Here is a 143649-nt window from a genome sequence, read left to right on the forward strand (position 1 = left end):
AAACAGGAAGTCCCACCCCTCCCTTAGACAAGGAAAACGGAGAGCCGAAGGAGTCAGTCTAAATACGTTGAGCGCGTCGGGCTCGAAGTCCGGCGATGTCGACCCGGGAGGAGCGTCTGGGATATCTAGAGGGTCCCAGAACGGGTTCTTCCCAGGCCGATCCCGCCTGCTTCCTGCCCTGTCCCTCCACCCGGCTCTCGCCCTCAATAAGGGACCCCGAGGGCGGCGCCGGAAACACGGAGAAGGCCCAGAACGGCGCGGGACCCGAGAGGCCTACGCTGGCAAATGCAGCCCGCTGCGTGTCTGCCGGCTTCCCCGGGACCTGGAGTGGCTCCTGTCGCTTCTGGCGCTCCAATTTCGAGAAATGACTTTCAGCTGTGCAAGGCGAGAATGCTACTTTAAACGATTAGAAAAATCTCTCGAATGGCTCCCCAAAATAAGGTCCTTGTTTCAGAGGCCACAGGAAGCCACCAGCCGAACTCTGATACCAAAAAGGAGACCAAGAAGCGGAATGTGGCTTGGTGACCAGTTTGGTATTGCCAAACTTTCAGCTTTTATTAAAGCTGAAACACCTTGGCTGTTTAAAACGTTCGACAAGGACTTTTTATGAACGTTAACGGCCCAGCACACGGGCTTGTTAGGAAAAAAAAGGCAGGACATCAGGACGTGGTGGTGAACAGCCCGCCTGCCCCTTGTGCAGGTCCATTCATGAACCTCGAGTTGGAGGCCTTTCTTCTGAAACTCAGAATCTAGTAGGGAAGACCTGTGTAGACGAATAAATACATCACAGCTTGTTAAGTGCTGTGACAAAGACGCGGTGAAATCCTGCTTGAGGTCATCTGCCTTGCTAAAGAGTTTTGACTATGTTGTAGGCGCAGGGTTAGGGATAGGGTAGGGTTAGACTCTGTAATGGAAAGTTATGTGATCAGATTTCTATTTAGGAAGATCATTGGCCGGGCCGGGTGGCTCACGCCCATAATCCCAACAGTTTGGGAGGTGGAGACGGTGGATTGCTTGAGGCTAGGATTTTGAGACCAGCCTGGCCAACATGGTGAAACCCCCTCTCTACTAAAAATTTAAAAATTAACGGGGCGTGGTGGTGCGAGCCTGTAATTCCAGCTACTTGGAGGCTGAGGCGGGAGAATAGCTTGAACCCAGTGCTGCAGGCTGCAGTGAGCCGAGATTGCGCCACTGCACTCCAGCCTGGGCGACAGAGCGAGATTCCATCTGAAAAAAATCATTGTAAGTAATTGGATTTTTTTTTTTTTTTTTGGTAATGTTCTGAGGATAGGCTTTCTAGACCGAATCATCACTCAAGGCCAATTCCAACACAGTTCAGTTTAAATCAGAATACATTCAAGTGATAATTAGTTACCTTTTTAAATAGTTCATAGAGAACTTTTCGTAGACATTATCTGTTTTAATTCTGATTGTAATCCACATGAATTCTCTTATCCACAGTAAGGAACAGTAATTTAGAAGACTCTAATAAACTGTTCCAAGATCACACAGCTAGTAAAAGTGGAACTCAACCTTAAACTCCAGAGTCAACCTTTTCCATCTATCATGTGGACTCATTTTAATAGTAATAGTTATTTTTAAATTCTAGAGAAAAATGTGGAAAACAATTTCTTTACAACAGGTGACCAGCTGTGGATGTTATTTTTATTCCATTAACCAACATTTATTGGGTCCCTGTTATATAAAAGATAAAACTGGGTTCAGCCTTCAAAGAGTTCACTTGAAATTTAAAATTTATTTGAAAATTTAGTACTTCCTACTCTTTTAATAGCTATTTCAGCACTGTTGGTCTTGTATAACAAGGTGATAAATTTCTTAACAATGACAGTAGCACAATTCTGTATATGGATTGGGCATTCTGTGATCTTTGGGTGGTTTATCTTGCTACCTTTCTTACCTTGGGGATTTAGTTAACATTTATCTTCCTCCCTTGAGCAGTGAAGTAAAATCTAAGTTTATGTTTCAGTTCTATTTTGAGTATTTTGAGTTACTAAAACTCTAAGGAAGTCAGTTTGACCTCATTTCCAACTGAGAGATTCCACTGCTCTCATTCAAGACTAATTTTCTGATTCTAAGGAAAAAGGGAAGTCTTTTTTTTTTTCCTTCCTCTCTTTCTTTTTGAATGAATAATGCTTGACATGGACAACACAGACTTGTAGTGAATACAGAGCGTCCTAATGATGAAACCACCTTTGCAAAAATTACAACAGAAAATTATGACAGTGAAAGAGATCTGACCTCACCAACTCCATCTTGCTTCTAAACTCCAAGCTGTCCTTGTTCATTCCTGGGTATAGGCAGAACTAACTTTGGGAGGAACTTAGTTTATAGTATAAGTTTGAAACAAAGATGATAACAGCCCATTCTGAAAACAAACCCCCTTCTAGCCTGGAGACCAGACTGCCTTTGTAGGACTAACAAATTAGCCACAAGATTAGAAATTATGGTTTGGGAGTCATGCAACTAGAGGCCACAAGATTCTAAACCTCCCCAATTGCTCCTAAGGATAACATCACTATTGTAAAACCCAAGATTGGTGCTTGAGACGTTTTTCAGACCCGCACTGATAGATCAGCTAGCACCACTGAGATGGATAAACTGGCTCATCTAGTCCTTTGGCCCCCACCCAAGAACTGACTCAGTGCAAGAGGACAGTTTCAGTTCCCTGTGATTTCAGTTCACACCAGAGCAATCAATTCTCCCCACTCCCTGGTCTTCTACTCCCCAAATTATCCTTTAAAAATCCCAGTCTCTGAATTTTCAGGAGACTGCTTTAAGTAATAATAAAACTCTGGTCTCCTGTTTAGCCAGCCCTGTGTGAATTAAACTCTTCATTGCAGTTCCTCTGTCTTGATGAATCCACTGTGTCTGGGCAGCGGGCAAGATGAACTCGTTGGGTGGTTACAGTGACACAAGGAACCCCTGGGGTCAAGACCTCCTCGAAGCCAGCCCCACTTGAGACCTGTTAACCAAAAAAAAAAAAAAATCCTTTTCTTATTTAAGTCTAGTTTTCTTTACTTGCACCATGAAGCAGCCTAAATGATACAGAAGTTTTATTGCCAAATCTACCAGTTACAGTCTTAAGAAAGTTGCAAAGGACAAACTCAGAGCAAAGATTTTCAGTCTTCATAAATTCAAAATGTATGCTTTTATCGTGTCTGAGAAAAGAAAGCAATCAATATATTCACATCTTTTTCTGGGTATATGTGATTTTTTTCCATTGGATAATGAATAGTAAACACTTTTACAATAGCAAGTTGACAAAATGAGGATGTATAAAATTAAAATATATCAACTATTAAATAAATGCCAGGCATTATGCTACAAACCATATATGCATTATTTCAATTAATCTAACTACTCTAAATAGATACATCATTTGCATTTTACAGATGAGAAAAATGACGTTCAAAGAAGTGACGTCATGTTCTCTGATTCTGTCTATATTGGGTACCTGGTGACGATTTCCCTCTGTCTAATACCTTAAACATCTGTTCACCTGCATGCTGCTTCTGTTCTGGACCTCTGCACTGGATATAGTCCCAACAGAGTGGCTTGCTGGGAGGAGGGAGATACTTTTCAGATAAAGCACTAGCACTTCATCCTAACAACTTCTTCATACTGAGGCAACATTTTTAAATACACACAGAATGCCTAGGATTCAACTGTTGAGAAAAACTGATGTAAGTCTGTTTGTCTCAAAGAAAGCTGTCAGGAACTACAGTTTTATTAACGTAAATGAACACCTGGTTTGATGATGACTATGTAAATGTATTTTTAGCTAATTAATTTATTTCTGCCCATCAGCCAATGAGTGGATAAAGAAAATGTGATATATATACACTATGGAATACTACTCAGCCGTAGAAAGGAACAAAGTAATGGTGTTGGCAGCAACCTGGATGGAGTTGGAGACCATTATTCTAAGTGAAGTAACTCAAGAATGGAAAAGCAAATATTGTATGTTCTCACTCATAAGTGGGAGCTAAGCTGTAAGGATGCAAAGGCATAAGAATGATATAGTGGACTCTGGGAACTCGAGGGGTGAGGGATAAAAGACTACACATTGGGTACAGTGTGCACTGCTTGGGTGATGAGTGCACCAAAATCTCAGAACTCACCACTGAAGAACTTCCCCATGTAACCAGAAACCACCTGTTCCACAAAAACTATCGAAATAACATTTTTTAAACTTTACTATTTCTGGGTAAAATTTACATAGATTTCTCAGAAAAAAAAATATTTAGAATTGAGGTATCTATTAGAGAACTGAGTTAAATTATTACCACTTAAAAACACAAAGTGGTATAGCCACTTTATGAATTTATCAGTTAGCAATGGTTAGGTTAAGCTTAGTGGTTTATAACCAAATCTTAGTAGTTTATAACAAATGTGTATTGTTAATTCCCACTACAAATTTATCAAGACATTGCTGGATGCTACACTCCATGTCTCTTTGTGGGACCCAGGCTCATGGGACTTCCATTATCTGCATTAGAGAGAAAGAGAAGTCAACAAAACTTGCACTGGTTCTTGAAGCTTTGGCCCAGAAGTAAAATATATCTTCTCTGTTCACATTGCATTGGGCCAAGGAAATTATCGTGGGCGCAAGTGACTTAAAAAGGATGGGGAAGTGCAATCTTGGCATTGTCAGAAGAAATGAAAACATTTAGTGAAGAGCATTAATGACTGTCTTCACAGGAAAAAAACAGAATCAAATAGACATGATTTCTTGTTTCAGTTTCATCATTTCCTACTGTGTTACCTAAACTTTCTGAGCCTCAGTTTCTTATTACTAAAATAGAATCATGATAAAGATGATATTCACTTCAAGGACTTTGTGTTAACTATGGTAAAAAAAAAAAAAAAAAAATTGAAAACTGTAGCAAGTTATGCAAATTAGAAATGTATAATATTACTGCTTTGAAAGTGATTGTGAAATGTAGAATAATTGAGAGGATAACGCAAAGCACTTATACCAGGAAGCTTTTAGCTGCAGATAATAGAAATGAACTTCCACTACTTTAATCAGTAAAAAAGTGTGTTGGCTCACAAATTTGTCATCCAGACATAAAGGAGGCTTCAGAATTTTTTGACTCAGGAGTTGAATGTTAGTATCGAGGACCTAGATTTTTCTCATCTGCACTTCAATTCTCAATGCCCGATTCAACATCAGGCTGTAGTAAGATGGCTAGAGTGATTCCAGGGATAACATCTAGAGAGAAAAAAGAGAACTCCTTTTCTTACGATTTTTCTCTTAAGAGAAAAGGAACTTCCCAAAAGCCCCCAGCAAGCATGCCTTCACATCCCATGGCCAGAAGTGGCTCACATACAGTACCCTGAGCTAAGCACTGCAAACAGGAATGGGATTGCCCGTAGGCCTCAGAGATCACCTGGATCTTGGGAAGGTGTCAGCTCTACCTGTGGCATTTGGCTGAGTGGGAAAGGGATGGAAACATGAATAAAGTAAGAATTAGGAAGGAAAAGGAGAAATGGATCCAGGGTAGGAAGCCAATAGTTGTAGTTATCTCAAATATGATTGATTTCATCTTTATAAATGTGATGACCTAATTTAATACATTCAATCAATGAAGTAAAAGAAAGTGCAAGGACAATATGACATCTGTCATTCTCTGTTGAGATTTGAGAGATAATACCAAGAACGTGTGGTGACCTGGGTCCTCACTGCTACTGTCTTTCTGTACCTGGACACTTCCTAGCAAGAGACTTCAACTTCAGAACAAAGAGGATCCCAACTTGTAACTGCATTATACACACCCCAGCCGCACACATAAGTTGCTTTCTAATTATTCCTCTTTAAGAAATTGTTTGTAGAATATCTATGTATAAATGGAAAAATAGAAAATTAAAATAACAAAAATAAGTAACACCATGTATTGAGTGTCTACTGCATGCTAGGTGCTGTGCTAAGTGTTCTACATATATTGCCATTGTGCTGCCAACGACTCTGCAATCAAGATGTTCCCATTCCTACTTTACAGCTAAGGAAACCAAGGCTCAGAGAAATAACATATTTTGCACAAGATTATCCAACTGGTAAAATCTGGAGTCCGAATTTGAACCAGAGTCCACTCAACACACTTTCACCTCTACACCAGTGCTTTCTGAGTTTGCTGCACATTAGAATCACCTCAGGAACTTAAAAAAAAAATCCCAGGTGATACCCCATAGCAAGAAAAGTAGAAAGTCAGGCAGGGGAAGAGGAACCCAGGCATCAGTACTTCTTAAAGTCCCCAGGTAATTCCAATATGGAGGAAAGTTTGGGAACCATTGTGCTATATTATGTTGCCTCTTCAGCCAGGAATTTAAACCAGAATCTTTTCTTCCAAGGCCAAGAGCAGTGATTCATAGCTTAGGGGCTTATGGTGTATACTCTCATTCCCAAGTGATCCTCTTTCTCAGGAGTTCTGCTTTAGAGTAACTAATTTCAAGTTTCCCTTTCACTGCATTTCTCACCCATCCAAAGCTAAAAATATTACAGGAGACTTTTGTCAACAGGAAGAATGGACACCTGAACCATCTCAGAAGAACTTTTGAATTCATGATCAATGGCATGTTTTCCCTAATTAGGATCAATGATCAATGGTGTGTTTTCCCTAATTAGGATAAAAAAAGCCAGAAAAAATATTAAGTTTAATTTTCTTCTTACAAAGTAATCACTCAGACTCACCTGGAATTTAGAGAGCATTTAATTTCTGGCCTCATTTTTTTTTTTTTTTTTGCTTTGTAATTTTTATTTTAATATAATTTTGGACTTACTATAAAACTTATTAAAAGGACAAAGAACTTCCATATACCCCTCACCCCGATTCTATAATTATTCACATTTTACCATATTTTATGGTTTATGCATATTTTTTGTGAACCACCACAATGCAATTATCAAAATCAAGTTATAATACTTCTCCCTAATAATCATACCTTACTCATATTTTCGCACACATTTTTTTGTCTTGTTCCCCTATATTTTTTACGTATAACCTCCAAAAAGGTTTATAGCTGAAAGTTATAGATAAAGCATAAAGTGAATAGTAAAATGAGAAGCCTTAATTCAACTGTTATTAATGATATTAAATGTTAGTGACCAAGCATTCCATTTAAAAGGAAGAGATTACCAGAATGGATTAAGAGGCAAATCTTAGCCATCTGACATCTATAAGATGTTTGTTAAATTAAAAGATATATTTAAATGTCTTCTGGCCTCTATTTGCTTCTGATAAGCAATTAGAGGCCATTCAGATCTTTGTTTGCCTTTATGTTTCCTTATATGTCATTTGTCATTTTTGCTGTCTGCCTTAAAGAATTTCTCTTTATTTTTGGTTTTCCATAATTTGTGATATGACTAGACACGATTTTCATCTGATTTTTCCTGCTCAGCACTTTCTGACCTTTAGAAATCTGTAAGTATATGTCTTTCACAAAATTTGGGAAGTTTGGGACCATTATTTCTCCAAATAATTTTATTTTACTCTGTTTCTCTTGGTTTCCAATTAAATATGTCACACCTTTTGATATTATATGCAGCTAACCAAACCTCTGTCCTCTTTTTCCATTATTTTTTCTCTGACCTTCAGGTTGATAAGTTCTGTTGATCTATCTCCCATGTTCCCTGATTCCTTCTTCTGTCACATCCACCCTTCTGTTAAAATCATCTCATGATTTATTTCAGATATTATATTTTTAAGTTCTCAAATTTTATTTTTTTCCTTATAATTTCTGTTTCTGATGAGATTTCCTATTTGCTTATTTATTACAGATGCATTTTCCTTTATGTCTTTAAGCACAGTTATAATAGCTACTTTGAAATTTTGTCTGCTGATTTGAATATCTGGAGTATCTTGATGTTAATTCTCATTAATTTTCCCATTTATTTTTATTATGACTCATGTTTTCTTATTTCTTAAATGTCTAGCAATCTTGTGGTTGTATCCTAGACATTTGAGAAATATAGTGCAGAGATTCCTGATTCTATTATGTTCCTCTGACAAGCATTAGAGAGTTTTTTGTTTCTTTGTTTTGTTTTAACAGGTAGTTCCTTTGGCTGTATTCATACTCCAAACATTTTCTCTCCTTTCATGGGGAGCAACTAAAATCTCATATAGTTCTTTAGCCTTTGCTGAAAGGATTGAATCTGCCTCACACATGCATAGTTCAGAGATCAACCAGTGATTTAGGCAGAGTATGCTGAATTTGTTGCTTTTTCTCTGTTCATCTCTCCTTTTCAGAGCCCTCTCCCCTTACTTTTACCTGCTAAAGTATCCCTGAACTCTGCCTTCTGGGACTGAAAGTGGGATTTTAAATAAACTATAGATGGCTTCCTTTATTTGGTTATTATTATTTAAAATTTGAAGGAAGCGATGGTCATTTTTGGTGACTAGTCATTTTTGATGACTAATTTAAGTGTCATTTAAAGTTTCATTTCCTTTAAATTAACATTTTTTGTCATTCCATTCAAGTGCCTACTCACAATGGCAATAAGAATATGCTATGAACACTTAACCTCCCACACTAGAATTTTAAATCTGAGTTCTTTTCCAATGCTGTTTTGGTGAATTTCAGTGTGGGAGGTGAGATGATTTAAAGCTTTAGATTTTCTGTTATAGTCAAAGGCATAATTTATCTGACATCTTTGTTCATCCTGCATAAGGAATAACACTAGAATAATGTTTTTAAATAACATGTGTCCACATAATGACATTTTTTTCTTTTCAATTCTATCCAAACTAAAATAGCTCTGAAGTGTTTACTTATCATAACTGTTAAGAAATTATACTTGCCAGGCGTGGTGGCTTATGCCTGCAATTCCAGCACTTCGGGAGGTCGAGATGGGTGACCTCCACTTGAGGTCAGGAGTTTGAGACCAGCCTGGCCAGCATGGTAAAACCCCATCTTTACTAAAAATACAAAAAAGTAGCTGGGTGTGGTGGTGGGCGCCTGTAATCCCAGCTACTCGGGAGGCTGAGCCAGGAGAATCACTTGAACCTGGGAGGTGGAGGTTGAAGTGAACCAAGATCACACCATTGCTCTCCAACCTGGGCAACAAGAATGAAACTCAAGAAAGAAAGAGAGAAAGAGAGAGAGAGGAAGGAAGGAAAAGGAAAGGAAGAGGAGGAGGAAGGGGAAGAAGAAGAAAAGAAGAGAAGAGAAATTATACTTATTACACCTGCTATCACTTCTCTTCTACATCACGCTGGGAATTAAAAAGAATGCATCATTTTGTTGCTTCAGAAAATCTCCTGCATTCTTGTCTTTGTGTTTTATCAATTTATTAGGACTTTGGACAGCTGAGCAAAGTATAGAACATATCCAACCCAACCTCTGCCTTACAAGAACATACTTCTTAAAGAAGAAAGTTTTCTCAACATGGTAAAGAGGAAGATGAGCTTTCTTACTTGTTAAGTGCTCTGCAATATAGAACGTAGATGTTACATAGTTGGTCAGTGGAAGAGCAGAAGGAATATGTGCTACTGTTAGGACTTGGTTTAAGTTTTTCTGCGTTATGAAAGGCAATAGTATTACAGATCATTATCATAGTTATGCTAGATCTAACCATTGTACATTAAGATAGAAACAAGTATTTTATTTTGTCTTGTATAATCAAGACCTCAAATCATGATTTTTTAGCCATTACATATACAATTAATATTCAACCTTGATGTGAAAAATAATATTAAAAATGACAGATAACACTGAATTCATTTTAAAGTAGACATTTAAAATAGTATAGTACACTTTTTCTTTTTTTAAGAGACAGGATCTCCCTATGTTGCCCAGGCTGGTCTCAAAACTGGGATCCTCCTGCCTCTGCTTCCCAAAGTGCTAAGATTACAGGCATGATCCACCACGCCCTGTCATTAAAATAGTATAGTATACTGTCTACTAAACTAGATTGTGTTTAAAAGTCATTTGGCCCTCTCATGAAATTTGTTTGGGAATTTGTTTTTAAGTGAAGACAGATATCTGTAGAAGTGAGAAGCCAGATAAAATAGCATTTGTTTTCTTTGGTGAGCTTTCTCCTTACTCTGCTTCTTCTAAGAACTTTGTTGAGCATGCCTTAAGGGTCAGGTGCTAGGCTTCGTAATCTCCTCAGCTTAACTTCTTGTCACCTGCAGGAATGGCAGAGTAGTGTCATCTAACTCCGTCTTCTGATTGCTCAAGAGGAATCGTGTGTGTGTGTGTGTGTGTGTGAGACACATTCCAGTTTGGGAATGTTGGCTTCCCATTCAAAAGTGCTTAGGCCATCGTGAAAGCCACATCAGCGGGGGTGAGGGAGCCAGTGCAGGGCTCCTGGGCTTCTGGTTTGTGGCCTCTCAATGAAGGTGTGGCCCCTGGTAAGATACACGCACTGCTGGGAAGCCTAACACATTGAACATTATTAGCTATTGATACCTCTGCATGGCTTGTTTTCTGTGCTTCTCCCCAGCACTAGCTGCTCCAAGAAAGTTTCAAACTAGGAACAATGTGAAGTGGAGAGCATAAAGACAAGTGAAGTGCAGGAAAGGTATAGCACACCTGGTAGGGAAGACCCCAAAAATCGCAGCTGCAGAGTCAAGAGGAAGATGTTAGCAATCATACTGATCACCTAATGTGTGCAGCACACCCCACTGGATGCCTGAAATGCAGAGATTAGTAGGACATGGTCTCTGATATTATAGAGCTTGAAGTTTAATAGGAGGGAGAGAGATGCACAGAAATCATGAGTGTGCATTGCAGCATGAGAATGGATGATATAAATGTTGAAATCATTCATTTCAGTGTTTAAAATGTTTCCTGATGACATGCAGCATGCCTGGAACTATCAAGACACCATGATAGACAAAACAGACATAATCTCTGCCTGTAAAGATGTTACAGTCTAGCAGGAGAGCTGGCAGTTTTTAAATTGTAGAAATACAATCATACATCACTTAATAGGGATACTGAGAAATGTGTCCCTGGACATCTTCAACCACCCTAGAGTGTACGCACACAAGCCTAGATGGCATAGCCTACTACACGCCTAGGCGGTATGATGTGGCCTATTGTTCCTAAGCTGTAAACCTGTGCAGTGTGTTCCTGTACTGAATGTTATAGGCAGTTACAACACAGTAGTAAGTATCTATGTATGTAAACACAGAAAAAGGTACAGTAACAATATGGTATTGTAATCTTATGGGACCACTGTCATATATGTTTGTTGTTGGCCAAATTGTCAGTATGTGGTACATGACTATGTATTTAACGACAATGATAATAAATGCTACAAAGAACTATGGAGACTATGGTAGCGTAATAGGGACACCTCACTTACTCATGAGGAATAAGAAAAACCTCCCCTGAAAAATTACAACTAAACCAAGATTTGAAGAATTATGTGGAGGGAGGGGTATTAGCGAGACCAAGGGGGTTGTAAGGGTGTTGCCGGAGGAGGGAGAGACTGAGAAGGCTCTGAGGCAGGGAAGCTCTTAGATGTTTGCGAAACTGGGAGAATTTGAAGGATGGGGTTGTCAGGGCATAGCTAGTGACAGCAGAGCAAGCCAGAAGAGTAAGCAGACAGCAAGTTGTGCAGGACTTGTAGACCTTCTTGGGATGTCAACAGACCATATCGCCAGTTGAGAGCTTTAAGCAGGGTGAGAGGGACAAGCCGGCTGCAGCATGGCGCATCCAGTGAGAGGGGCTGTCCTGTAAGCAGAGACTGGTTAGGGCTTCTGCAATAACCCAGCAAAACTTAAGAGTGTTGGCTTATGAGCTATGCGAGGTGACAGTAGAACTAGAAGGAAGTGGTGGCTTTTGAGAAAGGGGCTGGACTGGCCTTGATACTGAATTGGATTGGAAAGAGAGGGAAGTGTGGAAGACGGTGCAGGGCTCTGCTATCAACTAGCCGATGGTCCACTTACCAAGGTAGGAAGCACCAGAGGGGAAACGGGCTCGGGGAAGGGATGGAAGTTTTCGTACTAGGTGAGTAGTTTCAGATGTGAAATGGGCAGGAAGATGGGTGGGCCTGGTTCTTAGAAGAGGGGGCTGGGCTGGGAGTCATGGGCATCTGGCAAGTACAAAGGCCAAGGAGTCCCCAGCATGAGTGTGAACAGTGAGAAGTGGCCGGGAGCAAGCCCTCAGGAGAGCCCTCGCTCACTCCCTTCTCCCAGCAGCAAGTAAGTGCAAAGCACAGTGTCACTGACCGGGGCTCTCGTGCTGTCTGGCGCACAATCACCAAAGTTTCCAGGCCAGTACGTTTTATTTTTATTAATACAACAGAAAGCCAGAAACATTCCCAGCTTCATTGTTTTCCCGAAGAGCACCTACTAAACCCAAATGATATTCCTAACCCCTAAACCTCATCACAATAGTTACCCTTTAATTCACTACATCTACTAACAAAGCTGGATACATTGCCCTTCTCCAATACAATAAGGTCCCCCCCGAAGGGCATGTCACAATGTACCCCCAACTATACTGGGTGATCGTTTTTGTCCATGTGCATATATTTCGTCATTAAAATGTTAAAAAACAAATATTTCGATTTCTGTCTGCCTTAACTTTTTTGCCTCCGTATAATTGGTTAATATGTCTGAATAACAACTGAGTAGCTTTCTCTTATCCCTTTGAGTATAAGGAACTTGGAATATACTCCTTTCTGACTCCCACATCAGGGTAGGTTAACCACAGGGCTCAGAATTGAGTGGAAAACCAGGAGGGAAGAGCTGGGGAGACTCATGCTGACCCTGGGTGACAGAAAAACGTGGACTCTGAACTCTGGCAATCCAGGTTTGGAATATCTTAGATTTTACAACCTCCACAACTATTCATTCTCCTCCCCTTCTCTCCTGGCAGCAACGTAATAATTAACTGAGACACTGCTGGTCTCAGAAAGATTCAGCAGGAATGAAGATCAGCAAATACATCTTGTTGTTCGGTGACTTCTTAAATCTGATGGTACATTAGTCAGAAATGCTTACAGTGTATTTTATAATAAACTTTTGTTAATGGACTAACATGACGACTCTAAATCTCTCGCACTGTTAGTCCTTAGCTGCAATGCCAAATACATCAGGTAGGTTCAACAGAATCGAGAAACACCACGAAACCCTGCATAATTAGATGAGCACAAACTACGCTTAATAGCACAAAATACCAAACACCTGCCACCGTTCTGTAACGAGAGCTTGATATTCTATAGAATTGGAGATGTGGTGGCTTGAAGCCTCCTGCTTCCAAAGTAAACACTAACTGGAATCCTTCACAAATACCCACAACTAGGTTGAGCCCTCAGTTGGGTCCACTTCTGTGACTAGAATCAAGGTGAACGGAATCACTGACTGCCTGCTCCAGTCCTTTTAAAGGTGGTACAGCACGTTTTTAAACTGACATCTCAAGAACCAACAGAGTGATGGAAAAAAGTTGGACACAAATGTGTTTTGCTTTGTTTTTATTTGGAGTCATAATAGAAAAAATGTTAATAAGCCCCTAAATTATTCTCCATTAATGTGATTTAAATCGTAAACTCATATTGATTTGTTTATATACACTCAACTGTAGAAAAATGACTTTGTTTTTTTGTTGTTGTTTATACCATCAAATCCAATCAAGCCAAACAAGATGGTTAACTAAAATGATTAATGAATGCAGCATTAGCTGATGGCTTTAAATTTAGCATGTGTTACTGATGTCAGGGTTGATTAGTTCTCTATCTAAAACTGATGCTATTAAAAGCTTTGAGCAATTTAGATGTTGTCATTGAGTAAAATTTCAATGCGGTGAGAGAAATTCTATCAGGATTAATTCTGCTATGGTGCAGCATGTGCACAGATGTTGGATAGAGAGAGAGTGGGCCTTTTCTGATGGGACAGGAAGAAGGAACGGGAGGCAGAGAAGCTGACAAGGTGGCATCAATCTCAGGAAAGGTAAAGAAGCTTGGAATGAAAAAAAAATACTCATCTTTGCACAAGGACTCCCAAATGGCATATGGGTATGAATATTGATCATTTCAGCTTCAGAACTTTTCAAGAAGTGGGAAAAAATAAATGAAGGGAAGGCAAGAGGTTAATATAGTACCATGCTTTAGTAACTCCTCTGAAAATGAATCCACGGGGAAATCATTGTAGTCAGTGGTGGAGACCAACATTTTTATTAATAAGATAAAAGGAAAGAGTGGTAAAGCAAAGGCGATCATTGGATGGAATGATTATGTGTCATGAGCACTTGAGGACCTAGAAAGCAAACCGGAGTGATTATGCCAATCAAATTGCAAGGTCAGAGACATGCTAAAAGATTAGAAGGAATCCAATCCTGGGGCTATTGCACGGAACTTGGGGAAATCAAGTTGCTGCAAGTTGCTGTGACTTGAGGAAGGTGTGCAGTGCGGGACCTTAAACCATTTCCAACATCTGTGCCTTTGAAATATTTTATTATTGATCCAGATATCCCAAGACATTTTAAATGGAAGGGAAAATGTACTATACTAGACCCAAATTCTCTGGATATTTAGATTCCATCCCTGTCTAGGGATGTGGGGGAGGTGAATCTGTCAGTGGATCACATCAGACTAGAAGGTTCTTGTGATTAATGCAGCTGGGCCATCTCTAAGAAAAAGGCAGCAAATAATTTGGTTCCCTCTATGTAGTTCCACCTAAGAAGAGGAAAAACAGAGAAATGTTGTTACAATTTCCATTCAAATGAAGGAGGAAAAATATTCTGTCATTTAGACAGGAAGATTTGATGTTATAAATTCCATCTAAATTATTTAACATACTTCTGAGATCCCAGTATGAAAGGCACTTAGTAAGTTCCATGTGAAAAATGCATTATTATTATTAAGAAGATGAGAATCAGTCCTAGACTCAAATCTAAAAGTCAGTTTTCCTTGATTTCTTATCACCAACATGACATGGATATCAGGGTCGAACAATTTCTTGTTTCTCACTAGTCCGGGAGACTTAAGAGATCTTGTAGTATCTGCCAGTAGTGCATAAAGCAAACATTCCTAAATGGCCTTTTTTGTTATGCACTTCACATTTGTGTTTCCTCGAAGTTCGGTGTTGAAGCCCTAACCCCTCAGTGTGTCTGTATTTGGAGACAGGGCCTGGAGAAGATGATAAAGGTTAAATGAGGTCAAAATGGGGGTCCTAATCCAGTGGGGCTGGTGCCCCTATAAAAAGGGAACGAGACACCAGGGCCACCTAACCCCACCATGTGAGCACAGGGACAGCCAGGAAGACAGCCGGCACCCACCAGGAACCAAATGGGCTGGCACCCGATCTAGGGCATCCAGGCTTCAGAACTGTGAGGAATCAATGTCTGTTGTTTAAGCCCCCAGTCTGTACAATTTTCCATTCTCACATAAATTGAACAGGAGGTCACCCATGTGTAGACCTGTGTGTGTGCAGTAAAGGAAGAAGAGAGAGGCACATTGCACAGGCACCAGCTGACCTGTTGATTTTCTCATTCTGTGAGTGTTCTCCATCATCAACAGCTCCCAGCGGAATTAGCACCATGCTCTTGTGGACAATCTCCTGGAACATTTTGGCAATTGGAATGGTGGATCCATCCCGGATCATATCTGGTTCTGTTCCAAACACTGAAACAGGAAAAGAAGGCATTTGAATAGGGTAAGGACAAGACCACCCCCAGTAAGCTCCTCAAGGGCAGTGCCTCCTTTACCTTCCTCTTTCTTTTTCCTTGTTAATCTTTCTTTGTTTTTACCATTAGATTTGGTGCCTGGGGTAAGGAAACCCCTTGATATCATGCAATTATATTCTAAGATAGACGCTAGAGTCAAGAAGAAAACTATGGATGTCTTCTTCACAATTACCTACTTCAAAAAAGATTTTAGAGCCAGGTGTGGTGGCTTACGCCTGTAATCCCAGCACTTTGGGAAGCTGAGGTGTGCGGATCACTTGAGGTCAGGAGTTTGAGACCAGCCAGGCCAACATGGTGAAACCCTGTCTCTACTAAAAATACAAAAATTAGTCGGGCATGCTGGCACATGCCTGTAATCCCAGCTACTCGGGAGGCTGAGGCAGGAGAATCGCTTGAACGTGGGACATGGAGGTTGCAATGAGCCGAGATCTTGCAACTGCACTCAGGCCCGGGTGACAGAGTGAGACTCTGTCTCTAAATAAATAAATAAATAAAATTGTAAATAAAAATTTTATTTTGAACTAATTTTAGAAAAGTTTAGCATTTAGAAAAGTTGCAAAAATAGTACAGAGAGAGCTCCCATCTATCTCTTACTCTGCTTTCCCTAATGTAAACGTCTTATGCAACTATTGCAAAATGATCAAAACAAGGAAACTGACAATGTTGTTAACTCCACTCCAGACTTTCGATTTCACCAGTCTTTCCCTTTTTCCATTCCAGGATCTGATCCAGAATCCACACTGCTTTTTTATCATTGCTTCTTAGTTTCTTGTATGCTGTGGACGTTTCTCACTATTTCCTTGTCTTTCATGACCTTGACCATCTTGAAGCTTATCAGTTGGTAGTTTTGTAAAATATCCCTCATTCTGGGTTTGTCTGATGTTATCTTGTGATTGCAAGAGGTCATGCATGTTTGGCACAACACAAGACAATGTGCCTACCTTTATTGTTTCTTCATGCATTAAATATTATGAAGTGGGACTTCTTTGGATTTTTTGGTGACAGATATGCCAATAGCTGTACTATCACTCAAATATCACAATGTTTCTGGCAATTTTCAAAGTATTCCACAAAATAGTTTTAACTGCTATCCTAGGTTTTAGAAAGAGATTATTTCAAACCTTCTAGCTTAGAGGACATGCTGCCAGTGATGCAGTGGGATGAAAAATGAAACAAAGAAACCAGAGAGAACATGTCACCTCTTCTTTACTCACACAGCAAGATGTGATGGATGTGAATCGAAGTAATGTATCTTGTTAGTAGAACCAGTTTAGCACACAAACAGACCGAAAGGTGTCTTATACATTCCTGAAAGGCTATTTCAGATTTATTTATTGTTGTCAACTGGGGTATTTCAAACGCACACCTCTCTTCAGCTGCCATTACATTTCTTCAATCCTAAAGTTTACTGGCAAAATACCTGCTAAGGTTGGGGGCAGCAGGAATGGTGATGGAAAGAAGCATGGCTCCCTGTCATGGACTTGTTCCCTAGTTTTCCATGTCTGTGTCCGTTGTACTGATAAGCCCAAGAGAGAGAGTTAGTGCTTCAAGGAGATCTAGGCTTCCCTTTCCGGCTTTGCCATCATTAGCCAATGTGGCCTCAGGTATCATCTGTAATAGGATGCCATAGGTCTACCAAAATGCATGCCACTGCTTTTCCACCTAGCTTTTGGAGAGACCTAGAACTCCCTGCTTTGGGAAGAGCCCCCATTCTGCTATTGTTGGCAGGGTCCCCCTCCTGGTGCAGAAGCCAAAGAGACTGGGTGTCCCTGCTCCCTGATGCACAACCAGCACCCAAGTACACGCCCTCTGCTCAGCCCAGCACATGGCTCTACCCAGGACCTTGAAATGCATGGAATTAAAACAGGCACCACCAAAAAAGTTCGAAATAGAGCTGTGCTGCCTTCTAGGGAAGCGATGTGGCATTGTGAAGAGACCACCGGCTTTAGGGTCAGACACACTGGAATTGGGTTTCTCGTGTGTTTTGCAATTGTATACAGCGAGCTCATCTCCAGGAGGCTCCTGTGGAATCTCCTTGGCCTGCCTGGGGCTGTGTCCTCCTGGGTAATGCCGTGCTTGCATCAGCAGGCAGTCCAGCCATGGCACTAGTGAGAATCAGACCATGCACTAGCTAAAAATTAAACACCCAAACCCACAGGAGCAAGGGTCCATGGTTAAAAATTCTCAGGGGAGACCTTGTGTCCATCCAACGTCCACGCAAAGGCAGTCAAGCTTACACACGCAGGATAGGTGTGGCTTTCCGGGGATGCCCTGCCTGCGTATAGTGGGTCTCCTTTTCAACTTCCTGCCTCACTCTGGCCCAAGGCCATTAAAGTTCCAGTCTCTTTGTGACCAGGAAGAGCAGATCCCTGCAGGCCAGCCCAGGGTCTGCTTATTCACTCCCCTAGAGTTTAGCTTCTTCATTTTCAATCCTAAAGGATTCCCTCTGATGTCGTACAAGCTAAGCTGTGTTTTTTTGTTTTTCGTTTTTGAGACAGGGTCTCACTCTGTCCCCTAGGCTGGAGTGCAGTGGCATGATCACAGTTTGCTGCAGCCTTAACCTCCTGGGCTCAAGCCATCCTTCTGCCTCAGCCTCCTGAGTAGCTGGCATTACAGGCGCATGCCACCACACCCAGCTAATTTCTATATTTTTTGTAGAGATGGGGGGGGGTCTCACCATATTGCCCAGGCTGGTCTCGAACTCCTGAGCTCAAGTGATCCTCCTGCCTCTGCCTCCCAAACTGCTGGGATTATAAGATTGAGCCATCACACCTGGCCTAATCTGTGTTTTGAAAGGATGTTTTTACATGTTGGCCAACATTTCTATGAGTTTTGTATCAGGGGGTTTGAAGGTTTTCTAGTGCATCATTTTCCCCAAAATTCAGGTCTCCAGACTTCAATTTGAGCACAGGTTTTGCCACTTGTGAGCTGGGCACCCTTTGGCAAAATACTTCATGTCTGTAAACCTGCATTTATTCCTCTGTTAGATGGGGAAGGCCACTGGGAGGATAACTTGAGATGGCGTGTATAGCGTGCCCTGCACATGACATGCATTCAACAATGTCCTCTATATTAAAAGGAGAGTTGATTTCTGAGTTTTAAAAGTGTCTGCTTTACCCACGGTCCCACAGGTACCACCCCTGAGTCCCAGTGCAGATTGGCCAGTCAGAAGATCTTAAGGTCCCACCTGTTCTGATGGCTCTTTTTGCTGCGAGATACTGGGTGTCGTTAACATTTGCGATCCATGGGTGTAGTCCTAGAGTCATGGAAACAACCATCTTGTTGGAACTATTTCTTTTGGAGAACACATCTTCAAGATGCCGTGTCACCTAAAAGGTGACGTTTTCAATAATAAGAGAAAGTGTCAGGTTATTCTCTCATACAGTTAATATAGTCTTCCATCAAGAAACTGATTAATACAGTTAATATAGTCTCTTCCATCAGGAAACCGAAGGCCCTAACCTGACACATGCAAGTGTTGTGATTTTTCCTTCACTCTGCCAAGGGGCGAGAGTGAGATCCTTCTTCAGTGCTGAGAGCAGGAAACCCTGGGCTGCACCCAGAGGGAGATTCTCCTCTATCCTCCTCCCCGCAATCCTGGCCCCAGCCCACCCCCTTCCAACCACAGCGTCTCACACACGGAGGTGCTGGAGCATTGCCTGTTGAAAGTGATGAAACCTAACACAGCAGGACTTCTCTTTTGAATCGTCCTCTTTTAGGACTCCTCAGTACCCTCTGAGTGATTTGGGAGCATTAAGCATTTGGAAATTTCCAAGACGTGGGAGCAACTCCGGGCTCAACTATGGAGGAGGCTCATTTCAGCCTCATTCTCTCCCCTCCTGCTCTTTTCTCATTGTTACTGTGGAGAGCCTCCCGGGAAGGTGCCATACTCAAACTTCTTCCATTAATTACCTCAACACACATTTACAGAACATGTGTCATGTCCCAGAGACTGTTCTAGGTGCTGCGGATACAGCTGTGAACAAGACAAGGAAGGCCCTGCCCTCATGGAGTTTATATTTCATGAGAAAAAGGGGTAGCACCTCCAAAAAGAAGGAAGGGGAAGGAGGAAGGAGGGAAAGAGAAAAGGAAAGGGAAGGGAGGGAGAGGGGATAGAGAGGGAAGGGGATTGGGGAAAGGAGAAGGAAGGATGGAAGGAGGGCAGGAGGAAGGAACAGGAGGGAAGAAAAAGGAAAGGGGAGGAGAGGGAAGGGAAGGGAAGGGAAAAGGGAGGAAGGAGAGAGGGCAGGAGAGAGGCAGGGAAGGAAGGAAGGAGGGAGGGAGGGAAGGGAGGAGGGGAGGAGGCAGGGAGGGAGAAAGAGAGACTATTTTAGAATGTAATTAGTGCTAACAAGACAATAAAGAGGGATAATGGAATGGAGAAAGATGGTTGGGATGAGGTATTTCTTCAGTTCATTCATTCAAGAGTCTACTTTCTATTAAACAAACTTGAGGCAAATTGATGATTGGTTGGTAATTTGGACACGTAACTCCTTCCAGAAAACATTTTCCTTAAAATGGCTGCATCCAAAGTGTTAATTTCAGACATCATGAAGATCTAATGACTGAAGCCTGAGACCTTCTGCTTCTGTCCAAGCATAGGCAGGTCCCTACTCCATCTATGTGTAAACCAATCTTGCTTTTATATCTACCATCTAACTTTCAAATTTTCCTAGCATTCTAGCTTCAAATGGTTATTTACCTGACTGCTGTAGTTGCATATACTTGAGGAAAAAGATTGGGTTCTTTTTGTTTGCTTTTTTTAAGAGACAGTGTCTCGCTCTGTCACCCAGGCTGGAGGGCAGTGGTGCAATCATAGCTCACTGCAGCCTTGAATTCCTGAGCTCAAGGGATCCTCTAGCCTTGGCCTCTCAAATCCCTTGGCCAGGATTACAGGCACAAGTCACTGAAGTAGGCAATATTGGTTTCTTGACGTTTGTTCCACTCCTCTTGTATTAGAAAAAAATGATACTCCAATGGTAGCAACCTCACTGCTCACTAAGCAGTGATAAGCAGGATTAAGAAACCATGTTACTACGCAGAATGACAATAAGCATTTGTTACCTGTTTTTCCACCACAGACACATTCATGTGAGGGACTAGCCGGATGGAAAATTTTCCTATAACTTGGCCAGGTATGACTGTTTTAGCTCCAGGCTCATCAAACGCGCCCTCGATCCCATGAATAGAAAGAGACGGGTACCTCCAGAGGTGCATTAGAATCTCCTCCTATATTAAAATAAAATTACCCAAAGCATGCTTAATTAGACCCCAGTGGAGTTGGGTTGCTTGTGTTACCACTGTCTGTCTCTCTGAGACACCATTCAGGACACGTTAACTGTCACCTTACTCAGCTGTGTCTGACGCAAGGACTTTTCCCTCAGGACACAAACTCTGCTGTCTTCAGATGCCTTCACGTACCCAAGATGCTCCCCACTGATGAGTGCCCCTCTTTGCCCAAGATTTGCAGTTTTCAGTGAACAAATGGCAAAGGGGTCCTTTCAGACGAGATCGGGCACGTTCAGGATGGAATGGCCATAGACAAACGGGCCCCTTCAGAAATGTGGGCTCAATTATAAATTTCTAACCTCAGTCATTACAATAATAACTTATGTAATGAAAGCATTTTCTTATTCAGAAGACATCAAAGAACTCTCCACATGTTTGAGCCAGTTTTCTTTCTTCTTCTGGCCATCCTCGAGCTGGTCTGCAGGAAGACACCTGCTTCATAATAATTCACTCTACTGCTTCTTTTCAGCTTGCTTTTCCCCCTCGTGGCCCCTTCCCCAGGAACCAGCTTGGCTACGGAAAACCTTCTCAGGCAAGCATGCTGCCCAGAAAGAGGAGAAGGAGAAAAGCAAAACAATTCTAAATTTGCCAGTAAGGAATGTTTTTGGCCTTGTGTTTACTTAGTCCACTGAGGCAATGATGTATTCACTTACAGATTAGACCCTAAGGCTCTTGGTTTTGTCTGGAAGAATGAACAGTTACAGGTCTTGGAGCTGGAATCATCTCAGACTTTTCTTGGTCTTTGAAAAGGTAAGAAGTCCCGCTCACCGGCTGAAGGCTGGCGTGGGATTTAGGTTAATAAACAGCTTTGGAAAACATGGCTGGGAAATGGGTAACTGCTTGTAGTTAAATGCCAGAAGCCAGTGCCCATTAGACACCAGTGAAAAAGGACTGGTTGATCCAGCCCACAGGGAAGTGGCTGTGGACATCAAAAATCTGCCTAGGAATTCACATCTGCTTTGGATTCTAAGATATGCAGATTAGCACCAGACAACGATTTAGACAGCGGGCAAATATGATCTACTAGCCTCATGCCTCTTCCAGCTTATCCATCAGTCTGTGGTCATACCTTAGTATCGAACAGAAATTTCTCAACCCGGCTGCTATTCCGGTATTCTTCCAGGTCTAGATGGATGGCTTTGTATGTATTTATTTCCTCTTCTGTAAGAGGAGCCACTTCATCATAGATTCCAGGGACCAGGATATGACCCGATGAGTCTACCAGACTACCTACAAAACACACACAGCAAACAAAGCCAGGTAGAAAGGGGTGTGCCCATGCTGTGGTCCTGGAGCCACAGACTGTGGGAGGACTCTTCAGGGCTGCAGCAGGCCTCGTGACTCTCTGGGTCCCCATGGCCAAAGCCATTGGCAGCAACTCCATCCAAGAAGTGACTGTCAGAGAAAGGAGCTGGTCACCAGGTTCACGCAGCTGGAATCAGCCCTGCTTTAGTGTTCACCTTGTCAAAGGTGAGGCTGAAAACACCTGGGCCCACAACCAGTGAGTCTGGAGCGAGTTACCTCCATCACGTTCACGTTCTCAGCTATGCCTTTTATACATAAACAAGGTTTGTTTTTTAGTTTTACCTTATGCTGATTTAAAAAGTAATACGTGTTCACTATGAAACATTTAAAATACATGCTGAGTGCGGTGGCTCACATCTGTACTCCCACCACTTTGGAAGGTCAAAGCAAGTGGATTGCTTGAGCCCAGGAGTTCCCAACCAGCCTGGGCAACATGGCGAGACCCCGTCTCTACAAAAAATACAAAAACTAGTGGGGCATGGTGGCACATGCCTGTGGTCCCAGCTACTTGGGAAGCTAAGGTGGGAGGATCACTTGAGCCCAGGAAGTTGAGGGTGCAGTGAGTAATGATCACATCACTGCACTCCAGCCTGGGAGATAAAGTCAGACCCTATCTCAAAAAAGAAATAATATGGCTGGGAGCGGTGGCTCACACCTGTAATCCCAGCACTTTGGGAGCCCGAGGCGGGCAGATCACAAGGTCAGGAGATCAAAACCATTCTGGCTAACATGGTGAAACCCTGTTTCTACTAAAAATACAGAAAATTAGCAGGGCATTGTGGCACGCACCTGTAGTTCCAGCTACTGGGGAGGCTAAGGCAGGAGAATCACTTGAACCCAGGAGGCGGAGGTTGCAGTAAGCCCAGATCACACCACTGCACTCCCGCCTGGGTGACAGAGTGAGACGCCATCTCAAAACACACACACACACACACACACACATACATGTATACACACCTACGTACATACATACCTGACAAACCAAAAATTGTTGTCATTTCTTCTCAACTTCTCTTCCCCTACACGCATGCACACACACACACACACACACACACACAAAAAAAAAATATAATAAACACTCATTTTTAATTAAAAGCTTTATACCCTTCAGGTCTACTCTATGAGATACCATCATGACCACAAAATCCTCTATATACACTAGTATGCTCTTCATGAAACAGTTTAGGGATCAATACAAGTGGAAAAAACCATCACTAAATACCCAGAAGAGCAGCAGATGTTGAAGTTCAGTAAATGCTGCCCACTCTCTGGAGAAAGTGCTTATCAAAGGCAAAATGCAGCCAGGAAGTAGACCGATATACATGACACAAAAATGTCTCCAGGGCAGCTCAGTGAGTCCCCACTGATAATGCAATCATGAGATCTTCCCTTGAGGGTATGTCCCTAAACTTCTGCTGACAGTCTTCCGTGTAAGGACAGAGTTGCAGAGTCGTGCTTTCTAAGCACGCCTGTACCTCACTAGTAAAACAATCCAAGCCTCTGTTCTTGGCATCATTTTAAATTACAACTTTATTCTCTTAGCATACAAGTAGCCTTCCCTACTGCTGGACTGGGAGAAGGAAGAGTAAGAGGATTTCCTTATTTACTTTTTCTTTCCTTCCTTCCTTCCTTCCTTCTCTTTCTCTTTCTTTCTTTCTTCCTTCCTTCCTTGTGTAAACACAAGCATCCTCTTAGCAGTTCCTTCCTTCTTCCTTTCTCTTTCTTTTTTTTTTCTTTCTTTCTTTCTTTCTTTCTTTCTTTCTTTCTTTCTTTCTTTCTTCTTCCTTCCTTCCTTCTTCTTTCCTTTCCTTTCCTTTTCCTTCCTTCCTTCTTTCCTTCCTTTCCTTTTCCTTCCTCCTTCTTTCCTTTCTTTGTTCTTTCCCTCCCTCCCTCCCTCCCTTTCCTTCCCTTCTTTTCCTTCCTTTCTTCCTTTTCTTTCTCTCTTTCTTTCTTTCCTTTTTTTGAGACAGAGCTTGCTCTGCCACCCAGGATGGAGTACAGTGGCATGATCATGGCCACTGTACCTGGCCTTCCTTTCCCTTTTAATTTGCTTGCAGAGAATTCTGATTAGAGAGCTGTGGATGGCCGGGCGTGGTGGCTCAAGCCTGTAATCCTAGCACTTTGGGAGGCCGAGACGGGCGGATCACGAGGTCAGGAGATCGAGACCATCCTGGCTAAAACAGTGAAACCCCGTCTCTACTAAAAAATACAAAAAACTAGCCGGGTGAGGCGGCGGGCGCCTGTAGTCCCAGCTACTCGGGAGGCTGAGGCAGGAGAATGGCCTGAACCCGGGAGGTGGAGCTTGCAGTGAGCTGAGATCCGGCCACTGCGCTCCAGCCTGGGGGACAGAGCAAGACTCCGTCACTGCGCTCCAGCCTGGGAGACAGAGCAAGACTCCGTCTCAAAAAAAAAAAAAAAAAAAAAAAGAGAGCTGTGGAGTGCGGCTCAGTCACTTTGGCCCTGCCTGAAACACCATCACAGGGAAAGGGGAGCCATTGATATCTGTGCTACTCAGAAATAATGCTGCTTCACAGATCCCATTTTCCATATTTCTTTGCCCTAGTTCTTTAATATTGAAAGCATTTGAATGAAAATATTATGCTTAAGAGCGTGTTCCCTCCCATCCTGTTCATTTTCCTCTTGCAATCATGACGTGATGTCATTTCTGCAGTTACCACAGCCGTCTTGGCAAGTGCAGGGAAGGCAGAAAGTGCCTTTGAAAACTGCCCACAGGAAACAGAATCCTGCATGCCCACCCAGCAGCCATCTTGGATTTGAACATTTTAAATAACATCATTTGGTGCTTATAAAAATGCCTTTGGTGCAATGGCCTTTTCTGTTTTATGGCTTTTAGGGAAATGCAAAGAGTAGGAAAGTGTCTGCAAAGGGAAACCACAGAAGGTTAGAGTTCCATTTGTAAACACAAGTATCCTCTTAGCAGCTTCTGCGTCCCCTGCACACTAAGCCCCTTTTCAGACAGGGAACTAACTTGGTTTTGCTTTGTACCCTAGTGGAGGTTGTCACGCACTAGTGTTTATTGTCTGTTCATGATCACAGCACAGACAGAGAGGTTAGGAGGCTTGCATGAGGCAAGGGCTGCCCATGGATTCCCACATCCTGACTAGTGTGTATGGCTGATTGTCAGCCTGCAGGAGTGGACAGAGCAGAGCCGACTCTCACTTGACATCAGGGGGCCCTGGGAGTCCGGGCATCTCCACTACAGCCCAGCCTGTCAGCAAGCAAAATTCCTGCTTGTCATCCGATAAACACTAAAGCTCAACACTATGTCCTTATGTTTTTGTGCAAAACATATGAAAACCACATAGAGGACACAATCCAGAAATTACTGTGCTGTGGATTGATTATTTGATTTGTATCAAAAACTAAAGAAAGGCAAATCACGTTTTAAATTTCATTCATGACCCTGAGCCGACTCTTCCTTAGCAGAGCAATGTGCATTTGTGGGGCTGAATGGAATCCTATGCCTGGCTGAAGCCACACAGCCTGGAGACGCCATGCAGCAGTCATGCTTGTGGGAAAAGCAAAATGTGCTGCTAAAGATTTCAGATGCAGTTCCTAGGGAAGAAAACATTCATTCTGGTAAAACAGAAATTAACCTCCACTCCCCAAAATCGTGAGTTGCGTACTATCTGATTCTTCTGGAAACCATTTAAACTCTTTAAAGGAAAATGGCTGGGTGTATTCTGTCTGAATTGTCAAGCATGGGAAATATCATCCAAGAGCTATATTTCAGGAAAACTAGAAGGCCATAGAAGAATAGATAGATAGATAGATAGATAGATAGATAGATAGATAGATAGATAGTTGGATGGATGGATGAATGGATGGATGGATGGATAGATGATAGATAATGGATGAATGGATAGATGGATGGATGGATAGATAGATAATAGATGGATGGATGGATAGATGGATGGATGGATAAAAAGATGATAGATGGGCCGGGCGCGGTGGCTCAAGCCTGTAATCCCAGCACTTTGGGAGGCCGAGACGGGCGGATCACGAGGTCAGGAGATCGAGACCATCCTGGCTACCACGGTGAAACCCCGTCTCTGCTAAAAAATACAAAAAACTAGCCGGGCGCGGTGGCGGGCGCCTGTAGTCCCAACTACTCGGGAGGCTGAGGCAGGAGAATGGCATGAACCCGGGAGGCGGAGCTTGCAGTGAGCTGAGATCCGGCCACTGCACTCCAGCCTGGGCGGCAGAGCCAGACTCTGTCTCAAAAAAAAAAAAAAAAAAAGAAAGATGATAGATGGATAAATGGATGAATGGATGGATGGATAGAAAAATGATAGATGGATAGATAATAAATGGATGGATGGATAGATAGATAGTTGGGTAGATGGACAGATAGATGATAGGTAGATGGATAGATAGATAATGGATGGACAGATGGATAGAAAGATGATAGATGGATAGATAATGGATGGATGGATGGATGGATGGATAGTTGGATGGATGGATAGAAAGATGATAGATTGATAGATAATAGACGGATGGATGGATAGCTAGATAGATGGTAGAAATATAGGTAAATTTCATTATTCACTTTGGGAGAATGAAAGAGAAAGCTGTGCAACTAAAAATGATGCTGAAGACCTTAAGAAGATTCTCCCAACACCTGGGCCATCTGGGCTGATTGTACCATGGCCTGGACTACTGAGGCCAAGGGAGTAAATGCTTTCTGGCAATTTGTCTGCTCAAAAGGGGCACATTATTAAACTTTTTTTTTTTTTTTTGCTTTTTCTATTTCTTTCTTTTTTTGATAAAGGGTCTCGTTCTGTCACCCAGGCTGCAGTACAGTGGCATGATTATCTCAGCTCACTGCAGCCTCCACCTCCTGGGCTCAAGCAATCTTCCTGCCTCAGTCCCTTAAGTAGCTGGGACTACAGGCCTACACCATCATGCCTGGCTAATTTTTGTACTTTTTGTACAAACAGGGTTTCACCATGTTGCCCAGGCTGGTCTTGAAGTCCTGAGTTCAAGCAATCCACCCACCTTGGCCTCCCAAAGTGCTGGGATTGCAGGCATGAGCCACCATGCCTGGCCATGTTATGAAATTTGCATAAAGGAGCTATACCTGTCAAGTGGAGCACAGCGAGGTTTTGCAGAGTCTAAAGCATAGGTAATGTGTGAACCTCTTTTTTAAAAGGACACCGAATTATGAATATAAAATGATGAGTGTCCCTGCCAGGACTGTGGAAGGAGCTCCGTAAGTGAGGCCCCTGGAGTTTAAACTTCCCTAGCTTCCCTGGGAACCCACCATGGGCAGCCCTGATGCCTAGAAGAGCTGTAGGTGAATTGAGCCTGGGCAAACAGGCTCCCCGAGAAAAACACACAACTCCCTACTGCACACACCAGCAATCCATGGGAAATCAAGGACAGCACCAGGACAATCGGGGAACTCGTCAGTGTTGCTGTGCCACTCAGGGCCACAGCAACCTTGGAAAATGAAGCCAAGTGGTGCTGACGTATTTGACACCATTTCTGGAGTCAGGCCAGGGCAGGCCATTACTCACTGAAGGACATGCTGCATTCCAGCCACCATGACAAGTGCTCTGCACACATCACCTTTTTGCATCCTAAAAGCAATACTAGGTAAATAGAAGATTGTGCCCCTTTACAAATGAGAAACCGAAGACTAGAGAACTCAAGTAACTCGCCAAGGTCACGCAGGTGGTCTGTGGCAGAGCGAGGACACAACTAGTCATCCACACGCAGAACCCACATGCTACAAGGTGTGGGCTGGTCTGCGGAAGGGCCAGTCTGTCGTGAAAAACGAGATGCTCTTGAGAAAGTGGGGGAAGGGCCTCATCTGGTGTGTCGCTTAGTTCCTTTTCCTTTTGATCATCCCTTTGTTGATTTATCTTCAGTCAAAAAGTCATGCCAGGTCTACCGAAGTTGAACTTGTGGTTCAACTGGCTTGGGAATACCACACCCAACCCGGCCCAGCATTCTAGGAGCAGCAGTAAGGGAGTCAGGGTGGCCTCTTAGTCTTTTGTATCCTTTGAGTCTCTGCCCTCTTGTCCTTGAGTATGGCTGGATGTGTCACAATGTCCAATAAAAGAAAACGGAGGAACTGAAGAAGAGTTTTGCAGACTTACTTAAAAGAGGAGGGAACAGTTAGCCAAGGGGAGGAAAATCTAAGCATCTACACGCTTGTTCAGAGCTGGTTCAGAAAGCAAGGAGAGGCACATAGAATCAAGTAGAACTGTCTTTTAGTTGATCCCTGGTGCTTAAAAAGTGAAACAAAACAAGGCATTACCGAGAAGAGCAACCAGATCAGCCATTGGTTCATGAAGGATGCCACCAAAGGTTCCCGAGTGAAAATCCTGGTCTCTGCATTTCACCTGTAGAGTAGATAAAAGGCAAGAGATATACTTCCTGCCTTGGTTGCTTTAGTGGAAGCATTTCACGTGGTGAAATACATATCTGCATGTGTCCCTCAGAACTCAGGTAGGTGACCTCCAGACCTGACTTCACTTTCCGTGTTTCTCAGTCATGGGGACTGGAGTTCCTACCCGCTGTCCATTGCTTCATTCCCACCATCTCCTGAATACCCTGAAGCTGACTCATTCCCCAGCTTTTCCACCAACTTTATTCTAGCCAAGATCACGAGGCTCTCCTTGGCCAAATGATTGACGTTTACACAGCTGTCTTCCTTTTGGTTTCATCCAATATTGTTGATCACTCCTTTTTCTGGAAAAATTCTCTTGCCTTGGTTTCTGAGAAGCTTTCTTCTCTTTCTTCTTTTCTTGCCTGCAGGACAATTCTATTGATATCTCCTGTAATAACATCTTTTCTTCCTCCCACCTCTAAAGCTTAATACTTGGCTCATCCTTCCTCTACATGAGCTTCAAGAGCTCACAGGATAGCATTTATGTATACAGCACCCTTGGCATAAGAGTGACTCCACCTTAGAAAAAGACTCCATCTTACATTTCCTAAGGCACTTTGCCAACAGGGACTAGGTGTTCTGCCTGATCAATAAAGACTGCATCCAGCTGGATAAGGATATAACCAAACACGTTCTTCCACTATTGGTTCTCATCAGAGGACTTGGCAGTCATAAAACAACCAGGACGTCAGCAGTTCAAAACTTAACAGACACGGTCCTGCTGTCACTTGTGCTAAGAACCCAGCATCTGCCACCAAAGGTTCTGCCCAAATCAAAGGCTCTTCCTTACAAGACCACTGGACCACCCGAGCCAGGCCAGGATTTCTTTTTGTCTATGTCACACTCCCTGGACTGGTTCATTAACCTGTTTTCCTATCCCTTTTCTTTTCTTTTATTAAATTATTTATTATTTATTTATTTTTTTTTTTTGAGACAGAGTCTTGTTCTGTGACCCAGGCAGGAGTGCAGTGACACAATCTCAGCTCACTGCAACCTCCGCCTCCCAGCTTCAAGTGATTCTTCTGCCTCAGCCTCCCGAGTAGGTGGGACTACAGGTGCACGCCACCATGCCCAGTTAATTTTTTTGTAATTTTTTAGTAGAGACAGGGTTTCACCATGTTGGGCAGGCTGGTCTTGAACTGCTGACCTCAGATGATCCACCTTCCTCAGCCTCGCAAAGTGCTAGGATTACAGGCGTGAGCCACTGTGCCCAGCTCCTTCTCTCTTGATGGTAAATGTTACTTTGTTATGGAATATTCAGTCTATAACATTCACATATTGGCTAGGTATATAACGATGTATGCTTTACAATATCGACTGCCTTGTGGAGTAGCTTGGGCCTGTGTGCCTGCAGCTCTGACTCCTGAGTGAATGGGAGGCACTAAGGAGAATTGCCTCCTTGGAAACTGCATGGAGCCTGTGGCTTTTATTATTGAGATAGCATCAGTAAAAGCCTGACATTGTGGAAAGACACAAACATGTGTGGAACTGGTTATCTCTGACCATGCGGTGCTCACGATAATTTAAGGGCAGGGATACTATTAACACCTCCATGCCCTTAAATGTTCATCCCTGGAGGTCTGACCTACTACATAAACACCAGACCTAAAACTCTGGGGTGCTTACAGTGCATTCCACTCGAGCATGCTTCCAGTTTCTGAAACTCAAGAGATCTAGACCCGAACTCAACCACTTCTGCTATTACTTCCTACCAGCATGATTTCTCCTATGTACGCCATATCCAATCAATTACCAATTTCTACAGGTTGGGCTTTTTTGAAGTTGATTCTTCAGTTCATTCCCTCCCATCCTTCCAGCCCAGCTGGTCTTTATGGTGTTCCACTCCATCTTCAATGTAGTAACAGAGCAATCTTTGGTTTATTCACTTTAGCATTAAGACTTTCAGTTCACTAGGCAATAATGCTAGCTAAATTACTCTGGAGTATGAACGGTCTTACTTCGAAACCTTGAGCTGGCTGTCTCACATCCTGACGACAGCTCTCCTCCTCCTCTCTTGTAACTTTGCTGTACCACCTGTTCTCGGTCTTCATCAAGACGTCAGTCCCTTGACCCTTCCAAGATGTTCCACGTTGCCCTCCTGCATTTGTTTTTTCTCCTGTTCAACCTGAATACCACCATTGATCACCTCAGCCCTTCTGCTCAACACCTTGACGAGCTCTTCCTTACTTTCTCCACCACAACCCTCTGGAGTAACCTCAACCCCAGGGCCAGTCTGCCCCTGCGAGGCCTTCTCTGTCCCTGGCCACTGAGCATGCTGCAGAAGCCATCAATTTGCATGGATAGATGACTCCAGACCTTAACATTGCCTGGCCCTTCTTCATCCTCCCATCCCTTCTCTTCCCCCTGTCCCAAAGTGACCACTTCAAGCCATCACTTCACTGCAGATACACTCACTTCCTGCTAAACAGAAAAAAATTGAGGCTAAGAGGGAAGAAACGCTAGGACTTGGAGCTCTCTACCTACTCAAGGCCCTCACAAAAGAGGTTACTTCCCTCCCATGGGTCTGGAGCTCGCCCCCTCCCACCTCCTCAGAGCCTTTGTTCTCAAAAATCCTCCCCCTCCCTCCCAGGTCTCCAACTGCTGCCTCTGTCGATTGCCTCCCAAGGATTTCCTCCAGCCATCATCCCAGCTCTGTCCCACTTTTCACAGCCATGTTTCCTGAAAGCGGGTTCTAGAGAACAGTCCCTGCTTCCTGTTTTCTCTGTCACTCCCACATCTCTTTAGTATCTGTATCTCACTAGAAGTAAACTTCCTGAGGGCAGAGACTATTTTATTCAGTTCTGTACCCCTGGGACTTAGCATCCTCCTATCTGACAAATAGAAGGCACTCACTGTTTTTCAAATGCATAGCCATGTGTTTCCGTGTATGTGCTCACATCTGAATCTCAAAACTGCCTAGGGATTGGATAGAGCATGGATTATCAGCCTACACATTGCTATATGAGAAAACAGACTGAAATGATGAAATAATTAGCTATTTACCCGGGAGGGACTTTCTAAGTCTTACGCATTATCACAGGTTGCCTGTATTACTAGAAAAAGAGAAAAGGGGAAGGAAACTGACTATGCATCAAACCTGAACTAAAGGCTGCATGTAATGACACAGCCATCCTGGGAGGGGGCGTTATTGTGCCATCTTTCAAGGTGGGAAACCAAGGCTCAAGGTGAAGCCACCTGCACAAGGCTGGGCACGGTAGAAGCTAGGATTCAGATACTGGCCTCGGGCGACACCAATGCTCCTTCTCCTTCCCTGTAACCACAGCACTTAGATTTCCTGCCACTGCGGCCAGCAGGCCCACGCCGGGAGCAGGACACAGCAGTTGCCCCTGCATTGACCCAGGCAGTCTGCTTACCTCCCTGTGGCTGCCATACCTGCCTGCAAATCCCATGGCCAGAGTTTCCAAGCTTTGCTTTGTGAGTCACAAACCCCTGTGAATCCCCTCTCCAGAACAAGGTACATAGCCACATCCACTCCAAGTGTCAGGGGGTTCATGACCTCCCCAAACCCCAAGACCTCTGCACCCACCCCACCTCCCCTAAGGCTGTGTGTCCCAAGTAAGGCCTCTGCCCTCAGGAAAGCTTTCTTTCTTCCTCTCCAAGATCCCAGAATGGACTGGCGCTCCCATTCACAACCCCCACAGGCCTCCATCCACGCACTGCTCTCTGTGGATACCTCCACCGTGAAGTAGCTGTTCCCCCGGGTTCCGTAAGTGATTGCTGGCTTCCTTTGGCTGATCCACAGGTTATCTGAAATTACGATGTAGTCCACACCAGAGAAGAATCGGTTCTTTTCTTTTTCCACAAGTTCCTCCAGGGCAACAGAGCCAGCCTCTTCCATCCCCTCAATGATGAATTTGATATTCACAGGAAGATCCTAAGTAACAACAGAAGAAAAAAATCGCACAAGTTGCCTGCTGTGGTTTGGCTGTGTCTCCACCAAGTCTCAACTTGAATTGTATCTCCCAGAATTCCCACATGTTGTGGAGGGACTCAGGGGGACGTAATTGAATCATGTGGGCCAGTCTTTCCTGTGCTATTCTCGTGATAGTAAGTCTCACGAGATCTGATGGGTTTATCAGGCATTTCAGCTTTTGCTTCTTCCTCATTTTCTCTTGCTGCCGCCATGTAAGAAATGACCTTCACCTCCCGCCATGATTCTGAGGCATCCCCAGCCATGTGGAACTGTAAGTCCAATTAAACCTTCCCACTCTCAGGTATGTCTTTATCAGCAGCGTGAAAACAGACTACTACATTGCCCATTCACCTTTGAAGATCCACTATTTGTTTGCATATAACATAAACACATGAAATTATTATTTACATTCAATGTATGAATGTGCATTCCCCACAGTTGTGTTACAGCAATGGAGTCGTAATTATGGTTGTGAAGGAGAATTCAAGGTAACGCCTGGTGCGTGCCCTCCAACATGTCCTGCCAATTTAATGCTATGATCAAGAATTGGGGAAAGGGGCATCTACAGGAAAGCACATTCTATACTACAGAGCTTTCCCGTGTGGCCACAGAGGGAGGCATTTTTCTCCTTCTCCCCAAAAGGAATTTTTCAAGAAAGGTTAGGCAATTACAAATGGCTTTTCTGTCCTCATAATTCTGAACATGAAAAAGGAGAAATTTCTCCTTTGAAAGATTGTTAAGCCTCAGGTTAATTTTTACTTCCAGTATCTGTTATTTTTCAGCTGTGACTTCAATCTGCCTTTTAACTTATTCGAAGGCTTTGATCTCGCAGCAAAATGGAACTTGAGGTTTTTTTTTTAGTTAATATTAGGGCAAGGAATAGCTCCTTTAAAATTTTTACACATGCTTCTTCCCCCATTTGCTTTTGATCTTTTTGTATCTTTATAATTTATAACTTCATATCTTTGAGAACCACATTAAGAGGAGAGGTCAAAGTCTTTTCCTAGAGCACAGGATGCGTGCAGAACTCTAAAAGTGATTACAGGCAGATAAACAGCATGCACACACTATAATCAGTTCTAATAAGCGGGCTTGACTCACCACAGATTAACAAATGCAACATGAGCACAGGATTATGGATGAGAAAATAATAAGTTACGTAGTAATTAAAATGAGAAAATTAGAAAATCAGTCATTCAGTTGGAGAAGAGCTTTTGGGGGACAGTGATTTGTTCATATGTACCCCTTGTGTTTCTGTGTGTCTTAGGAAGTCCATCTGAAGTTCTGAAATCTTAATATCTGAAGGTTCTGTGTGAACACTGAACTAGCAAACAATTGCTGAAGAGTAGTTGGAAATCCTAAGAATTTTCTGGCAAGTCACTTTTAATAAAATACAAACCCATGCACTCAGCATGCAGGCCGCATACATTAGCAGCTGGGTTTGCCAAGCCTCCCCTTGGCAGCTCACTGCTCTACCTGTGAAATATGGATATTAGTACTCACTCTGCCTCCTAGAAAATAACCCAGGGAGGGAATGTGTCCTAAGAGCTCTGTAGGCAAGGCGGGCAGAGGAGAAGAAGGGAGGGAGGGAGGAAGAAGGGGACACTCTCGAAGGACCTCACACACCACCCCCAGTGCAGATATTTCTTCACTGAATCCCTGTAAGCCTGTGAGGTAGAAACTGCCATTCCCACTTTGATCACAGACGAGGAAAGTGAGGCTCAGAGATGAACTGACGTGTCCAGGGCAGTGAATATTTCTTCTGTTTTCTTTGTGATTGTGTAATTTTCAGAGTTGAAATTTATAAAGGAAAACAGATTTTGGCCTTTTTATTGGAACAATCTTATAAATATTGCTATCCCTTAGAAGGAGAGAGAGAGAGGAAGAAAGAGAAAGAAAGGAGAGAAGGAAAAACAGGGAGGGAGACAGAGAAAGAAACCAAAGCCACACGGAATGCTCAGGGCATGGGTGGTGTGAGCTTCATGGATAAGAAGACACCTTTGCAGTGGTCTGCAGGACACCGCCGAGACCTGTGCTGATTTCCTGAGCGTGTCTTCTGTGAGATTCAGGAGTGGAGTCAGAGTACTTAAGTCCCCTCCACCTGCTTATGTCTCAGGAGAAAATAAACTTCTGAGGGAAGCCCCCGGCACCTAATGAAATAATCTTCAGGAAAAGACACCTCAGAAGCCCGGGTCTTCTCTGCAGGACAGGGTGCCAGGGAGGCCCCTCAGCCCTCAGGGCCTTGCAGCCTTGGACAGGGCTGAGGCGGTGCCCAGGACAGGGCAGATGGAACCATACCCCAAGGGTGACCTGATTCTGTTCCACAGAACAGAATCCGAGGCCCAGAGAGGTCAAGTCACTTGCCCAAGTTCACAGAGCTAGATCCAGTCCTCTGCTGGTGTCTAAGTACATTCGCCAGGAGCGAGAGAAGAGTGCCTTGAGATAAGACCATCCTTGTGTTGAAACATGAGATAGTTAAAGGTACAAACCTGGGTCCACCAACAATGTCCTCTGGAGGCCGGAAAGAGGGGACCCACCTCCTCAAATCTGTACCCCTGCCTCTGCTCCAGAGCCCTTATTTGGACATCTAAAGAGAACCACTGTGCTCTCAGGGAAGAGATCCAAGGATTCCTGCGGAATGTCATGGAGATTCCTATCTTGATCATTTGCAAAGCAGCCGATACATTTAAAAAATGTGTGTTTGTCTCCGCTAACAAATCATACTTTGTGATAAGAAGAAAAAGAAGATTAAAAAAGACAAGATAAGATAAAATAAGGATTAAACAAAAAAAGACAAGTCCCATCAGATAGCAGCTTGGCCACAGGCTTGTTGTGTCTTTGGCTGTGTCTTGTTTTTTAACGTGGTTAAAAGTGCAGGCTGGAATCCATCCTCAAAGTATCAGCCTTGCCACCAGCCGCACTGCTCTGGGTAAGTTCTCTGACCTTCCCAAGCCTTACTGTCCTTATCTGTAAAATGGATACAATTGTCCACATACCTCCAAAGACTGTTGGAGTGAATAAGTGACCTAAGGCAGTCTGCTCAGAACACAGCAAATAACTCAAAGTAAGTTGTAGTTACCATCCTCCTCCTCCTCCCTCCCGAACACAGCTGTCACCTACTTGTTCCAGGGCTCTGAAGGCGCTCACAGCATTGATCCAAGCCAAGACAGGACCTTTGTTGTCGGTTGCGCCTCGTCCATAAAGTTTCCCTTTACAAAGGGAAGAAGAATGTTCAGAGAAGTGTGGACACCTCTGCCACGTGAGTTAAAAACCAAAAAACCAATGTTGTTTCATGGGTACTAATGTTAACAGTGCTTTCTAGAATAATATTCCAGGCACAAATCTTGCTATGAAATTGCAAAGTATGATTTCTTATGTACAAATAAGACCGCACACAAGAGATCCTTGGATCTCTTCCCTGACAAATAGTACAGTCGTCAGCTAGTCAGATAAGACAAGTAAATTTGCAATAGACAGATCCCACTGTCCTTAACAATAATTAGCTATTTTGTCCAAGTTCACCGAAGAGACCCACCGGGGATTTGTTGCGGAGTGCCATGTGGCATAGCCTCTCATTTTGGGATTTTACAATTAGTAGAAGAATGAAAAAAATATGTGTGTATATCTCTATTAACCTTTCTTCTTTTTCTTTATAAAATGCGAATTACATTTGATACTGTTCAAAAGGAAAGTGTGTGGCCTCGACAACTGTTTTCCTCACAACTCAAGAACCTCCGTCCAGGGGCACAAAAGTGTGTTGTTTTTTTCACAAATGAAAGAAAACCAGCCTCAGTGAACCAATCAGTAGGCTATGAGAGCCGCCTCTCTATGCATTCTTCTTTTTTTTTTTTTTAGATGGAGTCTCACTCTGTCATCCAGGCAGAATGGAGTGCAATGGTGCCATCTCAGCTCACTGCAACCTCTGCCTCCCAGGTTCAAGTGATTCTCCTGCCTCAGCCTCCTAAGTAACTGGGATTACAAGCATGTGCCAGCATGCTAGGCTTTTTTTTTTTTTTTTTTCCCAGACAGAGTCTCGCTCTGTCACCCAGGCTAGAGAGCAATGGTGTGATCTCAACCTCCACCTCCCAGGTTCAAGCAATTCTGCCTTGGTCTCCCAAGTAGCTGTGATTACAGGCGCCCACCACCATGCCCAGCTATTTTTTCGTATTTTTAGTAGAAACAGGGTTTTGCATGTTGGCCAGGCTGGTCTTGAACTCTTGACCTCAAGTGATCCAACCACCTTGGCTTCCCAAAGTGCTGGGATTACAGGCATGAGCCACTGCACCGGGCCTGTGCATTCTTAATGACAGGGAGAGACCCGAAATCCAGGGACAGAGCCACATCTTCACCCCTTCAATCTTGCAAGCACAGCAGCTCCGCACTGTAGCCCGGGTACCTCACTGACCGTCCACCTCCGTCAGCACGTAAGGGTCCGTGAGCCACCCATCGCCCTGGTCGGCAGGCTGCACGTCCAAGTGGCCGTAGAAGCACACGGTGCCTTTCGTGGGATCGTTCCCCAGTTCGGCCAGGATGACGGGAGGTATTGGAAGACTCTGACCATCGGGCAGCTGCAAAATGATCAGGAATCACATTTTTAAAAACGCTGTTCTTCCAGAACGTTGTTCTTCCAGAAAATTCAAAGACATGATATTGGGAGTCCTGGCCAGGCTATCCCTGGGTCCTTGGAGAGCCCATGTCATTTTTCTGGGCATCAGTTTCTCCATCTCTAAAATGAGTCCCATGAAACACTTTTTTTTCTTTTGGAGACAGGTCTCAGTCCTGGCGCCCAGGCTGGAGTGCAGTGGCGCACTCGCAGGCTTATGTGATTCTCCTACCTCGGCCTCCTCACAGTAGCTGAAACTCCAGACGTGCGCCACCACGTCTGGCTACCTTTTTGTATTTTTGGTTGAGACAGGTTTTGCCATGTTGCCCAGGCTGGTCTCAAACCCTCAGGCTCAAGTAATCCGCCCGCCGTAGCCTCCCAAAGTGCTAGGATTTCAAGTGTGAGACACTGCACCCAGCCAAGACGCTTTTAATTAAGATATAAAACCTAATTAAAAGTAAAGCGCTTCTTTACATCCACATTGACAATTAGCAGCATTAGCTGAATGTGCTCTTGAGTAAGAATGCAGATGGGCCGGGAACGGTGGCTCATGCCTGTAATCCCAGCACTTTGGGAGGCCAAGGCGGGCAAATCATGAGGTCAGGAGTTGAAGACCAGCCTGGCCAACATGGTGAAACCCTGTCTCTAATAAAAATACAAAAATTAGCTGGGCATAGTGGTGCACGCCTGAAATCCCAGCTACTTAGGAGGCTGAGGCAAGAGAATTGCTTGAACCGGGACTTTGGAGGTGGAACTTGCGGTGAGCTGAGATCGCACCACTGCACTCCAGCCTGGGCTACAGAGCGAGACTCTGTCTCAAAACAAACGAACAGAAAAAGAATGCAGATGACAACTGGCTTAAATTAGGTGGACAAATCCTAGAAAATGTGGATGATCCCAAGGTTCCTCAGTGCTAAAATAAGCACAGCAGGTGCTTAGATTTAAGACATTCATGATGGAGTAGAGTTCTAAGAGATGGTTCTGATGAAAAAAAAACAGCTCCAGATACAATGCCTTTGAGAAAGATGCATATGAATTTAAAGAAAAGGACAATTTCCTTTTCCGTAAAGAAGAAATTGGAACCTGTGTCCAGGAAGTGAAGAGTACAAGGGGGTCCTTTCCATAATAAAGGGACCTTCACTTGTCATCTGCACTGGCTTCTAAGAGCCTGTCCCAGCCCTGGAGTCCTGATAGGACTGGAAAGCAGTAACACGGCTTCGTTCGAGACCAAGGGAATGCTTCATCTTCATTAGGAATTGGGGGGTTTTGGTTGAGGATCAGGGTGAGCCTCTCCCTTGCCACCCCCGGGAAGGCACAATTGACATCTAGAAGTAGCTGCTCCCTCGGTGGGCGGGAACACCACAGCACCTGCTGAGAACCCATGTCCACCGAGGTCACACGGGCCCCCAGGCGCTGCAGTGTGTCCGCGGCCACAGCCATCATTCTGAAGAGCTCTTGTCTGAAGCGAGGCACGGGCTGGACAGAGTCGCTCTCGATGGCCACCCACTCCTTCAGCGTCTAGGAGGAAGAGTAAGCAGGCCATTAGCATGGGGGTCCCACATCTGCTCCGGGGGGAGCGAGGGGAGGACAGGAGATGGCGAGTCCCCAGGTGCTATTCTGTTGATTGAGGACCTGAGGACCTATGACAGTACCAGTGAACACTGTGACATTCAAGAGTAACAGACAGAATAGCTGGGGTTTTAATCAGGAACCCGGAGGCCAGAGATGCCTGGTTAATACAGAAGGTCAGGCAGGGTGGGCTGGGAGAAAGATGATGGTCTGGGTCCTCGCTGGGTTCCCCAGGGCTGTCAAGAAGGGCAAGTCCCCACCCACTGTTTCTAATTATTAAGAACTGAAGAGCTGGTGGGCTCTCAGCTTTCTCCAGGACTCCTTGCTTCCCACACCTGGCCCTGGAAGCCTCCGGGCCATGACTGAACCCCACAGTGACCTCCGCAGGGCTGCAGGTCCCTTCTGACATGCTCTGCACTTAGATTCCCCGGCCCGCCCCTCCCTGCAATCCTAGGATCCCACAGGCACTGTGACGTCGGGCTTAAACTCAGCCTGTCATAGCTGTGTGACTTTGGGTGTATTCCTTAACCTCCCTTAGCCTGAGTGTTCTCATCTGCACAAGAAAGTAACGCTCCCTAACGATAGGGTGATGGTGAGGACCACTGAGGTAACGTGTACACAAGCCTCAGCCTGGTGCCGGGCACCTGGCGGCCACTCCAGCAGTGCTGGCTGATATGAATGACTGATAAGAACCATTCACACGCCGGTGTTGGAACCTGAGTGGCTCATACTGAGACAGTCAGCATTTTTATGAAAAACTACACAGATTTACTGATCTTGGACTTCTCTTCCTGACTCATTTGAGTTTGATCTCTCTATCCTGGTTGTAGAGCTTTCATTTTTATTACAAAGGCATTTATCTAATCCTAATGAATATTATGTTTTACATTTTTAAACTGGAATTTACGGAACAGAGACTGCTGGCTTCTCCCTAAGTTCAGTAGATTTGGGTATGTTTGAGGGACTTAGGGGGCTTGGGGTACAAAGTTCAGGGAGACCTCAAGGAGCTCCCAGTCTGGTGAGCACAGACAACACCACATCAGTGTGCACATGTGTGGCGGTGTGTGTGGATGGAACCAGTCGGCCACAGAGGGGACAAGAGAGCTTAGGAGAGCGGGGCTGGGGAAAAGCTGGTGAATCTGTGGGCTCCAGCAAGCTCCTGCCTTCCCACTCCTCCTCCTGTCTCCTCCTGCTCCCCAGGCCTCCCTCTTTTTGCTGTTCCACCTCACCCTCCCTCTAATTTACCCCACTCCCACCCCGTACATGTACAGACCCTGTATGGTGAACTAGGGGTGAAGCAGAGGATTATAAACTTGGGAGGCTGGGGCAGAAGGATCACTTGAACCCAGGAGGTCGAGGCTGCAGTGAGCTGTGTTTGTGCCACTGCACTCCAGCCTGGGCGACAGAGCAAGACCCTGTCTCAAAAAATAATAACAACAACAACAAAAAAAGGGTCAGGCGTGGTGGCTCATGCCTGCAATCCCAGCACTTTGGGAGGCCGAGGAGGGCAGATCACTTGAGGTCAGGAGTTCAAAATCAGCCTGCCCAACATGGGGAAATCCTATCTCTACTGAAAAAACACAAAAATTAGCTGGGCATGTTGGCAGGTGCCTGTAATCCCAGCTACTTGGGAAGTTGAGGCTGAGGCAGGAAAATCACCTGAACCTGGGAGGTTGTGGTGAGCTGGGGTTTCACCACTGCACTCCAGCCTGGGCAACAGAGCGAGACTCTGTCTCAAAACAAATAAATAAATGAATGAACGAATGGAGGAGATAAAATGCCTATTGCACACATACTACAAAATAAAAAACGTTGCTGTTGAACTTTGCAGAGCTCCCTGGCTCCCCAGCTCTGCCTAGGCCTTACAATAACGTCAGGTGGCATTAGGAATGGGCGACCTGATGGACCAGGGCAGACTCGAGCTCAGTGGAGGTGCTGGTCGTCTCTGCGTGGACATCCCTGGATCAAGTGTGCTGGATATGAAGAGACAGTGCCCTTTGCAGGAGGAATGGCTAGGAGGGATCTCTTCCATCCATCTAATGAATACTGAAGATTTTTAACCCAATGAGCAGTCACAGGCATTTTAAATGGAATTAGGCAAAAATATCCACGTCTCCAAGCAAATAATTGTCTCACCCAAATACCAAAGGAGGTAATCCATGCATTCTGTGTGCAGTTTCCTTCTCCTACCTGCACAAATTCATCCTGATGGAGGTCAATGTACTGGAAGACTTTCTCTAACAGCGCCGGGGGCAGGGAGTGTGAGGAGAACATGCCTCCCTCCAGCAGCAGCAGCAGGGCCAGCAGGGACGCAGCCTGGAAGGGTTTGACACAGGAGGAACGAATGAAAATCAGCACCAGTCGCTGGACTTTGGACCTTCCAAATTCCTCAAGAAGGATTATTATCTCACACAGCTGCCTCCAGTCAGTCAGAATAAAATAACACAAGGCGGTAGAACCAAACATGTTATTTTTTGCTACGTCTTTCCCCAAACACTTTATTTCCAATGCTAAAGAATTTTAATAAGACAAAAATCGAGTTAACAAGCTCATCTTTAAATAACATCATTCCATTTATTCCTAGGATAAGGTGTTTCCTCCTGGCCCCTTGGGGAGGCCAGTTCTGCTGCCCAGGAGTGAAGGACGATCTTTACAAGACAGAAAAGAGCAAGGTAGAACCGAAAACAAACACGCAAAAATCTTCCATGTGTGATGAACTACTGCACTAGACAAAGGAATTTCTGAGCAATGCCTAAAATCCAGTGTTGTGGGGTTTCTTTCCACTGGCTCCTGAAATCACAGTACTTTAACAAGAAAGGAAGAGAAAGGTCTGAGGTGGTGGTTCGTGCCTGTAATCCCAGTACTTTGGGAGGTCGAGGTGGGCGGATCACTTGAGGTCAGGAATTGAAGACCAGTCTGGTCAACATGGTGAAACCCCGTCTCTGAGAGACCCATCCACAACCCTGCCTCCTCCCTCCTTTCCCCTCCCTGACCCCTGCTCAGTCACCCCAGCCCATCCACAGCTGGAATGACTCCACCTGGGAGACCTCGAGAGCCTGAGAGCCAGCATTCCTCCTTGACGCCCGACAGGAAGGTCCTGTGGCAAAGTGGGCAAGGGTCACCCCTTCACAGAGGCCCCCCAGAGCCCTGTCTGGAGTGGGAGCTGCCGGCATCAGGCCCAGGGGCCACCTGCACATCTGGAGGGGCCATTAGCAACATCTCCCCCAGTGCAGCCCCAGCCACCAGAGGCTGGAGAAGAGGAGGGAGGGAGTGAGGGATGGGAAGGGCCAAGGGGGCTGCAGCCCTTGGTCAGACCCCCGACGCCAGGTTCTTAGCTAGGAAAGCCACCGGCTTTCCCCAGGAGACCAGCTGGGCTCCACTTTAGAAGCCAAACCCACCCTCCTGCAGCAGGAGGAAGGAGGGGCGAGTTTAACCCAGCCTGTCTCTGTTAGTTTTGTCTCTGGAATCCCATCTTTTATCGTTTTAAATGTTTGAGATGTTTTACATTATAAAGTTATAATTGTTTAATCTATGATTCTTTAAATGCCCACCTTTCCATAGGTGGAGGTGAGCAGGGGTTGCAGGGAAAACAAAGGGAACTAGGCTGGTGAAGTCTCAGTGCCATCCCCGAGACCTTGAGAGACAGGTGTGCTCACAACGAGAGGACGCTCATTACGGATGTGGCCCCGCCAATGCTGCTTATTTTACAATGGAGCATCTGCAAGGCTGTTTGAAAAGCAGTTGGTTGAATATTTTTCTTTTCATTCTGTCATTTTCATGGCTTCCTCTAATCCACTCTCCACGAAGCAGCCTGGGTGATCTTTTTAAAGGCAGGGCAGATCGCAAGACTCCCTGTTTTAGCTCTTCCAAGAGGTCCCATTGCCCTTGTGGTAAAGCAAATATCCCCATGCCCCCCAGGACTTACGTGGTGGATCCCACCTGCTTCTCCAACCAGACCTCCTCCCTTGTTGGGGTACCATGCAGGGCCCCTCCATCACTTTCCACCTGTTCCCAAATGCATTGCTGAATCTTCCTCCATGCCCCTGCCCATCCCTTGGCCTCAAGCCCCCATGGAGCAAAGGTGAGCTGGGGAGCATCCAAACTGATGAGCCCCCCAACACATGGCACAGGCATCTGAAATGAAATTGTGCACAGGGAGCTGTGTTCTGTCTCTTCTAGGAATTCACTTCCAACAAAACATCTAGTCCTACTGAAAATGTCCCAGATGGCAAGAAAGAGTGCATCTCCCTAACCAGAGTGTCACTTAGCACCTGGGGTCAATCCATCCCATGCCCAAAAGGACAGTCACTCCCAGGCTGTTCTACCTCCTGTCAGATCATCACTGAAATGCTACAGGGATGTTCAGGCTTCAAGAACTTTTCAGCTAGGATTCAGCTGGCACAAAATCTGAGCGACCACAGAGAACCTGTGTTCACAAAATAAGGCAGCAGAGTGAGAGTCAATGCTGGGTGAGGGCATGTGGATAAAGCAGTGCAGTCGGGGTGGCATCACAGGGAGACCACAGGCCTAACAGTCAGGAAGGCCAGCACCAAGTTCAGCCCTGCCAGATCCCAGTTGTGCTCCTTTGGGTACCTCTCTGAGCCTGAATTCCCTCAACGGTCATCAGGGACTGGAAGCCTCACAGTGGTTGAGGACCCAACCAAAGAGCTATAGAAAAATGTGTGGCTCCGAGCAGACAGAGAGCTCACCAGCTGTCAGGAAAGCAGTCAGACATGCCGTGAAATGCAGACCATGTCCCATCATGGGGTGGGGGTGGTCAACAGCAGCGTCTGGGAGGAAACTGGTGCTGAACACTGACGGGGAGGAAGGGTAAGTTTGGGGAAGGGCAGGCATTCGGGGCAGAAGTTTTAACCTCTGGAAGTTTCCTCTTTTTGAAGCAGGAGAATGTATCAAAACGTTCTAATAAGAGTCTGAATTTTGCTGGAGAATAATCGAGAGGAAATTGTAAAGTTTAAGAATAGTTATAAATATTCTGGAGAGTGAACTGGCTTAAGGACACACATACATATCAATCAAATACAACTGAAAACCCAGAAATAAATCCTCACATTTATGATCAACTGATTTTCATCAAGGGTGCAAAGATCATTCAATGGGGGAAAAATAGTCTTTTCAATAAATAATGCTGGGAGAATTGGATATCCACATGCAAATGTTAAAGTTTCACCCCCTTCCTCACACCATATATAAGAACTAACCCAAAATGATCAAAGACCTAAATGAAAGTACTAAAACCATAAAACTCTTAAAAACAAACAAACAAACAAACATAGCTGTAAATCTTCCTACCTTTGGATGAGGTGATGGTTTCTTAGATATGACACCAAAAGACAAGATGGATAAACTGGACTTCATAAAAAATAAAAACATTTGTCCATCAAAGAACATCATTAAGAAAATGAAAAGACAACACATAGAATGTGTGTGTGCATGGGGGGGGGATTACAAATCATATATCTGATAAAGGACTTATGTTGAGAATATAAATAACAATTACAGTTCAATAATAAAAGAAAGCCAAATTTAAAATGTGCAAAGGATTTGAATAAATGTTTCCTCAAAGACAATATACAAATGGCCAATAAACACATGGAAAGTTTAGGCTTAGCATGATTAGCCATCAGGAAAACACAAATCAAACCACATGAGACACCACTTCCTACCCACTAGGATGGCTAGAATTAAAAAGCCAGACACTAACAAGTTTTGACAAAGATGTAGAGAAACTGGAACATTCATGTACTGCTGATGGGAAGTCAAAAGCCTGCAGTCACTGTGGAAAACAGTCTGAAAGTTCCTTAATCTATTAAACATAGAGTCACCATATGACCCAGCAATTCTACTCCTGAGTACATATCCAAGACAAGTGAAAACATATGTCCACACAAAAACTGGTACATGATGTTTATAACGGCATTATTCATAGTAGCCAAAAGGCAGAAACAAGACATGTTCATTAATGAATGAATGGATAAATAAAATCTATATTTCACTGAAATATTATTTGGCTATACAAAATTATTTTCATCTTACATAAAAAGGAATGAAGTACTGGCACATGCTACAATGCAGACAAACTTTGAATACATTGTGCTAAGTGAAATGAGCCAGACACAACGGCCACGTATTGTGATTCCATTTACGTAACAGTCTAGAGTAGGTAACTTCATAGAGACAGAAAGTAGTAGATTGGTGGTTACCCAGTGGGAAAATAGGAAGGGAATGCTAATGAATAGGGGTGCCTTTGGGGTGATAAAAATGTTATAAAATCGATTGTGCAATGGTTGTACAATTCTGAATATACTAAAAACCGTTAAAATTGCACACTTTAAATGGGTCAATTGTAAGGTATAAGAATTATATCACAATACAGTCATTATACAAATAATCATAGCTATAGCCACTCATTTGACAATACAAATACATTATGGAGTATGAAAACTGTAGATAAAGGAAGCTATGCATTGGTTAAAAGCAAGGTCAAGGTGAGCAATGCCCATTCATGAGCTGATTAAGAACTGCGTCCAGTAGGTGGTGCTGATGAGCCGCTCATGATCTCCCTGGCTGCCCTGCACTCAGAAGGCTGAAGCCGGATCCAGCCCAGCTCTGAGGGACTTAGCCAGGAGCCAGGGTCGGCAGATAGTCTGTGGGAGAAACTCCTCTGGCCCTCCAGTAGCCAGAGAGGGAGCTCAGGTGCGGGGAAGGCTTCAATAAAGGCTCTTGGAGGCAACAGTGGCTACTTCTTTTTTTTTTTTTTTTTTTTTTTTGCAATCGATCCATCTACATTAACATTTGAGCTTTTATTTTTCCTTCAGACAAGTTCCATTAAAAAAAATTTGGTGTTCCTCTCCAGTGAAAAATAAAAAAGGAAAGTTGGGAGAAGGAAATAAGCTGCAGGAAAAAAAAAATGAAAACAGTGATTATTGTAAGGACAGAATAGTTCAGATTCAGCAGGAGCCTCCTCCTCCTCTGGCCCTGGGAGAGCAACTGAGCCCTGGTCTCAAATAAAAGACTGACCTGATGCCCTGACCTGACGACTGGCCGTGACAGCAGGGACCTGACAAGGGGAAGTGCATGATTTCATCCTCCCTCCCTTTTCCACAGAGCAGGGCAGCCTGCTATCCAGGTTCATGGACATTGACTTTGGGCATGAATCCCCCCTTCACCATCTGAGTGGGATCGGAGACTCCATCCATTTTCCTCCTGTTCCTCCATGCCTCTGTTTGTGTTTTTGTTTTTGTTTGTGTGTGTGTGTGTGTTCAGTTGTGCTTGACCTTGAACTAGTTACCTGTATTAGGCTGTTCTTATTGTATTGCTATAAAGAAATGCCTGTGGCGGGTAATTTACTTAAAAAAAAAAAAAATAGGGTTAATTGACTCACAGTTCTGCAGGCTGTACAGGAAGCATGGTGCCAGGATCAGCTCACCTTGTGAGGAGGCCTCAAGGAATTTTTACTCATAGCAGAAGGTGAAGCAGGAACAGGCAGGTCATGCGGTCAGAGCAGGTGCAAGAGGGATCAGGGGAGGTGCCACACATTTTAAACAACTGGATCTTGCATAAACTCACTATTGCAAGGACAGCGCCCAAATACCTCCCACCAGGCTCCACCTCCAACATTGAGGATTACATTTCAACATGAGTTTTGGGCGGGTACACGTATCCAAACTGATCATTCTGCTGCTGGCCCCTCAAATCTCATGTCTTTCTCAGATTGGAAAATACAATAATGGGCCGGGCATGGTGGCTCATGTCTGTAATCCCAGCACTTTGGGAGGCCAAGGCAGGCAGATCATGAGGTCAGGAGATCGAGACCATCCTGGCTAACACAGTGAAAACCCATCTCTACTAAAAATACAAAAAAAAAAAAAAAAAAAAAAATTAGCCAGGCATGGTGGTGGGTGCCTGTAGTCCCAGCTACTCCAGAGGCTGAGGGAGGAGAATGGTGTGAACCCGGGAGGCGGAGCTTGCAGTGAGCAGAGATCATGCCACTGCACTCCAGCCTGGGCAACAGAGCAAGACTCCATCTCAAAAAAAAAAAAAAAATTAAAAAAAACCAATAATGCCTTTCGAATAGTCCCCCAGTCTTCACTCATTCCAGCATTAACTCCAAACTCCCAAGTCCAAAATCTCATCTGGAGATGAGTTCCTTTCACCTATGAGCCTGTAAAATCAAAACAAGTTATTTACTTCCAAGATACAATCAGGGTAGAGACATTGGGTAAATGCTCCCACTCCAAAAGGGAGACATCAGTCAAAAGAAAGGGGCTCCAGTCCCCATGCAAGTCTAAACCCCAGCAGAGGCGTCATTAAATCTTAAAGCTCCAAAATAATCTCCTTTGGCTCCATGTCCCACATCCAGGGCACACTGCTGCAAGGGGTGGGCTCCCAAGGCCTTGGGAAGCTCCACTGCTATGGCTTTTCCAAGGTTAGGATGCAAGGTGCCAGTGGATCTACCATTCTGGGGTCTGGAGTATGATGGCCCCCTTCTCACAGCTTCATTAGGTAGTGCCCCATGGGGACTCTATGTGGGGACTCCAACCCCATATTTTCCTTTTGAACTGTCCTAGTAGAGGCTCTCTGTGAGGGCTCCACCCCTCCACCCCTAGGTTCTTTCTAGGCACTGAGGCTTTCTCATATATTCTCTGAAATCTAGGTGGAGGCTGGTAAGCCTCCCTCACTCTTGCACTCTGTGTGCCTGTAGGCTTAACACCATGTGGAAGCTGCCAAGGCTTACAGCTTGCGAGTTCTGAAGCAGTGGACTGAGCTGTATCTGGGGCCCTTTGAGCCACAGCTGGAGCTAGAGCAGTGGGGATGTGGTGAGCAGCCTTCTGAGGCTGTACAGAGCAGTGCTGTCCCAGGTCTGGCCCATGGAACCATTTAGTCCTCTGAGGCCTCTGGGCCTGTGGTGAGAGGGGCTGCCTCAAAGGTCTCTGAAATGCCATCAAGACCATGTTCTTATTTTTTTGGCTTTTAACACTAGGCTACCTTTTAGTTATGCAAGTCTCTCTAGCAAGCGGTTGCTCTGCAACTTGTTCAAATTCCTCTCCTGGTAATGATTTTTCTTTCTCTGCCACATGGCCAAGCTGAAAATTTCCCAAGCTTTATGCTCTGCTTTCCTTTTAATCTTTTTCCCATTTAGAGAAAAAAAAAAAAAAAAAGTGCAGCTCATTGCCAGCGCTCATTTAATTTTACATAAACTCACTTTTTGAGGTTGAAGCAAATCTGACTGATTTTCAATGTGAAAATAAAATATAAAAACTGTTCATGGAGTTCTTTCTAAACAGAACATCAGAATCAACTAAATCATCAGAATCATCTATTTCAGATTCATCAAATGAATCTTTGACCCACAATTGTTCAAGAACAATGTTAACATCACATGCAGGAATGCTACATTTTCTAGGATTTGACATTTTCAGCAGTTGAAAATTACTACATTTTGTAAATGGAAATACCACTAACAAAAACCAGAATGCCCTAAATAGAATGATGTCTGTTGTTTCCAAAGTCAATATACTAGAGTGATGTGAAAATAATAATAAAAGCAAGATAGTTTATGGCAAAGTTATCTCAGGGTAAATGCTGCAGCCACAAGTGCCACTGGTGAATATTTGTGGGGCAACCAAGAAAAGGGTTAAATATAAATTCCAACTTTAAGCCATTTCTTCACTTCCACATCTGAACATAACTTGTTAGAAATAGCCAGGTCACATCTTGAACACTTTGCTACTTAGAAATTTCTTCTGGCCGGGCGCGGTGGCTCAAGCCTGTAATCCCAGCACTTTGGGAGGCCGAGACGGGCGGATCACGAGGTCAGGAGATCGAGACCATCCTGGCTAACACGGTGAAACCCCATCTCTATTAAGAAATACAAAAAACGAGCCGGGCGAGGTGGCGGGCGCCTGTAGTCCCAGCTACTCGGGAGGCTGAGGCCGGAGAATGGCGTGAACCCGGGAGGCGGAGCTTGCAGTGAGCTGAGATCCGGCCACTGCACTCCAGCCTGGGCGACAGAGCGAGACTCCGTCTCAAAAAAAAAAAAAAAAAAAAAAAAAAAGAAATTTCTTCTGCCAGATACCCTAAGTCATCACTCTTAAGTTCAAATTCCACAGACCCTTAGGGCATGAACACAATGCAGCCAAGCTCTTTGCTGAGGCATAACATGCGTGAGCTTTGCTCCAGTTCCCAATCAGTTTTTCTTTGCCATCTGAGACCACGTCAGCCTGGACTTTACTGCACAAATCACTATCAGCATTTTGGTTACAACCATTAACCAGTCTATAAGAAGCTGCAAACTATTTCCCTCATCTTCCTGTTTTCTTCTGAGCTCTCCAAACTCTTCCAACCTCTGGCCATTACCCAGTTCCAAAGTTGCCTACACATTTTCAGGTATCTTTATAGCAATTCCCCAGTCCTCAGTACCACTTTTCTGTGTTAGACTGTTCTTGCAGTGCTATAAAGAAATACCTGAGGCTGAGTAGTTTATAAAGAAAAGAGGTGTAATTGGCTCATGTTCTGAAGGCTGTGTAAGTATGGTGCCGGCATCTGCTCAGCTTCTGGGGAGGCCTCAAGGAACTTTCACCCATGGTGTAAGGTGAAGCGGGAGCAGGATCCTCACATGGCAAGGACGTTAGCAAGAGTGGGAGGCACCACACACTTTTAAACAACCAGATCTTGCAAGAATGCACTCACTATTGTGAGGACAGCACCAAGCCAGGAGGGATCCACTCCCATGACCCAAATACCTCCCCTCAAGCCCCAACTCCAACATTGGGGATCACATCTCAACATGAGATTTGGCAGTGACATAGATCCAAACTCTCATCACCCAGTGAAAATCCAGGGATGCAGAAAGGTTATTCCTGGCTTTTGACCTTGCAAAAAGAAGAAAGAGGAGCTGCAGAACAGGAAGCTGCACTTGCGGGGGGCTGGGGTTAGGGATGCGCAGGGTGAGTCCTGGACTGAGAGAGTCTTTTCGAATGGCCGGGGTGGGCAGTTGTCCAGCTGAGGGTGCTAAGCTCCCACTGGCTATGGGACCCTGAGGGGAACCCCATTTGCTGCAGAGGCTTGTGTTTATCCCAGCTGGTTGTCCTTAGGTTTTTAGATTTGGAACAAAAGTTCCAAGTGCCCCTGTGCTGAGCCTTCTTTCTAAATACTGTAACTCTTAGGGGAGGTTTACATCCTCTGCTGTGTTACCATCACAACCTGCCCTTCCCCAAAGTGAGAGGTCCCGGGGCACTTCCTGAGTCTTCTTAGTGTCTTCACATATCGTTCTTCTCTTTCTCCTCCCACAGCTTGGCACTGGCTTCACCTCCACCTCTCTCCTAGCTCTCACTAACAACTGGAGAGTTGGATGCCCTGTGGGCTCAGCTGATCGAGGCCTTGACAGTGGCCCAAGATACTTTAATGTGGACACTTCTGTCTCCTGCCAGGAGAGGAGCAGGTACCCCTAAAGGAGGATGGAGTAGGGGTGCTGTGGGAAAACCCCACTTTTGCACTGGTTGTTTTTGTTTATTTGGGGTGTTGAACAGAAGAAAGAATAGAAAATGAAAGAAAGCACTCTTGCCTCCACCTCCCACAAAGCCTCAGGCCAAGGGTGGGTCCTTGGTGTCCACACAATGGCCAATCAGCCAGACCCTTGTTCAGGGGAAGAAACCTCAGTGCTTGTCAGTCATCCCGGATACCAAGAATTCTATTGACCTCCTAGTCAAGAGTCCTTGTGGGATTGTTTTATAGAAGTTGCTCTGTCCTGGGTCTGCTCTGATGAATTTGTTGTAACACAGAAAAGAATGTTTTAGTAGCCTAGTTTATCTCACCATCACAGGATTTTTAATAAACAACAAAAACAGGCTTTCCTGGATTCTGTTGGTTTCCTGTGGGCACAGAGCTGAGCCAACGTGGCTCCTGCAGATTGATTAACTCACTCTGGCAGCAAGACCCCGTGGAGGAATCAGCGAAGGCGTGGTTTCCTTCAGTCAGCAGCCCGGACAAACTGGGGAGCACAATTCCCCAGAAAATCCCAAGAACTGTGAGTCCCTCCATCATCCTCTAGTCTGGCCTAACCTGTGAGTTTGACCCCAGAGAAGAACATTGGTTGAGGCCAAGTTCAGTTTAGACTCATTCCCAGAATGTGAGGCCACATACCACATGAAATGGCTGGAACTAACAAAGTTTACTCAGTTTGCTAGGATCCTCACAGAGCTGCTCCTTGAACGCTGAGCAGAGCTGCAAGAAGTCAGAGACCACCGAAGCCAGGGGATGGAGGAGGAACTGAGTGCCAGTCACGGGGTGGTTGTTTTTGTGGTTTGCAGGGAGAGCTGGCCTAAAGCTCAGGGGCTAGCACTTAGGAACTGGCTGGCTCAGGACACAGGCTCTGAAGCAGGGACAGTGGGACCTACTATGTGCCCTCAGGGTGGGTGGCACGAGAGAATACGGCATGTGGCACCTACGAAGCGCCTTCAGGGGGTGGCACAAGACGATACCACATCTGGCACATCACAGCCCAAGGCACTGTATGATGTCTTCACTCCTGGGCAGCAGATGGCTAGTCCAGCAGCCAAGCTGCCCAGGTGGGCCCTCGGTGCTCCCACCTGTGTCTGGGGTCCTCATGGGTAGGCAGTGGGGAAAAGAAAGCTCGCATTGTCAGGGTGTGAGGCTGGTGTGATGCTAACGGGAACAATGCCCCTTCAGACACTTTTACTCCCCACAGTCTGGACAGGGATCTGAGTCTCGTCAGACATCAGCCAGAGAGACAGCACAGCACCACTCTGCACCACTTCCAGAACCTTCCGTCATCTAGAAACATAACAGCGGCTTGTAGCACAATGACACAGCCAGCCAAACAACAATGACAAAAAAGAGTGAATGAAATAACCAGTGATTTCAGTTATTTCTCCAACAGGCCAGAATCTCATGACAGTTAAATCGATACATTGAAGTATACTCTACCAGGGACAGTGGCGTCATCAGATAAGGCTGGGCTGTGAGTTCCTCAGAGGCAAGAGCGTGTTTCCAATGGGGGAGCAGGACATGGCTCTCGGTTTTGAGGGGTAAAAGGTGTAAATCCTAAGGGATCCACGAGGCTGTGCCTCACGCTGGAGCCAAAACCCAAGGCGAAAATCGCCTTTGGAGATCTCATAGCTGTGGCCACACCAGACCCACTGGCTCTTCTTCCTTTAAATCTCATTTGAGTGATTTCTGTGTAAAAGTGTCGATAGGATATTTACAGAATACCTGCAGGGGAGACTGTACAATCTCAGGGGGCAGCACGTGAAATTGAGATGTGCCGGCTGCAGAATAGCGGAGAGGAGGAGGAGGGTCTGAGGGAACCGGGAGTTGAGACGCGGACTGGGGACAGAGGAGGGGTGGCGAGGAAGAGAGCAGAGATTTCTCACAGAGTCAGGAGAAGAGAGCCTGGCAGGGTTTTGGTGGGACCGTGGGCCAGGGTGGAGACACCAAAATGCAGACGGCACCAAAGAACACGTTTCTCTTCTAGAAACCTGCAATTATGTACACAGCCTTTAAAGTTATCTTACCCATTCAACTCACAGCAAAATTACTTTGACTTCAAAGTGCAGGACTTGAGGCATCCCTGATGCCTGTGAACCAAGGTCCCTGGTTAAAGGCGGGGGTGGACTCCAGGGCTTGGCCACCTCTGGCAATGGCATCTCAGGCCACCTTTTGGCTTTGAACAAAAGATCAACAAATGTAAAGTTGAGAACAAGGGCCGATTCGAGGAGAGGGTGGGGCTTTCCCATGGGTCTCCACTAGCTTCCTCAGGCTGCTGGAACAAAGCACCCCAAAGCGGGGGTCTAACACCAGGGCTCCCCCCCGCCCCCCGCAGTTCTACAGACCAGAAACCTAAATCACGTGTTGGCGGGCCCGGGCTCCCTCTGCAGGTTCCAGGGGAGGTCCTTCCTGCCCCTTCAGCTTCTGGTGTTGGCGGCAGACCCTGGCGCTCCTTGCTGTGGCGGTGTCCTTCCGGTGTCTGCCTCTGTGTGCACAGTCAGCCTCTTTCTGTGTCGCTCTGTGTCCTGTCATCTTCGGAGGACACTGGGTTTTGGATTTGGGGCCCATTCTTTTCCAGAATGACCTCTTTGTAACTAATTACATCTGTAAAGACCCTGTTTCCAAATAAGGCCACGTTCTGAGGTTCGAGGCGGACAGGCATTTTTGGAGGAGCGTTATTTAACCCAGTACACCCTGGGTATTATTTTCTTACCACTATATAATATCCTTTTGTTTTGTTTTGTTTTGAGACAGAACCTTGCTCTGTCACCCAGGCTGGAGTGCAGTGACGCGATCTTGGCTCACTGCAACCTCCTTCTCCCGGGTTCAGGCGATTTTCTTGCCTCAGCCTCCCAAGTAGCTGGGATTACAGGCATCTCCCACCATGCCCAGCTAACTTTTTGTATTTTTAATAGAGATGGGATTTCATCACGTTGGCCAGGCTGGTCTCGAACTCCTGGGTTCAAGTGATCTGCCTGCCTCGTCCTCCCAAAGTGATGGGATTACAGGCATGAGCTAGCATGCCCGGCCCCCATCTGCTCCTGATTCATAGGTGCCCGCTTACGTTTTGTATTTTCTCATTCATTAATGTGGGTGTTAGTCTTTCATTTGTCTCTTGAAGAATTTAAACATACTTCATTTGTATCCATTTTAAACATATTCTACTTTGTATGTCAGTCTTGGTAAACCCATTTTCTAACACATTGCAAGAGCTGTTTTTCTTAAGGCTTACACACTTCAGAACTTTGGCTTGCAGCCTCAACTTGAATGATAGTCATTTTATTCTCCTTCTCTGTTATGAGTTCTGCCTAAAATGCAATGATTGCCTCCACCTGGTGCTTTAGGATGCCCATTCCAGGTCCAGGTCTTAAATTGGTGGCTTACAGTTCTCAAACAGTGTTCAGTGGCACACACCTGTAATCCCAGCATTTTTGGAAGCCAAGGTAGGAGGACCACTTGAGCCCAGGAGTTCAAGACCAGCCTGGGCAACACAGAAACTCTGTCTCTACATAAATTAAGTTCAATTTTAAAACTTAGCCAGGCAAGGTGGTGCACACCTGTAGTCCCAGTAACTTAGGAGGCTTGAGGCGGGAGGATCACAGAGTGAGACCTTGTCTCAAAAAAAAAAAAAAAATCCTGAAGTATATGTAATTGCTTTGCTTGAAGTGGAGGGGGAGTTTTAAGGGTGAACTCATACTGTGTGTTGATCGGGACTGCCTGACAGTGATTTCACTTCCTGGGAGGCAGTGTCCCCACAGCCTGGCTCAGTGTCAGGCTCAGTGCCGGGAACGCAACCCGGTGCAAACTTTCCCAAACTGGAGGAGAGCAAGATTCGGGCGAAGATAAAAAGGGTCCACTTCAAAGCTCACAAGCTCTGTTCAGTTTGTATCCTGGATAACCTTAAAAGGCATAAATGTTTATATCCTGGATAACCTCAGCCTCCAGGAATTAGCAAAGAAGAACTAATAACTTAGGCCTTGACAGCAGGAGCTCAACAAGCAAACCTCACCCTGTCAGCAGGGACAGGGCCTCTGGGATGGCTCCAGGGCAGTGCTCCCGCCCACACCTCTGGCCTGCAGTACAAGGTGCAACGTTGGGTAACAAGACCGCCCCAGGCAAACTGTGAAGCTGAAACATGCAAAGGCGTTTCGCCCTGACCACCATGCACTCTGGGATCCCAGGGCACTGGAGCTGTCCTAGAAGGCGCAGGGGACCCCTCCTCGTCTGCAGTCTTTGGGGAGTTCCATCTGTGCATGCCTTGTCTTAGCACTGTTTCTCTCCTTTTCACAATGCGCCCCGTTCCTTCTGGAGTCGGGAGGGGACGGCACCCTGACTTTATGTGCTGTGGTGCCGGAAGCTGAGCCACGTGTACCATGAAAGGTACCTTTGTCCCAAACACAGTGCTTCTGAAGCAGTAGTGGATTGTAACCGCTGGAAAAAGCAACTGAGACTTGGAACACTGGGGCATTGTGGGGCCTGTGGAGAGGTGCTCTGGGGACAGAAAGCCCCTACCTCCTCATTAGGGCGGGGACGATGGGGCTGGGGAGTACCTCAGGGCTCAGGTCCCCTGCCCCAGCCTTGCTGCTGCCTGCCCTGTGACAGTGAGACCAACCGTGCAACAGCCCGCCCAGGCTCCCTCCCATAAACTAACCGCGGGTGCATATTTCCTCCCGGGCAGGAGCTCTGCGCGGGGACCAGGAGGATGGTGGCTGGGCCCACCCACCCCTTCTCCTTCTGTGACTCCTCCAGGAGCTGGCTCTCAGCTCCAGCCAACAAATGCCACCTACCCTCCAGATGCCATCAGCTCCTGAACCTGCCAGGGTCCCAAGCCAGCAGAGTGGCAGTCACCAGGGCAGCGTCTCTCTCTGGTGAGCCACAGATGACAACCTGCTGAGAAGCTAGGACAGCTGCCCTAGACAGTGCATGCTCAGGGGAGGATCCCATCGCTGCGCCTTTCCTGGCAGCTCCTGTGGCAGCTAAACAGTGCCTCTGCACGCCTCCCGTCTCCTTCCCCAGGTGCCTCGGCAGAGCCCATGACTGGGGCTGTGCTCACTGTGAGCCTCCAGTGGGTGATGGCTCCCGACCGCAGCCCCATTCCCCGTTCCACTTTCAGATACAAGTTTCCATTGTGAACCACAGAAAAGTGTATTCCAGTACCCAACAACTCACAGGGCTGTCCCAGAACGCTGCTAGTGGGCGTCTGGAACTAACATTTAACTGTCTATAGCAGTCTGTGCTAAACCACCTATGATACAAGAAAATCGGCATCACTTCATTAGAAGCCAGATCTGAAATGTGATGTTTGCAATGTTCCTCAGATTCTAGTGCTGGAGTGAGTTAGGGATTCCACACATCATGTGATTTGTTGATTAATAGAAGTCGTGTCCATTTGCAGTAAGGTCACATTTACATTTTTATTGCGTCTTCACACGCATGGAGCCGAGCACTTCGTGGCCACGACGTCATCAATCACTCTGAAAATCCAGTGAGGCAGAGCCACTGTGGTTCCATTTCACAGACGAGTGACCTGAAGCACTAGAGGGATCAAGAGACTGCCTGGGATCACACAGCCAGGATGAGTAGGTTACACCCCCACGTGTCTCAACACGGCTCTCCTTTCTCAACTTGCCCTCCAATCCTCACCGAGGTTCCCCAAGAGAGCTGCTGCTGTTCCCTCTTATGTCATGTACAGGGGGCCAGGCTGAGGCAGGGTGCCCATTCCAGGCACTCAAGGTCAGATTAGACAGGACAGAGGCCAGGCGCAGTGGCTCATGCCTGTAATACCAACACTTTGGGAGGATGAGGCGGGTGGATCACCTGAGGTCAGGAGTTCGAGACCAGCCCGGCCAACATGGTGAAACCCCTGCCTCTACTAAAATATACAAAAATTAGTCAGATGCAGTGGTGGGCGCCTGTAATCCCAGCTAAAAGGAGGCAGAGGTTGCAGCGAGCTGAGATTGTACCGTTGCACTCTAGCCTGGTCAAGAGAGCGAGATTCTGTCTCAAAAAGCAAACAAACAAACAAACAAACAAAAAAACAGATTTATACCCAACAAATGTAAAGTATAGATCCTATTTAGATTCTGATTCAAAAGACCAATGGTAAAAATATTTTTAGGGGACAACATGGTAAATTTGACCACAGGTTGTAGGTTGTATATTTGTTGATCTTAAGGAATTATTGCTAGTTTATAGTGTGTTAACGGTATTGTTGATATACACACATGCTCACCTTCAAGATATGTGCTGAACAACCTACAGAAGCAATAATGCAATGTCTGGAATTTGCTGTAGGATTATCTGGATGCTGAGAGTGAGGGTCCTGGGAGGGGCTCTCCTGAAACAAGATGGGCCACGTGTTGGTAATTGTTGGAACTGGCCGATAGACACACAGGGACTCACTATCCTCATCTGTCTATGTTTGTGCTTGTTTGAAACTTCCCATTAAAATGAGAGAGCAGGGTTGGGGCAGGCTGAGCCTTGGCAAGCAGGCAGTGCCCTGGGCCAACGTGAGTTCATGGCCACCGCGCCTGTGGTCACGCCACTGATCCCAGGAACCTCTTGCTGCTCAGGAGCAGCTGGTTGTGCTTGGGGGTCCATCTGCACCAACAACGCTAACAAGGCGTTTGGTCGGAGGAATCCTGCAGGTGGGGAAACTCCCTGGCTGCGGATGAGCAGCTGGCCAAGGAAGGATCGAATGCCTCAAGGCAGGATGGCTCCCTCCGGCATCTGCGGGCACTGGGAATAAGAGGTAAGGAAGCCTGTGGGAGCTGGAAAAGAGCTCACCTGGCAGTCCTGCATCCTCAGACCCTTTATGAGACAGTGCGCAGGAGAAGTGGGTGGCGGAAAATTAGCACACGCCTACTTAGAAATCCAGGCTCTGGGAAAAGCCTGCATCCTTCCGTCATGAGTTGGGAGTCTATTAACGTAAAGAACTAAAAGCTGGTGGGAACAAACAGGTGTAGATCTCCTTAGTCCAATCCCTGCTGGAGAGGGAAGGCTTTTTTCTTTTTTTCTGAAGGGGGAGAAAGCTTGTTGTAGGAAGACAGTGTTTGCAGCGAATGTCCAGGTATTTTCTGGCCATAATCTCTCCCTGTTTAGCTTTAACAGGTTGCTTGAGAGAGAATGCCAGTTCCTATCTTGTGCAAATCAACAGCAGAACTGATTAATTAGAAATCAGCTGAACGCTAGATTAAATAAGAGCTGGGCTTAGGTTCAGAACCTTGGAGCAAGAGATACGCCCTGAAAAAGCCAAGAAAAATCTAGGGAGACTCTTTATACTTGAAGTCGAAAATGTTCTCAAAGGCGATAGGTGGAACGCCTCTGTCAGAATCCCTTGACTAGGGTGAGGTGGAGGTTCACTGTTAAAATGGTAGATCTTTTGGCCAAGAAGTGAGAGAAAAAATGTTCAGTATCATTAGGCATTGGGAAATGCAGATCAAACCACAACCAGACACCACTTCCCACCCAGGAGGATGCCGGCAATCACAAAGTCAGATAACAAGTGTTTTGAGGATGTGGAGAAATTGGAGCCCTCGTACACTGCTCGTGAGGATACAAAAGGGTGCAGCCAGGGTGGAAAGCAGTCTGGCAGTTCCTCAGACACTGATCCATGGAGCTACCGTATCCACCAGCAATTCCACTCCCAGGTACACACCCCGGAGAAATGAAAATACATATCCACACAAAAACTGGGACACAAATGTTTATAGCAGCATTATTCATAACAGCCAAATGATGGGAACAACCCAAATCTCCACTCACAAACAAAGGATAAATACAAAATGTGGCATATTCACACAGTGGAATATTATTTGGCCACAAAAAGGGATGCAGTCCTGATACATGCTATGACACGAATGGACCTTGAAAACATTACATTAAGTGAAAGAAGCCAGTCACAAAAGGCCACATATTGTATGATACCATTCATATGAAAGTCCAGAATAGGGAAATCTATAGAGACAGAAAACAGGTTCGTAGTTGTTTAGGGATAAGGGGAGGGAGGGGGAATGGGAGGGTCAGATGAGGACAGTGTTGTGAAATGGACTGTGGTGATGGTTGCGCACATTAGTGAATATACTAAACGCCATTGGATGATGCTCTTTAAAGTGCTGATTCCTGGGCCTCTGCCCTAAAACTGCTTACACTAAAGTTTGAGAGAAAAAAAACAAAAAAAACAAAAAAACCCCTGAGTTTGGGATTTAGTGAAAAAGGCAGTAAATAGTACGTGGATGGGTAACTTCTCACCTTCGTCTAAATTGTACTTTGCCTTTTGTAATCAACAGTTAGAAGTTCTACTCTATGGTTTTAACAAGAATGCTGCTTTTTGTGGAAAGAAACAAGGAGTGTGGACAAAGTGTAGTGATGTATGACCTCGTTCATTCCCCCCAGAGAAGCTTCCTGGTCCCAGAGTCCACATCCCTGGTACCACTGTTTGCCCAGAGTGACTGGGCCCAGGCACTAGAGCACACAGGAGGCACATCACACATGCTGATTGCACGTGCCCCATCCGAAGGGCGAGTGCTCACAGCATAGAGCCCCCTCTGCATCTTGTGGTCCAGCTCCCCAAACCTCATCCAGTCCCCCGGGCCACAACCAGGGATCCACCCTGGCTGTTGGTGGGCATTTGATCTGTGCCACAGTAAAAGAAAGCGTTTGCCCAATCTTGGGCTCAAGATCCCAAGAACAGAATTGATGACTTTCTTTTCTCTCTCAGTATTAGAAAAAGGTGATGGTAATAAGTCAGCAATAGCGACAAAAACAAGCAATGGGAAAGGACTCCCTATTCAATAAATAATGCTCGGTTAACTGGCTAGCCATATGCAGAAGATTGAAACTGGACCCCCTCCTTACATCATATACAAAAATCAACTCAAGATGGATTAAGGACTTAAAGGTAAAACCCCAGACCTAAAAACCCTGGAAGGTAACCTAGGCAGTACCATCCTGGACATAGGAACAGGCAAAGATTTCATGACAAAGACACCAAAAGCAATTGCAACAAAAGCAAAAATTGACAAATAGAATCTAATTAAATTTAAGAGCTTCTGCACAGTAAAATAAACTATCGACAGAGTAAATGGACAACCTACAGAATGGGAGAAAATATTTGCAAACTATGCATCTGACAATGGTCTAATATCCAGCATCGAGGAACTTCAACAAATTTACAAGAAAAAACAAGCCCGTTAAAAAGTGGGCAAAGGACATGAAGAGACACTTTTCAAAAGAAGACATACATGTGGCCAAAAAGCATACGAAAAAAAGCTCAATATCACTGATCATTAGAGAAATGCAAACCAAAACCACAATGAGATACCATCTCACATCAGTCAAATAAGTGTATTAAAAAGTCAAAAAATAACAGATGCTGGCAAGGTTGCAGAGAAAAGGGAACACTTACACATTGTTGGTAGGAGTATAAAATAGTTCAATTATTGTGGAAAGCAATGCGGCAATTCCCAAGCAGCTAAAAACAAAATAACCATTTGACCTGGTAATCCCATTACTAGGTTATATACTCAGAGGAATATAAATCATTCTACTATAAGGACACACGCATGAGAATGTTAACTGCAGCACTATTCACAATAGCAAAGACGTGGAATCAACCTAAATGTCCATCAATGACAGACTGTGTAAAGAAAATGTAGTACATCTACACCATGGGGAATTCTATGCAGCCATAAAAAAGAATGAGATCATGTCCTTTGCAGGAACATGGATAGAGCTGGAGGCCATCATCCTTAGCACACTAACGCAGGAACAGAAAACCAGGTACCGCATGTTCTCATTTGTAAGTGGGAGCTAAATGATGAGAACACACGGACGCATAGAGGAGAACAACACACAGGGGCCTATGGGAGGGTGGAAGAAGGGAGGAGGGAGAGGATCAGCAAAAATAACTAATGAGTACTAGGCTTAATACCTGGGTGATGAAATAATCTGTACAACAAATTTCCATGACACAAATTTACCTTTGTAACAAACCTGCACATGTGCCCCTAAACCTAAAACAAAAGTTAAAAAAAGTAAAAGAATAGCAAAGGGGAAAATACATATTACAATCTCTTCCTCTCTTTCATATCAAAGGGTATTATATTGAGTCCAAAATAAATAATAACCTTTCTTTTTTGAGACAGGGTCTTACTCTGCCTCGCAGGCTGGAATGCAGTGGCATGATCATGGCTCACTGCAGCTGCGACCTCCCAGGTTCAAGCCATCCTCCCACCTTGGTCTCCTGAGTAGCTGAGACCACAGGCATGCTCCGCCCTGCCTGGCTACTTTTAAAGTTGTAGAGTCAGGGTCTCACTATGCTGCCCAGGCCAGTCTTGAACTCCCGGGCTCAGGTGACCCTCCCGCTTTGGCCTCCTGAAGTGTTGGAATTGCAGGCATAAGCCACCGTGCCCAGCCAGGGAAATTATTTTCTTTCATATTGCTTTTAACGTTCATGTTTTGAATAGATACTATCATGACACAGTTTAAAACTTTTTAAAAGACGGACAGTATTCAGTGAAATGTCCTCTTCTAACCCTCACCCCAGTGCCCTGGCCAGTCATGGGTTCTTAAAAAAAAAAAAAAAAAAAAGTCAGCAATGGAAAGCATGGCCAAGCCACAGGGTGAGGTTCTCTCTCTCAGAACAGTGATTTTGCAGTGTGGTCTGGGAGTCTCGTGGTCTTGCAGGTGGGCAAAGACCACTTCTAGAATCAGTGGTCAGGATTCTAGGTCAGGTCGCCGCCTGCCTTCTCACTGTGTCTCTAGCCTCGCATTTGCATGTATTTGTTTCAGTATGTCTTTTGAGGGTCCTTTGAGAGTCTTCTACGTATCAACCTTCCACAAAATTCTGAAAATTTCTCTGTGTGTGTATGTGTGTGTTTGCAATGGAAATAAAAGGGTCCATGAATTTTATCTTTCCAAGTAGCCTGGGACACAACCCCACAAAACCTCACAGCCAAAGACACCTGCCTGCTTGTTTTCCTAGAGAGAAGCCTTCCTGCCACACCCACACTCAGGTCTGCACCTGAGCCGTGGAAACCTCCCCGAGAAAGGCCTCGGGTGATTTAGCCCGGCGATTTAGCTCTCTTTAGCTCTCGTACGCTAGCCCTTAAGCCGGGAAACTGGGACCAGGACAAACAGCATACTGTTACCATTATTTAGGCAAATTCTTCCAGGAGCAAACTCATTTTTTTAAAAGAAAAAGTACAGAAAAAAATTGATTTAAGAAGACTGAGTTCATGAACAATTTGAATATGAACTACTTGACAATAATGCCATTTAATTATTGTTAAGAACACACAACCATCCAAAAGCATTACTGATAAAATATAATTCCAAACACCACATTCCTCGGCCAAGACAGCACCTGAGAACACCATGAGGAGCAGCATCTGGGGCCACACTGGGTGCCCGACCTACCCACCTGGGCTTAACACACGTGCTCCTGGGACAAATGGAAGTGTGGCGCCCAGTGCACAGACTCTGAGGGTGGAGGTCCTACTCACCATTCTCCCGAGTTTGGGATCCATTCGGCTGGAGTTCTGAAGCCTCTAGCAACTTTCCCAATCTCCAAAAGATGTGGCAGAGTTAGTCCCGTCAAAGCCCCGAGAGGGTGACATTAAATATCTCTCTGGGCCCTGACCCACGTTGTCCCCCGGAAGGAAGACGAGGCTGGTATAGTGGAGCTATTCACATCTGGAGAACAAAGCGGCTTCGGAGGTATTCATTCAGCTCAACTGCAGAGGAAGAGACAATGCATCTCATATGCACAGATACAGGATGAGGCAGTGGCCCCAAAGTCATGTGATGTCACTGGAAGCCAGCAGCCTGGCTCGGCCTGCGACTCCCCGGGTTCTTCTTTGCGGGTATGAGTGTATCATCTCTGAGACGGAGTGGGCCCTGGCCAGCAGGCAGAGCCGAGCCAGCGGCACAGCCCCCTCAGGTGACAGCCCCCTCACGTGACGGGCCCCCACACGCTGTGGCTGTGGGCCCTCGTGATGGAATGTTATGGCTGAGGATTAGCTTCCTAGGGCTGTGTAGGGGCCGAGGGGAGCGTTTACCCCGCTCTCTGAAGGTTCGCTGAAAAATCTTGCAAAAGGCAGTTGAATTGGAGAAAAGACATACAGATTGATTTGATCCTAGTTTTACGTGACATGGGAGCCTTCAGAATGAAGGACCAATACCCAATGGGGCTGGGAAGCTGAGACACCTTCCTGAGGTTCCACAAGGAGTGGCGGCTTGGATGCTGGCGAAACAGGTGACGGGAGGAGAAAAGAGGACTTCAGCTGAGGACAATCAATGCTCACTAGGGAAGATTAGGTGGGCTTGATGAGTACACCACAGTCTTCGGCCAAGTCCGCTGGGCCCCAGAGCAGACTGGTCTTGACAAGTCTGTCCGGCGTGTTCGGTGTCAGCCTTCCTTCCTGAGATACGGGTTCAGTTAACGGGAACTCAGGGAAGGGGCCACCTTTCTTCTTTGGTGGGTTAGACTTGAAGGAGATAAGGACACTTCAGGATCTCTGGGAGAGACGGTGGGGGTGGGGGTGGGGGAGCGAGAGGCCTTGAATCTCCTTTTCAGTTCAATTGGCACAAAGCACCATATTTTGGGGTATTGGCTTCTGAGCCCCACTCTCTGCTCTAAAAAGCACCCTACACTGGTGGCTTACGCGACAGAAATTGGTCTCAGTTCTGGAGACTGGAAGTCGGAGATGAAGGTGTGGGCAGGGCAGGTTTCTCCTGAGGCTGGGTGGGAAGGGCATGTTCCAGGCCTCAACCTGCGTGGCTGCTGGCCGTCCTTGGCATCCCTTGTCTTGTAGAAGCATCACCCGATCTCTGCCCTCATCTTCATGTGACTTTCTCCGTGTGTGTGTGTGTGTCCAGATTTTCCCTTCCCACAAGGACACAGTTATCAGGGGTCCACCCTATGCCCATGTGACCTTACCTAAAGGTAAGTAATTCGATCTGCAATGACCCTATCGCCATAGAAGGTCACATTTTGAGGTCCTGGGGGTTATGACATCAACATATAAATTTTGGTGGGAAGGTCAGGGGACAGGAGAGAAAAGGAGGCACCAGGGCACAGGCCAGAGCCCTGGGATGAGGGGTCCCGGGACTTTTCTGGGGGATTGGGATTCTTTTGCATCATTTCTCTCTTAATAACTCTTGCAGGGATTGGCACACTGGAGAGTTACTCTGTAACTTTTTGCTGAATGAAAGGACAAATATCAAATAATTTTTGCCAACAAAGAAGCCTCTGGAAAGGCAGAGCTGGAACTCATTACCTCAGCGAGTTGAGGCTAGTGTGGCTCTCAGGGCTGGGCCCCTCTCCCTTGCAGAGGCACAGCATCTCCACCAGCTGCACCTCCTCCCCATCCTCTCACCTTTTCCCCAACACTTGCTGGGCCGGGCTCCTTGAGCTCCAGGCCTAGCACAGCGGCTCCCGGGAAGTGGGCCTGGCCCTTCTCCCGAAGGCCAAGTTGCTGGGATCATACTCAGAATTCCAAGGGCTGGAAAGGAAGGAGAGGATGAGGTGGGGCCCAGGTGTGGACTGTGACCCTAGGAGGGTGGGGGCCCTGCTGCCTGCAGCCATCAGTGCAAAACCTTGTCCCTGCCCGGTCAAGGTCACCTTTGGCAAGAGCATAGCCCAGGGGCAAGTCCAGGGTTTCAAAAGTCCACGTAATTCAGATCAGAGAATTCCACTTTCCCAGCCTCTGTCAAATGCACTTTACTCTTTCCTTGCAGAAAATATGTGAGATATGAGTGTTCCTCACAATAAGTTTTTTTTCTAGAAAACAGGAAAGAGGAAAACAGAGCTGGTTCAAATATTTTGTTAGAATCCTAGCACTTTGGGAGGCTGAGGCAGGAGGATTCCTTGCCAGGAGTTGGAGACAAACCTAGGCAACAGAGTGAGTCCCCTTCTTTATAAAAATTAAAAATGAATAAATAAATTTTTTTTTTTTTTTTTTTTTTTTTTTTTGAGACGGAGTCTCGCTCTGTCGCCCAGGCTGGAGTGCAGTGGCCAATCTCAGCTCACTGCAAGCTCCGCCTCCCGGGTTCACGCCATTCTCCGGCCTCAGCCTCCCGAGTAGCTGGGACTACAGGCGCCCGCCACCTCGCCCGGCTAGTTTTTTGTATTTTTTTTAGTAGAGACAGGGTTCCACCGGGTTAGCCAGGATGGTCTCGATCTCCTGACCTCGTGATTCGCCTGCCTCGGCCTCCCAAAGTGCTGGGATTACAGGCTTGAGCCACCGCGCCCGGCCTTAAATAAAAATTTTTAAAATGTTTGCTAGCTGATTACAATAGAAGACATTTGATTCTATTACTAATATAGTTTGGAAGGAGGGAAGGAAAGACTCCAATGGATATTAGCAAGAACAGAAGCCAAACACAAGTCCAGGCGAAAGTGCTCCTACAAGAATTCCAATTATTTTGCCTTCTCAGTCTTTCATCTTCAAACATCTTCATCTCAGTGCCAGTTAAATCTGGGAGACAGTGGAGAGAAGAGAGGGGAGAAAGGGAGAGAGGAGAGAGAGATGGTGGTGGAGAGAGAGATGGTGGTGGAGAGAGAGGGGAAAAGACAGAGAGGGAGAGAGAGAGACCAAGAAGCTGCTCTGGGTTCCCTACTCCTAACACATGTGAACCTAAGCTAGGCTGTGCTTTTCAGCTTCCCAGGTTTCCATTGGAGAGTATGAGGGGCAATGCCTGGCACTAGTATTTCCTCTGACTTTGCTGGGTCAGAGGCCACCACCTGTGTGTGTCGGCAGAATATGATGTACACCATGTCGGCAGACAGAAATACATCCTAAGTCTGTGCCTGGTAAATAAGCTCTGTGCCAATGACATGCCCCATTGACAGACCTCGCTTGGTCAAAATCCTATCATGATTCTTCAGCCAGATTCCCCGGCACCTTCCATGCCCTTCATAAGGCATCATCACTCCCCAGGTGGCACTGCACTCACTTACAAGCCGTCTTCTCTCTTGATAACTGTTACAGGGATTCGCACACTGGAAGCTACTCTGTAACTGTTGAATGAAAGGACACATACTTTTTACCAATGAAGAAACCTCTGGGTGGCAGAGTTGGAACTCCTTATCCCAGCTGGCTGGGGCTCATGAAGGCCTCCTGAGCATGCCTGGGGCCCTCTTCCCTGCAGTGTGGCATCTTTCTGTATCTGGGGTAGCACAAACACGTGGCGCCATCCAGTCACACCCAGTGGAGAGAGAAATGGGCCTCAGGAGCCTGTACTCCCAGGAGGGAGAGAAAGACCTGCTCCCTCAGCGGTGTTCACCAGCTTCCGCTTTCTCCTCTTCCTCAACCATCCGCACCAAGCTACTGCCACCAAGGATCTGGGTAATGACGCACCACGATGCCCATCACTGAATCCCGCAGCACTGGAAACGCCATGCTTTGGTCCGCAAAGAGTCCTCCCTGACTCCGGACTCTAAACAGAGCCGGTGGAGTCACCTCTCCAAGTCTCCCATTTACTTCCCTGGAAAGAGGAGGAAGGAACCGACCTTCTCCGGGTTCAATGAGGCAAAGCTGGTGATGGTTATGATTAGAGATGAAAGCAGACCTTTTGCCCCGTCTTGGGACACTAAAACATGTCCAAGAGGGCTCTTTAGAGATGAAGTTGACGGTAACAGCTTCCATTCAAGTTCTGGGAAGATAAATCTCCGCACACGCGCTCCTGTCTGTCCCTCCAACTCTTTTTAACCCCACAGAAATCCAGCTTTTGCCTCTCTCTGGAAGCCTTCCCAGAGGAGGAAGCCCAGGTGTGGGCTGTACCCTGTGACCTTCTTGCCCTCTGGGGGCACGGGTTTCCTGTCCGGGCAGTGGCAACGGTGTGTATCACACTCAGCGCAGGGCTGAGTACGCAGTACCATACACAGTGGGTGCACAATGAGCGGGAGCTGACGTGATTCCAGCTCACCCCAGACGCCCCCAGGCCTTGCCCACCTAGTGAGATTTCACAAGCGTGTCTTGGGTGCTGCCCTGCGTTGGGAACAATGGCTGAGCAAGTGCCCGAGCCCTGCCTTCAAGGAGACAGGACAAATGTATGAAACGGCCCAGCGGCTGCAGCTAACGGCTAAGTGGATCACGTGGACAGAAGTCTTGGGTTTGAACGTGGAAGAGGATGCTTTGGGTAGACGCTGGGGCAGGCATGGAGCTGGAGGAGGTGAGCCTTCCTGGAGGGCAGGTGGGACTGGAGAGGTCAGGCCCTCCAGCAGGCAGCATGCTAGAATCACCTGGGAGCTTAAAAAAGGCCAGCGGCCAGGCCCACTTCCAGAGAAATCATCTGATTTGGGATGGGCAGATGAGAAATAGGGATAGGCAGAGGAAGTGGGGGCCTCCGGGTGGGGATGGGGCTGCGACAAGGGCAGCAGGAAAGCCGTCTTCTCAGAAGGGGTGCCCATTAGCAGACAACAAAATTCAAGATCCAAGGATTGGATGGGGCTTTGGATCTCGCGGTCTTTTCCACTCCGTAGGAGTCCAGGCCCTGACTTCCTCCCGCGTGGCTCCAGCAGCCTCACCCTGGCTGGTCGCCTGGACCCCAGGGGTTCAGGCCACAGGACCATCTCACGCGAACATCTCAGCGAAAGCCCCCTCTGCGCCCTTTTGGGTGGGGTTTGGTCATGACGATCTGTTGTTCTGAGGAACTTCTGCTGTGACTAAACCACTGTTTCTTTTACGTTGGCACCTGTCTGTTGAACCAGCCTCCTATCAAAGGCCATTTGAGGAAACTCAGACTGACGGAATTCTGCGTGAGTGAGTGAAAGCTCCTCTCTCTTACCATGTAGAGTAAGTAGTAACAGATTCTACTACACACAGGTGTCTTATGACACTGAAGAGTCACCAACGACGAACCGCCCGCCCAGGGGGCTCTGCGAGCCCAAGAGGGTCCACAGTTGCCTCCTGATTGTGCAGTGGTGAAAGGAACAGGAGGGCGTGAGCACCATTTACCAGGACCGCCTTCTCCCCTCATGCTGCTTGCTTCCCAAAGCTTCAGGGCTGATGCGAACGGTGAGTTTTCTTCGAAAAATTGATAACAAAGTGTGTTCCATGAGTCTTTCTTCTATGTGTTATATATACTTTAAAACATTTAGTTGACAAATAAAGATTGTATATATTCAAGGTGTCAAATGTAATCATTTGATATATGTATACATTGGGTAATGATTATCCCAATCAAATGAATGAACACACCATCACGACCGCTCCTGTACAGTAAATCCCAGCACTTCTTTACCTTGTAATTGAAAGTCTGTACCCTCTGCTCACCATCTCATTCCCACACCCTCCAGCCTCTGGCGACCACCATCCTAGTCTGTTTCTATGAGTTTGACTTTCGAGTCTGCATGGAAGTAAGATTTAACAGCATTGTATTTTTGTGTCTGGCTTAATTTAACTTAGCCTAAAGTCTCCAAGATCATCTGTGCTGTCACAAACAACAGGATTCCCTTGTTTCTATCTGGCTGCAAAGTGGTCCATTGTGTATATAGACTACGATTTCTTTATCCATTCATCTGCCGATGGACGTTTAGTTGTTTCCCTATCTTAGCTATTGTGACTAATGCTGCAATGAACATGAGGGTGCAGACATCTCTTCGACATATTGATTTCATTTCTTTTGGATAAATACACAGAAGCGACATGGCTGGATCATATGGTAGTTCTGGTTTCAGTGTTTTGAGAAATCTTTATAATGGCTGCATTAATTTATATTCCCACCAACAGTGTGCAACAGTGTGCAACAGTGTCACCTCCAGCACCTATTATCTCTTGTCTTTGCCAGAGTAACAGGTGTGAGGTGACACCTCATTGTGGTTTGGATTTGCACTTCTCTGATGATTAGCGATGTTGAGTATTTTTTTATATGCTTGTTAGCCATTTGCATATCTTCTTTGGAAAAAATGTCTATTCAGGTCCTTTGTCCATTTTCAAAGTTGGGTTACTTTTGTTTGTTTCTGGTTTTTTTTGCTACTGAGTTGTATGAGTTCCTTATATATTTTGCAGGTTAACCCCCTTATCAGATATGTGCAAATATTTTCTCCCATTCCATAGGTTGCCTTCTCATTTTGTTGTTTCTTTTGCTGAGCAGAAAATTTGTAGTTTAATGAAATCCCAATTGTTTATTGTTTTCTTTTGTTGCCTATGCATTTGGTGTCACAGGCAAAAAATCATTGCCAGGACCAATGCCATGAAGCTTTTCTTCTGTGTTCTAAGAGTCTTATGGTTTCGAATCTTACACTTAAGTCTTCAATCCATTTTGAGTTGATTTTTGTGTATGGTGTGAGATAAAGGTCCAGTTCCATTCTTCTGCATATGGATATCCAGTTTTCCCATTGTTATTTATTGAAGAGACTGTCCTTTCCCATTTGTTCTTGGCACCTTTGTTGAAAGTCAATTGGCTATAAGTGTGTGAATTGATTTCTGGGCTTTCCATTCTGTTCCATTGGTCTAAACGTCTGTTTTTATGCCAGTACCCTATTTTGGTTACTATAGTTTTATAGTATATTTTGAAGTCAGGTAGTATGATGCCACCAGCTTTGTCCCTCTTTTTCAAGGTTGCTTTTGCTATTTGGGGTCTTCTGTGATTCTATATAAATTTTAGGATTTTTTTTCTATCTGTGAAAAATGCCATTGATATTTTGATAGGAATTACACTGAATCTGTAGATCACCTCGGGTACTATGGATACTGTAAAAATATTAGTTCTTTCAATCCATGAACGTGGGATACCTTTACATTTGTATCTTCCTTTCCATCAATGTCTTACAGTTTTTGGTATATAGATCTTTCATCTCCTTGGTTAAATGTATTCCTAAGTATTTTATTCTTTTTGATGCTATTGTAAATAAAATCATTTTAATTTCTTATTGGGTAATTTATTTTTGGTGTATAGGAGTGCAACTAATTATTATGTGTTGATTTTGTATTCAAAATCTTTACTGAGTTCATTTAGTAAGTGAACTATTCATTAGTTCTGAGAGTATTTTGGTGGAGTTCTTTTGGGGTTTACTATATGCAAGATCATGGCATTTGCAAACAGAAAATTTTGCTGTTTCCAAATTGGATGCCTTTTATTTCTTTCTTCCTTTTATTTTTTTTTTTCTATTTGTTTTCCTTGGGGCAGATGTCATGGTATAATTGATGTAATAGAGGAACTTAAAGGTGGACATTCAGTGTGCAGAAAACTGATTATTGTTTTCCAACATCTGTTCTCCCTCTCCTACGTAGAATTTTTAGGTAGGCATATTTTCATCCTCTCATACATTTGGATGTGGCCACCTGACTGTTTTCTGTAGAGTAGAGGCAAGGGGTCGAAACGTTCAATCGTGGCTTGTGTCTTTAGATGGAGGGATCATGTCTTGCCCTCTCTTTTCCTCCTTCCCACTGGCTGCTCCAGCAGGAGCTGGTGCAGAGATCTTGGCCTATGAGATAAAACTAAAAGGAAGAGGCTCATAATGGAAGGAATCCAGGTCCCAAATGATACAGGAGCCCCCACACCAGCCCTGAACTTGCTGCTCAGACTTCTGTGTGAAGAACAAATGCGTAAACCTTCACCCTGTGGAAGCCTTGATCATTTTGGTCACAGTAGCTTAGACTTATCCTCACTAATTAATACACTGTTGATTAAGGATCCTGAACATTTCTAGCATGACTTATCTGGCCCAGACACCAAAAAAATAACAAGAAAAGAATGAACTTGACTTTCTCTAAGTCACATGGAGGAGTTAACTGTTCTTCAGGTTAGAAGGGCTCACTCAGCTGACCCTCTTCCAGGTTAAGAATGTGGCACAACAAGTTCTGTCTTTTTCTACATCAGACAAGGTTACGGTGTTTTTCCCACTGGCCAACTTCCTGCTGTGGCCTGAACTTGATACAGGCCTGGCTTTTGCTTTTGGCCATAGGGAAAAGGCTCCCAAAGCAGCATCTCCTGGAACTATTTGTTGACGAATGCAAAGACCCCTGAGGGAGATCTGGGTTACCCAAGCATGTGAAATGATTGCTATCAAATTGACTTTTTTTAGGATAAGCCTCCCTGAGAGGACTAGTTGTAGGGCTTAGGGAGGACTTGGGGGGTGGGAGCAGGAACAGGAGAACCTCTACTGCTGACCCCAGGGCAGGCGCCCGGGGAGCAGAGGTATTCCAATTTCTTCCCTCCTTTCTAGTAAGTGCTGGGCATGAGAGGTCTGAGCAATGGCGCCTCTTTTTCCCATCCAAGTTCTGACCTATGAGTCAAAATAGTCAGCAAAGTGGACTGTAATTAATTAAGCTGATATTTTAAAGCACGGATTGTACGTGTAGGTAATCCTATGCTGATTCCCAGAATGAGGCAGCCTCCCACTGCAGCCCTGGAGGGACAAAGCTGAGTGCCCCCTCATGGACAGCTTCCTGCAGCCGGCCTGTGCTCGTGGAAGCATGGTGGCCAGCAGCGTCCGGAAGCCAGCAGTTCCCTTGACGCCCTCCTGGGGAAGTCTCATCATGCAGTGCCTTCAGCAAGCCACCTCCCTGTGCACAACTTCCCTGGCACCCCTGGAAGGCATATTCCAGCAAGTTCTCCACAGGGACTTCTCTGCCGGGCACTGCGCCGGGGCCACGCTGTCTCCAACAAGGTCTGGACTTAGCCCTGAGGAGTAGCTCTTCCTCGGGCTCTCTGTCCCAGGAGTCTTGGCTGCTCCCTACGTTTGCCCTTCCAACTCTTGGATTCTACAGGTGTTTGACTATCAGTCTTATCTCTAACCTTCAGGATATGGAAGCGACATCATTTTTGTATTGATTGGGTCCAGGGAGAAATGCTGAGATACCATGTCACACCCACTAGAATGGCACTATCAGAAAGATTACAGGTGTTGTTGAGGGTGTGGAGAAATCAGAATCCTGGTACACTGCTGGCGGGAATGTCAAATGGTGCAGCTGCTTTGGACAACAGTCTAGCAGTTCCCCAAACAGCTACAATTGGAATTCCTGTATTGCCCAGCAATTCCCCTCCTAGGCATATACCCAAGAGAAATGAGGAGCTGTGTCCACACAAAAACTGGGACATGAATGTTCACAGCAGCATTATTCATAATAGACAGAGTGGAGACAATCCAAATGTCCACCAACTTATGGATGGATAAGCAAAATGTGGTCTATACTTAAAATCAACACTACTCAGCTATAAGAAGGAATGAAGTACTAACGCATGGGACACCATGGATGAACCTTGAAAACGTTCTTCTGAGTGAAGGAAGTTAGACACAAAGACCACATATTAGGCCAGGCATGGTAGCTTTGGAGAATTGCTTGAGGCCAGGAGTTTGAGACCAGCCTGGGTCATATAGCGAGACCAGCCTGGGTCATATAGCAAGACCCCGTCTCTACAAAAAATTTAAAAATTAGCTGGGCACAGTCATGCACCCTGTAGTCCCAGCTCCCTGGAAGGCTGGAGGATCACTTGAACCCGGGAGGTTGAGGCTGCAGTGAGCCAAGATGGTGCCACTGCACTCCAGCTGGGTGACAGAGCAAGACATTGTTTCTTAAAAACAAACAAACAAAAACTAAAGGCCATATATTGCATAATTCCATGTATATGAAAGTCCAGGCCAGGTGCAGTGGCTTATGCCTGTAATCCCAGCACTTTGGGAGGCAGAGGTGGGCAGATCACCTGAGGTCGGGAGTTCGAGACCAGCGTGACCAACATGGTGAAACCTCGTCTCTACTAAAAAATACAAAAATTAGCCGGGCATGGTGGCGCATGCCTATTATCCCAGCTACTCAGGAGGCTGAGGCAGGATAATCATTTGAACCCAGGAGGCGGAGGTTGCAGTGAGCCAAGATCACGCTGTTGCATGCCAGCCTGGGTGACAGACCCAGATTCCATCTCAAAAAAAAGAAAAGAAAAGAAAAAAGGAAGTCCATAGAGACAGAAAGTAGATAAGTGGATGCTTGGGACTGAGGGAGACAGGGCGATTGTGTGGGGGAGGTGATAGGTTACAGGTACTGGGTTTCTTTTGGAGGCAAAAACATTTTGAAAATGTTTTGAAATCAACTGGAGATGGTTGTGCAACTCTGTGACTATACGAGAAGCCACTGAATTGTTCACACTAAACAGGTGGATTGTTTGGTCTATGAATTGCACCTTTACCAAAGCTGTTAACAAGAAATCACATGGGGGAAACCAGAAGGAGAAATACCGAGACCTCAGTGGGAAAGGCGGGAGGCCAAGTGCACACCAGGAACAACTGGCCTCCTGCCACAGAGGGGAGGCCATGAGTGTCCCCCAGCAAGGGGAGGGGAAGGGGGGAGGCCTGGGTCCCAAGGCTGCCTCCCAGGAGCCGAGTGACGGCAGGCCACCACATGGCTCTCAGGCCTTTCCCCTCTATAGCACACGGACGAAGCCTCCTGTTTCACTGGGATGCAATGAAACATTAGACAAACATCTTTAAAGCCCTTTGTAACATGAATTATATAAATAGCTATGAATGAATCCTTTGGGAGGAACTCTAACTCCCCCTAAAGGTACTGTCAATCATTTTTTAAAGGGAAATGATCCCTAAAATTGGCAGCTCCTTACTTGGGTGACGTAGTAGCAATTTTCCTCTCCAATATCAGGCAGCAGATATTTACTTTCTCACATTTTTCCATTTAATACAATTTCTTGCAACTGTTAGGCCAGTAAATAGTATGGACATAAATCTATGGTTGCTCTTCTAGAAATATTCAAATAATTCATTTGTGAATCTGCAGACCACCGTTGGATTCATGGACACTTTTCAAGGCATTTTGTCTTTTCAGTAAATAAAATAGTTTAGTAATGTAATGTTTAGAGGGCCAAGTGGCTGCAATTTTCAATGCCTCTTGATGTATGAAACACCTTTCTCTAAAGGACCTAAGATGTATCTGCTTTTTGAATAAAACTTAGAAGTGACACTTAGAGAAAGTCTTTTGTTTTTAATAAATTTCAATATTCCTATCATGTACCATATTGCAGTAGTCTGAAAAAAACTTTAGACTTGCTTTAAAAAAAACTGGTCCCAGATTACACAGGCTGAAACAGTATCTATTTACCATGCCTGTTTCCCACTTGAGAAGATCCAGCTTCATGCATGAGTGGGAACAGTTCTTCATTTTTTGCAAAGGGGTCACAGGGTCATTTCTGTCTTCATAACCTCTCCGCAAAAGTGGTTTGTGCTCTTCTGACACAGGAGGACGCGGAGGCTCAAGTTCACAGAACCAGCAGTTAGTCAGGCCCATTAGGTCCAGGGTTTTACAAAACTGTTGTTTACATCAAAACAGCTAGTGGCACGCCAGCTCAGCTTCTCACATGCGGCAGTCTGGATGTGTGAAAACATCCATGCCACCCCACTGAGGCATTTGTCTGATCATGGGCCGGGCTTGGGCCGGGTGCTGGGAACGTGGAGTTGTCGAGATGGCCCTTGTGCTCCTGGAGATTCCACCAGGGACTGAGCTTGCAGAGATGCAGGTGAGCATTGGCACTTTCCCCAGGAGTCATCAGCCTTCTAGTAGAACACCACTGTGATTTCCTCCAGATCACCCTCCCCTAGCACTTCCAGAGGTGACGACCTCCCACTTACTTCAAGGGAACCTGACTGCCCTGAGCCACGCAAGGTGCTGCAGGTTTTAGCACGGTGACTGCCGTAGGCTGCTTTTTGCTGCTATAACACGATGCCCAAGACTAGGTAACTTACAATGAGCAGAGATGTATTGGCTCATGGTTTGGGAGGCTGGGAGGTCTGAGGTGGAGGGGCCAGGACCTGGCGAGGGCCTTCTGGCTGTGTCATCCCACAACACAAGGGCTCAGAGAAGGGTAGAGAGAGCAAGAGGAGGCCAAACAAGCCTTGTTGTAAAGAGCCCACTCCTACAATAACAGCATTCACCCAGTCAGGAGGACAGGACCCTCATGGCCTGACCAGTTCAAAGTCCTGCCTCTTAATATGTTACAATGGCTATTAAGTTTCAACACGAGTTTGGGAGGAACCAGACATTCAAACCGAAGCACCTCTCAGCGTGGGTTCCTGCCGATGCGGGCCCATATGCAGCTCGCATGCACGAGACACCAGCAGCTACTCTTAGGATTTCTGGGGGAAGACCATGCAGTTCTTCTTGCAGGATTAGAATCTGAAAGAAGGCATTTCTCACAGTTCTGATGGAGGAGTTGAGAGTTGGAGCCACAAGCCCAGATAGCACTGAGTGCTGGGTCCAGCCGTACCTGAAGCCGCTACCCTTGTCTTCTTTTTTTGTTTTTACTTTGAAATGACAGGAGACTTAGACAGAAGATGCAACAGTCATAGAGGGTCCCCAGACACACTTCGCCCAGCTGACCTCTTAAGCAGCCACAGCACAGGGATCAAAACTAAGAGATTAACATCCGCATAAAACCAACTACAGATTTTCCTCACGTTTCATCCGTCTGATGTTTTTTCACAATGAGTGTGATGTTCCCAGAACTGACACGTCCTCCTCAGGGCGTGGTGTCAGGAGTGCCTGGTGTGGATGTGTCATTACTGCTCAAGTTCATTTTGATCTGAGGGTGGCACCTGCCAGGTCTCTCCACTGTGAAGTTCCTGTTTTTTTTTTTTTTTTTTTTCCTTGGGAGGTGCTTTCAAGCTATGCAAATATCCCGTTCCTTAAACCGCCTACCAATTTGCGAGTGTGTCAGGGGTCTCACCTGCAGCAGCAGCTGCTCCAGCTTGGATCTCCCACTTCCCTCCTACATGAGCGGAGATTCTTCATCAAGGGGCACTGCTCCTTCTCACCCACTTTGTCGCTTTATTTATTTATATTAGTACGAACTCACAGATTATTTATTCCGTGGTAAAAATCCAACATTACTGCTATTTTCTCACTCCAGTTGCTCCCCTGGGCCCCTGCGAGCTCTTCCAGGCTGGCTCCTGTGTTCTTGGACGCAGCCCCGTGCCCTCAGGGCACATCCTTACGTTCTGATGTGAGAGGGTCCAGACTCATCTTGCATTTCCCCTCTCCAGCCCTGGAACCAACCACTTCAAGGAGCCTTTTCCTTTTATTGAGTTTATTCTGTTCTTTTATGTGAACTGGGCCAATCAACTCTTTGTTTAAGCCAGGTGGACTTCCTGTGGCCCCACAGCCGTAAGGAGCAGGGACAGGGACACTTCTTGGAACATGCAGGGGGCCATGAGTGAGCCTCCACTTGTGTGGACGAGGGAGGGAGTGCTCGCCTGGGAAGACCTGGGTTCTGTTTTCTGGGTCCTGCCTGCTGTCCCCTGCTCTGAGCTGACAACATCAACCAGACCCCACTCAATAAGCATGTTGTGCACGCCGCGAGCAACTCAGATGGAGCGATTCTTTTAGAGGTGTCATGTTTACTTTTTATTTAGGAGTACAAACTGAGACAAAATCATCCTTCCAGTTAGGTGAGGTTTTGAGGGATCATACTAAAGAGAAGACAGGGAAACGCCAGTAATGGTGAAGGTCTTGAGAAAAGGACAGGACCCGCAGATAGCGAGAGATCAGAGGAGGCCCTGACTTCTCTCCTCATTTCCTTTCCATATATCCCAAATGTGCAATGCATCACCTGAGACAGAAGGCAGAAAGCATCAAACTCTCTGTTTATCCCAATTCAATGACAACCAGAATTTTTTTTTTTTGAGATGGGGTCTTGTTCTGTCGCCCAGGCTGGAGTGCAGTGGGGCAGTCACGGCTCATTGCAGCCTCCAACTCTCAGTCTCAAGCAACCCTCCTACATCAGTGTCCTGAGTAGCTGGGACTACAGGCGTGCACCACCACACCTGGCTCATTTTTTAAAAAACTTCTTGTAGACGGGGTCTCGCTACATTGCCCAGACTTGAGTGCAGTGGTGCAATCATAGCTCACTGCAAGCTCAAACTCTTGGTCTCGAGCGATCCTCCTGCCTCGGCCTTCTGAGTGGCTGGGACTACAGGCATACACCATCATGTCTGGTTCATTTCTTAAACTTTTTGTAGAGACAGAGTCTTGTTTTGTTGCCTAGGCTGGTCTCAGACTCCTGGCCTCAAGTGATCCTCCTGCCTTGGCCTCCTAAAGTGCTGGGATTATAGGTGTGAACTGTGGTACCCAGTCAACAACCAGAACTTTCTGCAGACCTTGTGCTTTTGGACCTTGGGTATTTTCTGCAGGTCAAGCCATCCTGACCACTCCGAGAACTTACCCAGGGTGACTCAGCTGTCACTCTAGGTCACTCATAAGCCCATCGGGTAGCTCTACCCATGGACAGCTGGATACACTTGTGTCTGTTCTCTGAAGTTGTAGATGACCTGACAAGAGGGAAAGGAAAGAGGGAACCTCCACTTCCCTGGGCAAGTCGGAAAAGGGTGAGGTGAGGGCAGGATTCCTTCTCGTTGGAGGCGACACACAGGAGGCCGGGCCTAGTCCTTCAGCTGGGAGACCTCATAGAGGTACGCGGCCAGCATCTTGGTTCCCTCTATGTAGTTATGCCTGGTAAAGAGGAACACATGGTCGTGTCAGCTGGTGTTGTGAGCCGACACCCAGGCGCGAGGCGACTCCTCTCGAGCCCAGACACACTCTGCCTTCTTCCTGGGGAGCATCCCCCAGCCCAGCCTGGGGGCCCCGAGCACTGCCTGCCTTCAGAATCCAGCACCCCGGTTCTCAAGTGCAGCTTCAGTCTGACTGCCCAGCCCAGAGACCAATCCTGGTCCCCCAGTGCCTAGCTAGTGAATATCAAGCTTGGATCGTGGGCTCCTCCCATTATCCACCTGTTTCTAAAGACCAGGCCTCCCCTCTGGTCCTCTCAGCCAGGTCTCTGTCTCCCCCTCCCTCCTTCCTGCAGGGTCTCTGCCTCGGTCTTAGCCCCTGATCGTCTGCCTTGGTTACCACAGGAAGCATTCTTGCCTTCTGCCCTCCTCAGCTATGTTAGGGGCTAGAGGCCTCTCCCGGAACTGCCCAAGACCCCTGCCTGCTGGGCCCCTCCTGCTCCCAAGGCCAGCTCAGAGGCTGCACCTGCCCTGTTGTGGGAAGAATCCCCATCACGTCCGCCCAAGTCAAGGATGTGTCAGAGCAGCAACATGTGCAGTTAGCAATGATACTGCAGTTCCTCAAAAAGGAAACAGGAAAATGAACAGGAAAAAAAAGGAAATGGAGAGAGGGGTAGATGAAGTGCGCAGATCAACACTGCATGAACCTTGTTTTTAGCACCCGCTCCTGCAAGGCCTCGTCCTGCCTCCCATCTGAAGTTCCCGCTTCACACAAATACAGGAAGGCAGGTCACGGGCCATCACCCCCACCTGCTTCTCTTGGCAGCTGCACACGGTGGGAAGGGGAAGGGACAAGAGGGACGCTGTGCAGGAGACGCCAACCTGGGCCGCACCCTGGACTCTCACCTGTTTAGCTTTTCATTCTGGGAGTGGGCTCCGTCATCCGCCGACCCCATAGGCAGTAGCATGATGTTCTTGCCCGTGGCCTCCTGAAAGGTCAAGGTCACGGGAATACTGCCGCCTTCCCTGGTCAAGTCTGCCTCAACACCAAAAACTGGGGGAAATGGAATAAAATAAACGGTGAGCTTTGGGGCCCCAAGGTTGGGGATCTGCCTCAGATCACTATTCAGTCGCACTCAGTCAGACCCCGTGCGAGGCCCTGGGGACAGCAAACCCATGTTCGAGGTCTGCCAGGGGCCCAGGCTCCTCCCACACACCGACTGTCCTCATGCTGACTTAACTACATGCCCAACGATACAGCAGTGCCCCAACATAGCTACGCGCCCACGCGGTATAAGAGTCCTATCAGACATGCGAAGGGCCCTGCCCAGCATCATCCACAAGGAGTGTCCAACCTGTCTTCATGGCTCTTCTCCCAGCTACGTAATGAGGGTGACTGCAGTCGGTGACCCAGGGCTTCCCACCGTGGCCCATGTACACCTTGAACTCGTTGGGGCTGTGCAGTTCAGCAAACTTCTTAGTTAGGTAGCTTGTGACCTAAACCACAAATAGAAGACAGACATACAATGCTTTATAAGCTTGGCATTCGATCCAATGCTAGTGACCTACGGGTCTGCTATCACAGGTCTACAGCGAGCCTACAATTGGCCTCTGACAGGTCTGCAACGGGTCTATGCTGAGTCTACGATGAATCTCATTTTCTGTCACTTAATACTGAGCTATGTAACGAGAGTAAGGAAAGAGGGGACTTCTTTTTTTTTTTTTTGAGACAGAGTCTTGCTCTGTCGCCCAGGCTGGAGTGCAGTGGCACGGTGTGGGCTCACTGCAAGCTCCGCCTCCTGGGTTCACGCCATTCTCCTGCCTCAGCCTCCCGAGTAGCTGGGACTACAGGCGCCACCAGCTCGCCCGGCTAATTTTTTGTATTTTTAGTAGAGACAGGGTTTTACCATGGTCTCAATCTCCTGACCTCATGATCCGCCTGCCTCAGCCTCCCAAAGTGCTGGGATTACAAGCGTGAGCCACCGCGCCCGGCCAGAAACAGGGGAGTTCTTATCAAAAAATAAAACCCAGTTATTTCAAAGTAAAAGACAAAGTTTTAGTATCAAGCAATTCACTCTTTCCAAAGATCTTCCAAATGATGAAACTATTTAAATTACATATAAAAACAGTCTTCCCTGACCTGCTTTATATTCTGGACAGAATGTTCGTGTGCCCCCAGAATTCATATATTTAAGCCCTAAACTCCATTGTGACTACATTTGGGAACTTAACAGAAGTAACTAAGGTGTGAGACAAAGTCACAAATGTGAGAAACTGCGTGTGCGCCGATCCGCTTGCCGGCCTATTTCACAGGCTCCACCCTGCCACTACCTGCAGCTCTCGGGAAAGATGCTTTGAAGACAAAACGGGGGGAGCACGCACCGCCCTGCCTCTTGCCCGAGTCGCTGCATTCCTTAGGAGATAAATGACCCTGTCCTTACCTTTTCCCACACATGAGATAGTGCCTGACCGCATTACTGGTTGTGCCTCTGTCACCTATGACCACACGCGCTCTTACACTGAGGCTCAGTGTGGCTTGGCTGGAATGTAACATCTGAGCAGGTGCGATGTGATTCTGCACGCACTGAAGCTCCCCCACCTGCAGATGAGCTGCGGGCTGAGCCGCTGTCTCGGAGCAGCCTGGCCAGACCTCTTGAAGGCTGCTCCTGGGCCCCAGGCCGCAGTCCGCAGTCCTCAGTGAGAGGCCTGAATAAAACTAACTTGAATTATTAAAAGCCTGGCTTTTTTTCTTTAATAGGTTTTTTTTTTTCTTTTTCTAAACCTTATTTAGACAAAGGTTAAATGAGGCCAGAAGGGTGGGACGCAGCCTGAGTAAGAAGATACAGAGAGCCTGCCCTCCGCCATGTGAGGACAAGCGAGGAACCCTCGTCAGATGCCACAGCTGCCAGCACCTTGGTCCTGGACTCGCCCACCTCCGACACAGTGAGAAATCCGTTTCTGCCACGTAAGCCACCCGGTCTGTCTATGGTCTTTATTGTGGCAGCCTGAGCAGACCGAAAGCACTTCATAAAATAAATGACCACAGGCTACACTGCATCCAGACCCAGGATAGAGCCAGGCACTGGTCCGGGGACTCCTCCTAGTGACAAGACCTCAGTGTTGAGCACGAAGGGCGAGCCCCAGGCTCCCGTTCCCAGTGGAAAGACTCCGACTCCATTTCCCCATGAATCCCAGCTGAGCAGGGCAGTCAGAAGCTGGGCTGACCTCCGGCCACCAGAGTCCCCTCCACACAGTACCATGGTAAGGGGCGGCTCCGGGACTCTGACCAGAACACACCTGGCGCAACGTTGGTGTTTGTCCTGGAGCCTTGAGGTAAGGTCAAAGGCCAGATTTTAGTAACAAAGGCCAGATCAGTAACAAAGGTCACTTACATGTGATACATTATCTTACATTAGCTTCTGAATCACGACTGCCGTTATGATTACTGATTTTGCCAGAGCCAGGAAGTGGGGGCATGCGTGGCCTGGGTGTCTGCCTAGTAAGAACCTTTGTTACCCAAGTCTCTGCCCGGACACAGCAGCTCTTGGCCCCCGCCCTGTGTCCCAGCCCCACATGCCTGCTCGCTGACGACTTCAGGAGTCATGTTCGGCACGAGCCTGATGGAGAACTTGCCAACCACCTTCCTGGGAATCACGGTCTTGGCCCCCGACCCAGAGAAGGCGCCTTCGATGCCATGGAGGGAGAGAGACGGGAACCGCCATCGGTGCATGAGGATGTCTTTCTGCAGAAAAATCAGAGGCTCAGGGACACCTCAGGCACTCGGTGCCAGCCCTGTCTGCTCACTGAGGAGCTGGGAATGTTGTCTGGGAAATCAGCAGTGTGAGACAGGCCTTGGCCCAGGACCCGGACAACCACAGGCAGGAGGTCCAGGTGCAGGCACCCTGCCCCGGTGCACTCTGCAGCTGCAGCGAGTGACTCAGCACAAAGCAGGCCCCTGACAGGCTGCACACCCTCAGGTGAGGCATTTTACTGCTTCTCGCTGCAGTGTGGGTGGCTCAGGTCCACCCGGCAGAACTAGGAGAGCCACGCTGGCCACTGAGCACCTGTAGAACTGGGGGTGTCAAGATCCCACAGACATTGGAGCTCTTGATGAGCCAGAGGCACCAAGAGGAAGAGCGGATGCAGCCCAGGCTGTGTGCAGGCCTCTCCCAGGCCCACAGGACATAGGCGTGCAGCCCGTTCCTACTGACAGAGGACAGCCAGGCTGACCGGCAAATCTGGTGCAGGCCCGTGAATACCGATGATGCCATCTCCTCAGACCAGGACAGACTTCATCTCCTGTTTCCCAAGCGTGTCATCAACACCATGACCTTCCTGCCTGCCCCCGCCCCCCACATCCCTGCAGCAGAAGGTGGGTCAAGAGAGTAGGTGTGCCCCTAAAGGGGATTCCAGAAAGTTCCTCAGTGACTTAGCCACTGAATATGTAGATTTCTGTTTGTGAACCAAACAGCTCAATGTTATCTGGGAGGTACAGACGAGGCCCTAAAACACCATACACAGAAGCAAATACGAGCCTGAGGGACAGGGCAGGAGAAACAGACCCACCTTCTCCCAGGCCCGCTCCTCCCAGCACCCAACCCCTCGGTCCATGACATCACTGTCCAGTCACTGCCAGTGGGAACCTTCTCTTCCTATTCCAGAGGCTCCTCCCTGATGTCAGCCAAGGCTCCCACACCTGCAACAGCCTCACAGGTCTCTCAGCTCCACCGACTCAGCTCCAACACCCCAACCCATGATCCTTCCCAACGCGAGAACGGATGAACTCAAAGCCTGGCAGGGCTCACCGCCTCCTAGGACGACCCGGAGTTCCACGGCCATGCCCAGGCCATCAGGCCAGCATGTCGGTCTTGGTCCCAGGCCTCACCCCGCTGCCCGTCTGTCCCCAAGCAGCCAATACGTCCGTGCTCCGGCTCACCGGGCACGCCAGCCTTGCCCTGCACCTCTGCTGGCCGACAGGACCCTCTGATGAGCCTCAGCCGCTCCTAGCACCATGACGCTCCCCTCGTGCAGGCGCACAGCCTTTGGGACTGCCCAGTGTGGCCCTTAGCACGTCCTTCCAGAGCTCTTGCCCGTCTGTCTCTGGGAGACAAAACTCAAGAGCCCAGCCGGGCCTTATTTCCCTTGTGTCCCAGGGGCTGAGTTGCTTGATTCAACTGATGCTGGCTGAATCAATGGCACAGAACTTACATCTATACCACATAACCCACAGCCTGCAGAACTTACATCCATACCACATAAACCTATAGCCTGAAGAACTTCCATCTATACCACATAAACCTACAGCCTGCAGAACTTACATCTATACCACATAAACCTACAGCCTGCAGAACTTACATCTATACCGCATAAACCTACAGCCTGGAGAACTTCCATCTATACCACATAACCCACAGCCTGCAGAACTTCCATCTATACCGCATAACCCACAGCCTGCAGAACTTACATCTATACCACATAAACCTACAGCCTGCAGAACTTCCATCTATACCGCATAACCCACAGCCTGCAGAACTTACATCTATACCACATAAACCTACAGCCTGCAGAACTTCCATCTATACCGCATAACCCACAGCCTGCAGAACTTACATCTATACCACATAAACCTACAGCCTGCAGAACTTCCATCTATACCGCATAACCCACAGCCTGCAGAACTTACATCTATACCACATAAACCTACAGCCTGCAGAACTTCCATCTATACCACATAAACCTACAGCCTGCAGAACTTCCATCTATACCACATAAACCTACAGCCTGCAGAACTTCCATCTATACCACATAAACCTACAGCCTGGAGAACTTCCATCTATACCACATAAACCTATAGCCTGCAGAACTTACATCTATACCACATAACCCACAGCCTGCAGAACTTACATCTATACCGCATAACCCTACAGCCTGCAGAACTTACATCTATACCGCATAACCCTACAGCCTGCAGAACTTACATCTATACCGCATAACCCACAGCCTGGAGAACTTCCATCTATACCACATAACCCACAGCCTGCAGAACTTCCATCTATACCACATAACCCACAGCCTGGAGAACTTCCATCTATACCACATAACCCACAGCCTGCAGAACTTCCATCTATACCACATAACCCACAGCCTGGAGAACTTACATCTATACCACATAACCCACAGCCTGCAGAACTTCCATCTATACCACATAACCCACAGCCTGGAGAACTTACATCTATACCACATAACCCACAGCCTGCAGAACTTACATCTATACCACATAACCCACAGCCTGGAGAACTTACATCTATACCACATAACCCACAGCCTGGAGAACTTACATCTATACCACATAACCCACAGCCTGGAGAACTTACATCTATACCGCATAACCCTACAGCCTGCAGAACTTCCATCTATACCACATAACCCACAGCCTGCAGAACTTCCATCCGTACTACATAAACCCACAGCCTGAAGAACTTACTTCCATACTACATAAACCCATAGCCTGAAGAACTTCCATCTATACAGCACAAGCCCACAGCCTACAGAACTTACCTCCATACCGCATAAACCTACAGCCTAGAGAAAAGTCATGAGCTACTTTTCCCCTAACAGTGAGGTAAACATTCGGCAGTTTCCACCTAGCACTCGGCTCTGGTGTGGCTAACATGATCCCTGGGTCCAGTGGTAAGGAGGTTACTCTATAAACACAAACATGGCAGAGCCGCTGCCAGCAGGAGCCAGCCCATGTCCCCTCTGCATGCTTCTCCAGGTCTGATGGAATTAAAAGTGGATTTTGATACTAAAAAATTCCAACGACCAGCAACCTGGTCACAGCCTGCTTTCTGAGTGTCTCCACTGTTTAGTGACTCATGTGCACTGGACACTCCAGCTCCGTCCCTCGGAGACCCCCTGGAGCCAGGGAAGGTGACAGGGCCTGGGGGACACCTGTGTCACAGCGTGGCCCAGGCAGGTGGCAGGGTCGAGGCCTGAATCAGCACCTTGTTGTTGTGCAGGAGGATCTGCGCCCCCACGTCCTTGGCAAACTCCTCTATGTCAAAGTCGATGTCGTCGTACAGCTTGTGCTCCTCTTCCGTGACGGCGGCCACGGCCTCGTTAATGCCGGGGATCAGGATGTTCCCCCTCTTGTCCACCAAAGAGCCTGAGGGAAGCGGGAGAGGGTTACAGCACCCAGGGGAGGCCGCGCCAAGGCAAGCTGCTCTTTCCTGCACTGACCCCAGGGAGCCGGGCTCAGGAGAGATGCGGCTCAGGCCCCACAGCCACGCGGCTGAGGGAGGGGCCAAGAGTAGCCACAACGGTCCACAGAATGATGCTTGTGGACACGTCCCAGGCACGTGTCGCCTGTCAGGCACCGTCCGGGGCCTCAGGCTCAGCCAGTGATGGAATCAGCCGAAGAGCCAGTGATGTAATCAGCTGAACAGCCAATGAGGGAGCAGCCTAGGCATTCCCATGTCTCAGGTAAGGAGACTGAGGAACACGTGGGGAAAGGAAATGGTCCTTGGTCATGGACCACGACACAAATCAGCAGACTGGCTTCACACAGCCCCACTCTAACCACCACCGCACTGCCCCACGTGCCTTTCGAACACACACTCCACAAGAAACGTGCTGCTCCTGAGCTGAGGGTAAACTGTGGGTATCACAGAGTGGGTGTCACGCAGGCAGCTGGCATTGGCGGGGAGGAATGGAGAGCTTGTGGATGCTGCGGGAAGCGAGGGCTGTGCTTGGCCTCAGAGCAGGAGGACGCCAAGGACAGCATGACGAGACGCCTGCTCTCAAAGAGCTGATCAGGCGGGGGGACCTGGACGGGGCCAGTTATCACATAAGACGGGCCCAAACACACGCTCTACAAGAGACGTCAAATGACCACGTCCAAAGAAGGACAGCACCACCTGCTGCGAGGGGCTTGGCCAGACAGGACCTGGGGGTGACGGAGTTGGGTGCTGGAGGCAGGGTAAGGTTTCACCAGGTGGTGACAGGCACAGGAGGGCTTCAGGGGCAAAAATAAAACAAGGGGGCCTCTCAGAGGCACAAGTGAGTGGAAGGAGGGAGAGGCACAGTTGGAAACCGAGACAGAAGTTGGTTCATGTGGAATGCTGAAATGCACCCAATGCTGATGACAGACAGCCTGGAGGTCACGCGCGTCCACTTTCCCCTAAGCTGCAGACGGAACGCCCATCCCACACTTACCCATCAGCAAAATGAGATCAGTCATGGCCTCGTGCACCGAGCCCCCGTACACCCCGGAATGGAGGTCTTTGTTGCTGCACTCCACCTGCACGGAAACAAAGGCTACTGTATCTGGCTGCCTAGTGGCAGCTTATTTTTATCATGTGACAGTGAATTCAACAAAGAGCATTTACAAGGCCTGACAATTTTCCAAATCAAAATTTGCTCCCTCAGGGAGCAAAGCAAAGCATTTCCCCAATTAAAAACTTAGGCAGGAACAAAAAAAAATACCAGCTTATCTGTGGCATATGCCAACCACAGATGAGATGGTAACACTAGCCACAGGTACAAGCATTCCACAGGGCAATCTGCCTCCCTCTCAAAGCCTTCACTAGAAGTTTAACAAAGACCCTGCACCTCTGCCGAGAGGTGGCCCGACATGAATGAGACCCACCACGGGCCTGGAGCCTGACACCTGGGGTGGGACCTCGCCCTTGCACTGAGCAGCCGCATGCCCAGCGTAGGGCAGCTGCCTGCAAAGTGCCCGGCCTCCTGGCCTGCAAATGGAAGAGGCGCAGTGCCCCTCCCAGCACCGGGGGTGACAAGGGGCCACTTTTAGAACCAGAACAGTGCCTTGCTCAGAGTGAGGGCTCAGGGCAGCAACTGCAGTGATTTCTAGCACTGTTCAGGTTATAAACGACGTCTGCAAACAGGATCTAATTTAATCACCACAGTCATCCTGTGGGGTATTGGGAGATGACCACCAGCCAGTAAGTGGGAGAATCCAGCCAGGCCTGGCCCTTCCCATGCTCAGTGCTGCCTTGGTTTCTCTCTTTTTTTTTTTTGGACACGGAGTCTCACTCTGTAGCTCAGGCTGGAGTGCAACGGTGCAATCTCCACTCACTGCAACCTCCGCTTCCTGGGTTCAAGTGATTTTCCTCCCTCAGCCTCCCGAGTAGCTGGGATTACAGGCACCCGCCACCACACCCGGCTAACTTTTTGTATTTTTAGTAGAGACGGGGTTTCACCATGTTGGCCAGGCTGGTTTCGAACTCCTGACCTCAAGTGATCCGCCTGGCTCGGCCTCCCAAAGTGCTGGGATTACAGGCGTGAGCCACTGCACCTGGCCTCAGTTTCTCCTTAAGTCACAGGATAAGGAGCCTAAGTGCTAACATATCAATATTTCAACCTTCACAAGGAAGTGTTTCTAAAATGCTTTGTATGTGTTTGCATCTCCTGAAATGAACTAGCATTTAATCTCCTCTCAGCCGCTCCAAGGCGACATTACAAATCACACTGTCCTAGCTTGACGCTGCTGTGTGTTAACTTCTGATCACTGGAAATGTTGCTGTCCACCCTGCTGTATGACGGTGGTTTATGGAAGCTGGGAATTGGGGCACTACGTAAGCCCTGTGCTTCTCCTTCCTGCGCACCTGACTTCTGGGTCCTTGCCTACTTTGGGCTTGGAAGAACCAGGAGACTCAGGGGTTAGAAAAAAGTGAAGCCGTACAGCTTGGCACTGTACCTCGATGAAAAAGTAGCAAATGCCCCTGAGGCCATAGGTGATGCAGGGTTTCTTCTTTCCCAACCAGTAATTGTCAGAAATGCAGACATAGTCCACATCCTTAAAGAATGTGTCTTTCTGGGCGAAAATCAGCTCGTCTAGGCCCTCGGAGCCTGACTCCTCCATGCCTTCAAGGCAGAATCGGACGTTGACAGGAATCTCCTGTGAGAAGGGAACAGCACGAATGGATATTCAGCTTTGCGAACCTTCTTTCTAGACACCACACTCAGGATTACATATTTCACATCTCCCGCATTCTCCAGACTGACCACGTGGGCCTCTGTGCGCACCTGTCGTCATCCCCTCCCCAGGCACTGCCAGGCCACTGTGGCTCCGGGCCACTTGGACCTGTCCAGTCTCGCAAGTTGGGGCTCTCTGGAGCCACCCCACAGGACCGAGGGGAGCTTCCAGGAAAGCCCGTGCTGCTTCCTCTGCAATAAGGGCCACGACATGAAGAACTGCACACGAGTCCTGATTATACCAGCGGCGCCACCGACACGAGGAGGGGTGGGTCCTCCTGTGCGACCTTCGCTGCTCCCAGGCACAGAAGCGCTGCTCTCCCTGAGGAGGCCGATGGGAACGTGCACACCTTGCGTGTATCTGGATCATTGTGGCTTCACAGGTGCTCTCCCGACTCTGACCCCAAAACCCAAAGGTGAAAAATGAGGTTGTGCACGAAGCTGGTGATTTGCCAAAGGCCAGGCGGGCTAAAGAATGGCAGGTCCTAAATGAGGACTCAAAGCTACTGAGTCCTAGTTCAAGACCGCCCAGGCTGCCCCCAGACAGCCCTGTTCATGGATGCGCTTCCTCCCCTGCCTCCTCCTCCTCTTCTGCCCTCCACGTGAAATCTTCCACAGGACCTCTGCCCGTGCACAGCCACCTGTCACCCTTGGTTGCCCCAGTGCCCGAGGTGCCTGCACTGCAGCTGAGGCTGAGGGCTCCACGGGGCCAGAGGCTGGAGAGGATTCCTAGTTCCCGCCCAGCATGCGGGCTTGGCCGCGCCAGGCCAGGTGGTTCTGGGTGTCACTTCCCCACCATGGAAAGTAATCCCCTGGACCAGCAGGGCTGAGACCCTTTTCAGACCTAACATTCCATGCTTTGACAAAAATGCTTATCTTATTCTTATTTCCTCACGATACAAGAGAAAAGCAAGATGCAAAGATGTCTATACAGCATGATCACAACTGGGCAAAAAGCAACAGAAAATCTTGGTAAATTTCAAAATATTAATTGTCTTTGGATTCTAGGCAAGTATTTTTCTTTCTACTTGTCTGTTTTTTAACAAACTTTGAACAATGAGCCGGTATTTCACAGCTAGGAGAATGCTTTTTTTCTTTTCTGAGACAGAGTCTCGCTCTGTCACCCAGGCTGGAGGGCAGTGGCACGATCTTGGCTCACTGCAACCTCTGCCTCCCTGGTTCAAGCGATTTTCTTGCCTCAGCCTCCAGGGAGCTGGGATTACAGGTGCCCACCACCATGCCCGGCTAATTTTGTATTTTGAGTAGAGACGGGATGTCACCATGTTGGCCAGGCTGGTCTTGAACTCCTGACCTCAAGTGATCCACCCACCTCGGCCTCCCAAAGTAATTCCTCCCAAAAGAATTACAGGTGTGAGCCACCGCACCCAGACAGAGAATACATTTTAAAAATCAGAATTCAGTTTTAGGAGGACGTAAACCACACAGAGAGAGTGAGCGGCCTGTGTGATATCACAAAGCCTGCACCACATTCCGGCAAGGGACCACACGCACAGACTGACGTCAGGGACTGAAAAGTCACATTTCATGCGGTGGCAAAAACCATGCTGAGTTGCCAATATTGTGACCTTAAAGCAGCTGTAAAACAATTAAACTTTGAATGTTTCCGAAAGCTGGAAACATCATTTGTGCTGATAAGGGCTGGGGGAGCTTGTCTTCTCTTTTCCTGTGAGCTTTACAAGCCGTTGTGTGAACAGAGAACCTGTCTTTGTATGGCTCAGACGGAACCCAGGACTCAGGCAGAAGTCAGCGTGGGGGGCATACCTGGTCTGTTTTCTGATACGCTTCCAGGGCGTTTATCCAGCCGGCCACCGGGCCCTTATCATCAGTTGAACCTCTCCCGTACAGCTTGCCTAGAACAGCAATCCACAAAATCATGAAGTGATGATTACAATGACCCCAGAAGCAGCGTGTCTCAGGTGCACATCTGATAACCCCTTAGCCAAGCAAGGCCTCCCCTTCCGAGATCAGGAGCCCCCAGTCTCCACCCAACACTGTTGTTAAATTTGTCAGATAATTCGCCATCATCAAAGAGATAAGCCATGTGGATGCTCCCAAGTCCCCCCTTCCCTCTCCCACCATGTTCACGGCTGTGAGCTGGGGGCACGGCTTCCCGCTGGGTCAGGGTGGAGACCTCCAATCTGACTCCAGGAAGTCGCAGCCAGCTGCTTAGTTCATTAAAACCTAGTTACCAGAAGCAGCGGGGAGCAATGGGGACAGGAGGCCCAGTCACTTAGTGGGGAGCAATGGGGACAGGAGGCCCAGTCACTTAGCGGGGAGCAATGGGGACAGGAAGCCCAGTCACTGAGGAACCTCAAGGCACCGTTGTCAAAGAAGAACCATAATCTCACCCCCACCCAATTGTGACACCTAATTTGATTAAAAAACAGGGAACTAACATGTTTATCAGTTAATGTCTGCTTCTTTCTTCCTGTAGTTATCACTGTGAAAACTACAGACAAGACGCTGCTTCTAATCAGCATCATCAGTCACAGTGGCCCCTCACCACACCTGCTTCTGGGGAAGCTGACAACGTGAGCGAGAACTTGAAGACGAGGCCCCACCCCTCCTCCATCCTCTGCCATGCCATCCCAGCCTCATGGAACCAGACAGAGGAGGGAGCCGTCCTCAAGGCGCGGCCTTCTCATGGGCCTGGGTCTGCCCAACTGGTCTCCTGACCTCCCGGGGCTCAGCCTGCTTCCCAGGTCCCGCTGTCTCAGCATGACCCAGCCCACGGCAGTATGAGGCTGAAAGTCATCACCACCTGGGGAATTTCCTTTGACCAATGAAACCCAACTTTTCACAAAAACTGAAAGTCAAATATAAGCTTTTCTAAAAAATATCCTCTTCCCTACGACAAACACTGAACAACTGCAGTGGCTGGCACGGTGCTGGCTCAGAGCTGCAGACAAATGTGACCTGCCCACCCTCCAAGGCTCCCCGACAAGGAGAGGGCGGCCGGGCGGCTGACAGTGAAGCTTTACCACAGTACAGGTGCTCTTCTAGGTTCCTTGACAGTCGGGAGCCTACTGAGGCTGGGACAGGGAGGGCTAAGAGGATGGTCAAAGCCAGGCCTCACAGTGGACGAGGCAGTGGTGGCGGGGCTGACGCCCGCGCAGGTGCCCAGGTGGTTTTGAGCAGCACACGCTCCTTGGGGCTGCAAGTGGTCCCGTGTGGCTGGGCACAGGTGGGAGAAGGGGCCGGCAGAAGGCAGGCGAGGGGAGGGACCCTCTGTGCCATCCTGAGTCCCCCAGGAGGAGTCAAGAAGAGAAGTGGCATGTTGATGTCACTCTGGGAGCAGCCCAGAAAGGGAGTGGCACCGTGAAGGCCCAGAAGTGGAGAGCGGGACCCAGCCAAGGAGCGGGGGAGGGAGACAGGGAGCTTTCAATGTGGGAAGGGCAGTGGTCCCGAAGGACAGCCTGGTAGGGATGGGGACCCAGTTCCCGGTGCAGGTGGCAGAGAGAAGGTGCCATTCACGGAGACTGTAAGACAGCAGACAAGGAGCAAAGGACTTCTGTTCAGAGACAGCGAGTTCCAGGAGTGACGGCACAGTCAAGCAGCCATGCGGGTCTGGCACTTGAGGGCATGGCCAAGCAGACGTGTGGGTCTGATGCTCGAGGGGCAGCCAAGTGCACAGAGAGGGTTAATCCTACAATCCACCGCAAGTTAGTAATTCCACCATGACAAGGACAATGACATAGAATGTTGCTTTAAGTAAAGTCATTTTCAATTTTGCACAGTAATGAACACAACTGACACTGGGCCAGGAAAGGTTTGAACACAGATGCAATGAAGGGCTTAGAAGAGAAGAGCCTGGAATTTAGCCCAGAGGGGCCTAGCACCAGGGCGGGAGGATTCCTCGTCTGGTCAAAGACTCCCATGCAGGCACATGTGGAAATTCAGAAATGAAAGCAGAAGGCCTTTACGCCAGAAGGAGCAGGGAGAAAAGAGGCCGGTCTGCGGGGTCCCTCACAGCACGGGCTCAAAAGGCCTGCAGGTGCCCGGCACACGGAAGCACTCGGTGAATAACAGGGACATCGCCACCCCTACCGAGGCAGCCGGGGTGAAGGAGGCCACTAACATATACTGCAGAAGCAGCTGTCGGTAAGGGCAGGGGAGGGGGACGAGGGGACAGGCTTTTCAGGACGGCTCTGCCTTGATTCCAAATGTGCATTCTGAGAAAAAGTGTCAGCAGTCGAGGAAGCCCGGCGGACCCCAGCCATGGGGTGCTCATTTGCACACGACAAGGTAGGCTTTCTGAAAGTTCAGCGACAGAGGCACATGTGAGAAACCTCCATTTCTAGCTTATGTTAAAAACAGTCTGTGACTGGCATGGTGGCTCACGCCTGTAAATCCTAGTGCTCTGGGAGGCTGAGGTGGGGGGATCACTTGAGGTCAGGAGTTTGAGACCAGCCTGGCCCGCATGGTGAAACCCCGTCTCTACTAAAAATAAAAAAATTAGCCGGGTGTGGTGGTGGGCACCCGTAATCCCAGTGACTGGGGAGGCTGAGGCAGGAGAATCGCTTGAACCCCGGGGAGGCGGAGCTTGCAGTGAATTGAGATCTCGCCATTGCACTCCAGCCTGAGCTACAGAGTGAGACTCTGTCTCAAAAAAAAGATTTAAAAAAAGTAATAAAATAAATAAAATAAAATACAAACAGTCTGTACTGGAAACAGAAAAACGGACTAGCAGTGACTTTCCAAAAGTCAGTGCTTTTCCTCTGGGCACGCGTGGGCTCACCGTCTCGCTCCACCAGGGTGAAGGGCTCGCTGTCCCAGCCGTCCTCCAGGGCTGCAGGCTGCACGTCCAGGTGCCCGTAAATGCACACCGTCTTCTTCTGTGGGTCGGAGCCCAGTTTGCCGAGCAGAATAGGAGGGAGCGGGATCTCCGAGCCATCAGGGAGCTGAGCATGGAGAGGAAAGGAACCAAGGACAGCCTTTGTTTAAGAAACGCAGTACTTAAGGTGGAGATTATTAAAAGACTTTGAGCTTCCTTATCTGTCCTTATCAACCAACCTCTATTGTAGAGTTTAAGAGCACGCTGTTCAATGCAGTCACTAATTCAGATTTACTTCCTGCCTTTCTTATACTGCAGAGCACAGGCACAGAATCGTGTTTGCCAACGGCAGGCAGTTCGGTAAATTTTTTTTTTTTTTTTTTTTTTTTGAGACAGAATCTTGCTCTGTCACCCAGGTTGGAGTGCAGTGGCGTGATCCCAGCTCACCGCAACCTCTGCCTCTCAGGCTCAAGCGATTCTTAGGGTCTCAGCTGCCCAAGTAGCTGGGATTACTGGTGCCGGCCACCAGGCCTGGATAATTTTTTGTATTTTAGTAGAGACAGGGTTTCACTATGTTGCCCCCATGGTGGTCTCGAATTCCTGAGCTCAGCCAAACCAACCACCTCGGCTGCCCAAAGTGCTAGAATTACAAGCATGAGCCACCGCACCCGGCTGGATTTGGTAAATTCTTAAAGGCTGATGTTTCTTTGACTTTTATATAACAAAACACGCAGGCTGAGTTCGGGATGCAACTTAGTTTATTATTTTCTGAAATGATGGTTAAAATCAACTATAATCTAAAATCAGAAGAGATATTTTTGAAATTCTGTGCATAGATTATAATTATGCATGGAAAAGGCCATAAACCAACATATAAAGAAAAAAAAGAACAAAAAACTATATCTAAATTCACGTTTAGCCATTCTAAAACATTAGTGGTAGCTGGTACGCCTTCTGAGCTTTGTCCCAAAGGCACTACCAGTGTTCCACAATCCCATAGGAATGGAGGACGGGACAGGCATCCCAGCCCGCCCCCGCATCTAAATGGAGGCAAAGCAATCTTAGGTCTTTTCCAATTTTCACATCAGGTCAATGTGACCTTTAGACCTACTCAGACTGAGCAAAACTCCTGTGGCCGCGCAGCTCCTCTACCAGTGCCTATATTCCAGCAGGAAAACACCCCACGCGCATCACAGAGGGCCACAAGCAAGTGGCAGGGGATGGTTTTAGCTGTAGGAGGAAGAGACTGTTCATACTAAAACATGACATCCATATGTATCAGTCTAGTTACTAGAAAATACTGTTCATGAAAATAGGTATTAACAGACATAACACACAAACTAAAGTGATACTGAAGTTAAACTAACAGTTTGCAATTAAGAGGTAAAATGAGCCGTCACGGAAATGACAACTGGATCAGGACAGTGCTGGTGATGGGCTGAGAAAAGTGTCCCCTCCAAACTGCAGGGCACCCCCTCTAAGTGTGCAAGCTCTTTAGGGAACTGGGCAGGTGGCTGGGATTCTTGTGGGATCCAGGATTTGTGTTCCCAGTAATTTAAGTAACTCCTGTAACCTGATGGCTGCCAGTGTGCAGCATGTAGCCTGAAGCCCGTCATTTGTCCCAGCGGCACTGTGGCTGCTTGTGTGGCGTGTGGCCTGACGCCCCTCATTTGTCCCAGCAGCACTGTGGCTGCGAAATTTGTCCCAGCGGCACTGTGGCTGCGTGTGCAGTGTATGGTCTGATGCCCATCATTTGTCCCAGTGGCACTGTGGCTGTGTCTGTGCTTCAGTTCTCACCAGGACAGCCTGTAGCCACCAGGGACAAAGAATTGTTGCTGAAATCTCCCTGCTCTGATCCCAGGGGACCCATGGCCTTGGCAGTCCCAGCTGGCCCTCAGCTTGCCTGAGCAGAAAAATGATTTTCAAAAGACCACAGATTTTCTCTAAATAAATTCCTGCTCAGTAGGGCTCCTCTGAAATACTTCAGCATTTTCTGAGAAACTGCTTGGGCCCATAGGTAACATTGTTCTGAAATGCCAAACATCACCTTTCCTTCATCAGCCTGAAAATATTCCGACTTCTGCACTGACACAGGAGAACACCCACCTCCACCTTCACCCCTGCATCAAGTCATCATCACTCTGAAAAACAGAACATCACTGCCACCGGACATGCGGGAAGAGAAGAGAAGATGTGTGGTCACCCCACAGCCACAAGCAGCTCTGCAGAAGATTTCCACCAGTGATGAAATCTTTCAATTCCTTGATAAAACTCAGTGTTATGTAATTCAAAATAGTATAACAGTAATTTAGCTTTTTATGAAAGGCCCTTTCTTAAGAATTGTACAGCAATGTCAGTGATCAATGAAGTAAATATAACTATTGTAATGAAACAACTCCTAAAAATGATTTACCTCACCTAGATTTTTCAGTATATTAGGAAAAAAGAAAGGAAAGGGAGCAAGGTGAGTCTGACCCTCAAGAGAAACAACATGAAGAAACTTGGTTTATTCTCCCAAAGACGGGGGGAAATTGGTGGGAAGCTATAATATACCTTCAGTCAATTCTTAAATTTGTTTTCAGAAGAAAACCTCATATGAACAGCCCTGCCTGGGGAATCGGGAGGCCTGGGCATGCACCTGCTCTGCATGAGCCTCCTGTGGGCTCCCATGGACACAGCTGCCTGGCCTCCACTCTCTCCCTCTGATGAAACAAACACGCTGAACTGAACGGCCACACCCAAGCTTCTAGGGCTGAGATTTCAGCTTGACACCCAATCATCAGGCCAAAGAACCCAGATAAGCCTAAGCTTGTAATTAGATCAAAGAATATAAAAGAATATTACCAACTTTGAAAATATATGGCATGAAACATGCAATTAACATAAGGCTGAAATCATTTGAAATAAACTAGTGAAATAATATACAGTAAGAGGCCAGGCATGGTGGCGTGACAATTTGGGATGCCAAGGCAGGTAAATCACTTGAGACTAGAAGTTTGAGACCAGCCTGGAAACCCCCGTCCCAATAAAAAAAATATATATATATATATACACACACACACATATATATACACACACACACACACACACATATACATACACACACCTAGTAAGTCCTCACTCAACTTCATGGATAGGATTTTAGAAACTGTGACTTTAAGTGAACAAAACTACCTTATTCAAGCACCCGTTGTTGTATGCTGTCTTGCTTAAAGCTGCAGTTTCTAAGAACCTGTGGATGACGTGAGTACTTACCGTACCACAAAGTGAGACTGTTCATTTAGGAAGAAAACAAACCATTCTCACCTGTCAGAATCCTGCAATGAAAAGCAACCGACCCCCACACAAAATATCTCTTATGAAAAAGTGGCTCACGCCTGGCATCCCAGCATTTTGGGAGGCCGAGGCAGGCGGATCACCTGAGGTCAGGAGTTTGAGACCAGCCTGGCCAAAGTGGCAAAACCCTGTCTCTATTAAAAAAAATATAAAAATTAGCTGGGTGTGGTGGCGCACGCCTGTAATCCCAGCTACTCAGGAGGCTGAAGCAGGAGAATCGCTTGAACCTGGGAGGCGGAGGTTGCAGTGAGCCGAGATCACACCACTGCACTCCAGCCTGGGTGACAAAGGGAGACTCTGTCTCAAAAAAAAAAAAAAAAAGACTCAGGGACGCAGCACTGTGTGTGTGGGGGAGCTGGGAGTTGGTGGGAGGAGTCTTTATAATTTTTAAACGGACAGGAATAAAGTGTAACTTCCTAGTTTGAAAGCTACGGATCGCTGGGACGGGAATCTCAGCCATTCTCTAAGAAGGACTGTTACATTAACTTAGTCTTGAGTAACTGTCAGCAGTTCTCCTTCCTGGAGAAAAGTGCTGAGTGCCACAAAACCTTTGCCCCAGTACAACTGAAGCAGTTGCGTACAGGACTTACCATCCAAATCGGGCCCTTCCTTTTTTGTTTTAAAGATGCCTGGAGTATTTGAAGCTAAAGACCTTTTAAGAACTAGTGGAGTCTTGTCAACCCCTCAGGCAGAATCTGTTTGTGGTCTTGCAATGCAAAGAATGCTGCCTCCTACCTTTTGTTTTCCGATATCCACCAGTTCCACAGAGCCGCCCAACTGCTTAACATCTGCGGCAGCAACCTCCATCATCCTCCTGATTTCGCCTCTCTTCTCGGGCCACGCGGACACACTCTGGATAGCTACCCATTTTGCGAGTTTCTGTTCGTGGACAACAAGCAACAAAGGATTCTGAAAAGGTGTCCTTGAGGGAGAAAAGGTTTCCATAATGTTGCCATGTTCTAGGCACACGTGGTTGCCTGACCCTCTGTGGCTGCTGCATTTGAATAGGCTGACTGGAAATAGGGCAGACCCATCACATGTGCTTTGGGTTTAAGATTTTAAAAACTGTTTGTTCTAACCCTGTACCAAGAACTAGAGTACAAAAGAAAAATGTCAGATGGTTTATTTTTAACGATTAAGGAGGAAGTAAATGTAAAATGTACCAGGTTCCACAAATAAGTTTCTATCTGAATCTAACTAAATTACAACTGAAAGATACAGAAAATACCCAATGTTGCCACAGTCCAAATTAGCTTATTTATCATCTTGACAATGGCCAAATTTTCTAAAGTATAATTTTCAGAATGAGAATTCTAAAGATTTCATCTGTAATGTGTCTACGAAGAATACGTTTACAGCATAATGCTCTAAGTTAACATCAAGAAACAGATTTATATATAACATTATTGAATTACTTAGAATATACTTAATGCAATCTATTTAATCTGTAATTATCACAAGAAATTGTTGATGGAGATGAAACAAAAATTTCAATTAGATTTGCTATTCTTAGAAACATATATTAACACTTTATCAAAAACCAAAAGTGTAACCTATACTGTAGGAAGAAGCTAATGGAACAGATCTCTAGGCAGATCTTCTAACCCTGGATTTAAATGGCATAATTCATATTAGCTCTTGACAGTTTCTCTGGGCCCCATGGGATTAAATCAGATTTTAATGAATAGGGATTTTAGTGAATATCAGATTTTAATGAATATTCCCTTACCTTAATGTAGCGATCCTGATTTTCATCAATGTACTTAAACAGGGTCGTGAGGGCCGCCATCTTTCAACCAAAGCCCAGACCGCAGATCTTGAAGGTTCTTGAAAGGAAGAGCAACTGGTCAGTCCTGTCTCTAGTAGGCACTGACCGGCAACCTACCCAGGAAGCACTTGTTCAGAATTGTAAAGTGTTGCCCCACCCTCCCAGCCAGCACTGCAACACCCTCAGCCAGAAACGCTCCAGGAAGTGACTGCGGCTTCAGAGACAAAAGCTCTGGGAACCAGTGAGAGGCTGGGGCTAATCTTCCCTCCTTTACTTGGAAGGAAAGTTACACAAAATTCCATGTCAGATGACGGGTAACAGAGGGAGGGCCTGAGTTGAAGAAAATACGGTGAAAACTAAAAGTAGGCACTTTTCGTTTTACCGGTACTTTAATAAAAATTTTTACACTCTTAAAGCCCAAAAGTAAGTTCCACTTTCTGTTATCCCAGAGGATATAGTCACTTCAGGGATCTCAGCAAGAATGTCACATCCTGTGTCCACCGCCACAAACCCACAACACAGACGACAGAGCCCAAGGAAAACCAAATTCAGTTTAAGAAAGTTGATGATCTTAGTCCAGAAACAGCCAAAGGGTAACAGCTAAACCTCCACAAGCACCTGACCAACAGGCCACACAGGCTCCAGGACACATGCTCTCACCCCCCTTCCACGTGTGACGCCCAGCAACTTCCGCCCCACTTACAGATACACGTGAAAACACGTCATCGGACTCTTTTTAGAAGTTGGAATGAATGGAAAAACGATTCTGGTATTGGGACTTTTATAATTGGCTTTCTGCAGCAGAAAGCACCCGGCTGTACTGAGCAAATTCAAGACTGCGGGGCCATGAAGTGCCTTGGAATCACAGCTGCGGAGTGACAGGACCCTACTACAGCCCCGTGTCTACGTGCCAGACAAATGCCTGTGTATTGACGTGCTTCAGGTAAAGAGCATTGTTCTCTTGGTATAGGATTTCAAAGTGATTTCTCGGCAGAGAGGTCACTTTATCCACCGTGACACCAAGCGTGGCAACTGTTCACAAGTGGCTGTTGCTGTGCAGGGTGAAATCGTAGGGCACTGCAAGTTGCAAATGTGATTTCTAGATGGGTGGGAGATCCACCCGCTGCCTTCTCAAGTGCTCTCTTCCTCCTCTTCAAACAACAGCCACAGAGCACGGAAGAGCTACATACCTCCCAGCCAGCTGGGATCTCTGCGCTGAGGCACTCATTTGGAGGAGCCTCAAGTAAGACGGAGCCCATGAGCACGCTGGAGAGGCGTTTATCAGTGTTAATACACCAAATTGTCGTCCACCTGTTGCCAAAAATGTACGCAGGGAAGCTACCTGTTCACATTAAAAGAAATCCTATTTAGCAGGGCAATATGCTACATGTGGTGATTTTCATGAGTTCCTGGTTATTAAATGCCACAAATCCCAAGCTCAGTGTGGTACATTCTCATTAATATTATGCTCTTGTAGTCAAATTAACCAATGGCATTATAGCTAAAGTCACTGAAAAATATACTCATGTGCCACATAACATTTCCATCAACAACGGTGGTGGTCCCAAAAGGTTATAATGGAGATTAAAAATTCATTTTCTGTCTAGATATGTTTAGATACACAAATACCTACCACTGTGTTACAACTGCTTACAGCATCCAGTAAAGGAACAGGTATGGGTTTGCAGCCTAGGAACAATAGGCTACACCACATAGCCTAGGTATGTAGAAGGCTGTACCGTCCAAGTTTGTGTGAGTGCAGCTCAGGATGTGCACACAACAACGAATCGCCTAACGATGCACTTTCTCGGAATGTATCCCCATCCTTAAGCAACACATGACTGTAATTATCTAAGTTACAACTTTCACTAAAAGCGAGGAAACAAAGATCAAATTGTTTCACCATCAGAGATGGGCTAAAAAGCAACTCCTGCTAATCACTCATCCAGTCAAACCAGGTTAGGCCAGGTTCCAGTGTTTCCTCCCACTCACACTTCTGGGTTACCCGTTTCACCTCCCCCCATTACAAAGCCATTAAATGGAACCATTTTTATATGCTCTGGAGAACATCACTAATTAAGGTAAAAGCAGTATGCTGGATCGAGCAAAAGCAAGCATTATCCTTTTAAATGACACCTCACTCCCCTCTAAAAATCTAAAGTTCATAAGGAGTAACTTTATTTATTGAGACAGGGTGTCATTCTGTTACCCAGGCTGGAGTGCATTGGTGCAATCTTGGCTCACTGCAATCTCCGTCTCCCAGGCTCAAATGATCCTCCTGCCTCAGCTTCCCAAGTAGCTGGGACTACAGGCGCGCACCATCACACACAGCTAATTTTTGTATTTTTTGTAGAGACGGGGTTTCCTCATGTTACTCAGGCTGGTCTCGAACTCCTGGGCTCAAGCGATCTGTCCGCCTCGGTCTCGCAAAGTGCCGAGGTTACAGACATGAGCCACCGTGCCTGGCAAGGGAGTAACATGATTTGAATGTTGAGACTGGTGGAGGGAAGGAGAAATTGCTGTGGCACCTGGAACCATCAGCAATACACACAAATGAGTCTTCTAGTTCTGAGAATCTCAGTCCCTGTTCCTTGATAATTGAAGGCATATATAACACAAATAACTGAATCACACCTTCATGTCTGTATAAGAATCAATAAAAAAATCTCCAGTCTGCCCAAGCTAGAACTTGATCCCTAAACACAATGTGAATTCTCTTTCTCCACTCCTGCCTGCAAACATTAGGAACAAGGAAGGCATCGGTAGCAGGCCCCGGGTTCTCCGCCTCTTTATGCAGTCCACACTTGGATGATCTATGGAATCTGACCTTGGCAGGCGGTGGGGAGGGGTAGTTTTGTGGCCCTGTCTGTGAGGACGAAGGTCTCAAGGACATTGGTCCAGGCGGACCAAATATTGTCTCTATTTCACAGATGAGGAAACTGAAGCCAACTGAATGAGACACCTGCCCCAGATCATCAAGCTGGCATGGAATTTTGTCTCCCCTCAGATGCTTCCTCCTATAGCCTTAAAAGCAGCCTAAATGCTGGTGGGAGCTAGGGACCCTGTCCAGGGCCCTTTGAACCTGGGGTGCGTCTGTCCCGCCACACCCCCACCCCAGGTCTCCGGGAAAGGGATCCCTTGGAGAAAGGCTGGAGTTCTCAGCAGGCCCCTGGGGAGGGGAGTGGACTGACCAGCGCTCGGCTCCCCGCAACCCCGTCTGCAACCAGGGTCGTTCCACTCGACTCCACCAGGGAGGGCCACGCAGGCTCAGGCCAAGTGCGCCGCCCAGCTTGTCCCTGCGGACCGGGGACGCGCTCGGCGCTGCTGGGACATGAGTGGCCCGGGTGAGCGGGGCTCCGGGCCTCCGGAGGTGCGAGAGGCCCCGGGGCCATGGCTGTCACGGGCCTCCGCCCCCGACCGCGCGCTAGGGAACAGCCCGGACACCATTGTTTCCGCGTGGCTGCGGCCGGGCGCCCCACGCTTCCCCACGAATGAGGCTTGACTCTCGCCGCTGCCCGGGGTCCTCCCCGCCCACCCCGTTCCCCGCTCAGGGCGCCCACCCGGGAAGGAACGTCCATCAGGAAGATCAACCCGGGAAGGGAGGCCCACTAGGCAAGGCCCTCTTACCAGCAGAAAGCGCGGCGCCGGTTCCGCACCACGTGCCCCGGCCACGACCCCCGGCGCGGGCCCGCCCCGCTGTCGCCCAGGCCACCAACCCCGCCTTGTCCGGAGGGCAGACATCGCCACGCCCCTCCACGCCCCCGCCCCGCCCCTCCACGCCCCCTCCACGCCCACCAATCCGGCCAGAGGCAGAGGGGTGGTGTCACCCACTCCCCGCCCCATTTCCGTCCTGCTCCCGGTGCGGAAGGCTGAGGTCACCTCTCCCAGCTCCATTTCCGCCTCGCCAACCAATCCTGGCCTGGTCTACAGGGCTTACGTCACTCCGCCCCTCCCCGACGGTGGACGGGGATGTGGGCGTGGCGAGGGGTGGAGATTTCGTGGGTTGGGATTCAGGGGAGGCAGGACTCGCCGGAGTGCGTGCTCAAGTTGTGGGCTTGTGCTGTGCTTCTCGGTCGCTCCCGGGTGGGCGGGAGGGCCTGGTGCTTCAATGGTGGGGTCCGAGAAGTCGCCTGCAGTGCTGCAATGGAGTCCAAAACTGGGGGGCCCTGACTCCACTCTCTAACCTCCTAGGCTCTGGAGGTCCCACGACACTCCCGTTCCCTCCCGCGTCCAGCACTGCGCTTCCGGGTGCGGAGTCGGGGCACGGACTCATGCGGGTCACACAAGCTCCAATGGGAGGTCGGTCTGGACTGGATTAGCAAATTGTACGTCAGCACCGTTACCGATAGTGGAAATATTTTAGTATTTGTGTCCCATGACCCTAGGAACTGATGAAGGAAGCAGAGCCAGCACCGTTTATGAGCATCTGTGACAGCGCTTTCCTTTTTGATCTTTACAACAATTCTTGGGGGTAAAATTGTTATTCCCTGGCCTGCTCACTTTTCCGATAGAGTATTCTTAAAAGAATTTAAAACTTGTGCCACTACCACATTCTTTAAGGAGTGATGGCTCGGGGGTTATTATTTTTAAAACATGAATTTAATAGTTGTAAGAGATGTGTACGTTCCCACATAACGTAAAATGTTAAAATGAAATTGCCTCCCCCCTTAAAATTTACATGGTTTGTTTCCTCTTTTATTTTTATTTATTTATTTACTTTGAGACAGAGTCTCTCTCTGTCACCAGGCTGGAGTGCAGTAGCCCAATCTCTGCTCACTGCAACCTACGCTTCCCGGGTTCAAGCGATTCTCCTGCCTCAGCCTCCCGAATAGCTGGGACTACAGGCGCGCGCTACCACTCCCAGCTAATTTTGGTATTTTTAGTAGAGACGGGGTTTCACCATGTTGGCCAGTATGGTCTGGATTTCTTGACCTACTGATCCACTCGCCTCAGCCTCCCAAAGTGCTGGGATTACAGGCATGAGCCACCCAGCCCGGCCTCCTCTTTTATCTTTTATTTCCATTCCACATCTCTCATAGAATTTTGTTAAATGTAATATTTTTATACTTAATAGTCTTACTCATACCCTAATCATATTTCTCTACAACAGAATATGATAAAAATTTGAATTAATGTTTACTTTGCTATAACCAGATGAGATTAGGCATGTTCAGGGTGGTATGGCTGTAGACACTTTGCTATAACCAAAAAGCTTTAAGTATTAAAATTTGTTCTTCTGGATTAAATTCTCATAACAATTAGTACATAAATGATAAAAAGAAAAAACTATATTACACATTTTGCAAACATTGCAAAAAGTAAACATTGGTGGAAAATACATCCTTTAGTCATATCTACTGGGCTTTTAAATAAATTCCTTCAGGTATCCGTAAATGAGATGATTGCTGAAAAGAGTCAGGGTTTGGTAAAACAAACAAACAAACCATATATATATGTAGCAAAAAGAAGTGATTTAGAGTAGAAGCCATAACACACTACTGTTACCAAAATTTAATAGGCTCAAGGTAAGAATAAATAATGAGCAAAGAAGTAGTTGAGAACTTGTTAAGAGCAATCAGATGCTTGAGTCCAAGTGAAAACATGAAAATGCATTTGCAATACTCAGTGTTAACAGAAGTTGGTGAACATGTTTCTCCTATGACTCTGAATAAATGTTAAGAAAATACAAAACACAAAATTTACCCTTAATAAAATAAACCCTCTGTTACTTGGAAATAGGTTAATTATTCCCCAGCAACAATGTTAAGTCAGTACCTGATCAGTGTCCTTGAGTAAGAAGTCGTCCTGCGGTGATACCATGTGGCATTTCAAATTGTCCCTTTGTCTAGAGCATGCCAGCCTTCAAGAGCTGATGACATACAGCATCAGGAACAATGCCTGGCACTGAGAAGGTGCCTTGTGAGTGTTAATTACTCATCGTTGTGCAGGGACCAGGACTCCTAGGAAGAGGAGACCCTGGTTGAGGTCAGCAGGTCAGCTGCACCACCCACATGCTCTAGGAGAGAGCCTCTGGAAAATTTGAGCAGCTGGAGGTTGATGCCCTTTAGAACTTTCTGAGTCCTTAAGTCTCCTTGCGCCCTCAGTCGTCTGTCTCAAGACCACCGCCTTACACAGCTGGTAATGCAAGCAGCTGGTAGTGGAGCCTGTGTGTTCAGTTCTGACTTTCCAGCAGGTGGCCCCGCAAGTCCATTGTTTCTTAAAGGGTGCATTGCAGGTGGCTCGGTGGCAACAAATCTGAGCTTAAAGAGCTACATAAATGTGTTCCTGTTCCTCTCTGCTGAGTTTGAGGACAACAGGGACATTATGAGAGAAAACAAAGAAAGAAGTATGTGGATGAGTGACCACAGGTTAAGTACTTCAGAAAGAGAAAGGCCGTGACTGTTCTCAGAATTTAGGGAATGCAAACATTGTAAAAGTCAGTACCTAAGGGAATCATGACTCAATCTCAATGTATTTCACATTTTAAATATCCTTTCTCATCAAAGTACCACCCATGTGGTCAAACTTGCTACAATTCTTATAATAAACATATCTCACCTTAAACATACTGAGTTCAGAGTTTTTGTAATTGAGAAATTCAAGCATTGTAAATCTCTGCTCTATAACCTTTAACATGGTTCTGAGGCTAGTAAAACTTGTAATTTTTAAGGTTATCTCATTCAGAAGATCAACAAAGTAGACTGTTACCCACTGTAAGTCTTATATCAGTGCATTTTTTTATTATTATTATTATTTTGAGACGGAGTCTCACTCTGTCTTACCCAGGCTGGAGTGCAGTATGATCTCGGCTCACTGCAGCCTCTGCCTCCCAAGTTCAAGCGATTCTCCTGCCTCGGCCTCCTGAGTAGCTGGGATTACAGACACATGCCACCACACCCAGCTAAGTTTTGTATTTTCAGTAGAGACAGTGTTTCATCATGTTGGCCAGGCTGATCTCGAACTCCTGAGCTCAAGTGATCCACCCACCTCGGCCTCCCAAAGTGCTGGGATTACAGGCATGAGCCACCATGCCCAGCCTTTTTTTTTTTTTTTTGCATACGTATTATTAATCCCCATGTGTACTTTCATTTGTTTTGCTGTTTATTTGGTTGCACGCCAAATCTAATTTTCACATCGTGATTTGTGAGCTGATTAACCTGTATAGTTGGAACTCTTATGTCTTGTGTATCAATTGTAATATGCACACAGCAAACTCTTAAAGAAACAATGACCACCATATAGCTAGTCTTATAATTTAGAAACTTTTCCCACATGTGAGTCTGTCATCAGAAAGAACATCAGGGACTATCACTGCACACACTCTGAATGCGCCACTGTAACAGAAAATGCAAAAAAGGAAATAAAAGATGGCCGGGCGTGGAGGCTCATGCCTGTAATCCCAGCACTTTGGGAGGCTGAGGTGGGCAGATCACGAGGTCAGGAGTTCGAGACCAGCCTGACCAACATGGTGAAACCCTGTCTCTACTGAAAATACAAAAATTAGCCAGGTGTGGTGGTGTGTGCCTGTAATCCCAGCTACTCAGGAGGCTGAGGCAGGAGAATCGCTTGAACCCGGGGGGCGGAGGTTGCATTAAGCTGAGATCGCACCATTGCACTCCAGCCTGGGTGACACAGCGAGACTCCATCTCGAAAAAAAAAAAAAAAAAAAGAAAGCTTTGATTTTATTAATAAAGTAGAAGAACATTTCCTCTTTTAAAAGTAGCATGGATTATTTAATATGTTTCTTTTTAGTAGTGACATTTTCAGGGAAAGATATTATGTCATTGTATGCCTTTATAAAAGTACAGGACATGTAATGGCTTGGTCTCTGGTCTAGAAGGTTATGTGTGTGTATTTTCTGAGTTTTTTTTTTTGTTGTTGTTAACAAGCTGATTTTAAAAAAAGCTACCAGGCCAATAAATCTTAGTCCCCACTATGCCTCCAGAACTAACTTTCTTATTAAATTTTATTGCTTCATGCCATGGACTAAATGTTTGTGTCTCCCTAAAAGTCATATGTTGAACCCCTAATATCCTATCTGATGGTATTTGGAGGTGGGGACTTTGGGAAGTAGTTAGGTTTAGATGAGTTCACCAGAGTGGAGTCCCCAGGACGGGATTAGTGTTCTTATAAGAACAGGAAGAGACCTTTCTCTCTCCCTTCCTCCCTCCCTCCCTCCCTACATCCCTTCCTCCCTCTTTCTCTCTCTCCGCCCTCCTCCCTTGTTCCCTCCCTCCCTATCTCTCTCTCCCCTCTAACAACACAGTAAGAAGACAGCCATATGTTAACCAGAGGCGGACCCTCATCAGACATCAAATTTGTTGGTACCTTGATATTGGACTTCCCAGATTCCAGAACTGTGAGAAAAAAGTGCCTGGGGTTTAAGCCCTCCATGGCTATGGTGTTCGGTTATAGCAGCCTGGGCTGACAAAAACACCTCAATTTATAATTTCAGCTTCTTGGCTAAACACTTAGTTCTCATATTAACCCTTAATATCAAAGGATGACCGGAAGTTGCAGTTGTCTAGTCTAAGATAAGGCAGTCAGGAACGTCCTCTGAACACCTCATAGATCAGATGGGTTTTTGATTGGGCAAAGTTCCAAATAAGAATTTGAAGGCTATATGTTTGGATTCTCATATATTCTTCAAGAATGTATAGATTATTCTAGGAAGAGCCAACATTGCTGGGAGGGCAGATATCGCAGACGAACTGATTGTCTTTGCATTTCCTCCAGACCCTCTCCTGTCTCCAATTCTCCAATGGATTTGTCAATTCTGAATGTCCCCAGCTGTTAAAGAGCAAACTCCCAAACCTCCACAATATCTTCCTGTGCTTTGCCACTTTCACCCAATGGATCTAATTCTGGTCCATCTAATTTCTCCGAAGGGTCCCTGGCCCTCCTCTGAGAGGACAGCATTTACCTCCTCCTCTCCACCTTTGAGATCCTTCAGTTACCCAGGCCCATGGGCTTTCAGGACATCACTTCTTTTCGAAGTTAACAGGTCTGACCCAGAACTCATGTCACCTGAGGAACGGTCGGCTTTCTCATTGTGGATTCTGCTCGTTTCCTTAGGGCTGCTGTACAAGGTGCTATAAATCAGGTGGCTCCAAACGACAGATGCTTATCCTCTCAGTTCAGGAGGCTGGAAGTCGAGAATCAAGGTGTCTGTCCTCAGAGTTGGCTCCTTCTGGGGCTGGAGGGCTCTGAGGGAGGGCCGTTTCACTGTTGTCTCTCCTTTCGGGGCTGTGCCAGCAATCCCTGGTGTCTGCTGGCTTGTAGCTGCCTCACTCCAGTCCAGTCTCTGCCTCCATTTGGACATGGCCATTGTGTGAATCTGTTCTCACACTGGAGGCCTCAGGAAACTTACAATCATGGCGGAAGGCGCAGGGGAAGCAAGCACGTCTTACCATGGTGGAGCAGGAGAGAGACAGAAAAGGGGAATGCCACACACTTTCACACCACATCTCGTGAGAACACACTCCACTCACCAGGACAGCAACAGGGATGTCCGCCCCCAGAATCCAATCACCTCACACCACCACATCTCGTGAGAACACACTCCACTCACCAGGACAGCAACAGGGATGCCCGCCCCCAGGATCCAACCACCTCACACCACCACATCTCGTGAGAACACACTCCACTCACCAGGACAGCAACAGGGATGCCCGCCCCCAGGATCCAACCACCTCACACCACCACATCTCGTGAGAACACACTCCACTCACCAGGACAGCAACAGGGATGTCCGCCCCCAGGATCCAATCACCTCACACCACCACATCTCGTGAGAACACACTCCACTCACCAGGACAGCAACAGGGATGTCCGCCCCCAGGATCCAACCACCTCACACCACCACATCTCGTGAGAACACACTCCACTCACCAGGACAGCAACAGGGATGTCCGCCCCCAGGATCCAACCACCTCACACCACCACATCTCGTGAGAACACACTCCACTCACCAGGACAGCAACAGGGATGTCCGCCCCCAGGATCCAACCACCTCACACCACCACATCTAGTGAGAACACACTCCACTCACCAGGACAGCAACAGGGATGTCCGCCCCCAGGATCCAACCACCTCACACCAGGCCCCTCCCCTGATACATGGGGATTGCAGTTCCAGATGAGATTTGGGTGGGGACACAGACTCAAACCATATCAGCTATCTTCCCTCTGTGTATGTCTGTGTCTATGGCCTAGCAAGAAGGACACCAGTCATTGGATAGGGCCCATCCTAATCCAGGGGACCTCCTTTTACTTTTTTTTTTTTTTGAGACGGAGTCTTGCTCCCCCACCCAGGCTGGAGTGCAATGGTATGATCTCAGCTCACTGCAACCTCTGTCTTGCAGGTTCAAGTGATTCCCCTGCCTCGGCCTCCTGAGTAGCTGGGACTACAGGCAACCACCACCATGCCTGGCTGATTTTTTTAGTAGAGATGGGGTTTCACCATGTTGCCCAGGCTGGTCTGGAACTCCTGACCTCAAGTGATCTGCCCACCTCAGCCTCCCAAAGTGCTGGGATTATAGGCGTGAGTCACGACGCCCAGCCCCTTTTAACTTTTTTTAATAACTTAATTTGTTGTTGTTGTTGTTTAGAGACAGGGTCTGCCTATGTCGCCCAGGCTGGTCAAAAACTCCTGGGCTCAAGTGATCCTCCCACCTCAGCTTCCTAAAGTGCCAGGACTGCAGGCGTGAGCCACCGCGCCTGGCCTGACCGCCTCTTAACTGGATGGCATCTGCGAAGACCCTATTTCCAAATAAGCCACATTCATATATTCCGGGTGGGCATGACTTTTGTGGAGACACTATTCGACCCAGGACAGATCTATACTTATTTAAATACAACTTATATGATTTTCATCTGAAATGGCTTCCACATGCAAACACTGCTCTCATTTGCACAGCTGCCATCCTCTGGGCCTTTCTCTCCGCATGTCTCAGCTGCAGCATCCGGTGTGCTAGTCCAGTGTGTCCCTCCTGTCACTCACCAACGGTCCATCCTACTGTATGGATGGGAGACAGAATCCCCGCTTGCCTGGCTGTGCACCCGCTGTACGCCGGGTGCTGCGAAGCGCCTCGTGTGTATTAGAGAATTAAAGCCCCAATGCTTTATCTGCAAAAGCACGATTTAATTTTTTTTGTAACTATACTTGATTGTGATCTCAAAGACCCAGGTCTATCTGAGGTAGAGACTAATAGAATCCTTTCCAGATAGAGGCGCTCACTCCAGTTAATTTTCTTAGTTCCTGTGGGATCTAGTCGTAGTTAGAATTCATGTCCCTCCCCTCGCCTCCTGCTTTGCCCTCTCCCCCAGGTTGATGTGAAGCTCATGGCTGATGGCAGCGCTGCTGTCTATGGACAGCTGGTGTCTTTTCAGTTTGCGTGTCCCCAGCCACAGGGGGTACGAGTTCTGGCCTAAGTGACAGCAACAGGATAGACGAAGGACTGCAGGGACCAAGTGACCCCTGGATTCCTGCTTCACTTCATCCTGCCACAGTCCCCGCCCGGTAAGTCGTGTGTCCCTGCAGACAGCATTTATGAGCACAGAAAGTGGGAATGTGGTCTCTGCCCAGAATCTGTTTCTCTAGAATAATGGCTTGTATATGTGGGACAGTGTAACACCCCGCAGGTAGTAACTTTTGTACCTAACAAATAACCGTGTTTTCCAATTCCCAGCCCAGGAAGATGCTTTGAGAATGAGATTGAAGGCAGGTTGGGGAGAGTAAGGCAGCTTCTTCTTGCTCTCTGTTGACCCTTAGTTTTGTCCCCCATGCCACCCACCCACCCACCCAGCCTTTACTGCAGGAGAGTCTCCTTTAGGGTTGGGACCAGGCCTAACATATTTCCTGAACCTCCCTGGGTTAGACTTTCAAGCAACCAGGAACACAGTAGCACACAGGTTGCTAAGCCTACCGGGGCTTACTAGGGAAGAGCTTCTTATGGTGAACTGGGAGAGCACGCTGCACGGGACGGTCAGCCGCCCTCTGATGACCTGCAGCTGCCGAGGCGCCCACACCACCCAGGCCTTTGTTCCCAGGTGTCTGTCATTCTGCTTCCAGTTTCTACTTGGACCCTTCGTTTTCTACATCTCAGGTTGAAATTTCTCAAAAGAGAGTGTGTGATTCATTTAGCAAGTTATCATTAGAACTAAACTTCCCCAGCTGGGCAGGATGTTTGCTCCAGGCTTTCTCCAGGCCACCAGGACCACTGGCCCAATCCCACATACTGATGGCTGCCTTTGGGTCTGGTGCCCACCTAGCAGAACCACACAGCACACAGTGTGGCCATCTGTGCTTGGGGACCCCCTAGAGCAGTGTGGGCATGGAGGACCCTCTGGGACTTCTCCCAGGACAGGGGCTGCACAGCTGGCACACCCCACAGGGCCTGTGGGACAGCCCAGCTCACTGGACATATAGCAGGAAAGGCCTTTTGGCCATTTTCACTGGCTCACTAGGGAAAGGGCTGGAAAGAAGCAAGCAGCAGGAGGCAGAAGGTTCCCGTGCCCTCTTTCTCCACAGTTTTGGGATCAGGTTGGGACTCTCTCCCTGCATTGTAAAAACAGAACTATTTTTATCCTCACGTTAAAAGCTGCCACTGGACTCAGTGCATGCTTCTCGATTCCATGGTCCCCAGGCAGCATTTTTATCCAAGAATCTAGAGGGGCCAACCTGGGCAGAGAAGTTCAAGTAGGCAGTTAAGAAGATGCAAACAAGCATACAGAATTAAGCCCTTAAAGTCTGTAAATCACTACTTTGAAGGAACTCCAATTATTCCCATGACTACCCTCCACCCAAAACAGCAGCAGCAGCAGCAGAATATAGTCTAAACATTTTTTATGGGTACTTCTTGCTCTCTGGTTCAGAACAATTATATAATACCTTAACTCTAAGTATGTTAAAGAAAGTTAATTTAATGAATTCAAAAAATTGGCTGCAATCTCCTCCAATTCAGTGAAACCTTCCTGGACTACGCCACAGATTTTCACATTCAAAAAGCTCAAAAGAGCTTCAAAACATAAGGCATCGCTTTTTTCCACTAATATTTACAGGCTTTTTGCAAAGGTCAACAAAAACATCACGGAATGAGAGTAAATCTCATTGCGGCTGTGGTTAGCGGTTAGATCTGTCATTCCGGCTTTTTGTCTTGTGTTGTCATGTCTGTGCCTTCCGGACAGTATGTTCTCTGTTTTACTGCGGTTATTTTTAGCCATACATATATTTTTTTACTAGAGATAGGGTTTGGCTGCCATGTGTCTGAATAGGAGTCTTGTGATCAGCTTAATGCTGCATTTTTCTTTTTTAACGTTTGTCTTTTAGAGATGCATTACTGTTGATGTGTTAGAGTGGCACATAGATGTTCACAATATGACATTTTTGGAAAGACTGTTCTGAAACATCACTGTGTGTCATGCCAGCACAAAGCGCCAACTAACACTGAACTTTGACCTCAAATACTGAAACTAGCCATGTGCCCAGCTCCATATGAATTTGAAGAGTAAGTGAACAAATGAATGGGTGGATGAAGCTATTCTTTCTTTGCTTCTTTCATTCTCTGCTTCAGATCTTCCTCTCAAGCAGGTTTATAGCTGCAGGAAAGTTACAATGCTTTCTATTCCCCCAACTCTTCCCGCACTGGAAAGCAGAATTATATATATATATACAGTGAGATTACATATATAAAATATGTATTGGCCGGGTGTGGTGGCTCACACCTGTAATCCCAGCACTTTGGGAGGTCGAGGCGGGCAGATCACCTGAGGTCGGGAGTTCAAGACCAGCCTGACCAACAGGGAGAAACCCATCTGTGGTAAAAATACAAAACTAGCTGAGTGTGGTGGTACATGCCTGTAATCCCAGCTACTCAGGAGGCTGAGGCAGGAGAATCACTTGAATCCAGAAGGTGGAGGTTGCAGTGAGCTGAGATCATGCCGTTGCACTCAAGCCTGAGCGACAAGAGTGAAACTCCATCTCAAAAAAATGTATATAGGTATTGTATATGTATGTATGTACATATATGTGTATTTATATATATTTATATAGGCTGAAAAGGCTTGAGACTCAAGATTATAGTTACTTATAATCTGAGACTGCACATCTGAATAAATGCATAAAACTACTTTTGCAGGTTATAAGTGCCTATAGGCAATCTAATTCTATCCAAGGCAAAAAATAAGTATAATCCCTGACCCCAACAAAATTGCAACACAGTCCAAAATTTCTGCCATATGTACAGTCCTTGGACATAAGGAAAGAAAGCCCCTTCCTTGATTCATGTACAGGTTTTGAGATGCTGGACCAATTGCCAGCTGAGTGTGATCGCTGTTTAAATAGCCTTCACATGGTTCTATGTTTTCAGGTATACTTGAATCTTTAGATTGTATCTGAAACTAAATTGTGGTAATTTCCCTTGAGGTCTCTTGCAGTCATTAAATCTAAGAAAAATGCAGAAATGCCCTTTAAAAAGTACCGTTCAGTCCAGGCGCGGTGGCTCATGCCTGTAATCCCAGCACTTTGGGAGGTCTAGGTGGGTGGATCACCTGAAGTCAGGAGTTTGAGGCCAGACTGACCAATATGGTGAAACCCCGCCTCTACTAAAAATATAAAAATTAGCCAGGGTGGTGGCACACACCTGTAGTCCCAGCTACTCAGGAGGCTGTGACAGGAGAATTGCTTGAATGCGGGAGGTGGAGGTTTCAGTGAGCCAACATCCTGCCACTTGGGGAACAGAGCGAGACTCCGTCCCCCCCCCAAAAAAAAGTACTGTTCAAAAATTGTAATGCTTAACAGTTAACAAAGTACGTTTCATTATTTATTTCATTCTTCCATCCTCAGAGCAAACCTGGAGGCTGTATTTTTTCCTCTGTAATCTGCTACCTTTCTAGTTACTGTCTTTTAACCTGCATGTGTGGCAAGCTGAGAGTGGTGGCTGAGAAGAGGGGCTGGCTTGTCTACAGTTGTGAAAATGTCCATGTTAGGCTTTCCAAAACCCTAAAAGGCAACTGGACTCATGCATTTTTGTCTTTTATTGAAAAAGAAAAAAAGTAAGACTCTCAACATAAAAAAGTTAACTTTGACAGAATTTCCAAACTATAGTTTAATTCTCAAAATGTGGTTTAAAGACAGCTTCACAAAGTCCCCCATTCTTTGTATTTCAAAGAGAAAACCATGAGCTTCTTGTAGGGAGAAATGGTAGCACTCCATTTGTAGTTAGCGGGGGTATCTGAATACATGAAGAGAAAACTTAAGTCATGCTGTGGCCCATTACACGAAAGGAGATTTCAGGAAACACAGAGATCGGAAGCAGGCAGCTGCCCCAGGAGCAGCACAGGGGAGCTTTGAGAATCCCGGGCTGTCACACGGATTTGCACAGTGGTGGGAAGATCTAAGATGGCCGGTGAAGGGGACCAGTGGCTGAGTTTACTTATTGTGCTCTGTTTTCATGTATGCATTGTATTATAACAATAGCTTGAATAAAATGATTTATTTTTATCGTAGTCATTTGCATCTATTCTACTCTACTAATGATTTTTCATTGCCATGCTGTTGTGAGCTTCAAGCTAATTTTGAAACTTTGCAACTAATCATGCTGATTGAGATCTGTCACCTTCTACAAGGTGACAGACTGTCAAGGTTCATCTGTGAGCCCGGGGTGAGCCTTCTGGATTTATGTCACCCCTAGATACTGCAAGAATGTCATTATTCATTTCCCATTGATATTGTTAAAAATCCAAATATTTGAAGATTATATATACTAATTAATCAGGAAAAAACCCTTGTTTTATGTTGAATCTTGCTTGTCCTCACTCCTCGTCTTGCATGGATTATGTGGAAGAGAACTAAATGCTGAATTTAATTATAAACATACAACACTTGTTGCAACTTACTTCACATTTAAAATAAAGGGACTAAAACATAACAAAAATATGTGTGCTCACCCAAAGTTATACTCATTAATCAATAACTTGTAGTAGATTTCTGCTAAAACATCTCTGTTGTACTTACTGTTTCATGATTTTTTATATCATTACTATTTCTAAGCCAAGGTGGTTTATTATTCTGCAAGTAAAGGCAGTTAGGAGATGATGGTTTCAATTTTCCTTTTTTTATTTTTAATTAATTTTTTTTTTTTAAACAGGGTCTTACTCTATCACCCAGGCTGGAGTGCAGTGGTGTGATCTCAGTTCATTGCAGCCTCTATCCCAGGGTTCAAGTGATTCTCCTGCCTTTGCCTTCTGAGTAGCTAGGAGTACAGGCATGCGCCACCATGGCTAGCTTATTTTTTTATTTTTAGTAGAGAAGAGGTTTTGCCATGTTGGCCAGACTGGTCTCAAACTCCTGACCTCAAGTGATCTGCCTGCCTCGGCCTCCCAGAGTGCTGGGATTAGAGAGGCGTGAGCCACTGTGCCTGGCCTAATTTTCCCTTGTTGATGGACTGACTCTCCAGTTACCTTTCATTTTCTTATTTGAGAAGAAAAGGGTATATTTGGGGATTTAAAAACATTCATCATTTCTACACCTTTTATTGGCAGTTTGAAGCTATTTTCCCAACTTGTTTTTTATGTGAGAGGAGAAAAAAGCACGATCCTGTTTCAGAATATAAACAGCTTTAAAACCTTTGATAAGTGCCAGGCACGGTGGCTCACGCCTGTAATCCCAGCACTTTGGGAGGCTGAGGCCGGTGAATCACAAGGTCAGGAGATCAAGACCATCCTGGCTAACACAGTGAAACCCCATCTCTACTGAAAACACAAAAAATTAGCTGGGTGTGGTGGCAGGCACCTGTAGTCCCAGCTACTCAGGAGGCTGAGGCAGGACAATGGCGTGAACCCGGGAGTCGGAGCTTGCAGTGAGCCGAGATCGCGCCATTGCACTCCAGCCTGGGCAACAGGGTGAGACTCCGTCTCAGAAAAAAACAAAACAAAACAAAAAAACGCCTTGATAAGAAAAGGGAAATTGAAACCATTAAAAGTTCCTGCAAATATCCAAAGTTCTGTGTGCCTTAGGCGATAACAGTCTACCCAGAGCTGGAGGAATGGAAGAAAGCAGGAGGCAGGCCAAGCGCCAGCCCACGCCCTGTGCCTCATGTGTTACCACACAGAGTCTGCAGATTTTCATTCCTTCTTCGGACATAGCAAAATAACCAAATGCACAAAGAAATGTCCACTTACGTGACTGCATTTCTGTTTGCATTCAAATACTTGGCACCGTTAGTGCCCAAGTAAGGTTTTCAAAACAATGTTTGGCTCAGAAACATCACTTATCATGAAGTCTGAGTCAAATCAATGTAGTACCTTTCCTGATTTTGCTTTAAGGTCTTACCTTTAGTTAGGAAATGAAAGCCATGCTGAAAAATCCAGGCACAAACAGGCAAGTTGAGGTGTTCTCTCTCAGTACCTTACAGTCAGCCACACACTTGAGACTTGGTTTACCAAAGTAATTTATTTCTATGTATTTTAGGTGCCTGGGGCTGTGGTAACAAATTGTCACAAACTGGGTGGCCCACAAAGCCCAGAAATGCATTGTCTCACAGCTCCAGAGACCAGAAGTCTGAGGTCAAGTCACTGGCAGGGACACGCCGTCTCTGTAGCCATGAGGGAGAACACTTCCTCCCCAGCAAGCCTCAGGGTTCCTGGGTCATGTCACTCCAACCTTGGCTCTGTGTTCACATGGCCTTCGTCCCTGTGTGTCTCTCTGTGCACCTCCTCTTCTTATAAGGACACCAGTCATTGGGTTTAGGGCCTGCCCTAATTCAGTACGACCTAATTTTAATGAATTGCATCGGTAAAGCCCTATTTCCAAATAAAGTCCCGTTCTGAAATCCAGGTGGACGTGAATTTTGGGGCATGCTATCCTGAGTCGCATATTATTTACACAGGGTTACAAAGCACATTCTGTGTTCCTGGCCTCCTGAAAGCCACTCAATCCTCCAATGGCTCCTATTATGGCTTGGCTGTGTCCTCACGCAAATCTCATCTTGAATTCCCACGTGCTGTGGGAGGGACCCTAGAGGAGGTAATTGGATCATGGGGGCAGGTCTTACCCGTGTTGTTCTCGTGATAGTGAATAAGTCTCAGGAGATCTGATGGTTTTAAAACGGAGAGTTGCCCTGCACAAACCCTCTTCTCTTGTCTGCTGCCACGTGAGACGTGCCTTTCACCTTCCGCCATGATCGTGAGGCCTCCCAGCCATGTGGAACTCTAAGTCCATTAAACTTCTTTCTTTTGTAAATTGCCCAGTCACAGGTATGTCTTTATCAGCAGTGTGGAAACAGACTAATACAGCTTCTATGCCCAACCATGTCTCATGCTGCAGAGTCAGCCAAACAAACCCGCCAATGAGCAATGTCTAGGGCAGCTGAGGTTTACTGGTAGTTCTAAAGGGAAGAAGAGAAATAAAAAGAGGAAGAAAAATTGATGGGAAATGGGAAGAAAAGAATGCTTAGCAGAGACCAGAAATTGTAGCCAGGAGATGACAGTGCGAGCCCCTAGCCGAGGGGCTGACTCTCAGGGCGCAGCAGCCTCCCCTGGGCCAGCGTGAGAAATGAATACCCCAGCCACCCACGGTATCGCGGGTGAGTTGCTTTAAGCCACACATTTGAAGCACAAAAGTGTGAGTGAAATGATGCCTGAGACTGGGTCTTCCAGTAATTTCACTGCATGGAACTGTAGTATAGGAATGGCTAGTTTCGTGGGGCATGCGGCAGATAACTGCCATTCATCCACAGAGTGCTGGGAGCAGGGCTGGGGAGTCCTGGCACAGATAACACAGAATGCATGGCTTCTCTCAGCCCACTGTCTAGAGCCCTGTGGCCCTTGAACATAGGAGTCCCTCCTCAGAAGACCTAAGAACACAACCAGTTATCCACACACGAGGAAGCAAGGACAGCTTGACAGTGACACTTGATTGATGGTTGATTAGCACCAAAGAGAGCCCAGCCTGTGCTAGGATATTGAAGCCAAGTCAGAGAAGTTATCTACCATGAAATTAATAAAATTTAAGGTGCAGGGCTCCTCCCCCACAGGCTCCTTCTAAATAAGCAATCACTTTTGTGCCTCACTTTTCTATGCATGGTTTTGTGTTCCTTTTCTTAGGGCAATCCCTAAATTGCAAAACCTTCATGTTGCACAAGCCTGGTTCCAGCCTTGGGCTAATTAAGGAGGGCAGAGCTGCTCAGAACCGTCAGGCAAAGACAGCTAAGGCACCCCAGCCCTGGGTCCCAACTGCTGCCACAGATCACTGCCCAGGATGTCACATGGGCCCCATTCTGGAGGCTTCTGCCATCTCCTGATTCAACCATGCTGTCTATTTTCAAAAAACCATTTAGCTCTTCATTGTACTTAATTTGACAAAACAAAATATAAGAAACCATCTGTGCTAGCAGCTCCACCACCACTTTTAGCTTAGGATATTGATGATCTTTGAGAATTATCTCAGTCCATGGACAATCTCTTGGGAAGCTTTAAAGAGTACAGCCATATCCCCAGCGCCCCAGAAAGTCTAGGTAACTGGTCTGTGGTGCAGCAGGAGCGTAAGACACTCCCGCCCCTGGGGTGTGTCTGAGCCCAGTAGGTTGAGGACCACTGACTGAATCCAGGCCTGTTTTCTGCAGCATAGTGGGCCATAAGGACGGGGTGTCTGGGAAGAAGCTAGAGAACTTTCTGCGCACTCAGGGTGATGGGTCACGGGGTTCTGGGCCCATGAAGGAGTCAGGGAGGCAGCTGGGGCATGGGCGGTGGGGTTTCTTCTTCCCATCAGTCCTCCTTCGGGGTGTGTTTATGAGATGTGTAGGGAAGGTTTTTCTTCTTTTGGAACTGCGGGTCCAGTGAGGCCTTGGAGTTGGGAGTTGGGTTGTGGGGGGCAGGAGCAGGTGGGGGCAGAAGTGGGTGGGGGCAGGAGCAGGTGGAGCAGGAGCAGGAAGGGCTGAGGCTGCTGGCAGGGCCTGGGGCCTGTGGCCAGGGGCATGAGGACCAGGCCCAGGCAGAATTCGCTTGACCACAAGGGCACTGCTCTGGGATGCAGCGTGACCCCAGGCTGGGGAGGCAGCCAGTCTCCTGCTTGCATCCCAGGCCAGCTGATGCTGCAGGGCTGTCAGCGTAGGGAGCACCCAGCTCAGCCTAGAGGGGATGGTGGTGCCCTCAGGTGCTGGAGCTGACAGGAGGGCCAGGAGACCTGGGGTCAGGGTGAGGCCCTGAGCCACCCCATTGGAGACACTGAGAACTATGGAGGACATATGAGATGAGCAAATGTATAACGTCAAGCTGACAGGAGTGCTGTGTGGCTAGAACATGGGCATAGAGAGGAGCTGTGTCCTTACTTCTTAATCACGGTTGGCTAAGACTGGAAACATAGGGGTGACTGCTAGAGTCTGAACGTATGTATCCTCCCAAAATTCATATGGTGAAGCCTAAATCCCCAATGTGATGGTATTTGGAGGTGGAATCTATGGGAGCTAATTAGGCTGTGAAGGTGGAACTCTTATGAAGGAAATTAGTGCCCCTATAAGGGGATGGAGAGATCAGAGCACTCTCTCTTCACCAGGTGAAGATATAACAAGAAGGCGGCCATCCATAAAAAGGAAAGGAAATGGGGTGTGGTGGTTGTGTGTTGTGGGTTGGGTTGTTGGTGTGTTTTGTGTGGTTTGTGTGGTTGTTTGGTGGGGGGGGTTGTGGGTGTTTTGGGAGAGTGCCCACCAGAGCCAGGCCACGCTGGCACCCTGATCTCAGACTTTCAGTCCCCAGAACTTTGAGAAATTAATGTTTGTTGTTTAAGCCACCCAGTTGGTGGCATTCTTTTAAAGCAGCCTGAACTAAGACAGAAATATTAACATAAACTTACCTTTCAGTTGGGTGGCTTAAAAATTCCCTCAATACAACTGAAGACAAGTTCCCAGTTAAAGATTTTATTGAACAGATGGACTCAGTTGTTAAATGCTGCTGGGAACCCTGAATAAAGTTTATTTCTCTTTAAAACACATGTTTCCTATTGGATGAACATGGGCCAGATAAATTAAGTCATGAATTCAGGCCGGTAACCTGGTCATGGATTATTATTCAGGGTTTCAAGCTGTGAACAGTTGTTGTCACTCGCAATTCAGGTGTCACTCTTCATTGTGCTTCTAAAAAGAAAAACAAATGAATCAGAGCTTGGCTTTATGGACATGAGGAACTCATCCTTAAATTAGCCCACAATGCGATTCAGCTGAATGTTGGATGTGTTCCAGTTTCCCCCTTAAGGGTGCTGAAAATCCATAGGAGACAGTGGAAAACCCATTTGCATTTAGCACCTGCGTTTGTCTCATAACTGTATATTATTATGCTCTCTAGATGTTGAAAGTACCTGGAGAACTTTCCTTCCTTTGGGCAAATAAAAGGCAAATAAAAGCTGTGTGTACAGTATTAGCTTCCTGTAGCTACTGTAACAAACTAACATAAACTTAGTGACTGAAAACAGGAGGAATTCATTCTCTTACAGATCTTGAGGTCAGAAGTCTAAAATCAAGGTGTGGGCAGGGCTGGTTCTTTCCTGAGGCTTCAGGGGGAGGATCCATTTCCTTGCTTCTTCCGGCTTCTGAAGTCCACTGAAATTCCTGGGCCTGTGGCCCCTCCTTCCATCTTCAAAGTGCATCACCCAACCTCTGGCTCCAACCTCACACCCAGTTTTTCTGACTTTGACCCTTTGGCCTCCCTCTATTCTAAGGGATCTTGTGATTTCAGTATTGGGTCCACCCAGATGATCCAGGATAGTCTCCTATCTCAAGATCCTTCACTTAATCACTTCTGCAAAGATTTCTTTGTGATACGAGGTAACATATTCACAGGTTCCAGAGATTAGGACATAAGCATCTTCGAGGAGGAGGGGGTCACTATTCAGACCCCCACACTGTGAGATATTAGTGGAGAAGTCTGGGAAACGCACAGTCAGTTCTCAGACCCATCCTGCAGTATCCTGAAGGACCACTGGGGTCTCTTGCTCCCACACAGCGGGTTTTTGCTTGGACGGGGGATTCGTGTTGACTTGGCTCACATGAACAGAAAACCTTCCTTCTCTCTTTCCCATTCCTCCCTCCTTCCTCTCTCTTGTTAGTAACCACCTTGTTTTATGTGTGTGACAAGATGTTACATGAGACTTCCTGTAGCCTTGGAGTTTCGACAGAAAGTTCTAAGACCAGAATAGAATAGGTCCAAGTACTCTGATATCTCAGCATGAGGGGCTAGACCAGTCAGCAAGACTTGCAAAGGAGATGCCTAAATTGGGTCCTACCAGGGTTAGCCCTTCACCTCTCCCCAGGCCCCTGGTTATCAGCAAAGCTAAGACTATTTAGAGAGGTTGTCTTAGTCCATTTGGGTTGCTATAACAAAAATACCACATTGCCATTGAATATAGCAATGTAGAGGTAATCGGAGACTTGGAGAGGAGGAGCATTGGTGGATCATCAGAATAGTAAGGACAAAACCATGACTGGAATGGGTTCAAAAGATAACGTTGACAGAGAATAGATGATTTTCTCAAGGGTTTTTGTTGTACATAGAAGGAGAGAGATTAGGGAGAAGATGGAGGCAAAGTGTTTTTGTTGCTTTTCTCTCTCTCTCTTTTTTTTTTAACAGTGTGAACAGCATGCTTGCATGAATGATGAGCTTTGTGCCATTTGAACTTGACCCATTCTCATATTCCCTTTCCCCAGCTCTTCAGTAGCCTAAAAAGCAGCTCAGTCTGGCAGCCACTGGAGAGAGCAAAACAGGTTTGAAGCTATGCAAAAAGTCCCAGCCCCAGAGAATTGCCACTATTTGACCTGTCTGGAAGCTTTCTGGAAAAGCTTCATTTTGTCTCTGACGCTATTTGTCTTAGTTTGACCTGACTCCGAGTTCACGCTGTAAACAGCCGTATCTCCGGAGCATTCCTCGAAAACAGTCAGTAGCAATTGTTTAACATTGTATCCTCCCGAGGTGGTGATAACAGGACCTGCAAGAGGCTGACAACAAAAACCTTAAAGAAGAAACTAATGAGTCAGATGACTACAGGGGACTTCGAAAAACTCCAACATATTTCTGGGAATTGAGAAAGCTACACATAAACGCAAGGCTGTGTGCATGCCCAAAGAAGCCCTCAGAAAGCTCTAATGTCTCATGTCTGGCTGATCTTGAGGTTCTGAACAAGCAGCAAGTAAAGACTAAGACAGAGTCGTGAGTTGCCTGAGAAGAGATGTGCTCCAACAGTGGTTGCACACAGTGAAGAGTACAGATTTCATATAATTAGTCCAAGAAACTCATTAAACAAACAAATGTTACCAGGGGTCCTTGCTGGCAGAGCTCCCAAAATGGTGGCCGGCTGCTTCCAAGATGGTGGCAAGCCTCGTGTTCTCTGACCTGGGGTTCTTGGCCTCATGTATTCCAAGGAATGGAATCTTGGGCCATGCGATGAGTGTTATAGCTCTATTAGAAGCTGTGGGTCACGGAAGAGAACCATGGAACCCAGTGACTAGTGTTCAGCTTTATTAGGATGAACCCAGGCACTCAGCCATGCAGGAACAATGGCGAGTCTATAGCGCCATCAGGAGCAGCAATGGGCGCCTCCTTGGATCAGGAGCACAGTGGACACCCTGCTGGATCTGGAGGGATGGAAGTCAGCGGTGGGTCTGCGACAGCAACGAACAGCAATGATGGATGGTGAGCGAAAGCTCAGCTCGAGCGGAAACAAACACAGACCAGAAGAGTGTGCAGTTACAAGATTTAATAGAGTGAAAACAGAGCTCCCATACAAAGGGAGGGGACCCAAAGAGGGTTGCGTTGCTGGCTAGAATGCCTGGGTTTATATCCCAATCATTGTCCCTCCTGCTGTGCTCTCGGGCAATAGATGATTGGTTATTTCTTTACCTCCTGTTTTTGCCTAATTAGCATTTTAGTGAACTCTCTTTACTACCTGATTGGTCGGGTGTGAGCTAAGTTGCAAGCCCCGGGTTTAAAGGTGGAAACGGTCACCTTCCCAGCTAGGCTTAGGGATTCTTAGTCAACCTAGGAAATCCAGCCTGTCCTGTCTCTCACAAATAGCAACAACAACAACAACAACAACAGACAGACAGAACAACAACACTTGGGGATAAAAGAAGAATCTTAATTCCAGATCCGACACACTATATTATTTTAAAGGTACAGCTTTCAAAAAAAAAATGCAAAACATGTAAAGAAGCATGAAAGTATAGCCCATACACACAGCCGGGGGCCGGGGTGGGGGGATGGGGAAAGCAATCAATAGAAATATCTGAGGATACCCAAATGTTGAACTTACTAGACAAAGACTTTAAACCAACTGCTATAAATATACTCCAAGAACTAAGGAAACCATGTCTAAAGTATTAAAGGAGAGTATGAGAATGATAGCTCTGTAAGCAGATAATACAAACAAAGTGATCAAAATTGTAAAAACGAAGAAAAGGAAAATTCCGGAGTTGAAAAGTTCAATAACTGAAATTAAAATTTTACTACAGAGGCTCAGCAATAGATTTGAAATGGCAGAAGAAGGAATCACTGAACTTGAATACAGGACACTGGGATCATCCAGTCTGAGGAACAGAAGAAAATATGCATTAAGGAAAATGAAAAGCTCTTCTGGGACATGTAGAACACACTTGAGCACAACAATATATGCATGATGAGAGTGCCAAAAGGAGAGGAGAAAGAGCAAGAGACAGGGAGAATATTTGAAGAAATAATGGCTGAACACTTCTCAAATTTGTTGAAGATACTAATCTACACATCCAAGAAGCTGAGCAAATCCCAAATTGGATAAACTCGAAGAGACAACTAGACACATCCTAGTCAAATTGTTGAAAGACAAAGACAGGATCTTGAAAGCAGCAAGACAGAAGCAATGTGTCGTATGTAAGTCATCCTCAAAAAGATTAATAGTTTCTTTTCAGAGACCATGAAGGCCAGAAGGCAATGGAATGACAGATTTACAATTCTGAAAGGAAAACACTGTAAATCAATAGTTCTACATCTGGCAAAACTATCCTTCAAAAGTGAAGGGGGAAAACAAGACATACCCAGATAAACAATAAGAAAGTTTATAACAAGTAGACTTGCTCTACAAGAAATGCTAAAGGAAGTCCTCCAGGCTGAAATGAAAGGACATGAGACAGTAACTCAAAAGCATATGAAGAAAGAAAGAAGAATGGTAAAAGTAAGTACCATTTATACGTTTATTAATACATACTTATATATAAATATAAAAGCCAGTAGCACTGTATTTTTGATTTGTGACTCCTCTTTTTTCCTATATGATTTAAAAAACAAGTGTATAAATCAATAATTATAAAACCATGTTGATAAGTTTATAGTGTATAAACATGTAATTTATGTGATAATAGCACAAAGAAGAAGAGAGAGTGGAGCTATATTAAGGATTTTATATGTGATTGAAATTAAGTTGGTATTAATTCAAACTTTATTGTCTTAAGATGTTATTGTGGCCGGGCGCAGTGGCTCAAGCCTGTAATCCCAGCACTTTGGGAGGCCGAGACGGGCGGATCACGACGTCAGGAGTTCGAGACCATCCTGGCTAACACGGTGAAACCCCATCTCTACTAAAAAAAAATACAAAAAACTAGCCAGGCGAGGTGGTGGGCGCCTGTAGTCCCAGCTACTCGGGAGGCTGAGGCAGGAGAATGGCGTAAAAACCTGGGAGGCGGAGCTTGCAATGAGCTGAGATCCGGCCACTGCACTCCAGCCTGGGCGACACAGCAAGACTCCGTCTCAAAAAAAAAAAAAAAAAAAAAAAAAAAAAAAAAAGATGTTATTGTAATCTCTATGGAATCCACTAGGATAATAACTTCAAAACATGCATGCACACATACATGTTGAGGGGAAGCGGAGAGAGAAAGAAACAGCAGGGAAATTCAAATATTATACTACAAAAATATCTAACACAAAAGAAGGCAGGAATAAATAGGGGAACAAAAAACTAATACATATGGAAAACAAGTGGTGAAATGACAGATGTAAAGCCTACCTTATCAGTAATTATATTAAATGTAAATAAACTAACCACTCCATTAAAAGGCAGAAGTTGGCAGAATAGGTAAATAAATATGATCCAACTCTATACGGTCTGTGAGAGATACACTTTAGATTCAAAGACACAAAAAGGTAAAAAGTAAAAGGACAGAAAAAATTATACCATGCAAACAGTATCCAAAAGAAAGATGGAGTTGCTATACAGATATGAGACAAAACAAGTTGTATGGCTTTTTACTAGACACAAAGAATGACATGTTATCAGGCTAAGAGCGTAAATCATCAGAAAGACGTAACAACTGTAAACATACACCTGCCTACCAACAGAGCCCCAAAATACATGAAGCAAAAATGGACGGAACTGAAGTGAGATACAGAGAGTTCAAGAGTAAGACTTCTAACACACTTTCAATAATGGATAGACCAACTAGACAGAAGATCAACAAGAAAATAGAAGACCTGAACATCATAAAAACCAATGAGACCTAAAGACATGAATGAACACTTTCTCCAACAACAACAGAGTACACATTTTTTCTCAAGTATATTCTCCAAGCTACATCACATGTTATGTCATAAAACAAACCTTAGCGAGTTTAAAATGACTGAAATTATACAAAGTATGTTCTCTGACCACAGTGGCATAAAATTCGAAATCAATGAATGAAGGAAATTTGGAACATTTACAAGTATTTGGCAATTAAATAACATACTTCTTGATGATCAATAAACAAATATAAAGAATCACAAGGACATTTAGAAAATACTTTGAAACAAATTAAATCAAATGTACAACATGCCAAAAATTATGGGATGCAGCTTAAGCAAGAGTTAGGGGTGAGGGGAAGGGTGACTATAAAACAGTAGCATGAGGGAGTTTTTTCGGGTGTCAGAACTATTTTATATCCTGATTGTGGTGGCGGTTACACAAATCTATACATGTGTTGTAATTCATAGAACGGTACACATTTTCACACAAAGGCTGATTCTGTTATGCTAATTAAAAATAAAACTGTAGAAGCCAATATCAGAATTTGTACAGATGATTATGTATCTTAAATGATAGCTATCTGCAAGACCTTCTTTAAAGAAGAACCCCTTAAAGCTCCTAGTACCAGCTTTCTTCAGTTATGCAAATAAAATATTTGATTTAATTACAGGAGAAAAAGTAGGAACAAGATAGGGATGCCTACCACTACTACTACTGCTACGATTTCTTCTTCTTCTTCTTCTTCTTCTTCTTCTTCTTCTTCTTCTTCTTCTTCTTCTTCTTCTTCTTCTTCTTCTTCTTCTTCTTCTTCTTCCTCTTCCTCTTCCTCTTCCTCTTCCTCTTCTTTCTTCTTCTTTCTTCTTTCTTCTTTTCTTTGTTTTGATATGGAGTCTCACTCTGTCACCCAGGCTGGAGTGCAGTGGCGCAATCTCGGCTCACTGCAAGCTCCGCCTTGCGGATTCATGCCATTCTCCTGCCTCAGTCTCCCAAGTAACTGGGACCACAGGTGCCCACCATCACACCCGGCTAATTTTTTTGTATTTTTAGTAGAGACGGGGTTTCACTGTGTTAGCCAGGATGGTATCGATCTTGTGACCTCGTGATCCTCCCGCCTCGACCTCCCAAAGTGCTGGGATTACAGGCGTGAGCCACCGCGCCTGGCCTGCTACGACTACTACTTCTAAACAACATTGCACTGGAGGTCCAAAAATAATTGAAGACATAAGGATTGGAAGAAGGAAATAAAAACATCATTATTTATAAGTAGGGGAGAAGGGAGACCAAGAAATAGAGAGGACGCGGATCATACCCCTCCTTCTTCAGTGCAGATGTTCTGGTCTGAGGCTGACCTGAGCCAAGAGAGGATAGAATTTGTAATGAATTCTGGAGTTCTAATGTTAAACAGGACTAGACGCTTTACTACCTAAAAAAGAGGCTATTGTTTAGCAGTGAAAGTGACTAATCTATGAGAGCTGCCAAAAACGTCAGGAGCCAAGAGCATTAAAAACACTAGATGCTGTGAACAAAAAGGTCTGCTTTCTGATTGCACCATAATAAGACAAGCTAATTAAGTATGCTGATGAGATGTTCACCCCCTGATAACGATAAAAGCAAGAAAGAGCCATGGAAGGGAGGCCTGGACCTGCTCTGCAACTTCCCTGCCCAGGTTCCCTCCATCTCCTCCACGCGGAGGAGCAGGAAACACAGGCAACTTCCCAACTCAAAGTAAACAAAACCAATACCTACCCTGCCTTCTTGGAATTTACCATCTAAGACAGCATCGATGTGAAGGGGCATGTAAGGCTTATGGACAACTAAACAAGACCTTCCTATTAAAACTGGAACCCATTAAAGAAAAAGGGTAAGTGCATTTGGCAGAAGGCACGAGTGAACAAGGGGAAAATGACATGGTAGAAGGAACGAAACTTGGCGATAAGGCTGGAAAGGGAGACACAGGGTGTGCTGGAGGAAGGCCTGTAGGGAATTAGATGATCAAGGTATTGAGATAATTGATCTGTGCAGATGAAATTCAACGTTTTTTTTTTTTGGCTAGAGTTATCTGATTACTTGCATTGAGTGGCATTTGTTGTATGAGATTTTCTTCCTGAGTAATACTGTACCTTGGCAAGCCTGTAAAATATAGTTTTTAAACTTAAAAAAAACATGGTTATCATATCTTAGTTGCAAGCAGAAAAGCCATAATCCGTGCTTTATGGAGAATCAGTTGTTTTAATTTCACAGAGGCAATCATGCTTTATCAGAAGACTTTCTTTACTGCTTGATATTTTCATTTATTAAAAAACAAGTTTTTTTAATAGCAGGGAATCAAACAAACGTTTGTATACCAATGTTTATAGCAGCACCATTCACAGTAGCCAAAAGGTGGGTGCAACTAAAATCTCCACTGACCAAGGAATGACTAAGCAAAACATATATACAGACAATGGAAGATGATTCAGCCTTAGGAAGACAATTATAAATAACATAAGCATCACCTAAAGGACAAATACTACATAATTCCACTTATATGAGGTCCCTAGAATTGCCAAATTCATAGAGACAGAAAGTGGAATGGTGGGTGCCAGAAGCTGTGGGGAGGAGAGAAAGGGGAGTTAGTGTTTAACAGGTACAGATTTTCAGTCTGAGAAAATGAGAATGTTCTGGAGATGGATGGTGGTGATGCTCATACGATAATGTGAATGCACTTAATTAATGTCTGTACACTCAAAAACAATAAAATGGCAAATTTTATGTTATATATATTTTACCATAATAAATAATCATATTTTATAATGGGGAATTATGTATCTTGCAGTCACTTGTTTTATCATTAAAAATTAATATCAACAAAGAAAAATATATAATATCATTAATCTATTTATGAGCTGCTTTCATGGTTTATCCTTTACCGACTTTTCTCTCCTTTACTCCTTTAGTGCCAAAATTATCTAGAAAATTAACAAAGTGCATACTGACTCAGGAAATCATGACCGTGTTTCCTCCTTTTATGAAGTACTATTTAGTGAGGTAAAAGTTGCAATTAGTGGTAGGATATGAGCAGTAGGCTTAAGAGAAATGAAAAAGTGTCTTGGGTCTGGGTTATGTCTGTAGCAGAGGTGTCCATGGAAACACTATGGAACCAATGGAATTGTAAATTCATTTACCAACTTCTCCTGAAGCGACTTTTATTTCCCATTATCATCTTTTGGGTCGTTGTCTTTCACAGATTTGCTATCTGCAGGGAAAGCATTCTTTGGAAGGCCTTCCTGTTGATTCTGAATCTCAAAGTTGGTGAATGAGAAGAGCAGGTGGGACCCTCTTCACTGTCATCTGAGGACCAACCCTGTGCAGCGGGCAGGATGCTGAGTCCAGGAGGAATGAGAAGTCTCCCATTAGTGGGAGGACCAGGTCTGTAACACACACACAGATGTGCACACACACAGACACAGTTAAACACATGAGGAAGTATTAGAAGGTGCTGGGGGAGGGAGGAGTCAGGTGAGCCCACAGGAGGTGGTATTGGAGGTGGTCTTGAAGGATGAGCGGGGGCCCAGGAACGAGGGAGGATCAAGACTTCTGGTGACAAATATCGAGGAGTGGACTGAGACCATGGGGACTGGAGGGCTCGTGCAGGAAAGGGCGGGAACGGCACTGGCTGGGAGCAGTTCACGGGGCAATCAAAGGACCCTGGTCGGCTTCCTTTTCCAAGAAAATAGCTCATAGCTTGACAGAGGCAGGATTAGAAGAGGCCAGCCTAGAGTCCGCAGTCCAGGTCTACAGAGATGACACGGGAGTCGAGCAAATGGCAGCCTTTGCGGAGAGGAAGAGATGTTGTCATGTGGTCTAGACAGGACTTGCACACTGGGTACGAGGCCTGAGAGGCCAGTGAAGATCTTTCCTTTGTGTCCTAAAGTGCTGAATGATGGCAGTGATCCCGCAAAACTAAATCAACATAAAAATAATTCTCCACCACAAGTCAGCTGCAAGGGAGTATATCAAATTTAGCTTCCCATGATGATTATTTCATTGGCTTTCATGAATTATCCAAAATCAAATTATTTTTTAATTATTTAACATATGTAATTTAATAATTAATATTTAATATAATTATTCTATTTTTAAAAATTATTTTGATTTTTTTGTGCCATCCTTGTGCCTTCAACATTGTAAGTGTGTCTTACAATGCCCATTTAAAATTCATTTAACATCATGTGTCATCAGGGAACTGTAAATTGAAACAATGAGATACCACTACACATCTATGAGAATGACCAAAATCTAGAACGCTGACACCATCAAATGCCGGTGAGGATATGGAGCAACAGGAACTTTCATTCATTGCTGGTGGGAATGCAAAATGGTCCAGCTACTTTGACAGACAGTTTGTCAGTTTCTTAGAAAACTAAACATACTCTTACCACATGATCTAGCAATCATGCTCCTGGGTATTTACCTAAACGAGCTGCAAACTTAAATCCACACAAAAAACCTGCTCACATATATTTATAGCATTAATAACTGCTAAAATCTAAAAGCAATCAAGAAGTCCTTTAGTAGGTGAATGGATAAATAAGCTGTAGTAGAAGCAGAAAACCAAGTATTATTCGGTGATTAAATAAATGAGTTATCAAGCCATGAAAGACATAAATGAAGCTTAAATGATTATTGCTAAACGAAAGAAGCCAATCTGAAGAGGATACATGCTATATGATTCCCTATGAAAAAGATCAGTGGTTGCCAGGAGTTAGTGAGGAGGGTAAGATGAGTAAGGTGACATGTAGAGTAATTGTAGGGCCATGAAACTGCTTTGTATCTATATCTGTATCTGTATCAACTGTAACTGTCACTGCGTCTGTATCTGTAACTGTCACTGTATCTGTATGTGTATCTGCAACTGTAATGGTAACTGTATCTGTATTTAAAACTGTATCTGTATCTGAAACTGTATCTGTGACTATTACTGTATCTGTATCAGTAACTGTATCTGTAACTGTATGTGTACCTGTATTTGTATCTGTATCTGAAACTGTAGCTGTATTTAAAACTGTATCTGTATCTGTGTATCTGTGTATCCTGTATTTAACTGTATCTGTATCTGAAACTGTAGCTGTATTTAAAACTGTATCTAGGTCAGGTGCAGTGGCTCACAGGTATAATCCCAGCACTTTGGGAGGCCAAGGCGGGTAGATCACCTGAGGTCAGGAGTTCTGGACCAGCCTGACCAACACAGAAACCCAGTCTCTACTAAAAATACAAAAATTCGCTGGGTGTGGTGGTGCACGCCTGTAATCCCAGCTACTTGGGAGGCTGAGGCAGGAGAATTGCTTGAACCTGGCAGGCGGAAGTTGCAGTGAGGAGAGATCATGCCATTGCACTCCAGCCTGGGCAACAAGAGTGAAAAAACAAAAAACAGAAAACTAACAAACAAACAAACCCCCCCACACACACACACAAGAAAAACTGTATCTGTAACTGTAACTGGATCTATGTTTGTATCTGCATCTGTGTCTGTAACTGTAACTGTGTCGATTTGTGTCTGTACTGGCAACTGTATCTGTATCAACTGTAACTATATCTGTAACTGTTTGTATAATTGTAACTGTATCTGTATCTGTAACTGTATGTGTATGTGTATCTGTAACTCTAATTATATCTGTGTCTGTATCAACTGTAACTGTATCTCTGAATGTATCTGTATCTGTAACTAATCTGTATCTGTAACTTCCTCTGTAACTGTTTCTATATGTTTACGTCTGCCTTGTATTTACAATGGTGGATCCATGTCATATGTTTATGCAAACCCATAGCATGCAGAGCACCAAGAGTGAACCCTAATGTAAACTATGAACTTCAGGTGATAATGACGTGACAGTGGAAATTTATTGATGGTAGCAAATGTACCACTCTGGTGAGAGATGGCGATGATGGGGGAGGCTGTGCATGCCAGGGGGCAGGAGTATATAGAAAATCTCTGTAGCTTCTTCTTAATTTTGTTGTGAGTCTAAAACTGCTTTTAAAATACTCTATTTTTAAAAATCTGGTGTTGGGTGTGAGAGAGGGGTGGAACCAAGGATTTTCCTGGCTTTCTGTATGAGGAGGTTGCTAGGTAGATTGCGATGTCATTGGTGGATGTAAGGGCTCCCAGGAGTACTGGGTTTGAGCAAAAGCTGTCTCAGAGTAGAAAGGCTGTGAGGCCCTTTTTGGAGAGTGGGGTCAGCTGCCACCAACTCTCCTATGTAATAATGGAGTCTCCACTGATGAAGCCAGTGCCGTCGTACACCAGCATCTGGAGAGCTGAGATTAAAGTGGGCGAGGGAGATGGTGCTGATGTGACACTGTGGCTTCTCATATGCTGACCTTTAGCAGCCACCTGATCCTTTGGTAAGGGGAATCTAATTTCAGAGCCATCCGAATCTTTAGGAGATTTATTCGGCAAAGCAGCCACGGCTTTTCTGATGTGAACATCCTGGACCCACCAAAGAGTAAAAAGCCTTCTCCTTCCATCTGCTGCTGAGAAGAACCCACCCAATCGGTCCTGATTTCGTGTCAGGTGCCAGGTCAGGCTACAGGCTCTTTCAGACGTGCTTAACATTGGAGCACTGGTCTCTGCAAGAGTTGCATGTTATTTGTTGAAAGGGAAATGACAAATCCTAGGATGTCACTTTTTCCTAAGGACCCTGGTGTGAGAGTTCCAAAGTCAAACAGCACGATATGTTTTCCCCTGTGTTGTGCTTTTGCATGAATAGAATGGGCTTGACAGGAATCTTCATGCGCTTGCGTGAAGACAGTGCCGTGTGTGTGGGGGTGAAGGCGGGAAGGAGTAGCATCAAGCATCAGTAGGACTCCTTTCTCTCCCTTTGCACTGGAGGGAAATCTCAACAAGCAGCTGTGTCTCCGTTGGAATGAAAATACAAGAAGCGCGGCCAAAAAATGGTGAGGAATTTCCTAAAGCTTAGTCCCAATGAATGCAGTGCAACTGTGGGTGGTTAGGAAATCCCAGAGGGTTACAAACCAAGCTGAGTCCTATAAGGAACAAAGTGCTTCATTTTGTGCAAAGGTTTCTGGCCAACCTCAACAAACAACAAAAGCATCACAAAACAGAACAGCAAAGACTCCAGTGAGTGGTTCTAGAGGGATGACATTCAAAACAGCCTAGCAAATAATGTTCAGCATCTTCAGTTTTCCACTTCCCGGGCCTTCATCAACGTGGTAGTCATTCTAAGATCAAAGGATAACACTGTGTTCATGTGTACTCCAGGAGCTGGAATCCCCATGGCACCCACAATGAAGATGGGGTGCCCCACGTTCTTGGGCTGCAGCTCCCCCGATAACTCCATGACAAACAGTTTTGCCTCACCTCTTGTGCAGGCTCTTGCCACTACATCAACCCAGGCGGTGCCACAAAGTGGAGAGAAAGTGGACTAAAATTCCTAAAATGTGATTCTATTCTAAAAGGACCCAGCTGCAGCACAATGAAAGAATGATTACTTAAATTGCAGGGTGCCTTCTAGCTATTGAAAATAAAAGCTATGACTCTTCATAGGGAAATGCAATGTAAATGCAGACGGAAATACCACCTTGCCCTCTCTAGGATGGCTATAAGGAATATAACGAGTGTTGGTGAGGATATGGAGAAACTGGAATCCTCAGGCGTGGCTGATAGGAATGTTAAATGGTGCAACCACTTTGGAAAACAGGTTGGCAGTTTTTTTGTTTTTTTGTTTGTTTGTTTGTTTTTAAGTGAAACATATATGTACTATGAGACTCAGTAATTCTACCCCTAGGAATTGAAGAGACATAAAAACATACGTCCACATAAGACACATGCATATGTGTCACTGTGTACACAGTGTACAATAGCCAAATAGCAGCACTATGTACAATAGCCAAAAAGTGGAAACAATTCAAATGTCCCTCAACTGAAGAGTGGATAAACACTATCTGATGTATTCACACAATGCAATGGAATGCTATTTTTAACACAAAAGGAACAAAGTAGTGATACATGGTGCAAGATGGATGACCCTGAAAAGCATTAAGTGAAAGAAGCCAGGTGCAAAAGATGCCTGCTCTAGGATTCTGCTTATATGAGATGTCCAAAAAATCCCAGCTGTAGAGACTGATTAGCAGTTGTCTGGGGCTGGAAGTGGGAGCATGGAGGGAATGCAAGTGAGCAGGAGGGAGCTTCCTGGATGATAGAGACGCTCCACAGTCACACGGTGGTGGTGATGGCTGCAGAACCCTGCACATGTATTGAAAATCACTCAATTGAATGCCTAAAACACAGGAAATTTCACAGTATACAAATTATACCTCAATAAATCTGCTTAGAAATGATGATAGTAGTCAGGCACGGTGGTTCATGCCTGTAATCCTAGCACTTTGGGAGGCCAGGGCAGGAGGATCCCTTGAGCCCAGCAGTTTGAGACCAGACTGGGCAAAATAGCAAGACCCCATCTCTAAAAAAGAAAAAATTTTTTTTCAATTAGCTGGGAGTGATGATGCACAACTGTGGTCCCAGCTACTCAGGAGGATGGGATGGGAAGATGGCTGGGCCTAGAAGGTGGAGGCTGCAGTAAGCTGTGGTGATGTCACTGCACTCCAGGCTGGGCAACAGAGTGAAACTCTGTCTCAAGATTAAATAACTAAATAAATAAGATGACGACTATAACCCGGTAGTCTGAAAACCTAACGCATGGAAGAGCTATGATCCCCCTCCCCTTATAAAGGAGGCATGGACCAGGCACAGTGGCTCACATCTGCAACCCCAGAACTGTGGGAGGCAGAGGCAAGAGGATTGCTTGAGCCCAGGAGTTTGAGACCAGCCTGGACAACACATTGAGCCCTATCTCTACAAAAAATAAAGTTTTAAAAAATTATCCTAACCAGGCAGGAGGATTGCTTAAACCCAGGAGTCGGAGGCTACAGTGAGCTATAATCACAACACTGTACTCCAGCGTGGGCAACAGAGTGAGACCCTGTCTCAAAAAAAAAAAAAAAAAAAAAAGAGAGGAGGCATGAGGCTCAAGAATGTGTATCCTCTCATCATACAGGCAGGAGTTGGAGGGGCAAGAGCTGTTGTCCTGAGTTCCTGGGCAGACGGTTGAGAGACTTACTCAGGCCTGCAAGATGATGAGATGAAAAGTCATCAGGAGAAAAAGAAAAATGATAGGATCCTGTGCCTTGGCCCACTACTGTTCCTCTGCTGTGGCTCTCACCCAAGTCCTTTTGGGGATCCTTATGGACATTTGGAGTGCAAGACCTCACCCGTGGCCCTGGGACTGGCCTTCGTGAGGGCAGCAGCAGCAGCAGTCCTGGCTCTGGCAGAGCCCTGTGGGGCAGGGGTAGTGAAGGGACAGACAGTGATGGACACGCAGCATCTCCCTTTGCACAGAACCCGCTGGAGAGAGCTGCTTGATGGTCTCCCTCACCAAAGAGGGCTGAGCCCAGTTTCTCCCATCTTTATATCTTTGACGTCAAAATAGAGGTGCTCAGTAGTGCTTTGAATGAATGAATGAATGAACTCCTACCAGGTTCAGCTTTATTACAGAAAAATGAACATGACTGGGAGATCACAGCGGACGAAGCAATAAAGCCTTCAAAGTGGTTCAGTATGGCTGAGGCTGTATCTCTCCTACGTCCCGCTCACTGGAGCAACTGCACGGACCAGAGCCGCAGAGGCCAGGACTCCCATATCTGAGTCTCTTTGGGTAATTCTCCTCTTTAAATAACATGGTTTTACTATTACACAAAGAATGTGTGCTTATCTGAAATAAAATTAGAAAACTGACATAAGCAAGCAAAAAGAATAAAATAAAAATCACCTGCAATCCTTCTGCCTGGAGATAACACTATCAACATTTTCATGCCACTTTTCAGATTTTGTGTGAGTGTACATTGCATTAAGTATATGGTATGCCTTAAACAAACAAACAAACAAACAAACAAAAAACAAGTACGATGGAATCACACGGAACATAATGCTTTGGAACTTGCTTTTTCACTCATTGATATCATGAACATCTGTACTGGTCAAGGCTCTTTCCACTGTAAATGACAGAAACCCAACCCGAACTCGCTTAAGCCACAAAGAGAATGTATCATTTGGGTAACTGGAAAGTCGGGAACTCGAAGGACATCCTCAGAAGTCCCTCTCCATTCCTCCCCCTTCCTCTGGGCTGGCCTCCCCTTCGGCAGATTCTCCCCTTGTGGTGACTCTTGGCCACCACATCCTCAGAGCCTGGCCATCTCAGCCCAAACAAAGCTTCTCTTTCCCAACTGTTCAGAAAAAGCCTGAGAAGCCCACGTGCTTGGCTGGGATTGGCGTGTTGGGGCCTGTGCTGCCTGACCCGCCCGTGTGACTGGGGAATGAGAAGCTGATCTCAGCCCAGGGATCAGGAGCCCACCCTGGGCTGGCGCTGCAGCTGGGGTCAGAGCTTGAGAGGGGGTGATTCCCCAAGGAAACTCTGTGCAAGGAGAAGGGGAAGAGGCGCAGGACAAGGAGAAACGACAAATTTCTCCTGTAATATCTTTCCTGTCCACATACACCTCACATCACAGTTTTTATGCCAGCATCGTTTTCCCACCAGCGGAGGACTAAGGCTTATTTCACCAGTCCTCATGGTGCACAGTAGGTTACTTCCAATGTTGCTATTACAAACTGTGTTCTAAAGAACATCTTGATGCTAAATCCCTGCCTATATCCTACAAAAATTCCTAATTACCTTAAATCAGTGCAAAACAGTTCATAAGCTTTACAAGCTACACAGTTTCAAAAGGCAAAACTGCAAAATAAAACTTTTGTTGGTATCAACCCAGGCTGTATTCTCCACCTTGTGCTAGAGAGCACTGTCACTCCTGTATTAAAACAGTGCTGACTATGAAAAGGATTTCTTTACTGCGGGATTATAATTTTATTTTCTTCCGAATACTTTATAAAATGCCAAAAGAATTGTGCTTAATACTGGATTTTTAAAACCCACAAAAGTAAAACACCATGTAGATCTGAATGTGGTTAATTTTGATTTCAAGTTCTGCTTCTCCCCCTGTAATTTCTGTTCCTGTGTTTTAAAGGATAAGTAGTCACACTTCTTCATCTCATTCTTCCCATTCCTATGCTCCCCTCCCCACACCCAATACAATTCTTGGGAAAGGAAAACAACTTCACATCAGGTTGAGATTTCTTTTTTTCCTTTTAGGTACAGGGTCTCGTTCTCTTGTCCAGACTGGAGTGCAGTGGTGGGATAACAGTCATTGCAGCTTCAAATTCCTGGGCTCAAGCAGGCCTCCTGCCTCTACCCCCAGAGCAGCTAGGACTACTAGCCCACACCACCATGCCCTCTATTTTATTTTATTTTTTTTTTGCCCAGGCTGGTTTCGAACTCTTGGCTTCAAGCAATCCCTCTGCCTTGGCCTCCCAAAAACACTGGGATTGCAGGCATGAGCCAGCAGACTTGGCCTCAAATTGAGATTTTAATGCAGCATCCTAGGACGCTTTCTATGCTCCACACCTATTTTGAAATGAAACAACAGTTTCCATACAGCCAGCCCATTAAAATAAGGTACTTGTGGTTGGGCTCTGCTGGGATGGATGGAGGTGGGGGAACCTTCACACAGAGGGTGCTTCACCCGACCTTACTGCTATTCATTGAGTGATACCCAAACCCCAAGGGTCTGTTGCATTCGGGGCATATTTGTGGTGTCCCAAAGTGCTTCTTGGGGCTCAGGGTTTGTTAACCCGACGTTTGCTAATTCCTGGGGACTCCTACCGCCGAGCCAGCCATAAAACAAAGTTAAACCAGCGAGTTGCAGAAGAGACAAGGGCAAGAAGCCAGCTCCTGTGGGACAATCACGGCACGCCGTGATCAGGGCATGTTTCCATTATCTCTAAACTCGGGAATGGGTCATGTGAAATTCAGGCGCAGGGCAGGCGGGAGAGCGATCCGGGATGGGCTGGCACGCACTGGGCACTGAATAAGCTTTTGTTCAGTGAACGCAGGAGCCACCGGGCGTGCCGGCTTTCACGGTCCCTCAGCTGTGACAATTCCCCTGGGGCGGTGCCACCTCCCTGTGTCCTGGAGAAAGGCTTTCAGGGAGTGAGAAGCATCCCCGGGTGGGGTGGGGGATGCTGGTGAGAACCAGGGACGCCCTGTGGGCCCAGGGCCCGTCTGCTTTACAGAACGATTGGGATGCGAACACGATGCCTGCTCTCCCAGATGATACTGCGAATCTATAAATACAGATTTAGACACACGTGGTGGACGTGTTCTCCTCCCCGGGGAGACGTTTCCAGAGCAGCTCTTTGTAGCCCTGAAGAGGACGCCAGCGAGTTTTCCAGCCTAGGAGACGGCGGGGGTTTGATTCAGGGGTGCCCGTGGGAAGGAGAGCGCTGGGTAGTCCCAGAACCTCCTGACTGTCCTCGACCCCCGACTCTCCGCACGCTCCGGATCTCACTCCCGGGAGGGCCCGGAGGAAACCCAAGTTGGGGTGAGACTCAGAGGAGGGCGGTTCTAGAGGAGAGGTAAACGGGTGGGAACAGCGCTGCAGCCCCCCGGGGCGAGGGTGTGCTGTGAAAAGCGCGGGGGTCAGGGGAACCTGGCAGTGGGTCAGAGAAGAAGGGGGTGGGCGGGCAATGTGACAATTGAAGATATGTAGTCGGAGGAATCAGCACCCAAAGAGAGAGGGGATTGAATCTACCCGGATTTTGTTTAAGTGGGGAGCTGGTCTTCTCGGGGAAAAAAGTGCAAAAAAAAAAAAAAAAAAGAAAAAGAAAAAAGGGGAGGGTGGGGCAGGGGATGTGGCGAGTGGACCCCCCAGCCCGTGCTCGGGCTCGCGGGGTGTTGCTGCTGGACGCCCTCCCCGCACCTCCGCCCCAGGCGCGGGGCCTGCCCCAACCCTCACTCGGCCCCTCCCCTGTGCCCCCTCCCCGCCGCGCGGGCCTGAGCCGCGGAGCCGCGACGCGAGTGCAGAACTAGGGGCGCGGGTGGCCGCGGGGCCGGGGCGCGGGCCGGGCTGGCCATGGCGCGGGCGGCGGGCGCGCGGGGACGGGCTGGTTGGTGCGGGAGGCGCGGTCGCTGCGGGCGCTGCGGGCGCTGCGGGCGGGGCGCGCTCCTCGCCTTCGCCGCGTGGACCGCGGGCTGGGTGCTGGCGGCCGCACTGCTGCTCCGCGCGCACCCGGGTGTCCTCTCCGAGCGCTGCACCAACGAGAAGAGCCGGCGCATCCTGGCCGCGCTGGTAAGTCCCGCCGCCGCTCTGCCCCGCGCCGCGCGTCCCGGGAGGGGGGATCGCACCCGTCCCCGACCCCCAGCCTTCCCCGGGGACTTGGGTGGCACCCGCCGGGGGCGTGGGGTCCCGACACCTGCGTGGAATGCCAGAGGCGCACGCCCTGGTCCCCCGAATGGGGAAGCAGCCGGGAATGCTCTGTGGGCTAGCTGGGGTGTCTCTCCCCTTTTCGCCAGCATTTGCCCTTTGTCCCCAGACAGCCTTTCCGTCCTACTCTCGCCACCCCTGAGCCCGAGCTCCGGAAGAAAGTTTGCGGGTCTCAAACGAGTGTCTAGGTCTGGTCGAGCCTCCGGACAGCCCCTCGGTGCCGGCGTCCGGTGTCAGGCCGCCGGGCTCTGGGCACGAGCCAGTGCGGGGTTCGGGATCCGGGGTGCCACGCCTCTGTCTCTCGGGTCCGCAGCGCTCCAGCCCAGCCCGCGTTCTGTGATTCCGCCCTGAGCTGCCAGGTCTCCCCCTACCTCGCCAAGCCCATGCGGAGGGCTGGTCGGACCCCGGCCCTCCTGCGCTCCAGAGCCCGGGCTCTCCACGATCGCGGTCTGTGGGAACCGATGCAGCGTGCGCTCTGGCGAGCAGAGCGCGCTGCGAAGGCGGCTCGGACCGGGCGGATCCCGGATCCTGGGTCCTCGACAGGAGCCTCCTAACCCGGGAGGGCCCGAAAGCTCGCACCCAGCAGCTCCTCAACTGAACCGGAAAATTAGGGTGAGGAAGAAACATTTGGCATTTTGCAGACTGCTGCGTGCGCTGGGCTCACATCACGTGAATGAAATACCCACCTTTAGTTGACTGGAAACGTGGCTAGCCGTTCTTTCAGGCGCAAAGGAGACTTGAATAAACGTGGGAGTCCCCTAAATCCCAGAAAGGGGAAGATAGTAGCAACAACTCTTACATGACTTCTCAAGCAATTATTCACTTCCTAAAATAGTGACCGTCTAAGCATTTGGTTTGAAAAGTGATCTGTTTTCTAAAAACTCTTCAAGAAACACATGGGAAGTTTTCAGTCCAGTTGCTTACATATGGGTGGGCCTTTTGAGATTGTAGATTTTCAAAATGTGGGACCACAAAGGTTTTTAAAGTAAATGATTTTTTAAGTGAGATTGAAATTGTTTTTTTAAAAAGTGAGCCAGGTATACCAGCTAAAACAAGTTATGCTCCCTAATTAACTCTGACGCGGGTCATAGTGTCATCGTGAATTGAACGTATGTAGGTGAGACACCCATAGATTCTATTGACCCCTTCTAGTGTTACACTTAAGTTTCATCAAGTTTCTTTTTTTCTTCTTTTTTTTTTTAATGGAGTTTTGCTCTTGTTGCCCAGGCTAAAGTGTAATGGCCTGATCTCAGCTCACCGCAACCTCTGCCACCACGCCCGGCTAATTTTGTATTATTAGTAGAGACAGTGGTTTCTCCATGTTGGTCAGGCTGGTCTCGAACTCCCGACCTCAGGCGATCTTCCCACCTCGGTCTTCCAAAGTGCTAGGATTACAGGCGTGAACCACCACACTGGGCCAGTTTTATCCAGTGTTAAGTTGTAAGAGCTCATTGATTTTTCTTAGGAACCCATAAAAATCCTTTTCATTTATAAATTTTTTCCCCCCTGGTTTTCTTGTGAAGGGAGTGCTGATAGACTAATTATAATAAACAAACATTGATGGTTTGGCTAGAGTGGAACACCTATTTACAAATTTAATATAGTAATCCTTTAGATTAAGATAAAAAAGGAATGCCATTTTTCATTTCTTTACCTTTGGTTAAGTGAGGAAAGGCTTAATAATGGAAATTAAATCGTCCAGCATAATTTAAGTAATTGCTAATCATAACTTTCCCAGCATTCCAGGTCGTAAATTAAAACCAATTCTGTTTAGAGGCTTTACCAATATATCTTCAATGGCAGCCATATGGAATCATTTCTGGTCAGACATAAAGCTGGAGAGATTGGTTCTGCCCCTGAAGGCCCTCAATCTTTCCTACTGCCAAAAGAACGATGGCGGAGGCCACATCCATCTCCCTAGGTGTTGATGTGACGCTGTCTCCGTGAACTGGTTTGTTGGGGAGCAGCCTTTGCCGCAGGCCCTGTTTGAGTTCCTTACTCCTTACACATTCTCAGAACCCTTTCTCCCCCTGTCTGCCTGCCACTTCCTTTTCTACTGTTTTCATCCTGCATATGTTGATGTGAGACCCACACAGTTCCCTGGCTCAAGTTTTACCCAGGACACTCTCAGTTAGGACAGGGTTTAAATATGACCCCAGTCTTCACAATCCCAACTCTGCCGGGCTGAGTTGCCAAGTGGAGGTTGTCATTGTGTCTTCTGAGGACTTGAACTGAATTGAGCCTCTGTCTCCACTCCCCTGGCACTTTCCGATTCATTCTGCCTGGCTTTTATCTGTAATAATAAAACTGGTTGTTATTTTCCTGATGGGCCTCCAGACTCTCATTAGCTTTCACTCTGAATACCAAAGCACAGAAGAAACCACTTTGCCAGCTGAGCCGAAGGGAGACTTTCTGGCAGAGCCCAGGGAGTTGTGGTGGATTTCCCACCCCCGGTAGCAGGGGCTGCCAGTGTTCCCAGGCTCCCGCCTGGCAGGGGGCATTGCTGGCCTGCCAGGGGTGAACCCACCTGTAGGATAAAGGAATCAGAGGAAGAAGCTTAGGGGTGAGTCAGGGGATAGGGGTCAGAGGTCTCCATGTTCTCCCCAAGCCCACACTCCACCTCCCCAGGCAGGTTCCACTCTAGGGAACCACATCCCACTGACAAGTTTCTAGAAGAGCCAACCTGAATTGTTCCAAGGGAATTGAGCCCCGGGTCTTCCAGCTCAGATTTTCCTGGTCAGACTCTAGGGCTCTTCTTACCGGCGGCTTGAAGAGGAACAACACACTGTAATCAAGAAATAGGTGCACTCAGGTCTCTGGAGCCCCGCTTTTCCAGTGGGCAGTGTCAGCAGGCCTCGCCAGCTGGGGGGCTAGCTTGGTGCTGGATCATTGATACGCCTGGCTTCTCATTCATTCTGCAGGCTGAGCCCTTCACACAGAGGCAGAAGATGTGGGCTGCTGTCTGTTGACTCTTCCTCTGGGAAGGCACTGTGTGAATCATTTCATGGGGCTTATTTCACTGAATTCCCTCAACAACCTCTATGAAGTATTTGCTTTTAGTATCCCCATTTCACAGATGGCAAAACTGAGCCCCTGGGAGGTGAAGTGACTTGCCCTGCTTCACACAGTTAACATGGTGAGGAACCAGGACATGACTCTGTGTAGTCTGATGGTAGCAATGACGTGACGGTAAGCGGCTTCTCTAACAATGGAAACCCTACGTACGTAACACCTCGTATACTTAACCCTTCCATAGCAAATCATTTTCAAAGCATGTCAAAGATATTCCCACAGACTGTTATCCTGAAGGCTTAACTGCCTTTTGGCTAGTTAGGTCTTGATGGAATTTCATGTAGTTGTCTACATTAGAGCTTCGTTTTTAATAGGGCAGGCTTATCTTTCTTTGCCTCTGTGATAGAAACTGTTGAGGTCCCAACGGGACTACAGCATCCAGGGCACATACCCAGAGAGATTTCTCAGCAGTGAATGACTCTGCCTGAATGCTCGGCCACATTCCTAAAGTAGAGAGGGGTTACACAGTGGACGAGCTAACCGCGCTGAGATTCCGCAAAGCACAGCATAGCTGCTTCGGAAAGAATACCACTGTCAAGTATGAGTGTTGCTAAACTGCATAGGAGCTTAATGCTCCTTAAAAACAAACACACAAAAGAAAACCCAGCCCTCAGACATGACCTCTGGGACCTTATCAACAGTTTTTCTACACTAGAGTGGACCGGTTTTGTTTTTGCCTGAGAACCATGACATAGAAAGATACTAAGCAATGATTGCAAAGAGTGCTTCTTACAAAAGCTAGGACTGATTTGATGGGAATGTGCATCTGTGTGGATATTTTCACATCCATGAGAAGCACAAATCCACTGCAAATGTAATTAATTTTAACAGCACGCCAGAGTTAGCTGCAATGAGACTAACTTGTTTTTTCAGTTTATTTCCAACTCCAATACCTGTGGATTATATATACACACACATTTGGATACAAAAAATGTACCTGTCTTTAAGCTGGCCTTAGGAACTCCTCCTACGCAAAGAGGAGTCTGAGAAAGACTACCTTTTAAAATAGACCTGTATAAACTACTTCTATTGAGTTTAAAAACCAAAAACCCAGCTACTTCAATAGGACATGCTGCTAATAAAATAATTCTACTATTATCTTTAAGATGATGAAAGTTTTTGGGGTTTTCCTTTGTTTTCTTGAGACAGGGTGGCTCACTGCAGCCTCTACCTTCCAGGCTCAAGTAATCCTCCTGTCTCAGTCTCCCAAGTCGCTGGGACTATAAGTGTGGCCCAGCTAATTTTTTTTTTTTTTTTTTTTTTTTTTTGCAGAGACAGGGCTCTTGCCCTATTGCCCACCCAGGCTGGTCTTGAATTCCAGGGTCAAGTGATCCTTCTGCCTCAGCTTCCCAAACTGCTGGGATTACAGGCATGATCCACTGTGCCTGGCCTGATAAAAATTTTAAATTCAAACTTGCAATTTGTACATTAAGTTGACTGTTTTTTTTAAAAGGCTGGATGAAATCTTTTTCTGTGCTTAGCAGGCCCAGACATGCAGACCAATGCTGCAGACTTAGACGTTAACACTGGTAAGCCATGGGAGACGAATTTTGCATTCTACATAAGAAGAGTAGGAACTGAAACGCCGAAAATACTTCATTGTAAAGGATATCAAGGAACATCTGTGCCATAACCACACTTGTATACAGACGGTCCCTGACTTATGCTGATTTCACTTACGATTTTTCAACTTTATGATGTGGTGAAAGTGAGATGCATTCAGTAGGAACTCACTTGGAGGATCCATACAACCATTCAGTTTTTCACTTTCAGGGCAGTATTCAATACATTACATGAGAAAGTCAACACTGTATTTTACATTGGCTTTGTTTGAGATGATTTTGACCTGCCATCGGCTGCTGTAAGTGTTCTGAGCATGTTGAAGGTAGGCTGGGCTAAGCGGTGATGCTCAGTGGGTTAGGGGTATGAAACCCATTTTCAACTTACTCTGGGGTTGTTGGGACATTACCCGTTGTAAGTTGAGGAAGAGCTGTGTGTGTTTTTGGGCATGCGTCGCTGTAATGTAAATGCTTTCTTAGGACAAGCGCGGTGACCGGGATACTGAAAAGTTAGGTTATAAACCCAAGACCTTACCTGTAGAAGCTGGCAGGTCTGGTTAAGGCTTTCGTCACCTCCTGCACTTTCTGCCCTTTCTGATACCCAGTGTCGCAGCAAGAAGCAGGTATCAGGGAGGCAGGCTTGGAAGTCAATGTTCTGATCTTCAGAAAAACAGCCAAAATGAATGTTTCCTTCCAAAACCCATAGGCTGGATGCCAAATTCAACAGTTACACCATTGTTCTAAATGTCTCACAACTCCTGTTTGGAATTGCCCTCCAAATTCACAGGGGCAAATCTCGTATAGATTTGTATTTCATTGATGAGGCACAGTTTGTATTAAACACGGTGCTGTGGGGACCTGACCCAGTGACGCTCTCACATGGGCATGATTTACTGAGCGCTGGGGTAGGGGAGGAAGACAAGAATTCCACTTAGGGGTGGGGCTGGCTTCTGGGCAAATTTTGATTTGGCCAGGCTGGGTAGGAAGCATGTGAGTCCGATGGAGACACCCGAACGGTGTTTCACATACAGCAACCCAGCCTGTCAGTAGGCGCGTGCTTCAACTGTGCCCTCTCCTCCCAGGGGCCGTTTCTGGGTCTCTGAACACACAGGGTTACTTTGCAACTTGGGGCCTTTGCACAAGTTCTTCTCCGTGACTCAGCTGGCCTCTCCCTTGCCTGCTAAGGCAGATTTCTAACTCCTCTTTCAAAATTGAGCTCAGAGGCATCTCCCCCAGGAAGAAGACGCCCTGACCCCCCACCCTTTCCTAACCAGGGCTGGAGAGGGGACTAGCCTTGAGCGAGCCACCTTAGGCCGGGCACTGTGGTAGGACTGTCTCCCTGTGACCTTGTTTGACTCCATGACACGGCACCATTGTCCTCATTTTCCAGACTCGGAAGCGAGTCACACAGCAAGCCAGGGGCAGAACCCAGAGGCAGACCCAATCTGTGCCAAGCTTAGCCTCACTGTGGCCCTGCCCTGTCACTCTAATGTTATTTAGGAATTTCAAAGGCTATCCCCTCTGCTCCACGAACTCCGGAGTCTGGCGGCTGTGGCCAGATGGTGGCCCGTCCAGGCTCAGGCGCAGCTGGGAAAGCTGGCGCTGGTGATCTGGGGGTGGCCCAGTCCCAATCCCAGTGGAGCCAAGAGGAGGTGGCTTCTTGGCTGGCAGGTGTCTCTCAGGCCCTGGCAGTCACAGTGGGCACCCTCCTCACTCTGCTCATCACAGGCTAATAGAAAACAGGGCCCTGTGTCTCTCTGACACTTCTCTCCTGAGCCTCCTCTCTCAGTTGCAACCAGGACCACGTCTCCCCGCCCTCCCCTCCTCAGCACTGCAGGAGTCTGAAGCTCCCAGCTCAGGGTCACACCTCTGGCTACACTGGAGTCCTATTCTGTGCTTTTCTTTCTTTTTCAATGGTTCTCTACTTTATGGAAAAGTACTTTTCATTAAATATGTGAGAACATTGTAAAATTTTATGGGAGTGAACCAAACTATTTTGGGTATCATACTTACAGAAGCTTTTTTTTTTTTTTAAATTTAAAAGGAGAACAGGAAACAATGTTTTGTTTGTTTGTTTGTTTGTTTTTTGTTTTTGCTTTGCACTTTCTTATCAGATTTATAGAGACGTGAAACTCTGTAAATACCAGATCTAGTAGGGGACAAACCCCAACAAGTAAAATGAACAGCCCTTGCTGCTTATGCCGTCTATATCTTCCTGCTCATGGTGGCCTCAGTTCCTTATCATTCGTCCTCACCTCACCTCTCAGGGCTCTCCTGAAAGGTCTCAGAGGAGCTTGACCAGCTGCCGCGTTCTTCCGAAGGGCGATGTGGAGGCGATGGCAAGCAAAGCATGCTGGGCACGAAGGGTCTGGATCCTCCCATGTGCCTTTCATGATCCGGTGCCTGGGAAAGAGTGACCAGGGTTAAAGCCAAAGAATGACATTTAACCAAGATTCTGTTCAATTCAGTTCCAAGATGAACACAGGAGGCG

General features: G+C 46.5%; 5 protein-coding genes across 8 annotated transcripts in view; 2 read left to right on the forward strand and 3 right to left on the reverse strand.

Moving 5' to 3' along the window:
• The window catches only part of ZNF407 (zinc finger protein 407), a 460325-nt gene extending 460245 nt beyond the window's left edge, over positions 1 to 80 (reverse strand). For both annotated transcript variants that reach the window (XM_050768239.1, XM_050768243.1), the window contains exon 1: positions 1 to 80. This exon is cut by the window's left edge and continues 296 nt beyond it. The gene's annotated coding sequence lies outside the window, so the exon portion shown is untranslated.
• LOC126941076 (uncharacterized) overlaps positions 1 to 4842 on the forward strand; it is a 12016-nt gene extending 7174 nt beyond the window's left edge. Inside the window, exon 3 of the mRNA XM_050767324.1 lies at positions 28 to 4842. Within this exon, the coding sequence (XP_050623281.1) occupies positions 28 to 610 (583 nt within the window). The 3' untranslated portion in view covers positions 611 to 4842. The remainder of the gene's footprint in view (positions 1 to 27) is intronic.
• A 9288-nt stretch (positions 4843 to 14130) lies between these two features.
• Positions 14131 to 92585, reverse strand: CNDP1 (carnosine dipeptidase 1). 3 transcript variants are annotated; one of them, XM_050768246.1, is made up of 13 exons: positions 92576 to 92585; positions 61806 to 61949; positions 40966 to 41091; positions 38575 to 38724; positions 37009 to 37171; positions 35724 to 35812; positions 32364 to 32564; positions 28538 to 28622; positions 22016 to 22176; positions 20722 to 20886; positions 18845 to 18986; positions 15448 to 15595; positions 14131 to 14647 (listed from the first exon to the last, which is right to left on the reverse strand). In XM_050768246.1, exons 2-13 carry the CDS (start codon positions 61827 to 61829, stop codon positions 14581 to 14583), a joined length of 1521 nt encoding a protein of 506 aa, XP_050624203.1. In that variant the 5' UTR covers positions 61830 to 61949; positions 92576 to 92585; the 3' UTR covers positions 14131 to 14580. The 3 variants fall into 3 exon arrangements, with proteins under 3 accessions (XP_050624203.1, XP_050624202.1, XP_050624201.1); XM_050768245.1 differs by lacking the exon at positions 92576 to 92585 and having other exon boundaries at positions 61806 to 62053; XM_050768244.1 differs by lacking the exons at positions 61806 to 61949; positions 92576 to 92585 and adding an exon at positions 46223 to 46327.
• Positions 75630 to 100380, reverse strand: CNDP2 (carnosine dipeptidase 2). The gene is made up of 12 exons (XM_050768247.1): positions 100276 to 100380; positions 96610 to 96706; positions 95616 to 95759; positions 91509 to 91671; positions 88532 to 88620; positions 86472 to 86672; positions 84968 to 85052; positions 83758 to 83918; positions 80331 to 80495; positions 78109 to 78250; positions 77660 to 77807; positions 75630 to 76757 (listed from the first exon to the last, which is right to left on the reverse strand). Exons 2-12 carry the CDS (start codon positions 96667 to 96669, stop codon positions 76688 to 76690), a joined length of 1428 nt encoding a protein of 475 aa, XP_050624204.1. The 5' UTR covers positions 96670 to 96706; positions 100276 to 100380; the 3' UTR covers positions 75630 to 76687.
• A 35796-nt stretch (positions 100381 to 136176) lies between these two features.
• Positions 136177 to 143649, forward strand: part of DIPK1C (divergent protein kinase domain 1C) — a 22278-nt gene continuing 14805 nt past the window's right edge. The window contains exon 1 of the mRNA XM_050768254.1: positions 136177 to 136392. Within this exon, the coding sequence (XP_050624211.1) occupies positions 136177 to 136392 (216 nt within the window). The remainder of the gene's footprint in view (positions 136393 to 143649) is intronic.

Source organism: Macaca thibetana, chromosome 18 (genome assembly GCF_024542745.1).
Source record: "Macaca thibetana thibetana isolate TM-01 chromosome 18, ASM2454274v1, whole genome shotgun sequence".
In the NCBI taxonomy this organism is placed as follows: domain Eukaryota; kingdom Metazoa; phylum Chordata; class Mammalia; order Primates; family Cercopithecidae; genus Macaca; species Macaca thibetana.

Coding starts and splice junctions, on each gene's coding strand:
- CNDP2 (XM_050768247.1), bottom strand. CDS start 96,669: ATGGCGGCCCTCACGACCCTGTTTAAGTACATTGATGAAAATCAGGAT. Junction 91,672..95,615: donor TGGATATCGGAAAACAAAAG/GTAGGAGGCAGC, acceptor CTCCATGCTCAG/CTCCCTGATGGCTCGGAGAT. Junction 83,919..84,967: donor TGATCTCATTTTGCTGATGG/GTAAGTGTGGGA, acceptor CGCTTCCCTCAG/GCTCTTTGGTGGACAAGAGG.
- CNDP1 (XM_050768244.1), bottom strand. CDS start 46,255: ATGAGTAAAAATTCCTTGAGGCCTCCTCACAAG. Junction 22,177..28,537: donor TGATCTGGTTGCTCTTCTCG/GTAATGCCTTGT, acceptor TGTGTTTTGTAG/GTAGTCTGGTAGACTCATCG. Junction 18,987..20,721: donor TGTCTGTGGTGGAAAAACAG/GTAACAAATGCT, acceptor GTCACCTTTTAG/GTGACACGGCATCTTGAAGA.